General features: G+C 53.2%; 2 protein-coding genes and 1 long non-coding RNA gene across 4 annotated transcripts; all 3 read left to right on the top strand.

Moving 5' to 3' along the window:
• The first annotated feature begins 27902 nt into the window (after nt 1–27902).
• On the top strand, nt 27903–95614 carry UMODL1 (uromodulin like 1). Its single transcript, XM_028126496.2, has 23 exons — nt 27903–27978; nt 28457–28552; nt 31524–31766; nt 37474–37635; nt 45021–45139; nt 47735–47921; nt 49831–49971; nt 58432–58686; nt 60985–61097; nt 62495–62714; nt 66701–66838; nt 67338–67910; nt 69023–69280; nt 70616–70728; nt 72535–72748; nt 75071–75208; nt 76667–77004; nt 81702–81847; nt 82356–82592; nt 82840–82999; nt 84726–84810; nt 90988–91189; nt 95126–95614. Exons 1-22 carry the CDS (start codon nt 27903–27905, stop codon nt 91167–91169), a joined length of 4194 nt encoding a protein of 1397 aa, XP_027982297.2. The 3' UTR covers nt 91170–91189; nt 95126–95614.
• Nucleotides 95615–118747: 23133 nt separating this feature from the next.
• Nucleotides 118748–119167, top strand: LOC148164959 (cytochrome c oxidase subunit 6C). The gene has a single exon (XM_088018647.1). The coding sequence runs from the start codon at nt 118807–118809 to the stop codon at nt 119032–119034; it is 228 nt and encodes a 75-aa protein (XP_087874773.1). The 5' UTR covers nt 118748–118806; the 3' UTR covers nt 119035–119167.
• A 12950-nt stretch (nt 119168–132117) lies between these two features.
• Nucleotides 132118–134493, top strand: LOC148164958 (uncharacterized). 2 transcript variants are annotated; one of them, XR_015766715.1, is made up of 3 exons: nt 132118–132192; nt 132925–132986; nt 133250–134493. It is a non-coding gene; the product is annotated as an uncharacterized LOC148164958 (long non-coding RNA). The 2 variants fall into 2 exon arrangements; XR_015766732.1 differs by lacking the exon at nt 133250–134493 and adding an exon at nt 133097–133227.
• Nucleotides 134494–141506: the final 7013 nt, after the last annotated feature.

Raw genomic sequence — 141506 nt, 5'->3', positions numbered from 1 at the left:
CCTACGAACGTGGGAGTGGTGCCCTGAAGCCTCATCCTGGCAGAGGACAGAATGGCCCAGGGAGATTTCCCAAGACCTGATGGCTAGGCCTCACCCGAGACCAGTCTTCACTGCGGGCTGCAGCTCCCGGCGACCCCAGGGCTGGGGTCCCGGCTGGATGACAGGACAGGGCACAGCAGGGGCAGGTGGGCATTGGGGAGCCACCTCGCTGGCAGCTCCCAGCGCGCCCCGCCCCCGCCAACTTCGAGCCGCCTAGCCTGTGCGCCGGGGTCTGCAGCTGGGAGACCTGGGCCAATCTGGGGTCCCTGCTTATGAGCAAGCCTGGGCAAGTCCTTGTTCTGAGCCGGGGTCCTCACCTGCCCCCACAGAGGATAGGATGGGCCCCCTCGAAGGCTTCCTGTGAGCGCAGCTGATGGATGCGCAGACCCGCTTCCGTTGCACGGTCGGCTCTGGTTTCTGGGTGAATCGCAGGCGTCCTCGGGGGGTGAAGGTCCCCAGATCCCCTCCCCCTTGTATCTTCTGGTCTTCCCGTGGACTCCCTGGCTCCTGGCAGCACAGTTTCCTCTGCTGGGTCGCTGTCTCTGAAGGCTGTGAGCCTCCCTTGCAGGCAAGGCAGCCTCCCAGGGGGTAGGCGTCTCCAGTTCTCCCCTTCTCTGCCTTTTCTCCCTGCCGACATTTCACACTTCTTGAACTTGGATTTTCTGCTTCCTTGCAGGGGCTTTTCCTGGTCTGTACCCCTGTCCTACTATAGCAGCAGGCTCACTTAATTACCCCGTTTTTTCACTGGTTCCTTCCAGACTGTTCTCTGCTCACTAGACCTTGTTCTCCCTCCCTTCCAAACCTCTGGCTCATGTGACTTTGGTTTTTCTCCCTGCATGGTTCCATCTGTGGGTCTCATATACAATCGTGGCTGTGACCTGGTGAGTCACTTCATGGAATAGTCCTCAGGACCCCCCCCACCATCCCTTCCTTCCATCATTATCCCAGGGGACCTTCAGGGGACCAGACAGACAAGTCTGTGCCACACACTTGCATGCCTATGTATGTGTATATGCCTGCGTATGCATGCCTGTGTGTGTGTGCATGCCTGTGTGCATGGATGCCTGTGTGTGTGTGCATGCCTATGTGCGTGTGCATGCCTGCCTGCGTGCATGCATGCCTGTGTATGTGCATGCCTGTGTGTGTGTGCATGCATGCCTGTGTGAGTGCATGCCTGTGTACGTGTGCATGCCTGCCTGTGTGCATGCCTGTGTGCGTGTGCATGCCTGCGTGCATGTGCATGCCTGTGTGCGTGTGCATGCATGCCTGTGTGTGTGCATGCCTGTGTGTGTGTGTATGCCTGTGTGCGTGTGCATGCCTGTGCGTGTGCATGCCTGTATGTGTGCATGCCTGTGCGTGTGCATGCCTGTTTGTGCGTGCATGCCTGTGTGTGTGTGCATGCCTGTGTGCATGATGCCTGTGTGCGTGTGCATGCCCGTGCGTGTGCATGCCCGTGTGCGTGCATGCCCGTGTGCGTGTGCATGCCTGTGTGTGCGTGCATGCCCGTGTGCGTGCATGTCTGTGCGTGTGCATGCCTGTGTACGTGCATGCCCGTGTGCGTGTGCATGCCCGTGTGTGCCTGCCTGTGTGTGTGTGCATGCCCGTGTGTGTGCATGCCTGCGTGTGTGCATGCCTGTGTGCGAGGGCATGCCTGTGTGCGTTCGTGTATGCCCGTGTATGTTGCAGTCTGTAATTTGCACACCATGACTTGCTTTTCCCCTTTCACTTGCCTGCGTTCATTCCCAGTGGGCTGGATATGGCACAGATTTAGGTTAAGACTCCTACTGATTTCCCAGCAAGTGAACAGAAAACGTAATACCTTGATTTCAGTGGATTTGGTCCAAGGAAAGAAAGCACAAGTGAGAATTTTACATTACTCTGCTCCAAGGGAGGGAGAGATTTACTCCAAGAATTTTATAATGATAGTGTTAGGGTGTGGGCATTGTACCCAGCAACATAAATCATGATGTTTTGATCAGGGCTTATGAAACCAGTTCTTGAGTTTATAGACGCTAAAAACTCCATCCTGCAGGGCCTTGGGCTGGTAGCTGTTGGTGAATTGGGCAGGGGCCAGCTCCGGGCCAGCGAGACAGGGTTCACGGTTAAGACCCCTAGGAAGAGTGGGCATGAACAGGATTTGGACTGATGCACAGGCCTGCGTGTCCTCTGACCATGCACTTAGAGGGCAACAATGACAAAAACTGTAAACCTTGGGGTGCTTCACGGGAACTGGGGTGCTCCCTACAGCTCATGCTGAGGGAGACAGGGGCAGGATCACCAATGGCACCACCCTGGAGCTGGTTGTAGGTGAGGCAAATGTGTTTTCCCCGCCACAACCAAACACCATTCCTTGGTGAGAAAGCAGAACTCAATAAATGGGGGCATAGCACTCTTCATAACAGCGAAGAGGTGGAGACACCCATATGGCCATCCACAGATGGATGGGAGGCACACTGTGCTCTCTCGCACCGTAGACTATCATTCAGCCATAAAAGGAATGAATACATACCTGCAACAGCATGGACGAGCCTTGCAAACGTCTGTTAAGTCAAAGAAGCCAGACACAAAGGCCATAAGTTGTGAGATCCCGTTTATACGAGTTGTCTAGAAGAGGCAAATTTACAGAGACAGAAAGTAGGTTAGTGGCGGCCCAGGGCTGGAGGGCATGGGGGTGCCTGGGGGGAGTGGGGAGCTGATGGCGGAAGGGTGTCTTTTGGGGTGATGAGAATGTTGTAGACATGGTGGTGACGGTTGTATAGCTCTGCAAGTGTACTAGGAAAGACTGAACTTCACACTTCAAACGGGGGAATTGTGTGGCACGTGAGGGACATCCCAGCAAAGCTATTATAACAACAACAAAAAGTGGGCTGGCTCAGGTGGCCCAGCCGGGTGTCACCAAGGCTGACCTGGGAGCCCCCTTGCTTCCTGGACCTTCCAGCGCCACCCTCTCGCCCCACCTCTGTTCTACTGTAGGATCCGTTAGCCCTACCGGTTACCTTCTTATGCTGTGCTTTGGTCCCGGGGCAACTATTGCGAGGCCCTATCCCAACAGTTCTTCTTAGTGGATCAAATGTCTGCGACAGAGCTAGAGCCTGGTCCTTGCGTACTGCACAACGGAATAAACCTGCAGCAGGAGTATAAGCAGGTGCAACATCTCCGCACCAAGCCTGCTCAGGAGCACGGATCCACGTGCCCATGAGTTCATCCCTAACTGACGTTCAGCTTTGCGGATCATGGCAACTCTTGGCACGAATCGCATTCTTTCTGTTTGGAGCCACATATTCTGGATCTCAGAGAATGGAAACAGGCATGATGGCTCTCAGTGCTGGAAGGAGTCACACCTCCTCCTCAAACAGGATATTACTCCTTTCACGACGACATTTGGAAAGAGGATGGCCCGGTAGGTTGAGACGACCTTCTGGAATGTGCTTCCCAAATCCTGCCTGTATCCAGGTTGGAAAACGGAGGCTGCTTGCTGGCTAAGCCCCGAGCCCGTTCTCAGTTCTGCAGAGCTGCCCACCTGCTGTCCACTTCCGTGCCTTCGGTCTGAGGCTTCCCCCACCTCGGGGCTCTGTTCTGGCCCTGATGACTGGCATCCCCCTGGGTCTGCCTGCCGAGCCTGCTCTCAGCTCCCCAGCTCCTCTCTATTGGAGCTGATGCAAGCTCTCGATACTTTCTCTGTTCTGCTCTCTTGATAACAGGTACATAACCCCTTTTCATGCTCAAGGGCTATGGTAGACAGAATCATGTCCCCCCAGAGAGGCCCACATCCTAATCCCTGGAGCCTGTGACTATGTTCCCTTACTTGGCGAAAGGGACTTTGCATGATGTGATTGAGTTAAGGATCTTCAGAGAAGACTATCCTGGACTATCCTGGTGAGCCCTACAGGTGATCACGAGGGTCCGGACAAGGAATGAGGGAGCAAGGAGGGTCTGTGATAACAGAGCAGAGGTCAGAGAGGAGACAAGGTCCTGCACCGTGGGCCTTGAAGGTGGAGGGGCCACGAGCCCCTGAGGGCAGGCGCCTCCAGACGCTGGAGAGGGCGAGGAAACAGGTTGTCCCCAGGAGCTTCTGCAAAGAATGCAGCCCCACCGACACTCTGATTTTAAACTTCTGACCTCCAGAACTTTGAGGTAGTAAATCGGTGCTGTTTGAATCCACGACCTTTGGGGTAATTGCTACAGAAGTGACAGGAATCTGATACCCGGTTTTGCTATCGGCCAAGGCAGGAGGCAGGCAAGAAGGGTAGCTGTCAGAAATCCTAAGTATGGGTTCTAGGGGACGCCGGCCTTCCCCAGGAGCAGCAGGCCCCGGTTTGCTTTCTGGGGCTTCTTCTCTGACCCTGTGCTCCAGCCTGCCCAGGAGTTACGAGCCAGCCTTGCCCCACCCCGCCCAGGTCGGGGCTGGGGCCAGGTGACCCTGGCTTGGCTACAGGGCGGCCCGAGCTGGAGTCACCTCACCGCTTCCTCTGATGGGGATTCTCACACCTGCCGTGACCTGTCCCGAGCGTGACCTCCGAGCGCTGTCCTGAGACCCCCCCACACCTTCCCAGGGCATCACGGCTCCCGCCCCTGGCGGCCCACCTGGGCCCCTGCATTTCCTCCTCTGCTGGTTTCAGGCTGCTTAGCTGGGACCAGGGGCTCTGGCCTCCGAGAAGCTCCCTTCCTCCGCCTGCTTCGGTTTGTTTTTGAGTTTGCCGATCAGCTCCATAAGGAGGCTGGCCGTTTCCTTAGCTAAGGCTCAGCTCTGTCGTCTGTCCTGAGCGGATGCCTTGGCAAAGCCACCCTCCCCGGCCCACGGAGAGCAGGAGCCAAGCTCCCACGTCCAGCTGCCTGGAAGCCCGTCCGGCCACCCCCGCAGACTCCTGGTCCTTCTCGCCTGGAGCCGACGCGCGTGGGTTCGTGCTCCACACTTGGCAGTTGCTGTGAATTCTCAGCTCCTGTGAACACCCAAGCCCGACGAGAGCCAGACTAGGCGCTCCCGGCTCAGAGGGGTGGCAGCCCCGACCTCTGCGAATCCCATCTGATCGTCCTTGGACCATTCACCAGAACTTTGTCGACTATTGCTTGGTACCAGGGGCTGGGGAGTCTGGCTCTTCCGACCTTCAGGGAGTTTACGGTCTCATGGAGAAGACAGATGCTCACCACATACGAAACGACACAAATCTTTAATTCTGTTGTGGTGGGGGTATGATGAAAGAGTCCAGGTGTCTCAGCTAGATCTCCTCCGGTGTCAGAGCCCGAGGAAGCTCTGTGCGTAAGTGACATTCAGGCTGAGCCTTGCAGGTTGAGTGGCAGTTAAGAGCTCTGTGTGTGCGTGTGTGTGCGCATGCATGGTGCACGTGCTGAGTGTGTGCACGGTGGATCCCAGATGGGTTTGAAAAGAATGGCATTCATTTATTCACTTGGGAAATACAGAGCACCCAGACATCAGGCTAAAGGATAGAGTGTTTGGTGCACGGACCACCACGTGCCGCGCCACCAAGGGGCTGCAGACAATGGCAAGTGGCCGATCAATGTCCAGACTGGAGGGAAGGCAGTGGCTTGGGCCAGAGTGGCAGCAAGAACAGACGCTGGTCAGAGAGGATTCAGAAGGCCACATTCCCAGGACTGGGAGCTGATACAAAATGAGGGGTGAGGGTTTGGGGAGGGTCATGGTGACCCCGGTCCCTGGCGTGAACAACCAGTGGATGGCAGCGTCCTTCAAGGAGAGCAGTGGGCACAGAGAGGAAGTTGTCGGGGGTAGGGAACCGTGGTTCCTCTTCGGACACACACACCTGTCCGTGCGCAGGGCCCCAGAGCTGGGAGGAGAGTGCCTGGGGGAGGGTCGGGACGCAGCAGAGAGAAGGCAAGCCTTTCTGGAGAACGCTGATGGGATCATTTGACAGCAGTGAAGGTCTTAAACCCACAGACAAATGAAAGCTCTAGAGTCTGCAGAGGATGGAACCAAGCATGCTCTCCTTGGGAGGCTGTGGGTGCACATCCCAGGGCCTCTCTCCCAGAGGTGCCCGGCTGACACTGGTGGTGGTGGTGGGGAGCTCCCGTGCTCACCAGCACGGTCCTGCTTGTGTGTGTCTGCCCAAAATCATATTCTCTGGCCTCAGGCACGAATCTGTCCTGCTCACAGGACGGGCTTGAGGAGGGTGAGTTGAGCCCCCAGGAGTGACCCCGAACCAGTGGGGACAGTGGTCAGTGGAGAAATGCCTCAGCTCCCTCTGGCCTGGCGGGGACGGTTCTGAGGTGTGTCCTGTTTGGTCTCTCAGTGGGGCCCGAGAGGGGTGACCTCCCATAAAATCCCTGTCCTCGCGCCTCCCCTGTGCTTCCTGGGACCGCCGCCCAAACCACCTGCTTGCACGCAGATCCCTGTCTCAGTGTCTGTTCTGAGGAAAGCGAACCTCAGGCATTAAAGACAACTCTTGCGTACTAAGGTCAGTTATGTCCACTGAGAAAATGGATAAAGGGCACATTAGTATATGGGTTATGTCCATTTAACTGAAAAATTAATAAAGGCATGTTATTTTTTAGGATGAGAAAATGTTATCCGAGCCGTCATGCCATGTGATGCATTTCATTCCATCATAAAGAGTCTAATTTATTCGTTATGGTCTTTGGATGATAACAATACGTCTGGAGCTAGGTTTTTCTGACACTTAAAAACTCATTTCCAGGGGCGCCTGGGTGGCTCAGTTGCTTAAGCAACTGCCTTCGGCTCAGGTCATGATCCCAGGGTCCTGGGATCGAGCCCTGCATCGGGCTCCCTGCTCAGCGGGAAGCCTGCTTCTCCCTCTCCCACTCCCCCTGCTTGTGTTCCCTCTCTCTCTGTCTCTCTCTCTCTGTCAATTAAATAAATAAAATCTTTAAAAAAAAAAACTCATTTCCAAATTAATTTCCCCATGAAATGGATGCAAAGCTCATATTGCCATCCTACTCCGATGGAGTGTGGGGGGAGGAGGGGGTCAGCCCAGCCCGGGTGGGGGGACCTTCCTAATGTGTTCGAATCACGGTGTGGAGGCGCCGGCTGGCTGGCGGCATTTGCACCAGAAGCAGCTCTGATCTTCGGCAGGAACATGACCCTTCCCTCTGTTACACCCAGCTGGTCTCTCCTGCAGGGAGAGATCTGAAACTGATTAAGACATGTAGGGAGCTGCTGATGAAGGAAAGCAGGTGCCTGCAAGGAACCTCTACCCTGGAGCCCAAGGCTGGCAGTCCATGCATGTCGGTCCTCCGAGATTTTTAAATCCACAGCGGCGATGAAGCAAGAAGGCAGATGCTTTGCTGTGACCCAGCTCAGAGCCAAGGACAGGTAGAGCCTCTATTCTTAGCCAGGCTTCCTGCTGATGTTCCAGGTTGTGACGTAATTGTAGCCCCAAAGCAGAATTAACCGTAGGTAGCTGGACACGACATAATTCATCGCATTTTGCCCGATGTAGTTATTGATTGGCGCTGGCTTGCCTGGCTGGCTCCGGCAGGCGGCAGGTGGGTCCCTGCTGGCCCGCTCGTCTTTGTTGTTCTGATTTCCCGGCAACCGGTTGGCACCGAGGTATCTAGTTATTACCATTCGTAGTATGTCCGACCACATTAAGAACGATAGTAATAATTAAAAGCACTTACATTTTATGAAGTCTTCTCACGGCCGTGGGTCATTGGCCGCTGACGATGACGTGACAGCTAGGTATCATCCCTCATCCTCATCTTGCCCGAGATGCAGCCGAGGCCCCCGGAAGCGAACCAGGTAGCAAACGATGAAGCTGGGCCCTGTTGGTCCTCTGAGCCTCAGTGTGGTTACGGTGGCTCTTCTTCCTACTGTCCTGCATGCCAGGGACAGGAGGCACGGCGGCCGGCCCTGCGGCTCCATCCCTGAGCTCTTGTCCGGTCCCCGAGAATCGGGCCGCCCTTGTCGGGTGGCTGATGTGCAGCCTGGGGATCCCTCTGCCATTTCATTAAAGGCTCACAGAAGCCCCACATCCTCCTTCCTTTCAGCAGGGGACTCCAGCCAACCTTGTGTCTCACCCCACCTCAGCTCGGGGGTCTTCTGGACATCTTCTTGCAGCCTTGGCTCCCCCCAGGGGTCCCTGTGCTGTGGCTTTGACCCCTGACATTCCCCAGCATCGGAGGTGTTCTGAAGAAGCTGGACCCCCCCAAATTCTGTCATCATACAGATTCTGCGCACCTGCTGTCGTCTGAATGTTTGTGTCTCCCCCAGATTCATATGTTGAAATCCTATGCCTGTTGGGATGGTGTTTGGAGGCCGGGCCTCTGGGAGGTGATTAGGTCATGAGGCCGCCACCTGAGGACCCAGCAGGAAGGCAGACACTATGATGAACCAGGAAGCAGGCTCTCTCCAGACACCGAACCTGCCGGTGCCGGTTCGATCTTGGAGGCCCAGCCTCCAGAACCGTAGAAGTACACGCCTGTGGCCTAGACTTCTCCGGTCCGCGGCGTTTTGTTAGAGCGGCCCGAGCAGACTGAGAGTGTACCTGCTCATATTTTCAGCCTGGGGCCCTGCTTGGTGGGGGGGCAAAGAAAATGACCTCACGAGTTGATAATCCATTGCACAAAATGGTGCTCTTTCCCTCTTTTGAACACTGAGGGGCTCTTCTTGGCTACAAAGTCTGGAATTTACGCAAACACACGCAGACCCAGACTCTCCCTGGCCTCATTTGCCCTCTTGAGCCTCCTTCCTGGCTCAGCGCCCCACCCCCCCATTTCCCCTCAGTTCCCGTCTCTGTCTCGTCAGCTGGGGACCACCGGAGGCCCGTTCTTGTTCACCTTGGGCAGTCTCCACACTTCCCTGGGCCCTCCGAGGTCTAGTTCCTGCCTGTTTTAGGGTTTGCGGGTGCAGAGGGGCCCTCAGGGCCGGCGGGGCGGAGGCAGGGGGAGGTGACACACCCGGGAGGCAGAGCGTCCACCCTGACCCCCCAGGCCTCCAGGCCCTGGGACTGGCCCACCAGAGGCACAGCCACCACCTTCGGCTCACGTAGCTTCTCGAGAAGGAGATCACCCTGAATGTTGTGTGCCTGGGCAGGGTCGATACCATGCATTCTCCCACCTTAGGACTTCAAGACCTCCAGGCCCTGGGACTGGCCCACCAAAGGCACAGCCACCACCTTCGGCTCACGTAGCTTCTCGAGAAGGAGATCACCCTGAATGTTGTGTGCCTGGGCAGGGTCGATACCATGCATTCTCCCACCTTAGGACTTCAAGACCCATGGATCCCTAACCCTGGCCTTGACCACCCTCCGCTCACCAACCCCTGTGCCCACCTCGGGAAGTTCCTCTTGCCTGCAGGTCTGCTTCAGAACCTTGAAATCCCTGTGGTCCCTGGAGTCTGCCCACGAGAGCTGGAGTCTGCCGGGAAGCAGAAAGATCCCCAGCGCCTGGCAGGAGCACAGGCTCGGAGAGGTGGAATGGCTGGGAACGCAAAGTCAGCTTTGCTGGAGTTGAGAATGAATTCGAATCCAGCCAGCTCTTCTCAGTTATTAGAACTGATGGCAGAGAGCAGAGCGCAAGAGGTAACGGTCTGTGTTTGCGTGCAGCCTTCCCCCCAGCGGCTCCACTTTGCCGATTCTCTCTGACCTGGGCTAAGATGGGCCCGTCTGGCCTCCGGAACACCCCCAAGAAGACACGGTCAGAAAACGGAGGTGTGATGAGGACCAGGGAGGCCGGGAGGCTGTCAGGTTAGCCTGTGACATGGGGCACGGGGCAGAGCCAGCTGACTTGGAAGCAGGCGGGGAGAGCTGTACATCCAACAGGTTATGGATGAGCAAACATGACAGCCACTGGTTCTCATAAGGACCAGAAGTGGCCCTTCCCACAAAGGAAGTAGGGAAACGGGTGGATATACGTGAGCTAAAAAACATCAAGTAGCATTGGAGGTGTTTGCTTTCTCTGTGGAACTTGATTATATTTAGTGAATACTCCTTGTTCCTGTCCTGGTTTCCCAGAGGATTCGGGGCAGCTCCATTTTCAAGGTCACTGGACCCGGCAAGGGACCTTGGGGAGGTGTGGGGGATCTGCCTCGTCCACGACCGCGGCCTCCCGACCCACCTGTGCTGAAAGCACGCGAAGGCCCGCTGCCCAGCCGGCCGGGGGCGTTATCTCAGCCCCCCGCTCATCCCCCTGGAGCCAGGGGCAGACCTCTGCTCGGCGCCCACCCCTCCTTCCCGCCGGGGGCCAGACGGGTGACTCAGGAAGAAGTCGTGCTTCCTTGATTTCAGAACCATTTTAGGACAAAGATCATCATCTACGACTCTTCCTCTTTCTGTGCCTCAAAGTGCAGAGGCAAAGGGCCGATTCTGGGCAAAGGCCGGGGGTGGGGGTGGGGGTGCGGAAATCACAGTCTTGAACATTTGTTTTTCAGACAAAATGAGGCAGGATTTGGGGATCGGCAGCTGACCATTCCATGTTTAGTTGAAGCATGGTGAAATCTTTAATGTAGAATTTGTTTAAAACCTGTCTCCGTGGGAAAAAAAAAAAATCAGTGTGGTTTACCAGGGGCTGTGCTGGGGGAGGGAGAATTCTGGGAAAGGCATCTCTAGTCCAAACAACTGGGGAGCCATTGGTTTGGGTGTCTGTCGGGGACTGCGTGACCTCACCATGCTAGACGCAGTGGGACCATGCGGCAGGGGGACCAGGAGTCACCATTTCTTGATCCACAGGGAAGATACCCACTGTGCAGTGTAGAATGTAGAAGGTAGGGAAAGCAATACTGAGATGCAATACTAGACTTTAGGAAATTCACTGTAGTCGAATGCAAGGTATTTTAAGCCTCTGAACTCACCAGCACCGCCCTTTGCTTCCTGAGCGTCCTTTGCTTGCTGTCTTGGAGACAGAGATAGCTTGCTGCAGCTCCAGCCACCACCACAAAGCCCAGACGAAAGCCAGGTGTGAGGTCACTGGCTGGCCGCTGCCTGGGGCAGATTTATAACCCAGATCCGTCACCGGCTGCAGGACTGTACTTCTCGATCTCAGGCTGATGCTTTCAGCGCACCAGGTGCTGGGCTGTGAGGAGTTAGGTGAGGTCCAGGGGTCGGAGCCGTGAAAGTCGTGGCCAGATAGGGCCTCTCTGTCCTGCAGGTTCACGAAGACAACCTCATTGCTTTCTTTCTCCTGCAGTGACCCTGGGGGGTCAGACTGCTCTGGCAACTTGCTGGAGGGCATCCAATCCACCTGCTGGCTGCTTGACAGATGTCCCAGGTCCGAGGGGCAGCACTGGGAGTTTGGGTAGGAACCTCAGCATTCAGACCTGAGCCTGACCTTCTCCTTGCTCCCAAACAGGCATCCTTGATTAAAACTTCCATCGCCTCACTTCCCCGTAGCAAGCATGCCCTAACCCCATCGCTTCTCCAGCCCTCCCGTGCACGTGAGATGCCTGGAGGTCTTCTGAAACCAGAGCAGGCCCAGGAGTCCGAGCGACCGATGAGCTCCCTGGATGCTGCTGCTGCCGGTCCAGGGACCACACTTGGAGTAGCCAGGCCTTACACCTCCTTTGACTGCAGGAGACTTTTAGAACTGGCTCCTGATACTTCTTTTTCCTCTGTAGCACTGTGCTGTACCCACATGGGTGCTGGGAAACACGTTCCGCAATCTGACAGGTCAGCATATAGACATCACCACCCTGGCCCAGGGAACGGCAGTGATGCAGGAAGGTCAGGTCCGAGAGCCCAGAGGGGGCCCCACGGGACCGGCCAAACTCAAGCCGGGAGGGAATGAGAGCAGAGGTTACTGAAGCTACATCGAGAGAACAGATACAGACAGATGGGCTGGGAGACTCGGAAAGAAAAAGGAGAGAGGGTCTCCCCTTTGTTTAGGGTCTGGGGTTTTTATTGAGGATGTGGTCTGGTGGGTGTGTCCTCTTAGGCATCCAGGAACCGGGCAGAGCAGGGACAAGGGCCCAGGGGTCCTTCATAAGTCACTTATTCCTTGGACCCAGGGGTCTTGGCGTAGAGGTACGTAGCGCTGGTGATCCGGAATGAGCATGTGGTGGCTTCATCCGGTCATTCTCCCCCGGTGTCTACTATGTGAAGACTCTGAAGAAATCATTCACTCCTCATCCCTTACAAGGAGGACATACACGGTGTTATGGGGCATGTGTAAAGGGGGGGCTGGAAGTCCTCACAAGAAGAGAAACAGGACAAGGAGCAAAAAGCAGACTTTTATGGAGTCCTTCAGTTTCCCTGTCTCAGCAGAAACACGGATGGACAGTAAGGTCCTATTTGCAAGAAGGGAAGGAAAGATCGCCTGACCCATCAGCCAGCAAGGCAGGCTAGGAGACTGTGACACCCGGCAGAGAGAAGCCACGGAAGGGAACGGAGCCTCGGGAGGCAGCGAGGAGCTCTGAGCACGGAGGGTGGAGGACAGCAGGGTCCAGCTGGGAAGGGGAGGAGGGAGGATGCTTGGGGCGCTGAGTGGGGCCTGGACCAACTCAAGGCTGAGCCCCGGAGAACCGAGCAGAGAAGACCCTCCTTCCTTGGGGACCCCACGGAGTCCCAGTCTGAGCTGTCATCACTGTAACCCAGGGGCTGGTGGCACACGGCGGGTTCTCAGTCACGGGGTCTTGAATGAATGGAATGGAAGCAGGGCAGGAACACAGAGGAGCTCAGACCAGCTGGGCGGCGAGCAGGTGCCTGTGTATGCAGGTGGGCCTCATGACTGCTTTTCCTCATGCTGGAGTTCTGCTCCCGAGCAGGGCACTTGTAGGATGCCTGGTGGGGAGAGGGACCGTGCCAAATGGGCTCCGAGTCTGGGTCTCCGGGGGAGCATTGTGGAGGCTTGGTGCACATGCTGGGGGTTACCAACTGTGGAACCCAGGGGACTTACCACGGCTTTGGGGGGGTTGGACTGCACTGGGCTCTGAACCGGGCGGCCGGCCCCGCCTGGGTGTGCGACTCCAGATCCTCGGTCTGAGCTGCTGCCCGGATGAGCTAGGGCACCAGAGTCCCCTGGAAACTTCATAAACCGAAGCACCATCATGAGGATGTAGAAACGTTTTATTGTGGCGTCTAACTTCAGCCTCGGGAAAAAAGTACAAAGAACGGCACAAAGAAATTCCTGGACCCTTCAAGTGACTCACCGATTGTTAGAATTGCGTCCCATTTGCTCAACATCTTTTTCTCTCTGGCATAATCTATACAAATAATCTCTATGTATGTATTTTCATATATATTTCATAAAATACCTATCTTTGTATCTTAGAGATATGGAATAACCTCTGTCTCTCTGTCTTTTCATATAATTTCCATCTGAGCATGTATGTCTTTTCCTAGATACGTTAAACTGTCTTTCTATATATTTCTCTCTATATTATATACTTACGGTATAATCTCTATGTACATATCCTTATATATATACATAGAGAGAGAATAATATGTCTTTATATCTTTTCATATGCATATGACCTCTATGCTATGGCTTGAATGTTTCTGTCCTCCCCAAATTCCTATGTTGAAACCTAAGGCCCCACGTGATGGTGTTTGGAGGTAGGGCCCTTGGGAGGTGAGTAGTTCAGGATTCGTGCCCGAATGAAAGAGATCTCACGGAGTCCCCTGGCCCCATGTGAGGACACAGTAAGAGGACGGCCACCTATGGGCCAGGAAGCAGGCTCTCACCGGGCATCCAACCTGCCAGACCCTTGAGCTGGACTCCCAGCCTCCAGAACGGTGAGGGATACATGCTAGTGTTTATGACATCAGCCCGAATGGACTAAGATACTCTGTGTCCATGGATGTTTATACATGTATGGACCTGTCTCTTTCTCTGTACACATCTTCGCATAAACATGTAATATGTCTGTCCATGTCTCTCTGCGTTCTCAGTCTCTTACTTCTCCACCGTGCATTCATCAGAATCAGGAGACTTGACATTACTGCAACCTCGTCTCCAAGCCACTGTCCATATTGGAATTTCACGCCCCTTTTAAAGTTAAAAGCAGGTGGATGTGGTTAACGTTTAGCGCGTCTCTCTGACGTGGTCCAGTTAGCACTTCCACCATCAGCACATTTGCTCAAATACAAAGGATAGCGGAGAGTCCCGTGAACAGGAGGACATGACGTGGGCCAGGTTCACTGCGACTCTTCCTGGCGCACCGATGGCTGCCGGATGCGTGGTCCATTGTCACTGTCCTCACGAATTCCCTTCCCAGGACGAATATGGGAGGCTCCTTGCCTGTGTCTTCTCCATTGCAAAGGTCTGGAAGGTTTAAAAACTGTGAAATAATTACTTGTCCAGAGATTACTTCTTTGGGGAACAGAAGGACGCTTTTTGGGAGGGGGGAAGATGCAGGCACTGATCATGAGGAAAAAATAAAGCCCTACAAATGAGCAGAACTCTCTTGTCGTTTCTAAAATAATGCCCCTTATGTTTACCTTGTTTTGCAGTCCAGGATCCCTTCCAAAAACACGGCATTCAGTTGTCACGACCACAGTGATATGGAGGGGAAGGCATTCTTTTCGCTTTCTTTAGTAAAGTGTAAAACTAGACCCAACCACTGGCATGAACATTTACAAACTTAGAATCTTCAGCTCCTTTCTATCGCTCAGCAAACAAAATCCAAACCCAACCGACCTGGGCAGACGGCACATGGCTGGCATCGGGGGGGGGGGTGGGGGGTTGGGGAGAGGGGGCAGGACTATGGCATCGGGGGGGGTGGGGGGTTGGGGAGAGGGGCAGGACTATGGCATCGGGGGGTGGGGGGTTGGGGAGAGGGCGCAGGACTATGGCATCGGGGGGGTGGGGGGGTTGGGAGAGGGGGCAGGACTGCGAGAGCCTGTTTTTCGGGTCTATTCTCATGAAGCGCTGCAGTCCTGACGCCAGCCCGCCCTGGTTTGTTATCCAGATGGCGCTGCCCCTTCTCTGCTCCTGAATCTGGTTTCAGACTCTGCTCATGTGTTAAAAGGCAGATTTCTGGCCTGGCTCTTCGAATGTGAATTTAATTACAAATCTTGCCCTAGCTGTGAAGGAATGAAAGCTTTCCAGCTAAATTAAAGTCCGGTTTGACTGGGTCAGCCTGTCTTCCCAAAACTGAATAATAAATCTCTGTCCAGAGCGATGCCGGTCACCCCCAACCTCAGTGCCCTTTGTGGGGGGCTCCTGCAGACCAGTGTGGGGCAGGAGAGGGCCCGTGAGCTGAGGATGCCCAGGCCACACTCTTTGGGCCTTGAGCCAGGGTGGGATTTAGACCAGAGCCTCCTGCTTGACCTCAGGCTAAGGGCTCCTGTGTCCCTCCAGCTAAGGACCACGGAACAAACCGGAGATGTGTTTTTAGCCTGCCTTTTATCTGAAAAACACCTTTAAATATTTTTTACACTTTCATCTGGCAGCAAAAGGGCCCGGGTGCTTTGTAGGTACTAGAAGACACTTGCAAGTTAACTAAGCCTGGCTTGGGTCACCCACTCGATCTTTTGCGGGACTCACCTTCCTAAATGTGCGTGGCCAACACCTCGTGTGCAGGACAAGAAGGCGAAGCTCACAGCGTGGGGGACGTTGGTCTAAGGTGACCCCACCGGTGAGGGGCAGAGCCAGGCTGCCTCAGGGCTCTTCGGTTTAGCTGTCCCCACCTCAGAGGTCAGCACGCTAGGACATGGGGATAACCTCCAGCTGTCATCCCTTGTTCTCATTTTTTATTTTCTTCCACATACATCTGTGCTTCTTCCCCGTGACAGACTTTCAAATGCTTGGCATGGGCCACCATGCTTGCTTCCGTCCCCCTAGGGGAGCTCCTCCTCCCGCCCACTCCTCCCGAGCACGTCCACGTTCCACCAGTATGTTACCCCTCTCTGTGGACGTCCACTAAGTAGCCGTGGGTCCCCGTGGGCCCAGGAGGATCCGGACTCTAGCTGGTGTTAGCCAGAGCAGAGTGGGTGTCCCAGACGGAGTGGGGGATGGCGTGGGCGGTGGCCCGGTCTGCGGTGCCCGCACCCCACACCCCGTCCCAAGGTGGGCAGACCTGGCGCCCTGGGGGTCGAGTAAGTGGTGAGGGGTGCTGGGGGTCGTGCGTCGGGACAGGCAGGAGGGCGCTGGAGCGTTCGGAATCGGGGGGGCCCCCAAGAAAGGTGAGCGAAGGCTTACGGGCCGCTTCACAGTCCTAGCACTGCCCTGGACTGCCCCCAGACACGGGGGGGGGGCCACGGACAGTGCCACTGGGCAGGAAGTCCCACGACTTTCTGTGTGGGGAACGGAGGGCCAAGGGGGCCAGACACAGGCCCTCGTCACCTCTCCCTCGTCTCTGGGGCTCTGGGGGCTGGTGGCGGGAGGGTCTCCTTCCGGTTCCTCCCTGTAGACAGAGACATGGCCCTCGGGCAGCCACCGACCTTCTCCGATGACAGGCCTGCAGGTCCAAGGCCAGAGCTGGACCCCCTCAGAGCGCAGCGTATGAGGAAGGCCCTGGCCGTGAGGAGACGGCCGACTCTCTGGGGTGTCCCCCCTCGGCTTCCTTCCTCCTTCCCTTCTTTCCTCCCCTCCATTCCTCTAAGAGAGGGCCTCCATTCCAAATTGGATGACCAAAAGGCCGTTTTATTTTATTGTGTAAAAACTGAGAAAAAGAGTCTTTGAAATTCTTGTGCATCGCTGGGGCTCATCTCTGGGAGGAAGGCCCCAGAGGCTGTGGCCGAGTCTGCTGTGGTTGTGTCGCTGACATCAGCCCCCTGCGCGTGGCACGGTGAGCCCCCCCGCCTGGCGTGGTCCTGGCCCCCAGGCCACGTGGCCCTTCTGTGGGTGCTTCTAGGCCCCTGCGTGGCTGAGAGGCGCAGGGTGAGGCCGAAGCAGGAGGCAGCACCTCACCTCAGCCTCCGCTCCGTCGCTGGCCTGCCCCACAGTGCCTCCATCAGATCTTCTCAGAGAGTTTGGAAACCTCGGGGGCAAATCCCTGAAATCGTCTGCACCGGTTCTCACATCCGGAGGCATCATCTTTCGTGAGCAAACGCATCTTGGCAGGAGGATAACTCCCCGCTTCGCGGTTTGCCCCTGAGCCAGCAGTAAGCCAAGTGTCTATGTTAAGATGTCTGTGGGGGCGCCTGGGTGGCTCGGGGGGTTCAGCGTCTGACCCTTGGTTTTGGCTTGGGGTGTGATCTCGGGGTTGTGGGATCGAGCCCAGCGTTGGGCTTGTGTTCTCTCTCTCTCTCAAAATAAATAAATAAAATCTTAAAAAAAAAAAAAAAAAGCAATCAGCAGACCCAGAAGAAGCAGACCCGGGCAAGGAGCCTGCCTGAGCCCCATGTGACCCTTCCTTTCCATTTGTAACAGTGTCCTTCGGCTGCTGCCACAAAATACCACAACACTTGTGGCTCAGACCAACAGAAATTCATTGTCTCGCAGCCTGGAGGCCAGAAGTCTGAGAAGAAGGTGTGGGCAGGGCTGGCTCCCTCTGAGGCCTCCGGGGGAGGGTCTCTCCTGCCCCTGCACTGCCAGTGTCCCCAGGGGCTTGGCTGGTGCTCTTGGGCTGTAGTCTCGGCCTCCCCTGTGTGTTAGGGGCGCTGGCGTTGGATTTGGGGCCCACCCTGGTCCAGGATGGTCTTGTTCTGGAGCCTTACCTTCAGCACATCTGCCAAGACCCTATTTCCAAAAAATGACATTCTGAGCTTCTGAGTGGACCTGAATTTGGGGGGATGCTATTGCAAACCCATGGCACCTCCTACCCTTGGTTGTCACCTCCTCCTTCTCAGGGTACGCCCGACTTGTTGGAACCCCCTGTTGAGATGCTGACGAGGCAGACGCCGCGGATACCGTTTCTCTCTAATGCATTCAGCAGAGGCCCTGGAAACCCTGTGCTTTCTCCTTTGGGGATGGAAAATTGCCCTCCATGGCCCGCCCCCCGCCGGAGGGACATTCCAAGCTGGTCTTTCTATTTGGACTTTCTCATCTGTCTATCTTTTATTTATACAAGCCCCAAACCACGGAACACTGCCCGGTAAACGCTGGGTTATTTGCTCTGCAAGTGCTGGGATTGGAAACCCAGGCCCCACCCCCCCCTTCCCCGGAAAAGCCTCGGCAAAGTGCTGGAGCGTTGCAGCCTTCGGAAAATAGAAAAGGACTTAGTCATCTGGAAGGAAGTTCCCAGTTTTGAGAACCCTGCAGGGGTGACTGTGGCCGCCTTGCATTCCCGTCCCTGGGAAGGCGGCACCCCTGCCTTGGGGCTGAGTGTCTGGTGATTTCCGTTGTTATGCCGCTGCTGTTGGTTTAAATGCCCGCCCACGGTTTCCCAGGGGGTCACCTTGCTCGCCAGAAAGAGCGGCCTGTGGGGCTAGCCGTGAGTCAGGTCCTCCCCAGGCGGGCTCGCCGCGCCCCTCACTTGGACGAGCAGAGCGGCTAGGGAGGTGAAGATGGTCCCCCGGCTTCTGAGCCACCCTCAGTCCCCGGATGCAGCCCACGGCTTTTCCTGGGTCTGGGACTGTAGAGTAGTGGAGGGAAGTGCAAGGGAGTGTCAAGGGCATTGTCACCCCTGTGAGAATTTAAAATACATAATAAGATTCAGTTAAAGTCTAACTCTAAGACGGGCGCACCACTGAGCATCAGTTTTTCATCTGGGACTCCCTTGCCAGGAAGCCGGTGACAAGCGCTGCTGGGAAGGGGGCTGTGCCCCTCTGAGGTCTCCCAGGAGAAGGGGAACCAAGGTGGAGGGGCCTGAGCCCTGACCACCAGAGCAGAGCATTCTCCTGATGGCCCGCCCGCACTCCAGAGTGCTCCTGTTTATTCTGGGGAGCGCGCCGTGTGTCTGAAAATAAGTTGCCCTCCGAACAGAGGGTAGGGGAAGGCCGCCTCCCTTCTGGGGGTCCCCTCCTGTTCAGGAGGACTGACCCAAGGCCACTCAGTCGACAAGCACTCATTGAGTCCCTACTGCATGCTAGACCCTGGGCTGGGTACCAGGAGGAGGTAGTCTCGGCCGCGATCCCTCCCATGGTGTTGGCACCACCTCTCCGGGCAGATATGAAGAACACCCACAGGGATACAAAAGATAAAGGGCCAGAAGCCCCGAGGGAAGGGGGATGGGGCAGGTTTGGGGGCAGAGCAGGAAGGCACAGGCAGGAGTTAGCTTCCCCCCCCCCACCCCGCGGCCAGTTGGACCAATATTTGTTTCCTTTTTGGTCCAACGCTGACCTGATGGCCCTCCCCCCAGGCCTGGCCCCGATTGTGATACCTGACCTTGGCTTCCGACCTCAGGCTGGCTTGGACCCTGGACCCAGTTCCTGCCACTCTGCTGTGCGTCCGTTTGTGCTCGGGTTGTGACGATCGGCTCCAGCGCCCACACCATCCTGAGACAGCCCTTGTCATTTCCCTTCCAGGGTCAGCAGTTTCTGGGCCCAGGGCCAGCGCTACCTCCACTGGCAGACCCCCTGAGGCCAGCCACCGACCCTCTGCCCCGGGTCCCTGTCTGTGTCATCCGTGCGCTCATGATGCTCGCGGTCCTGACTGGCACGCTGTCACCCGACTGTCTCAACCCCGACTGGCTGCGGCTGGACCCCTGGCCCGCTGCCCGCCCGTCTGTCCCCAGATGACCTGTGGTAAGGAGTCCGTCAGACCAGCGGGGCCCCCACGCGGAGGGTGACCGTGGTTGACACTCACGGTCACTCTTGTCCTTAAGCTTCATAAGGAGGGAGCGAGGACCCCAGCAGGGCCACTGCGAGGGGGCAGTGCTCCCTGTGTGCGATGGGGACACAGCCTGAGGGCCTCCCAAGGCTGCCAGGGAGGGAGTGGAGGGCTGGGGATGGAGCTGGATCGTGAGGCCCGAGGGCCGCCGATGATTCTTCCGCCTCTTCCTCCAGGGAGGCGCCTGGTCCCTCCGGCTCCATATCCTGCCCCTGGAGCTGAAGCCGCCCCCTGGTGAGGCTGCACTCTCAGACCCCGAGAGGCTGGCGGTGTGCAGGGACGGCCCCGAGGGTGTGCCCCCGAGGGGGCCGGAGGGGCGTGGGTGGGGGTGCCCCCTCCTCAGGCGGGTCCCCTCGGTGCCAGCCGTTCCCCGTCACAGCCTCTAGATGAGGCATTCCGGCGCTTAACAGGCCTCACTATCTGACCCAAATACCTCCTGAAACTGACCCGGCCCTGAGGGACACCGAGGCCCCGTCTCGCACCCCTGAGGGGTCAGCCCCTTGCGCACAGGTGCAGGAGGTGAGGCTCGCTTCCACAGAGGCGTAGCCCGCGATGCCACGCTGTCCTGGGTCAGGGCTGGAAGGACAGGCGAGGCCACACCTGCTCCCTCGGAGCCTCGGGGATCGTCTGCCCCGACGGGTTCCTTGCAGGAAGCCAGCTCCTGGCCCAGAGCCTTCGCAGGCTGTGCCCGCTCCCTGTGGGTCTGAGCTCCCGACCGTGGGGACACAACTACCCTCGTGACATGACCGGTTGTGAGCTTGTTCGGTGGCTGTCCTCTGCACTGTGCTCCTGTGGTAGATCTCCGGAGCTGCCCGGGAAAGCGCCACACGCTGGGGGCTTAAACCAACAGAAGTGGGGTCTCTCACCGCCTGGAGGCCAGAAGCCCCAAATCCAGGTGTCCTGCCGTCCCTGGGCCTGCGCTGTCATCATTCCGGTCCGTGCCTCTGCGGTGACGTGGCCTTCCCCCGTGTGTGTGTGTGTGTGTGTGTGTGTGTGTGTGTGTGTGTGTGTGTCCCCGTTTCTCTTTTATGAGGACACAGTCCGACCGGATTGAGGTCTACCCCAAGCCAGCATAACCTCCCCTTAACTCAATGACATCTGCAAAGACCTCATCTTGCACATACCCGGGGAGGCTTGAACACTTCTTTTTGGGGGACACAACGTAGCCCAGAGCAGACTGGAAGGCTCTCCGGGTCTGGGTCCACCCTGGCCGTGGCTGCGTTCCCGGTGGGGGGCGGAGGACACACGTGGACGGCCCGGGGATGAGTGAGCGAACGGGTGGGGAGCTGACTCTGCAAACAGGTTGTCAGCAAAGAACCGACACCCAGGACAGTGTGATTTGTGCTGCCGACTTCTCTCCCTTGTCCCCCCCTTTGCTTGTAGCTTTGATTCCTCCCTGCGTGGACAGAAGTCCTCCCCTGAGCCCTTCCAGAAGCCGAACGGGTGGGGCTGGACATGCCCACGGGAGAAGGCACATGGCTGTGACCACGCTTTCTCCCGCACCCCCCGCGCCCCCCGGCCCCACACGTGTCCCCAGCCGCTTCCTGTGCCCCCCAGGGCTGCTGGCGACCTGGGCCCGGGGCTCCTCGTAGGGAGAGTGGGAGCGGGGCGCACCTGCGGAGGCTGCGGGGTGTGCTCCTGGCCCCTCCCAGCCAGGCTCTGGCTTTGATCTTGGGAACTTTCTCCTCCACCCCAGAGCCTCTGAGCCCATCTCTGGCCGCATCTCCCCGAGCCCTCGAGATGAAGGCGCTGGGTGCTTCCTGTCACCAATGTCACTCGCTCCTTAAATTATTCCGTCTTACTCATCTACGGGCCGCCGTGACAAAATGCCACACGCTGCGGGACTCAGGCAACAGAAACGTGCCATCTCCCGGGTCTGGAGGCTGGGCGTCCGAGATCGGGGTCCAGCAGGGTGGGTTTCTAGTGAGGACTCTTCTTGGCTGGCCAAGGGCCACCTTCTCACGGTGTCCTGGCGTGACAGAGAGAGGGGGAGAGAGACTGTGCGCTCTGGTGTGCCCTCTCGCGAGGACACCGCCCCTGTGGGGTCAGGGCCCCACCCTCACGACTTCCTCACTCCAAATACAGACACCCCGGGGGCTGAGGGCTTGCACAAACAGCCAGTCCTCCCCGTGCACGCTAGTTTTTTCAGGACCAATGTCCTTTTGAAAGAAATGCTATTGCATATGACCTGCGGAGGCTGCGTCAGGCAGGGAGGCAGGGAGGGCTGGGGCCGGGGCGGGCCCGGCTGCCCCGATGCTGGGCATTTCTGGTACTTCTCCCCTTAGGTCCTGCTCAGGTTGCCGTGCTGAACCCAGGACCCTCCAGCTGGGAGAAAGGCTGCAGGACAAAGACAGCACACTCTCTCTCCAAAAGCACTCACCGTAGGCGGAGAGCGTGAGAGGTTTTGTAGAAGGTTTGCCGAGAAGCCTTGCGGGCAGGCCCGTGACCCTGCGGGGAATCCCCCAGACGAGGCTGAGAGGACACAGCCTCACCCGAGCACCCCGCCCTCAAGCCAGAGGAGGGCAAAGCCACCGTCCTGGTGGGATGAATGCATTTACAGACCGTTAGACCAAAGGCAGTGGCTTTTCCTGCTGTGGCTGGCAGGGAAGGAAGGTGGGCTGGGCAGTCAGCGGGAGACGCTAAGGGATGCGGGGTAGCAGTCACCTTGGAGGTGTTTCCCGAAGGCTTTCCTGGAGCCCTGCAAAGGGCGGAGACCCCCGAGCCCGGAAGGCATGGAAACCTGACCGTATTATTTCAGACTGACGGACACACTTCCTGGCTGATGTGGTTATCCACCCTCAGATCCCACGTGTACCGTCTCTTACTGTTCACCCCAAACATCTCTGCGGGAACTGCGGGGGGGAGGCTGGTGGAAGAGGGGGATGGGGCAGAGGGCAAACCGGGTGGTGGGAAGAGGGCCGTCCGGGGGTGCCATGAGGGGCGGGTGAGGCTCTGCCTCTGCCCAGTGGGGCATACGCGCGTCCTGCAGCTGCTGGAACCAGGCCCCACAGACGTTTGTTCTCTCGAAGTCTGGGGGCAGAAGTCTGAAACCAAGATGTGGGCAGGGCCGGTTTCTCCTGAAGGCTCAGAGGGAGAATCCTTCCTTGCCTCGTCCAGTCCCTGACGTTGCCGCCAACCCTGGCTTGCAGACACATCCCTCCGACCTCTGCCTCTGTCTTTCCATGGCCTTCCCCTCTGTGCGTCTCCAGTTCACCCGCCTTCTCTTATGAGGACACCAGTCGCCAGAATTAGGACCCACCCTGAATCCAGGATGACCTCATCCCAAGATCCTTATGTTGATGGCATCTGCAAAGACACTCTCTCCAAATAAGTTCACATTCACAGGCACCAGGGGTTAGAACTTGGACATGTCTGTGATGTCCCGTGACTAAGGGCATCTCTCTTTCATCTCCTTACTGGCAAACTGTCTGGAGTCTGGACTGGGTCAGGGGCAACCTTGTTGCCCCTTGAAATTCCCCCAGCACCTTAAAGAAAGGAGATCTCCTCCCTCCCCCAGAGATTCCGAGCCCCTTTCCTGGGTTGGAGGTGGATGCCGGTATTTCTTAAAGAATAGAGCAGATAGTCCTCCCCCATGGGGGTGGGCCTCATCCCATCGGTTGAAGGTTTGAATAGAACAAAGCGTGAACCTCCCTGAGTAAGAGAGAATTTCTCCTGCCTGACTACATTTGGATGGAGACATTGGTTTCTCCTTCCTTTGGATTCACACTGAAACGTTGGCTTTTCCTGGGTCTGGAGCCTGCAGCGCTTCAGACTAAAACTCCGTCATTGCCTCTCCATGGTCTCAGACCTTCAGAATCAGACTGGGGTTCTAGAAGGCCTCTCTGTACCTCATTTTTCCATACACTGCGATCCCATACATTGGTACTCACAAAATCAGGAGGCATTCATGCGCTACTAAATTGGAAGGCACAGTCATTCCCATTCTGTAGTTGGGGAAGCTGAGGCCCAGGGAGGGGCACTGATGATAAGCCCTCTGGTTGTTGGGAAAACAGAGAGGGACCCAGGAGGTCTGGCTGCTTCCTTCAGCATGCCACTGTGAGAGACCTGGGCCATAAAACCCAGTTGGGATGCGCATGGTTGTTGGCCTTCCCGGTCTTCTGGGGACCTCTGACAGCGGGGACCTGGGCCCTCGCAGCCCCACCCCCCAGAGTCCCCCTGCAGGTGCACCTCCAGCGGCCCAGGGCGCCTGTGCAGGGACTGCTTGCTTCTCCTCAGTCCAACCTGCTCTGGCTCGAAGTCGAAGAAGCAGCATGTCCCACATGCTCCTTGGAGCTTGGAGACAGCGTCCCGACGCTGTGCTGTACCCTCCCTTCCCAACCAACCCCGCTCGGAGGGCAACAGTTACCAAAGCAGAATGTGGAAAAGGGGTCCAAAAATCATCTATGCTGTGATTTTATGATGTTGAGGATTTGCAAAGCTAAACATAAAAGGAAGAAGAGACAAGGATAGAAAAATGGGTGCGTGTGTGTAGATCTGGGACGACGAGGAGCAAACACACCAGCAACAAGGGAGAACTGTTCAGGAGGGTTTGGGCTGTCAGGTGGAAGAGCGATGCGATTCTGTGCTGGGTGCTCGGAGGACCGGGACCCATAGGTGTGGCGGCTCCGGCGGGGAGGTTGGCTTCCCTGTGCCGTCAGGCGCGGATTTTCTGGGAGAGCCACCCCCGTTGGGGGGGCTGCTTCATACGGGATGGTATCCTCAGGTGCGTACGAGGATTTCCTCGGGGTCCTCAAGCTCTTGTGCCTGAGCCACCTGAACCCCTGGGGCTGAGAGGGTACCTGCATTTTCAAAAAGCCTCTCCCAGAGACACCGCGCCCCAAGAAACACTGTTCTCGGTAACAGCCTGGATTCGATCTGAACTCCCACACCCAACCTTTCTCCAGCCTTACGGAGCTCTTCTCCAGCCCTTGGTCAAGACCACCCACCACTGCCGGTGTTCCCTGGAGGTAGCTCCGGCCCAGGGTCCCTTAGAGATGAGGGCGCCCCCCACCCAACCCCGGCAGTGAGCGGAGCAGACCCCACGCCACCCCTGCTGAAAGCAGCCCCACCCCATGTCCCCACAGGGGCCTGCCTTGCAGCCAGGATCCCGGGCAGGGGTCCCCAGGACAGCCCTGCCACGTGCCTCTCCCTGCGTTCACGCCCCCACCCCCAACCTGAGGCCCCTCCCGGCCTGTTCACCCGATAGATGGTCGTTGCCAAGGCTGCACGTGGAGCAGGATTCCAGGAAGGGGGCTGTGAGCCGTGAGCGATGCCACACGTGTCATCTCCGCCCTAGACCACTGTCGTGAGCCCCTCTCCCATAGCTACTCACATCTGTCCCTTGGGACACGATAGCCATGTCCCAGGACAGTGCTGGGGGCACATATATTTTAGCCTGTAGGGTAATGATAGATCTGATTTTGTAGTGGAGTCTGCCGTGCGCAGGACCACAACTCAGAACCCTTCTGAGGTCAGCTCGTTCACCCTTCCTCCTGCAGGTGGACAGGGCAGGCAGAGCCCAGCTCGGGCATGGTCACTGAGAGCAGAGACATGGTTCACGTCCGTGGAGACATGCTCCAGGGACAGGAAGCCCATCCTCATCCCGTGTGTTTGTGCGTGTGTGTGAGCATCCGCATGCACACACGAGTGAGTGTGCAAGCAGCAGAGCATGTCTGTACTCGCACACACGAGAGTGTGAGCTGTAAGCACGTGTGTGTGCACGCACACATGAGTGTGTGAGCGTGCAAGCCGCTGAGCATGTCTGTACCCGCACACACGAAAGCATGAGCTGTAAGCACATGTGAGTGTGGGCATGCACACGTGAGTGTGAGTGTGCAAGCAGCTGAGCATGTCTGTACTTGCACACACAAGAGTGTGAGCCGCAAGTACGTGCGAGTGTGCGTATGCATGCAGGCAAGAATGTGAGTGTGCAAGCACGTGAGCATCTGCATTTTACACGCACACCCGACTGCGGATGCATTAGTGAGTGTGCACATGTGAGAACGAATGTGTGCGCATGAGTGTGCCTGTGTGTGCACATGACTGTGAGTGTGAGGATGTTTGTGTGCACACATGAGTGAGTATGTGTGTGAATGAGTACCACTGCACCCTGCGGCTTCCCCCAGATCCCCAGCTCATGGAGACCGTGTTGAGCAAGATGCTGGGTTTTCTGCACGGAGACCCTGCGTGAGGAGAGGGAGCCTGGGGGGCTCTTTGCCGGATGGACACGGGACCGGACACTTCTTGGAAGTGACGAACTTGACGTCCTGGAGGGACGTTCCTCTCCCTGCTGGGTTACCGTGCAGGGTTATTTTCTCCTCAGACAGACAGAAAAATATGCATAAATAAGAACTGGAGGGAAATACCTCACTGTGGATGAAGTTAAAACAACACACATGGTTTCTTTGTGTGCATGTAAGGAAAGGAGGTGGAGGGAGGGCCAAGCTAGAAATGGACGGTCAATTTTGAGAGTTTTTTTTAATCATGTGAGTTTTAATATAAAGGGAAACCATGTTACGACAACGTTTTATGGACAATTCCAAACCAGCATGAAGTGCTCTACTGGAAAGATGTCTTGACCTGGCTCTGCTCTCTTGTGCGTCTGGCTGGATGTTCTCTTGGTTGGAACTGTGACCAGACAGGGGGTGGAGTGGAATGCGAAGAATTTGGGCTTCAGGATTGAATCTCCCGGTCACTGGCTATGCAACCTCTCTGACCCTCACTTTCTTTATCTGAGCAATGGGGATAAGGGACCTACTTCCTAGAGTGGTTCTCGAGATGAGAGAAAATAGGGCACAGAACCAATTGCAATAATATTATCCTTAATTGCACCTTCATACCTTATGGAAGCATTCATACATTATAATAGCAAAAGTTCTAAGAAATAATATAATAGAATGTTGCGATACAGATTCATCTATTTTTAAATGTTCAGGTTGACCTAAATTATACTTTCCTGTTTATTGTTAGTGTTGATTAAAGTGTTTTCTTGAATAATATGTTATAGCTTTAAAATGTATTCTTCTCTTATTGAAACTGCTTTTTTTTTTTTTTATAAATCACAACAGAGTTTGTGAGTCAACCCTGCATTACTGACTTTCCAAGACCCTCGTGCTGAGGGTCCTTGTTTTTTCCCTCTTGTCCTGGCATCTGTCGTTTAACCACTAAACTTGCAAATGCAGCCGCTCATCATCTTACAGGTTACTCTACTGAGGATACAAGATGTAGCAACGTCAGTGTGGGAGTTAGGCTCACAGGTCCCTTCTGGAAGGACTGTTTTGTATTTGGAGCACAAGGGAATAACTCTTGTGAACCCTACAGCCAAGCTGGATCTTTGTTACCTTATTTGAAAGTTTTCTCAGTAGAACGAGTTAGATCTTCATCTCAGGTTAGAAATGTGCCCCGGCTTTGAGTACCGAGCCATGAAAGCCGACCCAGCAGAGGAACAGGCAGGCACCCCCGACTAGAAATGTACAAATCCGTGTCACCTGTGACGTGGGGCCACAGACATCAAACATAAAGCACCTGTCACCCCATCACCTGCACGGTTTCCCTTTCATTCCCGGGGCTCTCTCTGGCTTGTGCCCGCATTCACGGACGCGCACAGAGTTGTTGCTCAAGGAGATGGAACTTGACTGTGGGGACTTTATAGAATTTCCCCCTCCGCGTGGCGAGCCGCGTCTGGGTGACGTTGCGTCTGATGTCCCGCAGTGATTTACGTCCCCATTCTCCTGTGATGGCTCACTTCGATGCTTCTCTGTGCTAGATGCTGACGAGGAACGGACCTCTCTGGGACCCCAGGAGGAGGTCGAGGGGTTGGGGGGGTATGAACATTCTGATGGCTTTGATCTGGATTGTCCGACTGTGTGAAGGATGCTTTTCTGAATCCACTTTGATGTGGTGCTGTTTTCTCCTGCCAGTTTGGACGATAAGGAAAGAGAATACTTTGTACTTGGTGGAGGGAGTCAGATTTGGGTCTGAAACAGGCTTTCTGCATAACAACGAGATGGGACCTAGCGATGCCGCCTGCCGGTTGGGTGCTCACCTTTCCTGAAAGACGCCATCTGTCTGGAGTGAGAATGGGCTGTTTGCCGCGGGTTCCCCGAGGGACGCGGCCATGGTGGTGGCAGGTGTTAACGAGCAGGCATAAGGGACTGTTCCCTTGGAGCACACGCTCTGAAGCCATCACCACCGCCCGCGGCGCCAGGGACAGAAGGGCCCTTTCTCCAGGCCCCTTTGTGTGGTTGCTCTGGGGAGGCCCAGAGCCACGCTACCTCAGCCGGACCATGCTCAGGACCCTCTGGCCGGCCTTGCTGGCTCTGGTCAGCGTGGCGGGCCCGAGCCAGGCCAGCGGCTTCACAGGTGAGGGCTCGGAGCCCGGCGCGGGTGATGCCGGAGGGGCGGGGGGCTTCCGGGGAGCAGGTCTCGTGGGGACGGCGGCCCTGCAAAGATGCGTCTGCTTTGAGAGGTGACGTCTGTTCCATCTGGTAACCAAGCATTCTGGTAACCACAGAAGAGATGGTGTGTGTGTGCGTGTGCGCCTCCAAGCCAGTGGGGGGTTGGGGGGTTCAAATGCAGATTCTGAGTCAGCGGGTCTGGGGTGGGGCCTGGAACTCTGCATTTCTGCTGGCGGTGCAGGTGCTGGGGGCCCGCAGGTCACGCCGAGTAGTGAGTTCCTAGTGACTCAGAATCAAAGTCTCCGGAGTCTCGGAGCGTTGGAGTCCCCTACTTGCGAGGAAAGAGAGGGAGACCCAGAGCGGTCAGGGACTCGCCCCAGGCTGAATTTCCGCCAGGGTGACCCTTGCTGTGGGCCCTGGTTTGGACCTTCTTCCCCTGTCAGGCAGGCTCAGGATCGTGAAGCGGACCCCCTCCCCTGGGGTCCGCCAGCCCCAGTGTCCTCCTTGGTACATGAAGGTGAAAAGTGGCCGACAGGGCCGTGAGGGACCCTGTGAGGGCACCTGCCCAGAGCCTTCGCCAGGCCCACGTTCCCTCTGAGAGCATGTCGGGTTTCTGAAGCCCCAGACCGCAGAGACCCGAGATTGCAAACCTTTGCAATCATTTCCCTTTGAAATCTGTTTTATTCCATTGGGAATTCACACAAATCCACTCTGTTTCTACAATCAACTTCAGTTTAGCACTGGTTTAGAGTTTTTTTCCCCTTGAAGGCAGAACTTTGGTTTGTGATTTCTTTTGCTTGATTTTTCCCGCGGGATGGGTAATGTGTAAGCCGTACAGCCTCGAGAAGCTGGAGCTGTCAGGAGGTCCCCCGCGAACCCCTCGCCGTGCCTGTGAGGACACAGGGAGCAGAGGGCTCAGGGCTGCGTCGGGGTTACCCCCTTCTTGCCCTTCATGCCAGGGACTGTCTTTCTAGGCAGAATTTCATTTACTTAATTCCAGGACGTAGCGTTTGACAGATGACAAGGTGGGGTCACTGGGAGGGCATGAAACGTGCTCAGAATCACAAAGCTGGTATTTGGGAAGCTGGTGTGAATGTGGATCATCTGACCCCAGGACCACGCTCACTCCAGAGCATTATTTCCGCCTCTGAGACCAGAACCCAGGACCCCTGACCCCCACGCTGATGGTTCCTTGGAAGAATTCATAGAACGGGAGGGGAGGATCTGCTGTAAGGTGTCTCCTCTGGGCTCTGCCAAGAAGCCAGGCTTGGAGAGGACCTGGTGGCCTCCAGAGGAATGCAAAAATCAAAACACAACAAACAGATCCCAAACATAGTTTCAGTGGAGGTGTGCGCGCGTGCATGCGTGCGCGCGTGTGTGTGTATGTGTATGCCTGCATGCATTTTTGTGCACAGGAGGGCTCTGCTGATGCTCAGCTGGGAACTCATCGTGATCACATGGAGACAGGGGGTCCCCAGGGGCTGGGAAATGTAACCTTCATTAGTGGTTAGCATCTCCTCTTAGATTAAGATGCACAACAAAATCTAGAGCCACCTTCCCAGTCTCTCGGTGCAGGAAGGCTCGGCCTTTGTCCTGTTTGGCACTGTCCCATCATTATTCAGTGAGTGACGGTGCTCACCGTGGCCACTTCTCCAGTCCCTCATCCACGTGATAGCCAAGCTCTGGGCCGTTACCTGGCCTGGGAGGCTGGTTTCTGCTGCCCCACCCCGGGTATGAGGGCCTCCCCATTCCTCGCCACAGCACCCCTTTGGTGAGGAGGGGCAGCAGGATGTCTCCTCTTCCAGAGGCTCTGCCACCGCAGGGCTGACCGGGAGGCAGGCACGTGGCTCACATGGCTCTGGAGTGGGTTTGCACTGGGTGCTGGGATCCAGCTTCGTGTTCTTCGCAGAGTAAGGCTGCAGGCCGCTCATCAGCCTGGGCTGGAGGGCTGGCTCAGCCCCACTTCTTCTGGGGGTCACCAGCCCCCAGGGTCTCGCTTTCTGCACACTTGTGGGATGCTGTGAAACCGAAGGACGGAGTCTTCGGGGCACCGTCCTGGTGTTGGCGATGCAGATGATTTCTGTCTCAAAGCTCCTTCCAGAAGCCCAGTTTCTCACTGGGGGGTACACGCTATAATATGGAGCGCCTACCCCGTGGCGGTACGGTTTCGTAAAGCCGAGCGCTCAGAGGTTAAGTATCCGATAGTGTAAAGGACAGTCAAACCATCCCTTCATCCTACACCAAGAGCCCCAGGCTGGCTGCGCAGCCTGAGTTCCCGGGGGTTCCCCTGCGACTGCCTTAACACAGCACCACCAGGCTGGGGCTTCAAGAGCAGAGATTATCTCCTCCCAGCTCTGGAGGCCAGGAGTCCGAGATCAAGTCCGAGATCAAGGTGTGGGCAGGGCTGGTTTCTCCTGAGGCTGTGATGGAGAATCTGCTCCATCCTCTCCCCCAGCTTCTGGGGGGTTGCCGGCAATCTGGGTGCTCCTTGTTTGGTGGAGGTATCTCTCCAATCTCTGCCTGAGTCTTCCCATGGCGCCCTCCCTGTGTGCCTGTCTGTCTCTGTCCAAATTTCCCTTTTTGTAAGGACACCAGGCATAATGGATTGGGGCCATCCTACTGCAGTATAAGCTCATCTCAGCTAATGATATCTGCAAACACCTATTTCCAGAACTTCAACACATGAATTTTGGAAGGGTGGGTGGGGACACGATTCAGCCCATGACCATCCCTGCTACATAAGGAGACAGAGGTCCCATGGGCAGACGGGGACGCCCCAGGCTGGTGAAGGTAGGGGGTGCCTCGGGGTCTTGAGAACCCAGCAATCAGACTGACAAAGGGGCGGGGGCCGTGGGCGTCTGTGCACAGCAATCGGGTTCCAGGTGAGAGACACAGGGACCCAGCGGGCATGTGGACGTCGTCCTCGGTGGGGCACTGTGCTCTCCTCTCTGACAACAGCTGTCCTTGTCAGACTGAGCTTTACCGTCTAGAAACTTTTATGTGTGCTCGAGGTATTGCTTATTCACCTTCCCCCTCCTTCCCAAAAAGGCTGCCATTGCATCTGAGCCTGGCACGTGGCAGCCCCTCATATATATTTGCTGAGGGAATGGTTGTGGATTCATTTCACATGTGACGTGCCCAAGGCTCGGGGAGATTCAGAGGCGTGCACAGGATTCTCCAGCCGGCAGGATCGGGGAACAGGGTACAGGAAACGGGGACACGAGCCCCAGATGTTTGGTCCCTGCCCTCCATGTCTTTAGTGCACCGTCAGCCCCCCCGGCTATGGGGGGGGGCAGCTCCAGGCTCTGCAGAGGGGACTTCTGAGCGTGTCCCCCTTTACCCTTGGCTCCTCCGAGTTCACGCGATTACCTGACTTCTCAGCAGGCCGGTGGGCAGACACTGGGGGTGCTGCTGGCCTCCCTTGCTCTTGCAGAACCCCTTCTATCGATTTGATTCCAGCATTTTCTTCTTCGCTGTTTTTCCTCCATCCCTCCTCCTACCCCTTCGTAGAAAAAGGCCTTTCCTTGCTGAGCTTCCAGCTGTGCAACTACAGCATGACCCGAAACGTCCAGAAGGTGGAGGCTGTCCAGGCATCGCACGTGATCTACGCTCCCTGCGGCGGGTGGATCCCGTGGAGGCGGTGCCCTAAGACGGTTTACAGAACCCAGTATGTGGCTGTGGAGGTCCCCGAGTCCAGGAACGTGACCGACTGCTGTGCGGGTTATGAACAGCTAGGCCTTTACTGCGTCCTGCGTGAGTCCGGGGCGGCCGGCGGGCGGGGGAACCCCAGGACCCCTGATGAGACTCAGAACAGGCACTGTTCACACCCCTTAGCCCTTCTGGAGCAATGGTTCTCAAGCTAGAGCACGCATCAGGATCGTCTGGAGGGCTTGTCCTAGCGCAGATCACCCGCCCAGCCTCAGATCTCGGAACCAGCGGGTCAGGGTGGAGTACAAACTCCCAACTCTGGGGCCCCCCTTTGAGAACCAGTGCTTTGGAGTAGTGGGTCTCAGGCCTGACTGCACACCGAAGCCCCTGGGCAGCTTTAAAAACGCTAATGCGTGGATGTGGTGTCCTCAGAGAAGGTGATGGAATTGGTCTGGGGCGTAGCTGGGGCACTGGGATTTTTTTTAAAGGTCTCGAGCGATTTGAACACGTAGCTGAGTTTGAGAACCAGCACTGCAAACTCTTCTGTATTGATGATCTTTTCTTTTTAAAAGCTGCAGTGGAATGCTTCCTTCAAATGAAATCCTAATCTGAGCCCCCATGTGTGAAAGAGAGGGAAAGATTCCCCTCCGCCCTCTTCTTTCCTCTGGGCCGTTTGGAAGACGCTTGAGCCAGTTGCCCGGGAGACCAGTGTGGCTGTCCCTGGCCAAGTGTGTGAGGCCAGGGGGGCTGGGCTTTGCAACATTCAGGGCTGAGCCTCTTGACATGGAGGGAACTTTCCAGAAGACCTCTTCCAGGGGAAAGGATGCATGTGTGTGGGTGTGGGTGGTGGTGGTGGTTAAATTTGAGTCAATACCAGATCTAAAACGAGTTTCTGAGCCGCCAGAAGGTCTCCCTGCCCCCACCCCGTCAGGCAGGGGAAGTGGGACGGGTGTGGCCCCAGTGAGTTTCCAGGGGCCACCCCTGGGAAAGGAGGGCCGCTGCACGCAGAGTGCACAAAGTCCAGGGTCCGGGAGGGGCATCCCACATGACCCGTCCCTAGGGGGCCCGAGGCCAGGTCGCTGCACACGAGGGGTGCCGGCTGCCTCCCCACCCGGCGGCTACAGGATGTAGTTGGTGCAGCCCCTGCAGAAGGCAGTGTGGGCTTGGCGCACTGAGTCATCCCGAGCATGCCTTTCTCAGGCCCTGCGAAGCCACCTCACAGAGGACAGAGCTGGTGACGCGTCCCACCGGCCCGGGTCAGAGAGCCACACACAGAGACGGGCGTTAAAATGACACCACTATCACCAAGGGGCGCCGCTACCAAATACAAATCTCAGGGCCCACAGCCTGCTGCCAGCCCCGTGTTCCCACCGGTTCCCCGAGGGGGCCCTTGCAGGGTGGGGCTCTCCCCTGGGGTCCTGCCAGGGCCTGGATCTAAGCAGCCCCTTCCTGTGCGGACACTGGCCCCCTTTCCGCCTTCCCTGTCTCCAAGGAAGCGCTGCCTGGGAGCACCTCTCCTCCTGGGGCCGGGGGGGGGGGTCCCGGTGTCGGGGCGGACTCAGGCCGCGCACCTCGGCATGGAGGGTCAGGATCTGGGATAGAAGGTGGGGGCCGCCCTGTCCTGTCCGTTTTCACCCGTGAAGGCCACTCTTCTCCCACCTGCTCGCTGCTGCTGTGAGGTCACTTGACGAGTGAGGGCGCCTGTCCAGAGGAGCCCCTCGAGCGCCTGAGCCCCGCCAGGCCCCCGCGCTGCCTGTGCCGTCCTGCCAGGCTGCTGCCCTGCTGTGCTAAACGGGTGAGCTCTCACGGGGGGGGGGGGGGCGGCGTCCCCTCCCCCCACCAGCTGCGCACCTTTCTTGTCTTTGACAAGCCAGCCCCCCAGGAAGTGCCTCTCGGGGGACGTCAACCCCACTTTCGGGGTGTTGGCACCTTTCGTTAGGAACTCAGCAGGTGTGGAGAGGCCCAGAACATTCTAGTTAGAGAGTCCCATGCGCAGGGCTCTCTGGGCGAGCTGCTGGTAATGGTGTGGCTGGGGTAGGGAGGGAGAGGCTGTGGCGGGGCGCACACGGGGAGCCAGAAAACAAGGAGGTCCCTGGAGGACGAGCGGCCCCTCCGAGGTGGCTAAGTGGGGTGGGGGTCGCCCCTGGCCCTTAGAGAGTCGTTCTAGGAGCCGTGTGGAGAGGAGGCGGCCAGGAGCCCGGAAAGAAGGAGAAGGGGACCTTGATTGTGTGCGTCCTTATGATAGGCCAGCCGGGCGAGTTCTGGGTCACTGATGGCCGGGACCCCCCCCCACCGCCACCATGCAGATGGGATCACAGACCTGGGGGCGGGCAGGTGCCGTGACCAGGGTGGCACAGACCTGGGCTGGGTCTCCCCAACCCCAGGTCAGATTCAGTTTGTGGCATTCGAGGAAGGGGGCGCTGGTGGGGGTGGGGGAGGGGCAGAGATGGGAGGGGCAGGGGCACCGAGCTTGGGCCTCTTCCCCAGGAAGGCCCCTGCTTGGTGCCAGGGCCCGGTGTGACACCAGAGCCGCCACGGGGCCTCTGTGTGGCGGCCCCGCCCTCCTCACGCTGTGCTCAGCTCCTTTGATCAAAGGTCGGTCACAGATGCAGGGCGACAGGCTGGCTCTTTGGAACGGGAAGTGAGAAGTCTCTCTAAGTGCCCTTGACCTGCTGCTTGATTTGCACAGAATGAGACCGGGGCCAGCACCTGTGGTAGCCACAGGGCCCAGCCTGGGGATTTGGGGAGGACAGGAGGGCAGAAGTTCCTCTTTCCTCCAAGTCGGGGGTGACCCGTATCTTGGCGATGGGTTTTCTCGGCTGGGACTCTTCCCCCAGGCAGCCGTGAACCCCCAAGCTGGCTGGCTTCTGTCCCCTCCCACTCAGCAACCGACCTTCTAAAAAGGGAAGACTGTTATGAGTACACTTGTGATGGTCTCTTCAGTCTAGACAGAGGACTTTTTCCATTTTTGTTTTTTTAAAGTGCAGCATTGGGGAAACAATGATAAGTCATACATTACTTTGTTTCAATGTATCGTCAATACAATTACAAAAGTGAATTACGTGAGCCAAGCAGAAAATCTGGAAACACAGAAAAGGACAAAGAGAAACGAGCCGTGCGCCCTCTGCCCCCGCACAACCACTGTGGATTTGCTCCTTAGCCCCCGTGCAGGGCAGGCGTTCTAGAAACGCGTGGTCACTCTGACCCGATTCTTTGTACCATGTTCTTCCCACTTAGCAATTCATCTGGAACACCGTTCCTGTCAATAGATTTTATGAACAGCATGGCTTAATGGCCACAGGGCATTACGTCATTGGCATGGCTATAGCCCCCTCGATGAAGCAAGCCCCTACCACTGAACATCTAGTTGCTTCCAACTTTTCGTTAGTATAAACACCACCATGATGAGTATCGTATGTTACAAACACCGCTGTGCACGGGGAACACGACTCCCTCGCGATGAATTCCTAGGAGCGTCCCAGCCGACGCTCACCCACTGCGGTGACAGACCAGGTTTCCGCAGGCTCATCATCTGGGCAAGCCCAGGACCCCACGGGGCCAGGAGGCTCCCCCAGCGGGTGACCAGGACCCTTTTGGGGAAGGAGGGGGGATGGGAATGATGATTCCAGAGCCGGTCAGATTCCCAGCCCTGGGGAGAGACTTCAGTGCCGCTGTCTGGACAGAAACTTCCGGGCCATCTCGTTGACCTGTGACTAACCTTGGGTTGCCAGGCGCTGGGCAGTCCTGTTTCATTGTTTGCGCTGAGTTCGTGGAAGGAGAAGCAGATTTTTGACTTTCCACCAAGTTGGAACTGCTGACTGTTCTCTTGGGGCTCTCAGTAAGCAGTCGGCCTCCAAGGACGGAGGGGGAGGGCCAGCAGCAGCTACGTTAAGATGAACTTTAACTTGAAATCACTTCGGTTGTGATCAGGCGACCACTTTCAGAAGCCAGTTTTTCTTGGTGGCCTGTATTTTCTCTTCGTTTAAATAAACCTCTTAGTTTAGAGTAGTTGCAGATTTACAGAGAGGTGGCAGAGATGGTAGATGGTCTCTGTATCCCCTCCCTGGCGCCCATGATGGTGGCGCCTTCCGTTACCATGGCACGTCTGCCCCAACGAAGGAACCAACATCGTGCATCGCTGTTAGTTCAACCTCACACTTTATTTGGATTTTACTTTTTTTTCCCCAAGTGTCATTTTTCTGTCCCGGGAGCCCACCTTACATCTAATCGCATGTCTCCTTGGCCTGTTGGTTTTTACGATGGGAGGGAAGGAAATGACCTTGAGGTCCCTGAGGGGTGGCCCTACAGGGTTGCTGGCATTTCCACCCCAGTGAGGATCCCGGGCTGCACCACCCGCCGGTGCTCCATGCCCCCAGAGCCACCCCAACGTGGCGATGTCTCCAGGACTTTAGATGTTGGAATAGGCACGTGGTTGACTGGGAAGTGGCGAGGGAACCACGGACGGCATGGAGAGGAAGTGGTATTGAGGCTGAATGTCAAGTCTTCGCTCAGCAGTGTGGGTCACACTGGCCTAGCTCCATGAGAAGAGTGACTGCAGACTCTCCTTCTCTGGGCAGTTTTGGCTTTCTCCTCCCTTCCTTGGCTGGCACAGCTGCCCTGGGTGATGTGCTCCCAGCACAAGGAGGGGCCCCACCTTCTGTCTGTCTGGAGCATTCTGCGGAGACCATGGTGGACCCAGGGGGCTGTCCCTGGGACTGCAGCCCCTGCCGCTTCCCTTCCACATGGGACCCCACGCGTCTCGCAGGGGCTAACCTTCCCCACCCTTGTGGGATGTTTGCAGAGCGTGGTCACCTGCTGACCTCTTCTGCTTTCCCTGGAGTCTGGAGGGTGTGCAACGGCACTTCCAAAGGTCTGGTAGGGTGCGGGGCTTTAGATGAATCTGGGCTGAGCCATATGCGCTTGCCTGACACCCAAGGTAGCTGGAGCCCTCATCCCCGGTGTGGGCGACGGGAAGGCTGCGGATCACACAGGCCCTTCCTCAGATGCCTGTGCCCCTCCCTGCTGCCCCCAGCCTCCTCGAGCTCCCTGCTGCTGGGCCTCCTTCATCCCCTGCTGCCCTGAGCCCAGCTGCCCCTCTGGGTGTGCAGCCCTGCACACTCCAGCCACAGGAGCGCCCCCAGCAGAGGGCCCCACCTTGAGGGAGGCACCCTGGCTTCCCCAGGGTCAGGTTCTTCTCCTCGCTCTTGAGCTTTCTACCACCCTGAGCGCCAGCACCGTGACTCCCGGCCAGTCCCCCTGAGCCCACGGATTCTCCGGTAGTTTGCTGCATCTCAGTCCCCATCATGTCTCCACTGCTCCCAGGCCTAGTTTCTCTAGGTCTGTGTGCACACTGGCCTTGTCCACTGGGATCTCAGTGTCCTGGAGGTGGGGGCTTTGCCTCTGGCCCAGTGCTGGATGCTGGGCACCTAGCATGTCCCTGGCACGTAGTAGGTGCTCAATAAATACTGAATGAGTGAGTGAGTGAGCTAGTGGGGTACAGAGCAGCAAGGGGGTCTTTAAGACGGGGTGGAGCCCCTGTACCTGGCCTAGAAAGAAGGGCACACCCAGCACCCCAGCTCACACTGTCCTCCTTCCAGGAAAGATGGTTAGACTGCATTAAAGTCAGAGTACCCGGCCCCGGATGGTTTGCTCTGCAGGACATGGCAAGGTGATGCCCAGCCCAGGGCACGGTCCTTGAGCAGGTCGTGCTGCGTGTCTCCAAGAACCGCAGATGGAATCCAGTGTCGGGAACACCAGCGCTTGTGGCCAACATCACTGATTGCTAATCACTCTCCCCCCCCCCCCCCACCAGCCCTGAATCGGTCCAGGGAGTTTGCCTCGAGACCTGGGGTCTGCCCTGAGGTGGGGCTGGAAGCACCCGCCTCACCATGCGTGCTGGACACAGACTGCCTGGGACTTCGGAAGTGCTGCCCCTCATCCTGGGGCCACCACTGCGTGGCTCCTGCCCTCCGAGGTAGGGTTGAAGCCCTGGTCTGCGGGAAGGGCGGGGTGGGTGGGTTTCCAGAAACAGCAGCTCCATTTTACAGAGAGCCTGCAGCCGTGTGCACGGGCGCGTTCCACTCCTGGGCAATGTCTTTGTCCAAATCTGGCCACTGAAATCTCAGAGAGAGGACTGCTCACAGGGGGCCTGAGGAAGGAGGATATTCTTGGAAGAGCAGTGACTCAGATCTCCCCGGTGTGCGGGAGAGGCCCAGGGGCTCCGGTGGTGCCCGTCGGCAGCTGAGCTATGTCGTAGCGGGGAGAGATGTAAAGATGGTGGCTGGGGGCTCCTGCAGGACACTGGTTTGGCCGATCTGCAGCCCGGCCCTCAGTATGCACCTGTCTGGTCTGGAAAGTTCTGCTCCTGACCGTGGGTTGCTTCCAGGAGAACGGGCTGGTCAGGGTTCAGGACTAGGGAAGTATACCAAATACTGTATATATATCATATGTGATAGATGTTATAATGCTACAGTATCAGCATGGTATGTAGTCGTAGAGTGTAAAGTAACAGTATACGTTCAATCCTACTGTACGCACTATATTATCTGGTGTATTCTCTATATAATATTACATGGTGTATGTAGGGCTATATATATATAACATAAGAGAAGGGAGGGGTGGCAGGTGGGGGAAGTGTCCCACACTGTCCCTGGTAGCAGATTTTTTTTTAAACAGAATTCACACTTCATTTAGTTTGAAATAAATTGTACAATATTGATTTTCTTCACCGAAAATAACAGCGATATTTTCTGTATTATTCCTTGATAAACCACAAAACACTTCTTTTGGTAGGATTTCCAGGTTTTGTTTATAAATCAAGACGAGGCAGTAGATAGAGGCATGGAAAAAGACAGAGGAAAACAGACAAATCAGTTGTCAGTATCCATGGCCTCTGATCCTGTCTTGACCGTGAACAGAGGTGTTCAACCTATACCTGCTAAAGAGCTTATGACGAGGTAGGTGTTCTCCATACACTTCTAAAGAGCTTATGAAGATGTGGGCTCAACAAAGGAATGTAAACAGCAACAATCCAATGTGGAACAACGATGGCAGGCTCTCCCATTCAAACTTTAACTGTCACTAGTTCCTTTAAGTTGATTGGATAAAGACAAAAATCTCTACTGCATTCCTTGCCTGGCAAGCTCACGTGTTTCACTCTCTCTCTGACTGGTCACTCCCTTAACTGTCCTTTACAGATTTTTTAAAATTTTTTATTGTTATGTTAATCACCATACGGTACATCATTGGTTTCTGATGTAGTGTTCCATGATTCATTGTGCATAACACCCAGTGCTCCACGCAGAACGTGCCCTCCTTGATACCCATCACCAGGCTAATCCATCCCCCACCCTCCTCCCCTCTAGAACCCTCAGTTTGTTTTTCAGAGTCCATCGTCTCTCATGGTTCGTCTCCCCCTCCGACTTACTCCCCTTCCTTCTTCCCCTCCTGCTATCTTCTTCTTTTTCTTTTTTCTTAAAATATGTTGCGCTATTTGTTTCAGAAGTACAGATCTGTGATTCAAAGTCTTGCACAATTCACAGCGCTCACCGTAGCACATACCCTCCCCAATGTCTATCACCCAGCCACCCCATCCCTCCCACCCCCCACCACTCCAGCAACCCTCAGTTTGTTCCCTGAGATTAAGAATTCCTCCTATCAGTGAGGTCATAGGATACATGTCTTTCTCTGACTGACTTATTTCACTCAGCATAACACCCTCCAGGTCCATCCACGTCGTTGCAAATGGCAAGATCTCATTCCTTTTGATGGCTGCATAATATTCCATTGTGTATATATACCACCTCTTCTTTATCCATTCGTCTGTCGATGGACATCTTGGCTCTTTCCACAGTTTGGCTATTGTGGACATTGCTGCTATAAACATTGGGGTGCACGTACCCCTTCGGATCCCTACATTTGTATCTTTGGGGTAAATACCCAGTAGTGCAATTGCTGGATCGTATGGTAGCTCTATTTTCAACTGTTTGAGGAACCTCCATACCGTTTCCCAGAGTGGTTGCACCAGCTTGCATTCCCACCAACAGTGTAGGAGGGTCCCCCTTTCTCCGCATCCCCGCCAACATCTGTCGTTTCCTGACTTGTTCATTTTAGCCATTCTGACTGGTGTGAGGTGGTATCTCATTGAGGTTTTGATTTGGATTTCCCTGATGCCGAGCGATGTTGAGCACTTTTTCATGTGTCTGTTGGCCATTTGGATGTCTTCTTTGGAAAAATGTCTCTTCATGTCATCTGCCCATTTCTTGATTGGATTATTTGTTCTTTGGGTGTTGAGTTTGATAAGTTCTTTATAGATTTTGGATACTAGCCCTTTATCTGATATGTCATTTGCAGATATTTTCTCCCATTCTGTCAGTTGTCTTTTGGTTTTGTGGACTGTTTCTTTTGCTGTGCAAAAGCTTTTTATCTTGATGAAATCCCAATGGCTCATTTTTGCCCTGGCTTCCCGTGCCTTTGGCGATGTTTCTAGGAAGAAGTTGCTGCGGCTGAGGTCGAAGAGGTTGCTGCCTGTGTTCTCCTTTAGGATTTTGATGGACTCCTGTCTCACGTTTAGGTCTTTCAACCATTTGGAGTCTATTTTTGTGTGTGGTGTAAGGAAATGGTCCAGTTTCATTCTTCTGCATGTGGCTGTCCAATTTTCCCAACACCATTTGTTGAAGAGACTGTCTTTTTGCCATTGGACATTCTTTCCTGCTTTGTCAAAGATGAGTTGACCAGAGAGTTGAAGGTCCATTTCTGGGCTCTCGATTCTGTTCCACTGAGCTATGTGTCTGTTTTTGTGCCAGTACCATACTGTCTTGATGATGACAGCTTTGTAATAGAGCTGGAAGTCCGGAATTGTGATGCCACCAGCTTTGCTTTTCTTTTTCAATATTCCTCTGGCTATTCGGGGTCTCTTCTGGTTCCATACAAATTTTAGGATTATTTGTTCCATTTCTTTGAAAAAAGTGGATGGTATTTTGATGGGGATTGCATTGAATGTGTAGATTGCTCTAGGTAGCATTGACATCTTCACAATGTTTGTTCTTCCAATCCATGAGCATGGAACGTTTTTCCATTTCTTTGTGTCTTCAATTTCTTTCATGAGTATTTTATAGTTTTCTGAGTACAGATCCTTTGCCTCTTTGGTTAAATTTATTCCTAGGTATCTTATGGTTTTGGGTGCAATTGTAAATGGGATCGACTCCTTGATTTGTCTCTCTTCTGTCTTGTTGTTGGTGTATAGGAATGCCACTGATTTCTGTGCATTGATTTTATAGCCTGCTACTTGGCTGAATTCCTGTATGAGTTCTAGCAGTTTTGGGGTGGAGTCTTTTGGGTTTTCCACATATAGTATCATATCATCTGCAAAGAGTGAGAGTTTGACTTCCTCTTTGCCGATTTGGATGCCTTTGATTTCTTTTTGTTGTCTGATTGCTGTGGCTAAGACTTCAAATAGTATGTTGAGCAGTGGTGAGAATGGACATCCCTGCCGCGTTCCTGACCTTAGGGGGAAAGCTCTCAGCTTTTCCCCATTGAGAATGATATTCGCTGTAGGCTTTTCATAGATGGCTTTTATGATATTGAGGTATGTACCCTCTATCCCTATACTCTGAAGAGTTTTGATCAAGAAAGGATGCTGTACTTTGTCAAATGCTTTTTCTGCATCTGTTGAGAGGATCACATGATTCTTGTTCTTTCTTTTGTTAATGTATTGTATCACGTTGATTGATTTGCGGATGTTGAACCAACCTTGCAGCCCAGGGATAAATCCCACTTGGTCGTGGTGAATAATCCTTTTAATGTACTGTTGGATCCTATTGGCTAGTATTTTGGTGAGAATTTTTGCATCCATGTTCATCGAGGATATTGGTCTGTAATTCTCCTTTTTGATGGGGTCTTTGTCTGGTTTTGGGATCAAGGTAATGGTGGCCTCAAAAAACGAGTTTGGAAGTTTTCCTTCCATTTCTATTTTTTGGAACAGTTTCAGGAGAATAGGTATTAATTCTTCTTTAAATATCTGATAGAATTCCCCTGGGAAGCCATCTGGCCCTGGGCTTTTGTTTGTTGGGAGATTTTTGATGACTGCTTCAATTTCCTTAGTGGTTATAGGTCTGTTCAGGTTTTCTATTTCTTCCTGGTTCAATTTTGGTAGTTGATACATCTCTACGAATGCACCCATTTCTTCCAGGTTATCTAATTTGCTGGCACAGAGTTGCTCATAATATGTTCTTCTAATTGTTTGTATTTCTTTGGTGTTGGTTGTGATCTCTCCTCTTTCATTCATGATTTTGTTGATTTGGGTCATTTTTCTTTTTGATAAGTCTGGCCAGGGGTTTATCAATCTTATTAATTCTTTCAAAGAAGCAGCTCCTAGTTTCGTTGATCTGTTCTACTGTTCTTTTGGTTTCTATTTCATTGATTTCTGCTCTGATCTTTATTATTTCTCTTCTCCTGCTGGGTTTAGGCTTTCTTTGCTGTTCTTTCTCCAGCTCCTTCAGGTGTAGGGTTAGGTTGTGTATTTGAGACCTTTCTTGTTTCTTGAGAAAGGCTTGTATTGCTATATACTTTCCTCTCAGGACTGCCTTTGCTGCGTCCCTAAGATTTTGAACAGTTGTGTTTTCATTTTCATTGGTTTCCATGAATTTTTTTAATTCTTCTTTAATTTCCTGGTTGACCCATTCATTCTTTCGTAGGATGCTCTTTAGCCTCCATGTATTTGATTTCTTTCCAACTTTCCTCTTGTGATTGAGTTCTAGTTTCAAAGCATTGTGGTCTGAAAATATGCAGGGAATGATCCCAATCTTTTGGTACCGGTTGAGACCTGATTTGTGACCTAGGATGTGATCTATTCTGGAGAATGTTCCATGGGCACTAGAGAAGAATGTGTATTCCATTGCTTTGGGATGGAGTGTTCTGAATATGTCTGTGAAGTCCATTTGGTCCAGTGTGTCCTTTAAAGTCTTTATTTCCTTGTTGATCTTTTGCTTAGATGATCTGTCCATTTCAGTCAGGGGGCTGTTAAAGTCCCCCACTATTATTGTATTGTTGTCAATGTGTTTCTTCACTTTTGTTATTAATTGCCTTATATAATTGGCTGCTCCCACGTTAGGGGCATAGATATTTACAATTGTTAGATCTTCTTGTTGGATAGACCCTTTAAGTAGGATATAGTGTCCTTCCTCATCTCTTATTACAGTCTTTGTTTTAAAATTTAATTTGTCTGATATAAGGATTGCCACCCCAGCTTTCTTTTGGTGTCCATTAGCATGGTAAATGGTTTTCCACCCCCTCACTTTCAATCTGGGGGTGTCTTTGGGTCTCAAATGAGTCTCTTGCAGACAGCATATTGATGGGTCTTGTTTTTTAATCCAGTCTGATAGCCTGTGTCTTTTGATTGGGGCATTTAGCCCATTTACATTCAGGGTAACTATTGAAAGGTATGAATTTAGTGCCATTGTATTGCCTGTAAGGTGACTGCTACTGTATGTTGTCTGTGTTCCTTTCTGATCTTTGCTGCTTTTAGGCTCTCTTTGCTTAGAGGACCCCTTTCAATATTTCTTGGAGGGCTGGTTTCGTGTTTGCAAATTCCTTTAGTTTTTGTTTGTTCTGGAAGCTTTTTATCTCTCCTTCTATTTTCAGTGATAGCCTAGCTGGATATAGTATTCTTGGCTGCATATATTTCTCGTTTAGTGCTCTGAAGATATCTTGCCAGTCCTTTCTGGCCTGCCAGGTCTCTGTGGATAGGTCTGTCACCAATCTAATATTTCTACCATTGTAGGTTACAGATCTCTTCTCCCGAGCTGCTGTCAGGATTTTCTCTTTGTCTCTGAGACTCGTAAGTTTTACTGTTAGTTGTCGGGGTGTTGACCTATTATTATTGCTTTTGAGAGGGGTTCTCTGTGCCTCCTGGATTTTGATGCCTGTTTCCTTCCTCACATTAGGGAAGTTCTCTGCTATTATTTGCTCCAATAGACCTTCTGCCCCTCTCTCTCTTTCTTCTTCTTCTGGGATCCCAATTATTCTAACGTTGTTTCATCTTATCGTATCGCTTATCTCTCGAATTCTGCCCTCGCGATCCTGTAGTTGTTTCTCTCTCTTTTTCTCAGCCTCTTTGTTTTCCACCATTCGGTCTTCTATATCGCTGATTCCCTCTTCTGCCTCATTTATCCTAGCAGTTAGTGCCCCCATTTTTGATTGCACCTCATGAATAGCCTTTTTGATTTCAACTTGGTTAGATTTTAGTTCTTTTATTTCTCCAGAAAGCATTTCTCTAATAACTTCCACGCTTTTTTCAAGCCCAGCTAGTATCTTTAAAGTCATGATTCTGAACTCTAGGTCCGACATCGTACTGTCAGTATTGAGTAGGTCCCTGGCTGACAGTACTATCTCTTGTTGTTTTTGCTGAGGTGATTTTTATCGTCTTGTCATTTTGTCCAGAGGAGAACATATGAATGAGAGAACAGAATGCTAATCGGTTAACAACGTCCCCAGCAAATGTACACTAAACAAATCAGAAAAGACCTGAAACCAGGGGAAAAGAAAGGGAAAGAAAGAAAAAAGAAAGAGAAAAAAAAAACCAAAAAGAAAAAGATAAAAACAAAAACAGAACAATACAAAAAAACCCAGAGTATGATCAAATATGATCAGGCTAGTGCATAGATCAGTGCCATACACTAGATTTTGGGCGTATTTTGGTCTGTTAGAAAAAAGTGCCTCCTAAAATTTTAAATGAGGAAAGACTTATATACGTACAAAATAAGGGTTGATACAATGAAGGGATGGAAGATGACTGTAAAGATGAAAATTATAAAAGATTTTGTAAAAGGAATTGATAAGATAAGAAGTTGTTTAAAAAAAGAAAGAAGAAGATTTAAAAAAAAAAAAGAAAAAAAGGGAGAGAATGTGATCAGGCAGGAGACTAGAACAAAGCCATACACTAGTGATTTAGGGTATATTTTGATCTGTTAGAAGAAACTGTATCTCACAATTTTAAAGAGAGAACAACTTATATATATATATATGCCAAAAATAAGGGTAACTACTATGAAGGGATAAAATATGACTCTAAAAATGAAAAATAAAAAAAAATGTTTTTTTAAAAAAGAGATTGATAAGATGTTGGTTGAAAAGGGGAAAAAGAAAAATTTAAAAAAAAGTTAAAAAAATTAACTTTGAAAAACTAATGAATCATGGTAAAAAAAAAAAAAAGCCATGAATTCTATGTGCAGTATTCCCCCAGCGCTGGAGTTCTCCCGTTCTCCTTGATCGGTAGACTTGGTCGCAGATTTCTTTATATGACCTTCTGTTGGCCCCAGCTTGTCCCAGGCCTGTAGCTCATCACAATGTGTCCTCGTGCAGCTCCAGAGAGCCCTGTGACCTTCTGGTACCGGCTGACTGTCCTGGTGAAAATGGACTTCCAGAAGCTCGAGGAGGTGGACCCCAGACTCCTGGACCACATGCGGCTTCTGCACTCCATGGTAGGTGGGGAGGAAAGGGCAGGCCGCCGGGGCTGACTCAGGTGGAGGCACTGGGTGGGAACCGAGGGTCGAGGGGGGATTTCCACAAGTGACCCCGACATGGCTGACTCAGAACCAAACGTGAATTCTTAATTAAAAAAAAAAATAAGCCTTAAAAAGGTATGACTTATGTGCAATAGAGTGGACCCATGGCAGCGTGAGGCTTGATGTGTTCTGAGGTAGTGGTGTTGTGCGCTAAAACCCGGAATCTTTTAGTTTAAATAGAAGGCTGCCGCAGTGTAGACGGCCTAGGCCCCAGAGCTGTGCTCTCACTAACCTCATTCAAGATCCCTGAGGTTCGGGTGCCTGGGCTGCTCAGTTCGTTAAGCGACTGCCTTCGGCTCAGGTCATGATGCTGGAGTCCCGGGATCGAGTCCCGCATCGGGCTCCCTGCTCAGCGGGGAGTCTGCTTCTCCCTCTGACCCTCTTCCCTCCCGTGCGCTCTTTCTCTCATTCTCTCTCTCTCAAATAAATAAAGAAAAATCTTAAAAAAAAAAAGATCCCTGAGGTTCCAGCCCCCACCCCGTGGAATTCGGCAGGCCTCCTGGAACGGGCCGGGCGGGGGCCCCTCGATGCGCGTTCTCCGCTTAGGCACGGTCCACATTTGGGGTTGGGTGGCTTTTGCTTGTGGGTCTGCCTGTCCTCACAGGGTTTCCACCGTATCCTGGCCTCCACACACAGGAAGCCAGAAACACGCCCCACTGTGACAACCAGAACTGTCTCTAGATGTGGCCGCATGTCCCCTGAGGGGCAACAGCGGCCCTGGGGGAGAGCCCCCGCGGTGCACACAGCTCAGCAGAGCTTTCTCACAGGGGCCCCCCTATGCTGCACAGGGCCACCCGTGCTGGGAGCCCCGCGGCGGACAGGGCCTGGCTCCTCATCACCGCCAAGCGGCTTTCCCGGGGGGACCAGCTTTGTGGGTGACCCGTGCAGTCACCCCATGAATAGAAGGTCCTCACCCCCGGCTTGATGCTCGGCTGCCGCCTCGGGACATGTTGAATAATTCTTGAACAAGGGGCGCCACGTTTTCCATCTGCACTGAGCCCGGCACATGACATGGCTGGTCCCGCATGACCTTTAGAGCCCAGAGATGTGTCCCATCTGTGACTGGGGGTCACAGTGTCAGTCCCAGCGGGGCCCCTCCTTGATGTGTGGCCCACGGGCAGGGGCAGCCCCAGGACCGGCACCACGCGCACTCATCTTGTCTGGGCCGTCCAGGAAAGCAGCTAGACAGGTGTGCCAAAACGTCACCTTCCCCTGGAAGCCTCCTTAACTGTCCCAGCTGGAAGGGATTTTTGTCTCTTTTTGGCTTGTTGAGGGGCTGGGGCTGCCCGATTGGCCAGTCAGAACACGGCTCTGCAGCCAGGCTGCCCTGGCAAATCCCGACACTGCTGCTCATCCCTGTGTGACCTTGGGCAAGTTACTCCACCTCTCTGGGCCTCAGATACCTGCATTAAATCGGAATAATCATGCTCCCCCTGAGACAGGGGCTCCGCGGTTTAAACAGTACACGTAAGGAGCTTACAGCGGTGCCGACAATGCAGGCTCTGAGTTGCGGTTGTTGGTAATTTAAATTTTATTGTCCGGGTCCCCCCTTTCCTCCTCATGCTCCTACATGTTGCTCCTCCAGGCAGACTGTTCCCTCCTGCAGGCGTCCTGCCTCCCACCGGCTCCTGCTCCGGCCGGCACTGGGCGCCCTGACTCCGGGATTCCCACCCACGAGGCCGGAGCCCGCGGCGCTGTGCTCTGCCTCCCACCTGACCAGCTGGGCGTCCCCCGGAAGGAGGGGGGTTCGGGTCTCCCCGGGAGACGGACTCTAGCACCCCCCCCAAACCACCTTTCTGCTTCCCTGGGGAGACCCGGGGCTCTGTCGGCAGAGCCTGCTCTGGTGACGCCGTTCTTCCCCGGGCTGGCGCTGTCTTGGGATCTCGAGATACCAGGATGGGCAAAGGAGAATTCGTATGAATTGAGAAAAGAGATCTTTAAGCCTCAAAAACAAAACAGAAAGCAAAACCCGGGCGTGTGGGACAGGAGACGGCGGTTTCTGCCCGCTCCGGATTCCACATCTCCCGCGGCGGGACGGTGGGCTGGGCTCCTGCGAGGGCTGCCAGGGAGGGGTCCGCCCAGGCCCCGGTCCTGCGCATGTCCGGTCTGCGTCTGTGTCCAGAGTTGTGTGTGGAAGGACACGAGTCGTACTGGACAGACGCCCACCCCAGTGACCTCCTCATAACTAATGACATCTGCAATGATCCTATTTCCAAATAAGGTCCCATGCCGAGCTTCTGGGGATTAGGACTTCAACACTGGGGTTTTTTTGAACGGACCACAATTTAGCCCGTGACAGACAACCGCGCTGCAAAAGTATTTATAATCTGGTTTGTAGGACTTTTACTGGCGTGACGACAGAGACACACCGCAGAGTGTCTTTCCTGCAGAGCAGAATAGCACGTGTGTGCGTGCGTGCTGACCGTTAGTCTTTACTTCTCCGGGCCTCAGGCTCCCTGTCTGTCTGATGGGTGCCCGTCCACGAGTGACGCTCTGACTCTGGCCTCCCAGGTCACCAGCGCCTTGCAGCCACTGCGCCCTGCTGTGCACCACCTGCAGTCAGCCCGCGGGGACACCTCCACCACGGTGTCACAGCTGCTGCTGGGCCTGTGGCGGCCGGTGCCCGTGGCCCACGTCTCCGCGATGCTGGACGAGGTCGTGAAGCGCGTCTATGAAGTGATCGACATCCAGGCGCAAGGTGCTGCTTTCCCTCAGTCCTCTCCTTGGTGGTGGTGGTAGGGGCGGGCGGGCGCTGCAGGAAGGACAATCCGGCAGGCAAGGCGACAGCTCACCTGTATTTAGCTCATTCTGGCTCAAGGTGAAACTCTGAGCTCCAAGGTGAAGGTTTTGAGACAGTTTTTTTTTTTTCCTATTTTAAAGATTATTTGAGAGAGAGAGAGAGAGAGAGAGCAGGAGCAGGGTGGGGGCAGAGGGAGAGGGAGAGATTCTTTAAGCCGACTTCCCTGCTGAGCACAGAGCCCAACACGGGGCTGGGCCCCATGACCCCAAGATCATGACCTGAGGCGAAACCAAGAGTCGGACGCTTAACCGACTGAGCCACCCAGGTGCCCTGGGAGGGGTTTTGCTCCCACGTCCCCCTTCCCTCGGCTCGCTCCCCCCGGGTCCCCTCCACACTGCCCATCCGCGATTCCCCTTCCACTCAAGCGCTGGTGAGCAGGTCCCAGGACAACTGAAGCACGGCTGTCCCTTCAGTTCTTGGGTCCCTAACCTTCCCTCTTGCCAATCCCCACCTTTGCCAAGGACACCCTTGGCCCTAGGAGGCCCATTTAGTAGAACTGCGTGACATTGAACTTGGCAAACCACACAGAGCTGGTCTTGTTTCTCGAAGGAATTACCTGGTCTTCTTCCTTTTCGGGGGGGGGATCTTTGTCAGGGGTCAGCAAACTTTCTGGAAAGGGCCACACAGTACAGAGTTTTGGCTGTGGGCCCCATGGCCTTGGTCTCAACGGCTCAGCTCTGCCCTTGTGCTGAAACCCTGTACAGTGTGTGAGCAGAGGCCCGGGCTCTGTGGAACGTTCCAGCCCAAGCTGCAGCTGCTGCTCCCTGGGCCGAGGGAGGACAGTTTCTCTTGCCGGTGGAGCTTCTGTGACACTGAAGGTGACACATAAACGGGGTGTGCCAGGGTCTGGAGCCCAGCGAAAATTCCAGTGATTGCATTTTACTCCCTTCAAAACCCACAAATGTTCTTGAAGAGCAGACTGAGCCAATAAGGGAAGGGGCTGTCTTGTCTGTTCTGATGAGGCCGCCATCAGAGACCACGGGCACGTGCCTGTATCAAGCAAGTCGGGTTTATGACCCAAGGCAGCGAGAGAGAGAATGCACCAGCAGAGAGCCTGGCCATCTCGTAGTGGGGGTCGGGGAGTCTGCTAGAGGACAGTTTGGGTGGAGTCTAAGGAAGTGGGGCTTTGTTCTAGGTTGAACCCTCTCAGAGAGCGGACACAATGCTAAGACTGGGTGTCTCAGCAAATCTTGTCTAGAAGGAGGGGACCGCCAGCACGAAGATAAGCCATAACTGGTAAAGGACTAACAGTCACTTGTTTCAGCCAAGCGAGTGGGGTGGTGGTGTGCAGGTGACTCGGTGTCTGTGTTTCCTGTCTGGCTTAGATAAAATTGTGACGTGGCCTTGCTTGGTCTCGCTTTGTCCTGGTCGTGGAGCAGCCTTGTCTGGGCTGGTGTTCTGCCAGACTGTCCAACTGTTGGAGGAGAGTGACAGGCCTCTTCTGAACACCGGGGGCAGCTCCTTTCTCTTTCTGGTCCAGAACACCGCCCACCCGCAAGGTTTATTCTTGGGCAGGAGTTTCGGACCCCATTATTTCATGACCCTTCAGACTCGCTGGTGGCAGCAGTCCCCCCCCCCAGCACATGGCGCTGCAAGGTGGGGGTGCCGCATGACTGAGACGTGGGCCACCTGCATGGATGGACACCTGGCGGACCCAGGGGCTCTCTAAGACAGGCCTCCAGAAGTCACCCTGAGACCACTGCCCGAGCCACTTCTTCAGCCCGTGTGACGCCCGTCTGGAGGTTAATGCGAATGACAAGGTGGTTAGGGCTGTGACAGTTGTCTCACCCCCTCCTCTTGTCAATAGATGTCGATGAGTGCTTCATCGAAGAACTCAGTGCCTGCTCCGGGAGGGAGCAGTGTTCGAACATGGAGGGCTCATCCCAGTGCACCTGTCAGCCCGAGCCGCCGGCCTCGGCTCCCCGGAAGCTGAACCACACGTGTGGAGGTGAGCAGCCGGGCCCTCCCTGCTGGGGGCGGCATGGCTGAGGGGATCTGCTCCGGCTAAACGGTCCACAGGCCACAGAGATCCTCATGTCTTGCAGAGAGGGAATGACTGACTCGTGTTCCGAAGAGTCACTTAGTTCTTTCCAACCTACTGGGTCCCGTAGTGGGCGATTCTTGCATTCGTCCTTGGAGTTCGTGAATGTCTGTTTATGTGCCGTTCACCGTGCTGGATGCTGGTAATAGAAACACGTGCAAATAGGTCACAACCTTTGCTCTTGGGAAACTCGGTAGAGAACACACCAAATGCTTGCCAGGCATGGCACGCAAGGCAGATGCCTGGATAGCTTATTGCTTAAATCGGGACCCTTCCGAGAGTGAAGGGGACGTGATCAATACTTACACTGGGACCACGGGAGTGACCTGGACTGTCCCTGTGACCCCATGGTCAACCTAGTTGGCACCGACAAGCAAGAGTCTAGCTCTGGTCCAGGCGGGTCAGGGGACGTGACAGGTGTATACCGGGTGCTGGGTGTATGTGATTGGCTTCTGCCAACAAGGGGCCTCTAGTAAGAAGTGGCTGAGTTTTGAAAGTGCTATGGCGTCGGTCAGCAAAGCCCTGGAATCTGAGGGGCGGAAGGCAGTGTGGAGAGGTGGAATTGAGGCATCCGTTGGCGAGGAACCCTTGGGACTTCCTGATTAATTCGGTGCAGGAGAGGAAGAGGGACTAGGTAGCAGGCCCACGTCCTGGTTGAACCACGAACACGTGGTGATTCCCGAGTGGGTCGGGGCAGCTGTTAGGGTTATTAGCACTGCCTTTGATTATAGCAGTTTATATTGAGATGGCGATGGAATCAAGGGTCCAGGCCAGGTGCTGACCGAGTTGGATATTTGGTGCTGGTGCTCCGAGGGGGCTGCCCTACGCGAGTAACCACGGGACGTCCGCGTCCAGGGGGCACTAGCGCTTCGGGCATGGGCATGGCTGGGAGAAGGGAAGGAGACCTTGGCCCGGAGTCCATGCGGGACGAGGTGCTGACACATTGCCAGGGCGAGGCAGGAAGCACGGCAGAAAGGAGCCTCCAGCAGTCAAGAAGGAACCATCCCAAAGAGGCTCAGAGAAATGAGCAGACCTGGCGGAGGCGTGGACTCGCAGGAGGGCCTTTTGGAAAGACGGGAGATGCCAACGCACACTTGTGTGCTGGTGGGGAGAGACCCTGGCTGCTTCTGGCAGCTCTGGGACCCAGGTCCAGCCTTCCCTTCTCTGGGAGGCTGCCCTTGGAATGTCTTCTCTCCTCCCCGCGGGCTGTCCCCAGCTGGGATGATGGTCACCTGCAGCTGCAGGGCTGGCGCCCGGCGGGGGGGGGGGGGGCGCTGGGATGGTGAGCGGGAGATGAGCATCTGGAACCGCCAGCTCACGTGGAGGGAGCGGTGAGGGTCAGGTTACACACTCCGAGGCTGCCCGAGTGCTGACCCAGGGCCTGCAGCGGTCCCTCTCACGGCAGAAGGTGCTTTACAGATGGGATTCGCTAAGGGTCTTGAGCTGGGGGTGGATGGTGGATTATTTGTGGGGCCAGTGTCACCACAGGGTCCTCATAAGAGGGAGGCAGGAGGCTCAGAGGCGGGGAGAGGAGACGGTCGAGGGAAGTGGAGGGGGTCCAGGTGCTGTGCGTGGCTTTGAAGGTGAGGGGGCCACCGGCCACGGAGACTGCCGAAGGCAGGGTCTGGATTCGCCCCTGGAGTCTCCAGAAGGAGCACAGCGCCGCCCACACCTGCATCTTCGACTTCTGCCCGCAGAGCTGTAAGAGTGAATTTCTCTTGTTTTAAGCACTACGTTTGTGCTGATTTGTTACAGCAGCTTCGGGAAACTCATACACAGAGTGAGGTCAGGCCCCAGCGGAGGCGCGTGCCTGATGGAGCCCAGGCACCGGGAGGTGGTGGGGACGGAGTGCAGAGGAGGGGTAGGGGACAGGGGCAGGGCCAGGCAGGACCCACCCTGCACAGATGTGATAAGGCCACAGAGATTCTTCAGTCTTTATTCTGGAAGCTTGTAGCTTCCAATATAAGCCCAGAGAGGAGTGTGATGAATGTCCGCTGGGCCCCTGGGGACCCTTCTGGCTCCCTCTCTGTCCCCATCTGCTGCCCACCCGCAGCCTCATTATTCCAAACCCCCTTCAGCATATCCCTCCAGCTGTCACACTCCAGGGTGTATCTCGAGGAGATGAAAAACCCAAATACCAGATCATAGCATCCCTTAAAAACCCCAAACTACAGTTCCTTAATCTCATCAAATATCCAGTCTGTTGACATTTCTCATTGCCCCATCACCATCATAACTTTTTGACAGTTTGTTTGAATTGCGACCTGGGGGTTTCCCTCCACCCCTCTGTTTCTCCTTGTAATTGCTGGAGGATCCGGCGCCCCTTCCCCCAGCTGCGTTTCCCGTAAGCTGGGATCTGCCGACTGGCATCCAGGGGCCCTCTACACCTGTCCCCGTTCTCTGGATTTTCTAAACCACAGTTGGCTCTTCCTTTAACGGTGCCCGGATCCCTGCGCATCTGATGAAGCCAATGGATCCCTTCTTAAAATGTTCCCAAGTGCATCAAATATGTGGGATGACAGAGCAGACCGACCCTACTGAGACACGGTTATCAAAATCTCATGACCCCAAGTGGTGACTCAGCTGCCCAAAGCCACGCTGTCCCCTTTCATCCCTTCGGTCGACTGTCGGTTGCAGGACTTGGCCACTGTGTCTCCCCACTGGAAGCCTTCAGGGAAGGCGGCATGCATGGGGCAACATGTTCCAGAGATTCCTGGCAACCAGGTCCAGTTGCCTACTCTGGCACCATCTTCATGGAAGACCCTTCCCTGTCACTTTCTATTCCCTGTGTCCCCCTTTACTGCCCAAATTTCCCGGAAGTACCTGCTTGAGAATCCTTGTCTCAGCGCCTGCTTCTGGGGGAGCCCAAACTGAGCTGTAAGCTATGCACAGCTCCGTGCATTGGTTAAATCATGTGGTTCAGCCATGGGAGTGATGAGCCCAGATGATGCTGGGAGAGGCCACACCATCCTGTGGTACGAGACCTCTGGGGTTTCCTCGGGCACCAAAGTCACGACCGAAGGAAAGGCTACATTCTAGTCAGATGCTGGTAAAAATAAAGATCTGTTTTCTCATCTACCTTTTTGGACCCCTGACGTCTGTCTATGATCCCCATCCAGGTTAAGAACCCCTAACTGGGGGGCGCCTGGGTGGCTCAGTTGTTAAGAGTCTGCCTTCGGCTCAGGTCATGGTCCCAGGGTCCTGGGATCGAGCCCCGCATCGGGCTCCCTGCTCAGCGGGAAGCCTGCTTCTCCCTCTCCCACTCCCCCTGCTTGTGTTCCCTCTCTCGCTGTGTCTCTCTGTGTCAAATAATTAGATAAAAATCTTAAAAAAAAAAAGAACCCCTAACTGGGTGACAGGCATTAAGGAGGGCACGTGATGTGATGAGCACTGGGTGTTGCCGGCAACTGATGAATCACTGAACTCTACATCTGAAACTAATGCTGTCCTACATATTGGCTTAATTGAATTTAAATAAATAAAAAAAAGAACCCCTAATACAGAGGCACCATTAGATTCAGATTCAGATTTGACCTTTTCTTGGCAAGGCTCCTTCTTATGCCCTAGGTGGTGTCCTGTTCTTCCACGATACGGGTTGTCCCTGTTCCTGCTGCCTTAGTGGCAGGAGACGAGTAAGCAGGACTTTTGTGGGACTGTCCTCTGAGTAAGACGGGACTCTGGAGGGCGCCCAGCAGCAGACGGGATGACCTGACGCACCTGTGGCCTGGTGCGCTCTGCTGCTGGGTGCAGAACAGACCAGAGGGGTCGTGGCAGACCCCGAATCCCACCTCTCCTTCCTTAGTGATGGAACTGGGAGTTTTATGTGAGATGTGCCCTGCTGCAAAGACGTTTCTCTACCTCCTTTGCAGGTAGGGTGGCCATGTGACTCACCTTAGCCAATGAGATAGAGTGGAAGTCTCCACGGGAGTTGGGAAGACTGCGTAAGGGCACTGGTCCCGCTGAGACCAAGGTGGGCATGGCACTATGATGGCCAAGGCCCTGTTCGCCATCTGAGCCACATGGTGACCTTGAGGTTAGACCCTAGCGATGGAGGAGCAAAGAGAGAGAAGGAGCCTGGGCCTGAGCTGCCACGGATGTTCTCCACGTGAGGGGTATGCCTGTGGGGGGGGGGAGCCCTGTGCTGTGGACTTTCCTCGTATGTGCAGCAGCTGATCCCGCTCTCACAGAGTTGGGGCAGGGTACCCGGCTGGCGATGGGACAGTGGGCACAGTGGGGACAGGCCTCTCCAGGACAGCGGGGCACGAACTATGGGCAGGGCTGGCAGGACAGGAGGCTGCAGGTCAGGGTTGCACCTTGCGATGCCCCGGCACCTTCTCTCCGACGGCACAGCCTACATGCAGAGACAGCCCCCTCCATGTGGCCGTGCAAATGTGGTCGTTCCAGAACGTGGGTTATTACTTTAACAACCTGTACCCACAGAGGAAGGTAAAGGTCCGTCTCGGTGGCCCCAGCAGACTGTTTTCATTTCCTGCTGTTCCCCGCCTGGTTTTTTATGTTACTGAAATCCTGCTATGGATACAATTTTGTGTCCTGCTTTCTTCACTCACCATTATGTCACATAAAGTTTCCCGGGAAGCCAACTCATCTTCATCAGTAGGATTTTCGATGGTTGAGTAATAGAGCGGTATCCCTTAAATGCAGTTTCGCTTTCCATGGGGTCTCTTACCCGCGGTCCACCGAGGCCCCAAAGCAGATGACCCTCCTTCTGACGTATGGTCTGAAGGTCAACAGTAGACTAACCCTGGGTCACAACATCTACGTGACTCACCTCACTTCGCTTCCTCACACGGGCATTTTGTTATCACAAGAAGGGCGAGTGCAGGTCAGTAAGGTATTTTGAGAGAGAGAGCGAGAGAGAGACCACATTTCCCTGTCATTACAGTCCATTGTTAGAGTTGTTCTTTTTTTATTCGTTACTGTTGCTAATCTCTTACTGCGCCTGGTTTATAAGCTGAATATGATCATAGGAATGTATATACTTATACCGGTATATAAGAGAGTGCGGTGCTGTCCGTGGCTCAGGCATCTGCCACCTTGAGAGGCATCCCCTACGGATAAGGGGAACCACTGTAATCATCTTCTACAGCAATGATACGATGCTCTTCGCTATTTTCCTCAAAGGGGGGGGGGCGCATTTAGCTTGCTTGCAACATTCTGCCATGAAAACTAGAACTTTCATTAACATTGTGAAGTGGTTATGGAGCATATTGTTATCACTGAGTTTGAATTAGTCATTTAATTCATATTCCCTTTAAAGGGACGGATGAGTGAGGACCCTCCCTTTGTTCATAACAATCTCACAGCCAAGAGCTGCTTAGTTAGCACTTAACCCTCCCCGTAGTAAGCGATTTATAGTCTCACCTGATTTCACCCTCAGAGCACCCCCAGGGGACACCTGCCCATATTGCGCTCATTTTCAGAAGAGAAAGGCCAGGTAAAGGAAGGTAACTGTTGGTACAAAGTCCCAAAGCCAGTTCTAACAGACAACCCTGTCCCTGTCCATCAGCTGAGGCCACCTTTCCGAGTACGCTCTGGCTGGAGGGCATTGCTCTGATGCTGGGTTATCTGTTTCTGATCCAGAGCCGCCACGGTGCGTCCTGCAGGGACAGCCGTGATAGGGTGCCTGTGGCCCAGGGGCCATGCCCCTTCCTCCCCAAGTCCGTGTAGGGCCAGGAGTTGACCAGCACTCTAGAGCTATGGGGCTTTTTCTTTGCTGATGCAGAGCCTGACCGGGGTGCTGATTTAAGGTTCTTATTCACTGAGTCTTCCTGCTCTGCTGTGGGTGAGGGGCGGAGGTCCGTGAGCTGATGCTGGGAAGCGGGCTGGTCCCCAGCACCACCCAAGGAGTGGGAGGTGTCCAGGGTCAGTCCTCTCTTACTGGAATATTCCATCTCACAGCAGAGGAAGCTCCATGGAGTGAGGAGGCTTGTCTCCTGGTCACTGCCAATGAGTCTCTGTACTTGGCAAATGGTAGGCCCTCAAGCAATATTTATTGTCAGTGAATGAAAAGGCATGTTGGAGTGGTGGCTATTCCTAGGGTCCCTGGATGTTAAAGAAATTCACCTGCCAGCCTCACGTCTGGGAACAAAACACTCCTCTGCTCTGCTTCATGACTTTGGAGTCTGACTAGACATCAGCACCACCCTCCATGTGCACAAATGCGCCCACAAAGCTTTGCACAGGACCCTCCCACAGACCATCCTACACTGGGACCTCCGGGGGGAGTCCTGTCCCGTCAGCAAGCAGAGAAGGTTGGAATACAGTAATTGAAAATGCTCTGGCTAGCCATCTGATATATTAGACTCTATTTATAGTTAGGAGTGTTGCCAGCCACACTGTGCCATGCTACTTGACGTCCTGAGTTGCAAGTTCCCTTCAAGATAAAGGGCCGCTCGAGGGCGAAACATCACTAGGAAAAGCTGCACCCCCCGACCTCGCTTCTAATAGGCAGAAGAGACAAACGCAGTTTCCAGATCAGAATGTCAGAGTGAATCCCAATTGCTAAGGGGAACAGCGTATGTTTTCCATTTAGAGGCTAATATAAATGAGCAATCTGCTGGAAGCGTTTAGAGGTACAAACCCGTGGAAAATACAGCACAAGTTTCAGCTGCTTTTCTTGTGAAATTAGTCATCCATTTAATGACATGCAGGGCAGCTGGATTCTTGCCCCAAACCAAAGCCATCAGAAATACCTCAGGGCTCCCGCTGGCTAGTCCAAGAACATATTCTGTTTTTAGGATCAGGTGGCACTGTATTCAAGGTCACACTCACTCCCTCCGACAAGGTCTCCTTCCCAGCTGGAACCTCATGGCTACTCAGCTCCAGGAAGAAACGTTCTCCTGAACCCGGGGCTTGGCGAGGACTGGGCTGCCGGAGGGAGAGACAGCCGGGGCCGGCGAGAAGCAGCCGTTCAGTTCACCCATGCCAGCGCTCCTCACCGGCAGTCAGGCTTCTGACAACTTGATGCTCAGAACCTTGGCTTGAATCCTCAGCATTTCCACCTCGACAAGCTTCGGGTGTCAAGCTGATGGGCCCGAGAGAAAAGAGGAGCAGAGCCTGACCTGGGACATCCCGGGGAGCGCAGGATCCCCATTAGCTCCAGAGATGGGTCAGGGGTGCCTGGAAGAAATGAGGGCCCAGACCCGTGGACGCAGGGAAACTGATGTGCGTCACCAAGACAGACAAACGTCAGGTCCCGGGTCTGGCTCACAGCTGCGGGACTGGGGAGACCTCAGGTAGCAGTGCCCTCGGATCACGCAAGGTCAAGAATTGAGCATTATTTTCTGGGGCCACATTTTAAGAGGAACTTCAGAAAGCTGGTGGGCAACGAGAAGGTGTCCTGCGACCGAAGGACGAAAATCCATGTCAGAGGGAAGACGGAGGGAAGGGGTCGAAGGATGATTTCCTCTGGGTCACAGAGGTGGGATCAGCCTTCGAATGTTAGAAGGTGGCGGGTGGGCAGCGCCATAAAGCTCTTCCAACACGCAGCACAGTCCTGCCAATCTCGGCCTTGAAAGCTAGCGGAAGAAGAACCCAGTTCCTGGGTGGCAGTGACAAAACGGCACAGACAAGGGGCCGAGAACCACAACACCTGACCCTGTCACAGCTCTGGGGTGTCCCCGGGGGCCAGAAGTCCAGAGCCGGTGTCCCCGGGCCCAGATGGGGGTGGTGGCAGGCGTCTCTCGGGGGGCTGGGAGAACCCACGCTGTGCAGGTGGTCTCCATCCCTGTGGCTACGCACCCGGCAGGGGCATTGCTGGATCCTAGGGTCATCCTATTTGGAATGTTTTGAGGAGCCTCCGCACTGTTTCCAGAGTGGCTGCACCGCCTTCCCACCAACGGTGCAGGAGGGTTCCCCTCTGTCCACATCCCGCCAGCGTCTTACCACTTGTGGTTTTGATTTTAGCTGTTGGGACAGGTGTGAGGGGGTACCTCATTGTGGTCTTGATCTGCATCTCCCTGATGACCAGTGACGGTGAGCGCCTTTCCGTGAGTCTGTTGGCCATCCGGATGTCGTCCCCTGAGAAATGTCTGTTCGGATCCTTTGCCCATATTTTAATTGGATTGAGTGGGGTTTTTTTTTTTTTGTTTGTTTGTTTATTTGTTTTTTGTTTTTTTGTGGGGTTTTTTTTTTTTTGCTATTGAGTTGTAGGAGTTCTTCACACATCTTGTATATTAGCCCCTTATCAGATGTATGATTTGTGAATATTGTCTCCCATTCTGTAGCCTGTCTTTTCATCTCGTGGATGGTCTCCTTTGCTATGCAGAAGTGTTTTATCTTAGTCTGACGTTTCCCGTGATGAATTTTGCTTAGATTTGCTGATCTCACTTGCTCTGTGCTTCACAGACTGCCCTCCCATCCGGGACTACGTGACCCTCAACGTCACCAGCAGCAGCTTTTGGGTGTCTTGGAGTTTAAATTCTACCCGGCACCGCACATTCCTCGTGTGGGTTTACAAGGGGGGGGAGCTCCTCCGGAGCTCCAGGACGGCGGGAAGGACGCTGCAGGTGGCTGGGCTGGAGGCCGGAGAGCTGTATGCAGTGAAGACCAGCTACCAGGCGTGCGGGGCCGATGTCACCGCCACGCTGACTGTCAGAACAGGTAAGCACACTCGCATGCGCTCCGCTTGTTACCTGTGAGTCTGTGATCCCACCTTCGTTCTATTGGCCCCGAGATTCACATCCTCCTTCACCCTCTTCTCAGGGCAGGGACAGTCGCTGGCCTGGTGCCACCCTTCCTGGCGGGGCTGGGGGCTCCGCATCCTCGGAGCAGGGCCACGGTGGCTGTCTGTGGTCTCCACGACTCCCCTCATGCCCCTACATCTCGTCCTGTCTAGGGGGGCTCAACTCTCACACCTGAGGTGACGTGGGGAGCCCATCTTCCGGTTAGAAGGATTTAACAGTCAGAAATCACAGAGAAAAACGTGGAATAAAGCAAAAATGGCAGCGATTTTCATGCACTGAAAGAGCTTTCGTGACACTGCATTCACAGGGCTGAGTCCCCAGACCCGAGCTGAGCATCATGTGAAATCCTCATGGACCTGCTTCATTTCCCATGTGATGCACTTGACAAGCTAACGCAGAGCCCACCAAATGGTCCACGAAGCAGCTTTCTTTCACCAAAACAAACACGTTATAGGTGTGAACTAGGGATTCCTTTCCAGAGAGGGAAGCTGGTGTGGCCCAGGGGGCTCTGCAGGTGGCTGACCTTGCCCCACCCCATGGCTCCATCTCCCCTCGGCCTGGCCCCGGCCTCCCTGGGTGGGAGAGGCCTCGGTCAGGTCTGGCACTGGGGACGGGAGCTGTGTCCTAGGCTGGCCGCTGGCTGGGGACGGTGGAGCTTCCAGACATGCTGGTCTGGGGACAGAGCCCAGAAATCACTGTGAGACCCTGTGGGGTCTCTGTTGTGTAGAGATTAGTGCCAATGACCGTAGCAGCGAATGAGTGAGGGATGGAATGAGCGGGCCTTTGAGGACATGGCCCTACACCCTTTGTTAGCCAATTTGGGGCTGGCCCTTGCTAAATTGTCATAGCTCATAGAATGGTCCGCCGGAGGGTCCCCCACCAGCCCCAGCCATGAAGCATGCAAACCTTGGCGTATGAGGTTTCCGATTTCGGAGCAGGCAGCACCTCATCTGCTCATTCTGTTTTCCAAGTCCTGTGGGGAGTAAGTGGAGGGGGCACTCTGTTTCCTAGGTCATCCCGGGAGTGAGGGCACACCCCAGCGCTCCCCACCCCCTGCTTCCTGCTGTCTCTCCTCCCCTGCTCCTCTCAGACCAGAAGTGCCCTGGGAACTTTCCCGTGCCCTCGGGAAAGTTCCAGAAGACTCCTGACTTGCCAGCCTTCTTTCCGCAGCCTTGGTTTTCTTTTCCTTCTCCGTATGGTAAAAACGCCGTTTGTGTGCACACTGCTCTTTTAAGGAGCTTGATTCTCTATCTAATTAATCTGGCCATGTTAGGAGCCGGCCACTCGGGAGACGGTGGGCACGTTGGCTGCAGTGGGTACAGAGCCTCACGGAGAATCCGGATTTCCTGGGCACAGGTGGACACTGACCTTCCAGGAGGCTCCTGTTGTAGGCAGGGGCGAGGCTGCCATCACAGGGACTCTTGCTGCCCTGAAGATGGCAAAGGTCCGGAGGGGCCCTGATCTAGAAACACACAGTATTCACCCTGGTGACATTTCTGTGGCCCGTCGTGGTGTGCACACAGAGCAGTGGTAGACCGTGCCTCCTGCCCAGGCTTGCCCGCCGGGGAGGGGAGCGGCTGTTAGGTCATCAGGGAAGCAGACACGCAGCGGGACCGGCTGTGCGTGTGGACTGCACTCTCGGCACTGAAAGAGACCTGTGTTCTCCTGTCTCATCATACTTGTCTAGCTTGGCTTACGTCCAAGCGAAGGGTGCCTCCCGCGCAGGGTGACGCCCTTACTGGTTTGCAGGGACAGAGTAGGCCCTCCGGGCGGGACTTCGGTGCGTAGAGCTGGAGGGTCCTGGGTGAATGGGGCACATTGGTCACCAAGTACGGGGGCCTGCATAGGGCCCGAGGAGGGCCTGGTGGGCCGGGCAGGTGAACGGGGCGGGAAGGCAGGAGCCATGCAGTGTGAGGCATGGCGGGAGGGACCTTCAGACCTCACGTGTGGCAGCCGAGTTTGGGTTCCCGCTAGTGTGGGACAGCTGCTCGTGTCCCGCCCGCCCCTCTTCTGGCTTAGAAGTGTGTGTGTGTCAGGGGGCTCCTTCCCTCCATGTGCCCCCGCGCGGCTCCGCATCCCGGACACCTGCCTCCGTTTGTCCTGGAGGGCCTAACAAACGTCCCGTCAGAAGAAGAGACTTTCTGGGGAGCAGGGACAGCAAGGCGTGTGACTGTGCGGCACCGGTTTTGGCTAATGTGTGTTACTGCTATTGCAGACGCCCGCGAATTCAAAGTCACCGTCAGGGTCCTGAACCGCAACGCAACAGAAGACCTGCTCAACCACAGCGGCCCCGAGTACCGGGACTTTTCCCGACAGCTGCTTGGCGAGGTAAAGCCAGAGTGCAGACACGGTGCCCCGTGGGGGCGTCCGAGTGAGACACCTGCACGCATGCATGCACCAGCCCCCGGCGCTGAGCCCCTTCTCTGCGACTGCGCCCCCCCCCAGCCCAGACCCCGCACTAATTACCCAGGCGCTCCCCCTTATGGGGCACTGCATCTAGATTTGAGACAAACCGTCTTTGAAAACCATGCTCTGGTTCAAATGGGCTCTTGATGGTGCAGCCGGGTTTTCTGTGGAACCTTCCATCGGGGGCCCTGGGCATTTATCTACCTCCCTGCTTTGGGGCGGCTTTGCTGGGGTGGCATTTACCAGGGATCGCGGCATCCGTCCCTCCCCGAGGCTAGCAGGGGACAGAAGCACGCAGCCCGGGAGGACCTTTGGGTGACAGGCCAATTAGAGAGCAAAGGGACTTGCTAAACCATCGAGAACCATGAATGGTCTAAGATTTTATCCTTCCTGCCAACTGGTAAGTAAGCGTGTTCCTGTCGGCTGGTGCTGGTGGAGGACTTGGGGTCCTGGGGTCAGTTCCCTCTGGGCCGCAAGTCCCACGGGGTGACGTGGAGGGACCGGGGGGGGCTGGGGGGGGCACACACAGTGGTCTGCGTCACAGCCGAGGAGCCCCGAGCTGAGGCAAAGTGAACCTCGTAAAGGGCTGAAAGCAAATCTGCCTAAACGTGGCTCCAGAGAGAGACACTGTCTTTACGGCAGCAGACGTGAACAAATCTGCCCTTTGCTCTGGAGGGGCCGCTGTCTGTCTCCTGAGGTTGTTCACCCCCACAAACATCTTGGAAAGAGACTTTGGAGCCAAGGGGCAGTTAGCGCCTCTGCTTGCAAGATGTGTAGACGTGGGACAGGCGGAAGGAGGGTGTCTCTCCTCATTCACCTACCTGGTGATTCTTGTGCTTGTGCAGACATGGTGTGGGTTGGGGCGGGGCGAGGCTGGTCTCCCTCGCTCGGCATGCTGGTCCTGAGCACCTGCTTGCCCCGGGGCTTCCCCGGGGATGCAGCCAGGAAGGGGGGCAGCTCCAAATAGCCCCTCACGGTCTGTCTGTCTCACACACACATTACCTGCACACGGATTTTCAGGGCACGCAGAGTGGATTGTGTGTCTCCGGCTCACAATGGGGAGCCCAATTGTAGGTTACCGTGGATTCTCACAAAGACCGACAGGCCCGGCCCGGCTGTCCCTGGGGAGGCCCAACTGGGGTGCAGGGAGCCGGGGTGTCTCTGCTTGCCCCGAGAGGCTGGTTGCTGGGCACCTTCTCTTGGTCATGAAGGGGACAGATCCTGGGCGCTATCCGTGCGTCACATGGGCCCCGCTTCCAGGTTTTGAAGAAGCTGATGGGAGCATCTGCTCTGAGTGGCTGTTGTCTCTTCTCGGCTAGGTTGAAAACTCCTTCCCGCCCGCGGTGTCCGACCTGTACAGGAGAGGGAAGCTGAGGATCCGGATCGTCTCTCTTCAGGCCGGAAGTGTGCTGGTGACGCTCAGGCTGACGGTTCAGGACCCTGAGTTCCCAGTGGGAATCTCCACTCTGGCCCCCATGCTCCCGCCTCTGCTGGCCAGCACGCTGTTCCAGATCGACCCGCGGGGGACACGTGTGCAAGGTCGGTTCCCCTCCACACCCAAGCCTGCCGCCGGCCAGCCACGCTAGTTCAGGTCCACGTTTACTTTACTGTAAAAGATCGATCAAGTACATGAAATTCGTAGCCTTATTCTGTGTTCCTGCCTGGGATCTGGAAGCCTACCCGCATCCCGCACCTCCCTGCTCCGGGTGGGAGAGGGACCCCAGAGCCCGGGGAGCTCACTTCCGTAGGTGGCCCAGAATGCAAGGTGGGATGGGGCTGGAGGACCCTGGAGGGGACGGGCACCGGGGGCTGACTCTGCGTCAGGGCCCAGCACCACTGCTGCCGCGCCACCTGCTAGCGTGGGCGTCTAGTTCCTTGGCTCAAACGTTATGTAATTTTACTTGATGTTGCCTTGAGGCAGGAAGTCACAGATCAGGGGAGGGGGAGAGACCTAGAGACAGAGAGAGAGAGGAGGGTGGGGTGGAGATGGGGAGGAGAGAGACACAGTCAGAAATAGAGGTAGAGAGGAGAGAAACAGAGACATAGAGAGACAGAGACAGAGATATATACATAGGGAGAGACAGAGAGTCAGAGAGATAGAGACAGAGAGACAGAGACATGGAGAGAGAGAGAGAGAGACAGAGAGTGACAGAGATGTGGACAGAGACAGAGACAGAGAGTCAGAGAGACAGAGAGACTTGCTGGTGTGTAAGAAAGGTTTTGCCACTCAAATCCGGGGATGAAGTTCCACGCAGCGAAAGCACCTGCAGCCTCCACGTCAGCAAGCCTGCCTGGGGCTCCGTCTGGGGAGCGGGTGTCTGAGAGTGGGCTGTCACCTCCTTTGAGCTTGGTCACCTTCTGGCTTGCTGTTCCAACCCCCCCCCGCCCCCAAGGATGCAGGGAAGGCCGTGGGATGGTCACATCTGGAGTCACACCTGGAAAACCCCTGCCTGCTTAGCCTGGGGGTCGCTGTGTCACTCACCCTCAGGGATGGAGATGGCAGTGGTCCCCTGCACCTGGGAGGCCTGCTTACGTGGGCTCAGGGGCTAAGTGCAGGGAGGCACAGGGTGCCATGTGGGTGGGTCCTCAGCGGGCACCCGCACGACCCACCTGAGACCAGATCCGAGCAATCCTCAGGTGACCCAGACACCCGTTACGTGCTACTTCCCAGCCCTGTCCCTGTGCACCGGGCATTAAGTTACTCCAGATCTTTGCCAGTGTGTTGAGTGGTGGCCCCCAAAAGAAATGTCCACCTAGAACTTCAGACTTGTTTGGAGGAAGGGTCTTTGCAGATAAAATTAAGGTAAGGATCTGAGATCATCCCGGATCAGAGGAGGAGAGACCCAGACACACAGGAGAAGGCCACATGGAGGCGGAGGTAGAGGCTGGAGGCCACAAGCCCAGGCACACCGGCAGCCCCAGAGGGAGCGAGGCCCTGCCGCACCTTGACTCTGGACTTCGGCCTCTAGAAGTGTGGGAATGAGCCTCGTGGTTTCCCGCCAGCCTGGAAGCTTGTGAGGATCTGAAGGGGGCCTCTAAGAAGTAATGTACAGGAAGAAGAGGGTCTTCATCGCTAGCGTTCTAGGGCTGTTAGCAGGTCTCGTTACTCGTCCCTGTGAGGTTCCAGAAGCCCCTCTGCAGTTATGAGCCCCCCCGGCTCTCGCCCTGTAGGCTCCCTGCCCAACGGCGGGCTGTTTGCTGAGGGGTGGCTGTGGGAGGCCCCCCAGGGCTGGGACCCCTCTTCTGCCCAGCGCCTGGGGCGTGGGGCACCAGGCCCCGTGCAAGGTCTTCTGACCCAGTGACCACTGGCTGCTGTCAGCTTAGCCTGCAGGCAGCACCACCCACCCCCCCGCCCCCGGCCACAGCCCCACAGTGGAGATTCCCACTCGGGCAGGCAGCCCAGGCCTGAGCCCTCCCCAGGAGCGCTCCAGCCCCACGGGCGGGGAACCAGAGACCGCAGAAGGCCAACAAACCACAGCCCAGAGAGCCGCCCCCCCCACCCCCCCCGTGGCTCACACAGAAATGCTATTGTTGGCGGCCTCGAGCATTCCTGGGTGATTTGGGGGCTCTCGCCTGCCATGAGTCAACATGTCCTACAGCGTGGGGGGTCACGTTGTCATGACCTCAGCTTCTCCCTGAGGCCCATCTGTTGGGGGGGGGCGTCCCTGGGTGGCCACGTGTCCTTGGTCTTCCTCCAGGAGGGCGTGCCCCTCGCTGAGCAGCACCCTCTCCCTACGAGCCGCGCCCTCCAGGGGCCTGCTCACCCTCGCCCCAGCGGCCCAGCTGGAAGGGGCAGAGCACCGCCACACGCTCGGGGCCCCTGCCCGTGTCCTTGGCTGGCGGGTCCAGAAGGTGCCGAGGCCACCTGGCGGCTCTCACCGCAGACCTGCCTCCTCCCTCTGAACTCCAGACCCAGAACCACCTGGCCTGGGGCTCTCATGCAACTCCCAGCGAAGCTGTCCGTGCCTGACTCTGGGCTTGCTTGCCAGCTGGGTGCTGGGGGAGCTAAGGCTCGGTGAATCACCATGCCTAAAAATAGCCACCCGGTGCTCAGTGGTGGGAGCTCTGCTCTCCTCGGGGCCCTGCTGCCCGGCCAGCCTGGGCTCCATCCCCAAAACTCCTCAAGCAGCCTGCAGGCTGGAGGTGGGGCAGGGATCCGGGAAGACCAGAGGGCCGGGGCACCGGGGCCCTGTGTGTGAAGGAGCCCCTGGCAGGGCGTGGGGCATGGAGGGGTAAGTGTTGCTTCAGCTGATGAGCCTGTTGGTCTTAGGGAGCTGTTTCTGTGAGCGTCCGTTAAGATCACGTGAAGCAAAACTGAAAACCACAACAGGAGCATAGAGCACGTGGCTGCAGAGCTTTCTCTGCACAAAACTGAACTTGTGCCCTGTCTTGACTTCAGTCCGGGCCGAGTCCGGGCTCCTCTGCCACGCTGAGCACGGATCGGGCTCTTCTTCCTACAGCTCCGGGGAAGCTGGTGCAGAAGGGTATCGTGACCGGTCTGGGCATGCATGGGCCGCCCAGCCCAGCCCAGCCCGGGCGGGTGCCCCAGCCTGCTCCCCTGGATGATCTGAAGGATGGATTCTTGGGGGTGGGAAAACCATGCCCCCCGCCCCCAGCTCCTCCTAACCTGGAATATAGCTGGAGATATTTATTCCTTAAGGTTTATCACACGTATTACACGTAACACTTCGTCAACCAGTCACGTGTCAAAATGCAGGAGACCATCAGGTGTTTCCTTACGAGAGTGGGGGTGGCAGTCATCTGGGGGACCGGGAGGGGGGATTGGAGAGCGCCGGAGAAGGAAGGGAATGGGGATCCCCGTGAACCTAGTTTCAGGGTTTGGCTGATGCTAGTCCTGGCTGCTGCTGGTCGGAAATTCCCCGGCTATGGTGGGCATGGTGCGTGAGCAAGCACTGGGGAGCCCTGGGCGGGGGGTTGACTCGCTCACCTAATGCTCTTCCTTGCTCAGCTCAGGAGGGTTCCCAGTGACGTGGGGTCTTTGGGAGTCTTAGTTTCCCAGACGGGGGAGGAAATGTTCAAGGGCCATTCCTATCTGAGTCGCCAAAAGTTCATGTTATACTTAACCAGACTCCTCTGGTCTTGGTTACTTTTCTTTGTTGAAGTGCTAAATGTTAGGAGATATTGGCACATCAGAGAGAAGGGAAATCATCCCGTTTTGGGGGGTCTGGGAACAAAGAATCAACAAGAGGGGACTATATTCATCCCAGTGGCTGCTAATTGCTCCAGAAGGAACCGACATTCCCTAATCTTTGCCCCCAGATCAGCCAGCCAGCAGTGAAGGTCGGCACAGGCAGATGTGCTGTCTTGGGTCAGGGGCAGGCTTCTGGAGAGGGCTCTGGGCAGGGCCTCCGTCCCGGGGCCCGCAGACGCCAAGGGCACACCACGGACTCCCAGACTTCATCCCTCTGACTGTCTGCTGCAGAGATGCTTGGGAAGAACCCTGCTCCATTGCTGTTCTGTTTCTGAGTAGCCTCTGTCCTGTTTCTCTCCTGCCCGCCCTGCAGATTGGGATGAGTGTGCAGACAGCCTGGGGCACGACTGCTCCCCCGCTGCCCAGTGCATCAACCTCGAGGGCTCCTATACCTGTCGGTGCCGCACGGCCAGGGACGCCAACCCCTCCCGCGCGGGCCGGGCCTGCGAGGGTGCGCCCCCACCCCGGAGACCTGATATCCCATATCCTTTCTAATATCCACAGGCCACTGTCCTGCAAGCTCTCCTTGTGCATGTAATGCCCAGCAGGCTGGTGACGGTGCTTAGCACCAAGCCCTGCACTGAGCCCAGATCCAGAGAAACTGCCCCATTTCCGCAAGGGCCCGATGGATCCATCTGAGGCCTGCAAGAACGGAGGCCTGCACTTACGTCTCCTGACTCGGCGGCATCCCGGGTGGCGCTCCACTCTGGCACATCTGAGAGCTCTCATTTATCAAGTGGAGAGGCCCGCCTCCCTCTCTGAGAGCACGTGGGGGGCTGTGGACATGGGCCCCACTAAACATTCATAATCCCATAATCTCCAATGACACAGACTATGTCCCTCCTTGGGGCCCACCTGGGGGGCTCTTGCCCGGGGGTGGCATCAGGTGGGTTTTGCTTAGGGTCTGTGGTCCAGATGTCCCCTCTGAGAGTGGATGTGTGTCTCGGCAGGTGACGTGGTGAACCCCACAGGACGTGTCCTGGCTCCGGCAACAGGTGTAACAGCCCCAGCGCTCGGCACAGAAACAACAGCCCTTGGCCGGGAGACTCCGGCCTTGTGGTCCGGCCCTGGGCACCCCTGGGGCACCCCTGCAGCAGGCCAGGCGCAGACCCCAGGGCCCCCACCCAGGAGAGGGGGCAGCGGCGTGGTCAAGCAGGACAGAAACAGCACAGGGCAAGGCATGGGGGAGGAGATGCCCAGCATGGCTCCAGGCTCAGTGACCGGCCAGTGGACGGCCAGCAGAGCTCCCAGGACAACCCCTAGCTCCCCTCCTGGGACCATGAAGGGCTTGCTGGACACCACTGGATGGTTATCAAGAAACTCCACCACGGAACCGTCCTTCTGGCCCACTCCTACCAAGGGCCCCACAGACCACATCGAGTGGCACACCAGTCTCCCCGCTTGGAATACACCACCAGCACTTCTGGACCCCACGGAACGACAGCACTCGGACCCTGGGCCATCCAGCTCCCCAGACCTACCCTCAGCCCCCACCCCTGAGTCTCTGAAGCTTCCGGGCTGTGGTGAGTGTCTCGGATGGTGTGTCCTAGGGGACGCGTGCCCCGAGGCCCCAGCACACCGGGAATCAGTTGAGTCCCGGTTGGCAAAGCCTCACACAGTCACTGAGTCCGAGACCTTTGAGAAGAATCAGGTGCATTGTTCCTTGTACGGCTGGGCCAGGCAGGGTGCAGCGTGGCCCCGTCCCTGGCGGTGGCTTCTGTCTTGTTAGGACAGGAACCTGGTCCCTGAGCGTGCTGCTGTCCTCTCCTCCCAAGCCTTCTGGTCGCCCATAGCAGGAGCAGGAAGTCAGGCCTCAGGGGGAGCCTGTGGGGTGCATGTATCCCATTAAGCCCTGTGGGACATCCCCCAGAAGTGTTGGACACCCCGACATTTGCATGCCTCCCCAGCAGTGCAGGCCCCTCGAGCCTGGTGCAGGCCCCCCGCTGGGTTGACCCCCAGCATTTGCACTGACACCACACAGAGGGCTTAGCCATTGCCAAGGTCGCGGGGCAGCGCTGTGGGGGACAGCCCTGCGTAGGAAAGCTCCCACAGGGGAGGCCACACTGGCATCTCTGAGCTCACTGCGCTAGCCCGACCCTGGGTCGCATCCAAATAGAACTAATAGAACAAAATAAAACTAACGTAGCTAACTAGACGTAGCTCCATCAGTGCATTCCCTCTGGCTGAACGGTGCGGGTTCCAAGACGAGACTTTAAGCCCCAGTAAGCCAGGGCCGTCGAGCGCCCCTGGATCACCCTGCAGGAATGGCTCTGTGGCCAGCCGGGGCCCCCTCTGCTGACCCCTCTATGAGTCTGCTCAGGGGTGGAGGTGTACCCCCTCTGGAAGAGCCGCCCACAGTCTGCTCAGGAGGTTTGCTTTGGGGAAGAGCAGGGACCCCAGTGGCAGAGAGGAACACAAATCGGAAGGGGTCAGGAGGGCCCTCCGGGGAGCCTGCACCACATGCGTGGCTAGCAGCAGGCGACTTCGAAGGACTTCCCCGGCTGGCGTCCCTGGTGCCCTCTCGTGTCCCCGAGCAGTGTATTTGATGGTAGCGTTTGGCGAGGCTTCTCCGGTCATCTCTCCTTGAAACATTGGATTGACTTCAATCTTCTCGGTGTTTCTACTCATTTCCCAGTTCCCGTCCCCGTCGGAAGCGTCACCGCCTCCAATGTCACCAGCACCAGCTTCCATGTGGCGTGGGTGGCGGATCTCGCCCTGCACCCCACCTTCCAGCTCACCGTGCTCCCCATGCGGAGCCCCGCAGTGCACCTGGAGACCCAGGACGCAAGCCTGACGCTGTCGGGACTGGAGCCTGGTGTCCTGCACCTGGTCGAGATAGCGGCCGAAGCCTGTGGGAAAGGAAGTGCCAGGGCCCGCCTGAAAGTGAGGACAGGTAATATTGGTTGGTTTCAGAAATGCTTGTTGCCGCTTGTTCTTAAAGGGAGGGAGCAAGTATGAGAACGATTTTCAGCACGTTCAGGTTCAAAAGAGCTGGATTCCTCTGTGAGCGCCAGGGTTTCTGGCCTCTTAACCGACCTAGGAATGCTGGCTCCGCTCTCCCGGAGCTGGCTTTCAAAGCGCAACCCAGGAGGCAGCGAGTTTCAGGGAAAGGCGAGGGGCAGACCGTGGGCAACGCAGGGGCGCAAAGCGCTCAGGACTCTGTCTGTCCCCAGAGGTGGCAGCCGCTTGCTGCCCCGTGTCCTCGCCGGTACGTCGCAGGAAAACACATGTGGTGCTGGCGTACTGAGCGTTCTGCACGCCCTCTGATTGTTCCCGCTCTCAGCGGACCTGGACTTGGCTTCTAGGAAGGACAGGTAGACAGTGGGAAGTCTGACAGTCGGACGGCTCAGCTTCGCGTAGTTGTGATTGTTCTGTGTTCAGATAAATCCCTTGTTTCTCCTCCTTTGCACCTGTCATCCAGATGTTTTCCTGAATGTCTGACTTGCTCAAACGGCCAAGGGCTGGCTGATGTTGCAGATGGGTCCTCAGATCTTGGGCAGCTGTCTCAGGGCTGACGGCAAGGTTCTCTGAGGCGGGGTGCACAGCTCTTGGGGGTGCCAGTAAGAAGAGTGTACAGCTTCTGTCTGTGTCCCTTAGAGTACCGATCAGCTGTGAACTGGGAAATCAGAGGGAAGATGGTGTGCAAGGACGGGCAATGTTCCTGGACCACATTCTCGTACCACGGCCTCCTAGAAGCCCCACGTGGAGGGCAGAGATGCTAATGGAGCAGGGACTGCCCTTAAGCTGCAGAGAGACAGTGCTCTAGGAGAAGGAGAAGCAGGTCAGGACCTCTGGGCACTCTGCTGTGGGCTGCGGACTCCGACAGTGGTGGGGCAAGGCTGCCCCACGCCTCCATCGGCCCAGGACAGCCAGGGGTACATCTGTGGCCCTGGCATAATTAATGCACAGTGGTTCCTTTCACTATCAACGTTGTCCCTGCTGGTAAATCATCCAGACGCCACACAGGGGTGGCGAGGTGAGCGGAGGGGCTGTTCTTGTTCCACAGCCTCCAGAAGATTCTCCTTCTGGGCGCAGGCCATGTGCCGGCATCCTCTGGGGTCAGTGGGCGGCATCTGTGAGGGCCGGGCACCATCAGCCTCGATGTGATGTTCTTTCTGGCCACAAAGAAAATGTCGATATGGAGACGTGTTACCGAATACGTGACCTAATGCTTTTCCCGTCACCTGATGCGTTGCCGCTCCAGACGTGTTTATTCTCTGTCCTGCAGCGGCCCAGAAACTCAGAGGCCGAGTCAGAATAGCAGATGTCAGCTACGTGGAGTCCTTCCGCAACCCAAGCAGCAAGGAGTATCGGGACTTCCAGGAGCGATTCTTTAGGATGGTGAGTTGGAGAAACCGCCCCTTCCTTTCGGGATGTGCTGAGGGAGGTGGGTAGAATCCCAGTCACAGCCAAGCAGGCGCTCGGGACCCCTCATCTCCCAAGGGAGCTGGGCGTCCCTCGGTCCGCCACGAGACACATCAGCGGGTGGGAGCCACGCCCTGTCCTCTGTTGGGTCCTCCTTTACACTGTTAGCTGTTGAGCGAGCCTCCTTTATCGAGGTGGGGCCTCGTGGAGCAGAAAGCCTGAGGAAGGAAATGTTTTAAAAAATTGACATTTATTTCACGTATCCTAAAATTCACACTTTCAAAGTGCTTAGTGTTGTGGTTGAGGTTTTATCTGTGAAATTGTGCAACTGTCACCACTAATTCCAGAACATTCCCATCACCCCCAAAACAAGCCCCGCACCCGTTTCCTGCGACTCTCCCCCGCCCCCTCCCCTGGCATCCCTGACAACCGCCACTGTGCTCTCTGTCTCTGTGGATCTGCCTGCCCTGCACGTCTCATGTGCCAAGAATCACGCAAGACGGGGCCTTCTGCATCTGGCTTCTCTCTCTGAGCGGGCTTCAGGGCAAGTCCAGGATGTGGCAGGGACTTCCCCACACTTTATGGCCGGATAACTGTCCACCGTATGGACGGACCATGTTTTGGGTATCCATTCACTGGCTGGAGTGCATTGAGATGCTTGCAGTTCCTGGCGAGCATGAATAGAGCGCTGATATTTTCCCTAATCTTTCTGGTGCTTCCCCTGCCATCTCACGCACACTCCCAGAGACGGTGTCCTTTTACAGGTCAGTCGGGGCGGCAGCCTCCATGTTCTTTGTTGCTGGAGGTTGGATTCCCCTTTGACACATAGAGGATGCACTAGTCATGATCTCGTGGTCTTGTTTGTACCATGGACCTCTCGTCCATTTTAGCTTTTCCTCACTCTGGGGTTTAAGACCAGGAGAGAGGGTTTGGCAGCGCCACCTCGGGGCAGAGCGTGCTCACACCATAGCGTGATGCCTGCATTTCTGTTCTACACTAAAGGCATCACTAGCTGATGAAATGGGTCGCGCTGCCTCCAGGAAGTGTCCCTCTGGGGCTCCTCGGGATCTGGGATTCTGCCTTATTTGTTCTGGGTGCCCAGCTCCTGGCCCAGTGCATGGATTCAAGCACTGCTGATGGCTCGATTCAATGGCTTCTTTAGGTTCCGTGATGGTCACACATAATACTAAGCAACAGCACTGAGCATCAGCCCACAGAGCCCTGGGGGTCACATGCAGCAGCCCCATTTCCACTCAAATGTCTGGATGAATCCTTCCTCTTCAAACCATGTCCTCCCTTGCCTACTTCTGGAGACTATTGTTGGTTTGTCTAGAATTTCAGGATAGCAAATAATCGTGCACCGTATCACATACGTAGGACTTTCGGACACATTTTGGGAGGTTGTGGGTTCATGTGGCACCTTGTCCCTTGTCACTTAAGTGAGGAGCCTGGAACTTTGTTTTGAGACTAATGCGAAGTGCAACCAAAAGTGACTTTAATCCAAACCTATGACAGATCCCTCTCTGTCCCCCCAGGACAGGGCTTTTGCATCTTGCCCGCACCGGCCAGCAGATATGCTTTTGGGGGATGGGGCTCTTCCCGGGACCTCAGGACCCACAGGCACTTGTGCTGGGCTTGGGACACGGCACACAGGCCGAGGCCCAGAACTGAACTTGGTCTTGGCCGTTTTGCTGCTGACCAGACTCCCAGGAGGTGCCCCTTGGGTCAGGTGGCCGGCTTCCTCTCGGTGGGCAGCTCTTTTCACCTGCGGTCTCTCTAAAGGTGCGGGCTTCCTTGCCAGCCGCCGTGCTCCGGCTCGTGGACACCGGCGGGGTCCAGATGGAGGTGACCCGCATCGCCAACGGCAGCGTTGTGGTGGAGTTTAACCTGCTGATCACCGCAGACGTGGATGTCCGCGAGGTGTCCGCCGCGTTCCTCGTGGCCTTTCAGAACGTGTCTCTGCTGGAGGTGGTCGGAGGGGACACCTTCATACAGGGTAGGTGGAGGCCGGGCCCCCCGGAGACTTACCGTGTTCTGGAAGAGAGGCAGAGAGAGCCCAGCTTCTGCCTTCATTTGGAAGATGTCACCCCGTGCACCTCCTCTCAGGGGCCCCCCTGCAGGAGGTGAAAGTGGGGAGCAGATAGCACCCTCATTTCTCTGATCACTACTGTGTTGTTTCTGAAGGTTTAGGGGCTGGAAACACCCTGGCTTGAAGCTGCTCAGATGCCCAGAGATGCTGCTCCCCTTCCGGGGGCCGCATCCCATCCTGGGCCTCCTCTGCCACCCACATCACTGGGCTGAGGACGCACCTGTCCCTCTCTGCAGTCACACTTCCTCCCAGGCAGTTTCCAGGGAGATCCTGGTAAAAATAACGGAAAAGAAAAGCATCTTCTCTCAAGTCGTGTTCGTCAGCTCGAGCTGTCATCACCAAATACCACAAGCGGGGAAGCTTAAGCAACATGAGTGTACGTTCTCAGCTCTGGAGGCTGGACGTCCACGATCCTGGGGCTGGCTGGTTTGTTTTCTGGGGCAGGGTCCTCTCCCTGCCATGTGGACAGAGGCTTCTCACTCTGGCCTTCCCCCTGTGTGCGCACAGAGCTCTGGTGTCTCGTCTTCTAAGGACACCACCCCTGTTGGGTCGGGGTCCCACCTTTATGGGCTCATTCAGCCTCAATTACCTCCTAAACACGCCATCTGCGTATGGTCATATGAGCAGCTGGGGCTTCAACGTATGCATTTTTTAAAGAGATTTTATTTATTTGACAGAGAGAGAGAGAGAGAGCGTGCAAGCAGGGGGAGTGGGAGAGCAGGGAGCCCGATGTGGGGCTCCGTCCCAGGACCCTGGGATCATGACCTGAGCCGAAGGCAGATACCCAACCAACTGAGCCACCCAGGTGTCCCAACGAATGTATTTTGGGGACACGATTCAGTTCATAGCATGTATCACACATGAAAATAAGTGATAGAAAAAACTTAGAGTTACATGTGCAAAAACCATCAGAGACCATATACGTTATTTTTCTGGTTTTTGGAATGAGACGGGTTTTCTAAGTTTTAAAAATAGAAGGCAAACAAGCCCACAGAGGCAAAGGCTGAAATACTTGACTCTATAAAAATGTCAGCCTTTTATATTAAACAAAATAAAGGCACCAGTGTGAAGAAAGCAACACCCCAAAACTGTTTGAATAACCTGATGAAGAATTACATCCCAAATAGAGGGAGAGATCCCACATGTCGATAATAAGGTACTATGAACCTGCACTGATCTTTATGACTAAGATAAATGCACACCAGGCCTGAACAGAGAACGCAGCACAGAAGAGACACAAATGAGTAGCAAAGAGCAATAATCACAGACATTCCCACTGAAACGGGCCACTCATGTCCATCTGGGAGCAGTGGGGTTTTAACCAGAAACACCTGAACACTGGCCAGAGTGGGCCACAGCGGGCCTCGCGGTGGGAACAGGATTTGCTCGAACTTCCTGGAAATCAGTTTGACGATATTCACCAAGAGCTTTACAGATGTCCACCTGCTTTGGTTTGGGAACATCACGTGCAGGCCTTCAGCCTACAGAAATAACCTCAGTTTGGACCATAGTTCATAGGCAGAGATACCCACCCTCAGCGTTACTTTAGAAGTAGAAGACTTGTAAGCGGCCGGCAGTCCTGTCATAGGGGAGATATTAAGTAAACCATGGCCCATCCGTGCCATGGACTGCCATGCAATTATTTTAAAAGTGAGGCTCGATGAGACAGGAAATACTCCTGAAACAGGGGTTAGGGAAGAGGGCAGGACTTGCGTGTGTGGGGAAAGCATGACCCGAGCTGTGTCACCATCTGTGTTTTAAAGGACCAGAATCACTGTGCAAACTGTTCTTTGTGGGAGGTGGCCTTAGGTGTGGATTGTGCTGTTTGCTAGGCTGGCCTGATTTTTACCCATTTTCTGCAGTAAACCTGTATCACCTGTGAATAAGAGTAGCTGAGCATAGAGACCCAAGCAAGCAGTGAGCGTTGGGCCTTCTGTGGGGACGGGCTTGCTACGGGGATGCTTAGGCACAGCTTAGGAGCTGCCCTGTGCCCTGCCCCGCCCCCTGGGGACCAGGAACCCTCCTTCCCCAGCGGCCCCCGGAGGCGTCCAGACACTGGCCGAGAAGCAGATGCCTCCCTGACTGGCCAGCTTTGCGGTCACTCCATAATTTTCAACTCCACTGCCCGAGATGTGGTGGTGGTGGGGAGCGTGTGAATAGCAGCACGGAAGTGCCCTCGGGCCCCGTGACCCCGTGACCATGTCCTGTCTTGTCTCTGATGTCGCGCAGATTACGACGAGTGTGAGAACCAGGAGCACGACTGTGAGCCGGGTGCGTCCTGCCGCAACACTCTGGGCTCTTTCACCTGCAGCTGCACAGGCGGCGCCCCCCGCTTCCCTGTGGAATATTCTGGAAGACCCTGTGAAGGTGAGATTCCCATAATCCCTTTCCCGAGATACTGTCGGGTGATCTGTTCTCTTAAGGACGTTCGTTTGCAAAGTGCTTCCTTTCCAAACGAGGCCAGCATACTTTTATGTCTTGGACGCGTTTTCTAACGTGCGTGCATGCGTGTACATGCACACGTATGTGTCCCTTCACGCTCTCCCGTGCGTCCCCAACCTCCTGGGTGGCACCGCGTATCTCCGAGTGCCTCTGGTGAGAAACTACACACGTAAGGTCCACCGTGTTCTCTCAGATTCTAGAAGATGACCTCCAAAGCCTACAACCCATGTGATAGGCAACACGTGGGAAATGTTTCTGCTCGGCCCTTTCTTTCCACCCAGGACTTTTCCCATTAAATGGGGCCTCAGTGGATTCAGCACTGACCCCGAGGTGACCCTTGCCATCCAGGGATCTGTGGTCAAGTGAAGCGAGACAGACGTTTATACAAGTAAACACTTGTCGCCGGGAATATGGAATGTGTTCTGCTTGAGGTAGAAGCAGGGGGCTCAGAGGGACTAAGTTGTTGCAGCCTCATGAGTGTGGTCAGGGAGGGCTTCCTGGAAGAGGTGTCTTGGAGCCGGTCTTAAAGGACAGCCTGGACAGCACTAGGCAGAGGGAGCTGCAGTGGAGCAGGGGATGCTGGGTCCATGCAGCAGTGAGAACAGAGCTCCTGATGGTGCACATGGTTCAGGCGCAGTTTGGGCTGGCTGAAACTTGGGGCACCTTCAGGAGATGGGTGGGAGAGAGCGGGAAGCCAGCTGCCAGGAAGTAGGTGAGGCCAAATGAGAAGGCAGTGAATGCCACGAGCAGAGGTTTGGACTGCATCTTGGAGATGAAGGAGCTAGGCAGTGGGCGAGCCCGACCTTGAGGGAAGAGAAGACAGGTGCCAGGGTGGCAGGTGATAGAGCTGGGCCCAGGGAGCCGGCTGGGCTGTGTCCCAGGTCTGCTTTGTGCAGACTAGGGAGGAAGCCCTCCGAGAACCCTGCAGGTCTTTATAGGGTGTCTGCGTTCCGGTGGAGGTTGAAACCATGCTTTGGGGGAAGCAGGAAGCTGGGGACTCAGGATCCTGAGAGTAAACATCATTAACTCACCTTAGAAATTAGAGGGCTTGTCACCGCAAGTCCACAGGTTCAGCCCACAATGGCGTCAGCCTGAGAGAGGCCGGGGGCGGGGGGCAGAGGGCACCTTGGTCTCCTGGCCCACGGGAGCCCCCGGCAAGCCAAGCCAGACCCCGCTGGATGGCTGGCAGGAACGTGGTGCCGGGGGTTCGGCATTCTGGCTGCGGCCAGGATGTGCAGTCCAGGTGTGTGCTGCTCTTCCCATCTGACCTCACCCCCTGTGCCCCTGCCCTCCCCCAACCCATGCGGGCTGCACAGGCCAGGCTCGGGTGGCACTCCCGAAACACAGACCCACTCTTGGGTTTCATCTCCTTGTGCCTTGCAGGTGGCTTCCCTGGCAACACAACCCAGGCTCCCGGCCCCTTTCTGGGCCCTGGCCTGGAGCAGCTCCCCACCCCGGCAGGACCCAGGGCTGCCTCTGTGCCGGGTGCCAGCCAGGGCCCCCACGACCCGCCCCAGCGGCTGAAACTGACCGAGGCGGTCAGGGTGCTCTGCGAGATTGAGAAGGTGGCCATCGCCATCCAGAGGCGCTTCCTGCAGCAGGAATCCATCCCCGAGTCTTCCCTGTACCTGGGACACCCATCCTGCAACGTGAGCGACCACAACAGCACGCATGTGCTCCTGGTGGCCGGGTGGACCGAGTGCGGAACCGTTGTGCAAAGTGTAAGGGCTGGGGAGCCAGGCTTGGGTGCACACAGGTTGGGGGGGGGGGCAGTGCATTGAGCATCAGGAGCACCAGATGGGGAGGACCCACAACTGTCCCAGGGGACCAGGGAAGACTCTGCACCCATGGTCTCTGACTCTAAGTGGGGGACCCAAGAAAGGGGGACTGGATAGGGCAAGTTCTTACCAGGGACCAGACTGTGCCCTGGAATCAGGAGAGAGTTTTGAGCTCTGCCTGCCCTGTGGGATTCTGGTGCAAAGGGCCTGGGGTCGACCTCAGGGTTTAAAGAATACTTCCAGTGATTCTGCAGCGTAGGCAGGATGGACAGCCAGTGGGAGAGGAAAAAGGGAGGAAAGCGAAGTGTGTTAACATGAGTGTCCAGGTGTGCACATGTGTGAGAACGTGCATGTGTGTAGGTGAGTGTGTGTGAATGTGCACATGTGTGAGTGTGTGCATGTTTGTGTACGCCGGGCAAGTGGGGTGGTGTGATCAGACCTGGCCAGAGGGATTGTGGGCCTGCGAGTAGTTGTCTTCACTGCGGAGTCCTTGACAGGTGCAGGGTCCTCCCTCTGCCCGCACAGAGAGAAGTCCAGTTAGGGGTGGGACCCCCAGCTGGCGGCACCTCCTGTCTCATGTGCAGGGTGAGCTCTGGGCCCATGTGAGCTCCCCTGGTCTGTGGCACCCCCGCACCCCATGAGCTGGGCTGACCCGCTCCAGGCCCTGATTCTTCCCAGGTTGGCTCTAGGTCACAGTTAAGGCTCCTGTGTCCCTCTTTCCTCCCCCTCCCCACAGTGTGTGCACTGAGCCGCTGGCAGGAGGGCATCAGCATCCTCCGTGAGCCCCGCCTCACTGGGCATGGTGGCCCCCTGCGAAATGTGCACCCCTTGGGACAGGACGTGTGGAAACCAACATGGGCCCCAGATGCGTGTGGGGACGACTGTGTGCATAGCCAGGGGACACGTGACCGTGGCTGGGTGAGGGGGGCAGAAAGCTGGGGGGATGTGAGGAGGTGGAAGGTGTCTGCATGGTTCTGGGGGACGGGGCAGCTGGACCCTGGGTTGGGGGGTGTGCATAGAAGGGCTGGTGTTGTGGGGAGGGGCTGGGAGATGGTCTCAGCAGGGGGCCGGCGTGGCAGTGGGGACAGGGAGGTTGTCCTCATTAGGGAAGTTGGTCCACTGGGCAGGGACTCAGGAACCCAGACTTCAACCCTAAGAACATTGTGATGGCAATTCGAGGCCTTGTTTCCTAGAATGGGGTGGGGAAAGGTCACCCCATGGACCCGCGGGCTGGTGTTCTGTGTGCCTGGTGACGGTTAGGTCCCAGTATCCACGTTTAACCAATGGGACCTGGAGGCTCAGCAAGGTCAATGGGGGGTCAAGGTTGCCCTGCCTCCACGGACCAGCCCTATGGCCTCTGTGACTCTGCCTTTCCAGGGGCCTTACGGGGTACAAGGAAGGCAAAGGCCCTGCATGCAGATGCTTCTGGCTGGAGCCTGGTCCCTGCTCCTCCGTGGGGACATGTGGGCCCCAGGCACAGGCTGGGCTGAGCTGACAGATAATATGCCAGATGAGGTGCAGGCGTGCCAGGGGCCAGGTGCCAGGGCTGCACGGTCAGCGCAGACCTGGACGTGTGGGGGGGCCACGGCAGAGTGGTGCACTTGCACACTGGGCCTGCTTGCCTCTCTCGACCGTGATTCCAGCCTCCTTGGGAGCCCTGAGTTGAAGGAGCCACCAGGATGTCCCCAGTAACCACAGAGCCTTCGTCAGCCCCCCTCCCACCCTCCGACCCGCACAACTTAAACATGACCCTGGGGGCTTGCTTCTTTTTCTTAAGGATTTCTGAGACTCACATGGAGGCAGGCTGCACTGACAGGGGGTAGCAGCTTCTTGGGGGCCTCAGTTCTGAGCCCCAAAGCCCCAAAGCCCCAAAGCGGGCAGAGGCTGGAGGGTGGGCACGGGCAGAGCTGCCACCGAGGGTCTCAGATCCAAGTCAGCACGCTGCAGCCTTGCAGAACCAAAGCGAGCGACGCTGGGAATGAATGTGGTCAGTGCAGCCAGGCTGTTCAGGGTGAGTCTCCTACTGATGGGCGGGGTCCCAGGGGCGGGGTCGCAGGGGCGATCCGGCAAGCTGGCTCTCTGCCTTTGTTTCTCTGAGCTACAGACACCTGGTAGAACTGTTATATTCAGTGGGGTTCAGGGCCTGTTCAGAGCAGAGGGAAATGCGTCTCCAGTGAGTCATCCCAGCCCTGGAATCCGCAAAAGTTCTTGATGTTTTTGACATTTACCAAAACCTAAGATTTTTCCAGAGACGGACTTATAGAAACACAATGGAGTATATACAATTAGCAGCCTCCGCCTCCTCCTCGTTTCTCTTTTTTTTTGGGGGGGGTGTGTTAAGCAGTTTAAATTTTACTGACCTCCCTATTTTTTAGAAGCTAAATCTAAGGCTTTAGGGCTCTCTGCTAAGTTTGATGTGCTGTGTACAGATCGTGCAGAGAATGCTCAGAGACAAAGTGATCCACGCCCCAGAGGATTCACCAGTGTACAGAATCATCTTCATAAACACTTCCAAAATTCTTGTGGAGACAGCAGGGAGCTGTCCAGGTTGTCTGAGGCACTTTTCAAAGCGATTTTCAAAGGCACCAAATGTACGCCATGGCAAGTACGCACTCTGGCCCGGGTGCCTGGAGCGCAGCCCTTCAGAGTCTTGACACTGTGTCTATAATGACTCTTCACCTACAGGAGCTTCTGCTTCTCAGCTGGAAGAAGCCGCCGGACCTACAAACATCAAGTAGATAACTATTCCGAAATGGAGGGGCAGATACTAGCAAATGCAGAGACAGGTGTAAATTCAAAAGTTTCAATGCTTCCATTTTTGGAAAATGCAATTAAGAACCTAGGCAAGTTTGTTCTCAGAAGCTAAAGCATCACTAGTGTCTACTAAGGAAAATGAATTCCAAGAGTTAACGTGGTTTTCACTATTTATTTAAAACTATTTATTTCACTATTTATATAAAAACCTAGAGACACCAATAATATCCGGTAGCTTCCAATATAAGCTAATGGCTGGTTGATGTTGTCCACTTACTGGTGCTTGCCGGGTCTGTGTCATATATGCACGAGGAACATACACTTGCTGTAATTTCTTGTAAGCGAGCAGCAAGTAAGGAGTCGGTGTGGGAGCTGAAGAAGCAGAAGAGCATTCAAAACATCTTCCCTGCAGTGACTTTCAGTCCAGAACCATCCGAGAGCAGCCACTCCCCCTCACGCTCCTGCAAACTTCGCACCACCTGTGACCCACTCTTGCCAGAGCCTGATTGGCCACTGGATTCCATGTCTCTATGAGATTCGTGGGTCCCATCAGCATGGCTGGTCTCCACATGTCTATTTTCAGCCATCGCTGCCTGGCAGGCTCACCACTTCCCTGCTGCCCACGCCACATCCGGGGGCTCCTGCTTCAGTGGTTGCATGTTTCCGTGGATGCTCCCCAATGCGGCTTCGTCCGGCACCCCTTTTCAGCCGCACCCCTTGCTTCCTCCTCATGGGTGGTCTGTCTTGTCTATTGCACAGTTTCCCTTGTCTCTTGTCTACTTCTGAGCTGCTAAGGCCGGTGACTTTAGCAGAAGCCGTGCCACGGCCACTGCTACGCACCACCCACGGACAATCCGCAGCTGTCCATGGCTGGCGCTGGCTCCCGTTCTCCTGACAGCGTAGGAGGTGTCTGTAAAGGGGTGCTGGTCTTGGGAAACCCACCACCATGATGATCAAACTCCAAGCCACGAGCGAGCAAAATGCTGCAAACGAATGTAACTTCAGGCCTTTGGTCAAACAAGAGACTTGGTTAGGCTCCAGTATAATGATGGTGGTTTTCACAGAAATATCCGTCTCCTCCTATCTGCTCTCCGCTGTAGCACATCGTGCCACTGCCCACCTTGGGATCTCTGTCTCTGTTTTGGGCTCTGGAGAAATTCTGGAACTCTTGTGCGCTTTGGAAGGAGCATGGTCGTGCTCGGGCGCACTGCTGTCTGGAGAGTCTCTCCCTCTGGTAAACGTTCACACTGCAAGAAACTAGTCCTTAATCCCAGTCAACTTTAACATGATTTCTCTAGCTCCAAACCAGTCCGCTCTGCACTTTGTCTATGGGCTTCACTTCATGTACAGGAACTCACTCAGCGTCTTTCCCTGGGGGCTCAGGTGGGCAGTGTGCTCACACGCCCTGAGTCCCCGTCATGACGACCGTCCCTCTCTGGAGGTTGGCCTTTGCTCCTGGGGCTCCTTGTTATCTGCCCGGACGATGGCACCGGGAGAGAATCCTGGTGGTCTAGTGCAGTCTTTAACCCAATGATTTTAGCTCGATTTCTCTGGGGAGGGTCTTGTGCTCTCATTTTCAGAAATGTGCTGGGGGATTATGTGGGGAGGAATCTGATCTATTATTTGGGGATATCAGCTGATCCAGTTTGCCTCTGCTTCTCCTCTGATGAGGAAAAAGGGCATAGGACAGAGGCTAAACCAGGGGTTGGCACTTCACACGCTGTTTGGCATTTGATGTTAGGAAAAGATTGTCAGGGTTTTTATATTTGGGGGACAAGCTTTAGAGAAGAACCACCCCTCCTTCAGCACCCAGAACCATGGTCTGCAGGCATGCTGGGGGGGCCTGCTGGGGCCCGGGAGTGCACTGATGCCCTGTTTGTGTTCAGAACCTGACAAACACGGTGGTGAGGACCGTGCTGAGGAACGACCTGTCCCCTGAGGGCATCATCCACCACCTGAAGATCCTGAGCCCCATCCACTGTGCCTTCCAGAACGACCTCCTGACGTCATCGGGCTACATCCCAGAGTGGGGGTGAGTGAAGAGGTCTCTTCCCATTCCTCCCCAGCTCACTTCTAGCACCTTCACTTTGGATTTCTTTAGGGTTTCAATCCCTTGAGGACCCTTTCGTGAGACTGACAGTGGCCAGGACTTGGTTAGTAACTGCCAGCTCCCCTAACTCTTGTCTTCACTTTTAAATTAGGACTCAACCAAAGAAAGCCAGATACGCACCCTAGCCAATCACATGGGACACCTCTGTTCTAGTGAGCCCACCCACGGCTTCCCCATGCCGATGCCTAATCGGGGCCGGCCTGGGGCCTCCCCGTCCCACTGTGAGGCTGACCACCGCCCCTGCCCGTCCTCCAGTCTCCTCCAGACCCATGTCGGGGGGCTGACACACCACTCCACTCAGCTCAAAATAGGTAGCCTTTCTTTGCCTGTTCCCATTTGGGTGGTCTGTCTTTACTTGCACACTCCTCCAGGGCTGCTTTCTGGGGAGGGGCCACAGAAGCGCACCTGCTGAACCCACTCACTCTTGCAGGGTTTATACCATTATCGAAGACCTCCACGGCTCTGGAAAATTTGTCACCGAGATGCAGTTATTTATTGGGGATTCTCCTATACCTCGAAATTACAGCGTGTCTGCCAGCGACGACGTCAAGATTGAAGTGGGGCTCTATAATCAGAAGAGCAACCTCAAGGTAGTCCTGACCGAGGGCTGGGCGACGCCATCCAGCAATGCCAGGGACCCGGTCATGTTCAGCTTCATCAACAACAGGTGGGTATCGGGTGCAGCTTACCTGGGGGCCTCTGCGTTCCCAGACCCCCATGAATAGGTGGGCCTGGGTTTTCAGCAACGCTAGAGTCTCTGGGGAACGGGAGAGCTAGCGGTCCTTGCCTCCCACGCGCAGTGCGGAGGGGACGCGGTGTGTGGGCAGAGGCGCTGCCAGGAAGCCCGTCCGGGAATGGGACCAGGTGGGGGGGGGCGGCTCCTGACTCATGAGTCACCGTCCCTCCCTTCCCAGCTGCCCCATCCCCAACACGCACACGAACGTGATCAAGAACGGGGATTCCAGCAAGGCCCAGTTTAAGCTGAAAATCTTCTCTTTCATCAACAACTCCATCGTCTATCTGCACTGCAGACTTCGCATTTGCATGGACTCCCCTGGGACCACGTGCAAAATAGTAGGTGTTGCGCTTTCCTAGACTTGGGTCTGGACTCGCGCCCCTGTTGCTCTGAGGAGGGTCGCTCTGTTAGCTGAAGCCCAGGGCTTGGGTGGCTCGGGGGCCTGACTTCTGGGAGGAGACACGGGGCCCTGCACACTGGGCCCCAAAAAGGAACAAAATGAGGTGTGGACAGTGGGCAGCCCATGGGTGGATGACCCGTGTGACCAGATGGCTAAGCTTCGTCCTTCTGGAGGCCGTACCACCTGCTGGCCATCACGTCACATCCCATTCCTGCCCATGACGCTGTGGGGGCTTCTCCGCTAGGTGGTTTAATGCATATTCAGGTGTAAAAACGTTGCTTTAGTTTCATATTATTTTTAGCAACATTGATGGAACACTACTGAATCCCAGTCACTGTGATATTGAATAAGAGGGGGTTTTCCCCCCACGTTCATCCTCACAATGGGATCTTGAATAATTTTATAGTCTCATTTCTGTAGACCTTTGAATGTGAAATATGCTTTGCAGTCCTGAGGTTGGAAAGCTATTCTTCGTTCCAGACAAGTGTGTAGCTGACGATCACACGTTGTCTGCACCAAGGACAGCGTAGAGAGCTCTGCTGGCCTCGGGTTCAGCGATGGCATGTTTGTCTCTCCTCTGGGGGCTGGGCTCATCCCTGTGCGGCTCACAGAACCCCTGCAGCCTCCCTGGGTGACGAGCCTCCGAGCACCCCCAGGACACGCATAGGAGAAGAAACGATTTTGTTGATGTCCCTTTGTCTCACACAGTAGATGTTGCAGAAAAAAGGACTGAAAGGCACACTGAGCCCCAGATGACTACCAGCTAAGGGCGCACACCAGCCTGCACCTGTTCCAAAAGCCCCTCAGAAATACGAAGAGTATTAATACCACAACCAGCTCTGCAAGGAGCTGCGAGTCTTCAGATTCTTTATGATACGGCTTTCCACATTCCTGTCCACGTTCTTGTAGGAGGGGTGCTGTGTTGGTGTCCTGTGGCTGCAAGAACAAAGTGCTACGGAGCCCCTGAAACAGCAGGAATGCATCCTCCGAGGGGCTGGAGGCGGGAAGTCCAAGATCGGGGTGTGGCCAGGGCCGGCTCCCCCTGAGGCTGTGAGGGAGACTCATTCCAGGCTCTGTTCTTGGCGTGTCTTCACAGCTTCCCTTTGCGCGTGTCTGTGTTCAACATCCCCTTTTCATAAGGACACAGTCATGTAGGACTGGGAACTCCCCCCCCCCCCCGCAATGACCTCACCTTAACTTCATCGGCAAAGTTTCCAAACCCCCTGTTTCCAAATAAGGTCACATCTGCAGGTACTGGGGGCTAGGCCGTCAACATCTTTTAGGGGGGAATAAAGCAGGTGTATAGTGAACGGGTCCGACCACGTCCCTGAACCTCTCTGCCGGGCAGAGCTGCAGCAGGCCATGGAGAAGGTCAAGGTGACTCAAGGCCAACAGAGGGCCCAAGCGGCCAAGGGGCCCGGGCTTGGATACGGCTCAGCAGGTGCTCTCTCGAACCTCGCTTCCTCCAGCCCCTGCTGCCCACCCTCCCTCCTGTCGCACTGGCAGAGCCCCGTGGTCCAGGCCCCTCATCACCTCTGCTGTCTGAGCTCATCCAGAGGGTTTACAACGTACCGACCAGAGTCTCACCCTAACAGAGACCACATTTCTCAGAGCTGATGAGTTCCGTTCAACTAATTGGAAGTTTCCTTCATTTCAAACAACAGAACTGCAATGCCATCCAGGCCCCAAGAAGCAGTGAAGCATCTGCAACATACCAGATGTCCTGGGGACCCCTCATTCGGTCTGAAGGTGAGTTGGTGACTTGGTTGAGTCAGTTAAAGAAAAGATGCCACCGGTTCCGTCTCTCCCGAGTGTGAACCTGCGTGCCGCTACCAGGAGCCATGGGCCCTGGGATGGTCGGCAGACTCACCACCGTGGACGCAGCAGCTGGTGTTCGCAGGGAGCCCCGGATCCAGCCTAGGGTTCAGTCCCTCGCATGCTGGCCCCTCCCGGGACTCCTAGGGGGGAGGAGCCCTCGCCAGCCCCACATCCCCACACTGTTGCTGCAGAAGAAACGGCCGGGGCTGCAGGAAGTCAGCTCACGCTTAGAGAAAGCTGTGTTTGGAGCTGCGTCACACGAAGCCAGTAAATTTTCCTGACACGGGATGAATGCCCCGCGTGGGTTGCTGGGAGGGAGGAACTGGGGCTGCAGCAGGTCGGATTCCGTGTGTACATGTACATGTGTGTACATGTGCACCAGCGTGCGCACGCACGAGAAAGCTGTTTATTGTGGGCTTGGCTACATCAGAAGACACAAATAGAAAGGCATGGCTTTCTCCCCCTTGGTATAAAACTTCCACCATCCATGTGATTTCATTCCATGTGATTTCAAAGGCCACCATCACTTTTCCAGAAAAACATTTTATCTCCTTTGAGATTGATTTTATTCTCCTTCATAGTCATGGAACCCCAGGTCTCTGCTGGCAGGTGGCTGCGGGGAATAAACACTGTAATTCCCAGCCAACCTGGCGGCCAAGTGTGGCCATACGAGTAAGTTCTGGCCAATGAGATGTATGTGGGTGGTCCAGTGACAGCCCCCAAAGGGCTGCCCCTCACGTGCCCCTTTCTTCCTACTGCCTGGCAGTGGAGGGGGGGCAGGTACAGTCACCTGCCTGGCAGACCCTAAGGGCCTTGGGGACAGGAGCTGGAAGGAGCCCCATTCCCAAGGACACTGCAGAGCGGGTATGCCAGGCCTGGCCTTTGAAGTCCGAGTTTTGTGCCAGAAAGAAAGAAATCTTCATGTTCTTTGTCACTGCTCTTTTGGCTTTTTCTCCTTTTGTCGCTAAATGTAATCCTGGTCGAATTTCCTTTTTTTTGTTGTTTTTCTCCCTAACTTTGATGGCCCTCCTTGTCTCTCTTTATCTTCCTGCACAAGAACTTCGGGGTTTTGGATATGGGGTCTGGGCCCAGGTCTAAGTGTGGCCGGGGCTTGGGAAGGAAGCTGAGGGAGCAGGAAGAGGGAGGGAGGATCTCTTGGCCAGTGATTCCAACTGCTGGTTCTCACCCAAAGTATTTGTGAAATTTTAAAAGATTCCAGGTTTGGGGGCCTACTAATGCTGAGTTTCTGGAGCTGGGCTCCAGGTCCTGGGATCTGCACTGGTCATCAGGAGGGGGCAGGGCCCATCCTAGGACTGCATGCTTGTCCTACCCTCTTCATTTTTTTTTTTTTTAAAGATTTTATTTATTTATTTGACAGAGAGAGACACAGCGAGAGAGGGAACACCAGCAGGGGGAGTGGGAGAGGGAACACAAGCAGGGGGAGCGGGAGAGGGAGAAGCAGGCTTCCCGCGGAGCAGGGAGCCCGATGCGGGGCTCGATCCCAGGACCCTGGGATCATGACCTGAGCCGAAGGCAGATGCTTTACGACTGAGCCACCCAGACGCCCCTACCCTCTTCATTTTCTCAAACTACTAAGGAGAACTGGTTGGCCAGGGGCCCCAGTATGCATTCTCATTTGTAGAAATGGAACTTCTATTTACTCACGATATTATAGGTAATGTCAAAACTACTGGAGTGGAAAAAGCACTAGGCTTGGAGTTAAGAGACCTGAGTTTGAATATAATGCTTCTAGTTGTGTGGTCTTGGGAAAATTACTGAGTCTTCTGATCCAATCCATTCTTCCATCATTCCTCCACCCATCCACCCATCCACCCATCCATTCATCCATTTACCTATCCATCCACCCATTCATCATTCCTCCATTCACCCATCCATTCATCCATTTACCTATCCATCCACCCATTCATCATTCCTCCATTCACCCATCCATTCATCCATTTACCTATCCATCCATCCACCCAACCATCATTCCTTTATCCATCCACCCGCCCATCCATCCATTCATCCATTTATCTACCCATTTATACATCCACCTACCCTTCCATCCACTCATCCATCATTCCTCCATCCATCCATCCACCATCCATCATTCCTCCATCCATCCATCCACCATCCATCATTCCTCCATCCATCCATCCACCATCCATCATTCCTCCATCCATCCACCCACCTATCCATCATTCCTTTTTCCATCCATCCACCCATCCACCCACTCATCCATTCATCCGTTTATCTGTCTATCCATCCATCCATCCACCTACCCATCCATCATTCCTTTACCCATCTATCTATCCATCCATCCATCCATCCACTGATTCAGCATTCCTTCTTCCGTCTAGCTACCCAGGATCCATCCATCTATCCATCCATGCACCCACTTGTTCATTATTTCATCTGTTGACAAGCATACATTTCTACTAAGTGTCTAGCATTCTCCTTTTTCTCTGTAACATGGGTGACTACGTTGTGCCTCATTTCCTTCATCTATAAAATGGGAACAATAATAATTTCTACTTCATACAGTGCCTTGTCCATGGAAATTACTGGATAAGCGTTAGTTGTTATTCGTAACCAGTGGAGTACCACACTAACAACCATTGCAGAGAACACCAAATATAATATATTATATTATAATATAATATAATAAGGGTATAAATTGTTGGGCTCAGAAACAAGGACTGTAATTATTCATTTTGTTCATCATTCTTTCTCACTGTATTATTAGCTTATGTTTACTCCATAACTGTGCCACACAAATAGACCGAAAAAGCATTTAGAAACATGGACTCTCCCAGTTGGTGGAAACTTCACATTTTAATTGTGTACATGAACAGAAATTGTGTTGGAGACTGCAGGGCTGAGATAGACTGGCAGACAGATCCCTTCAGAATTGCCCCCCTCCCACCCTGTGCCCACACTCTGTTCCCTATGCACCCACGCTCTGCCCCCACCCTTGATGTGTGCCCATGCTCTCCCCCACCCCCCATTCACCCACACTCCACCCCCCACTGTGTGCCCACGCTCTGCACCCCCCACGTGTGCCCCGCGCTCTGGCTCGGCCATCGCCATCACTCCCACTATATGGAAGACTGAGGATACTTGGGGATTTCAGGGAATGTGGCAAAGTTCACAGGCTGGTACCTGGACAAGCTGGGCCTCTCAGAGCAGTTCCTGGCTTCTCCTAACCCCCCCTGCTTTCTTCTTCTGGGGCCTCACAGGCTTCTTCTTCCCCAGAGCTCCAGCCCTCACACCACCTGTGCTGGTTTTCTGGGGCTGGTGCCACAGGAAACTAAGTGCACAGACTGGGGGGTTTAAAACAGCAGAAAATATTCTCTCACAGTTCAGGAGGCCAGAAATTCAAGATCAAGGTGTCAGCAGGGCTGGTTCCTGCTAGGGCAGCGAGGGAGAGTCTGTCCCAGGCTCTCCCAGCTTCTGGCATTTGCTGCTCGGGTTCTCTTTGGCTTGTATGATCCCATCACCGGATCTCTGCTTCTGTCCTCACACGGTGTTCTACCGGGCCTCTGTGTCTTCACATGGCCGTCTTCTTATAAGGACGTGGGTCATATTGGATCAGGGGCTTCTCCTGCTTCAGTGTGACCTCATCTGAACCTAACTCATTACATCGGCAATGACCCTAGTTCCAAATAACATCACATGCTGTGGTACTGGGGGTTAGGACCTCAACATGCCTTTTTGGAGGACACACACAGCACTGTGCCTTGGTAATGTTAAGGAAGAATCCATTTGGGCATCGTCCCTGAATGTGTGCTGCCAGCAAAGCTTATATCAGCATCACAGTTTTCTGATTTAATTTTTGGAACTTTCCCGTGGCCATTTGCTTTGCTAGACACCTCATTATTTCTCACTCACTAGAGTTTCTTTGTACAAAGAGGAAGAGAAAATTTAGGTGATGTCTGCCAGATGCTCAAATGTTCCCGCAGGAAGGGTCTGGAGCAATCATTGAGGCCAGTCAAGAAGTGAGGAGCCAGGAGTCCCTAGCAGCTGAGCCAGAATGCAGACCTCTGGAAGGGGCTGTTTTCCCTGGGGTCGTACCCGTGCTGGGAGGTTCTCTATCACCTTTCCCCACAGGGCGTGTGTCCTCTTCACCAAAGCATTGATGGCTTAGTGTCTTTGCAAAATGACTATTTGTGTGCATCACCCCAAGTGACCATAGTAACCCTCCGGCGCGTGGGCGCGGGCTGCCTGAGCTATCCTGGTGGAGGACCAGTTTTTTGTCCAAAGATGGACAGGTGGTCCAGCTGTGTGACCCGCATGCAGCTCACACCACACAACTGGTCTCTTTTGGCCGGGTGGACATCCCCACCAATGGCCAGGGTCATGCTGCAGGATGTGCTCGCTCTCCACCTCTAGCTCTCTCACGCGGACCCCACCTGGAGCGGCTCTGGGTCAGTGGGTGGGTTAGGAGCCTTTTGCTGCAGGTAACAGAAAACCAAACCAGCTCACTCGTCCCCGGAGCCGGCTGTCTGGGCTGGCTCTGGGCTCCACTGTGGAACAGGGTCTATCTCTTCTGTCTTCCTGCTCCGGCATCCTCAGTGTGGTCCACCCTGCTTGTGCTAGCAAGATGTCCTGCACCTGAGGCACAGGACGAGGGCAGGGCCCCATATAGCATCCCCCAGAGGCTGGATCTAGGGACCAGCCATGTGGTAGTGTTGGGGAAGCTGGCTGTCCAGAGTCTGGGTGCCTTAGGAAGTTGTAGCTGCTCTAGCAACTGTCCCCAGGGTCTTCATCCCTCTGGAGGAGGCGATGACCTATGTTCCAAGCAGCCAGGAGGGGGTCCCCAATGCCATTGTTGGACCACCCTGCTAACTGTGCACACCTGTGCCGTGCCCTGGACGACCCAGAGCAGTGTCTACACAAGCAACTGCACAGGAAACAGGATCTGGGTGCCACTTGTCCCCCGGGTGGACACCCCAATGTAGGAGGACATGGAGGTGAGCGAGAGGCAGCTGCCCTGTCAGTGGGTTGCACCTGCTCGCCCTGGGCTCCACGGCACCCTGCCTTCCTGCAGGTCTCTCCCCTGGGATGTGGGGGTGGGGGCAGGCCAGAGGGCTGCGTGGTGGCCTCCTTCTTTCTCTGGCCGGGTGGGTTTCTCCTGCGGTAAAATCGAGGGGACAGGCACACACCATACGGGGAACCATTTTAAAATCGACAACCCAGGGACATTTCACACATTCACCGTATTCTACAACCACCACCTCTCTCAAGGTTCAAAACATTTTCATCACCCCAAAAGCAGCTCTGCACCAATTAGGGGTCCCTCCCCACCCCCTTCCCTCAGAGCCTGACACCAGTGTGCTTTCTGCCTCTGGTTGTGCCCGTTCTGGACAGTTCTCTATGTAGGGTCATAGTACATGTGGGCCTCTGTGACTGTCCTCTCTCACTCGGCAGGAGGCTTCGGAGGTTCCTTCCTGTTGTAGTGTGCATCAGGACTTTGTTCCTTTTTAGGGCCTGACGATATTCCGTTGCGTGGATGGACCACATTTGGTTTATCCGTTCCTCCTTTGGCGAACGCTTGGGTTGTTTCCAGCTTTGGGCTGTTGTGGATACTGCTGCTATGAACATGGGTGTCTGGGTAGGCAAGTCCCGATTTCCAACTTCTTGGAGCCTGTGCTCTCCTCTGTTGTTATCAGCCCTCCGTGCCCGGGGAAGGCCCACGCTGTCTGTGCTGGGACCAGCCACGTGTCCTCACGCAGAGCCCAGCTGAGCCCTCGGCCTCCCCTAGTGATTGTCCAGAACGCCGGGCGGGCTGAGCTGTCCTGGCTGATGCGCTGCTTTCTTGGGGTTGGGACACCTGCTTGCTCACCTTTGGGAACCCACACGCACACGGGCACGCGTGAAGCCTCACACCACGGTGCTCCAGATCGGTCAAATGCAGATAATAACGGCACAAAGCAGCGGACACCCGTGGAGGGCTTGCTCCCTGGCTGCTCCGTCCCAAGCCCTCCGTTCCGCCCTCACCACAAGGTCGCAGTGCCGGAGCCACGGGCGGTACCAGAACCTCAGAGACGCGTCCCTCCTTGTTCGGGCAGACCCCCCTCCCACCTGCGCCCGTCTCGTTGCCTGCAGGTGAGCGTCCAGGTGCGCGGCCAGGCCTGGGAGCCGGCTACCTCGTCCTCATCATGGTGGCTGTCTTTGCCTTGGTGGCAGGAGCAGGTGTCCTTGTCATCGTGCACTACCAGAGAATGACCGGCAAGTACAACTTCAGAGCCCAGTCGGACGACTTCAGCTACCAGGTGTTCTCTGAGTAGGAGGCCCGGCCGGCCTGGAGGTGGGTGAGGAGCAGGGTCCTCGCCACTGGCGGAGACTGTCCCAGGGGCTTTGGGAAGGCCTAGGTGGCTGTCGGGTTTCGAGCCCCGAGGTGCAAAGCCACGGGAACGGTCGCGGGAGGATGGACCATCGGTTGTCAGGGACCGGGTTCTGTCGATTTGCACAAGCGCGGAGCCCGAGGAGCCAGGGCCAGTGCGGCGGGGTGAGACAGGCCACGGGTGCCCCTCAACTCCCAGCTCTGTCCCCCGCTCCTGGGTGGCCCCGGGCGAGGCCCTGAGCCCCTGGTGCCTTGGTTTCTTCATTTTCCCTCGTTTGTGAAAGGGCCGTGTGATGGCGGTACCAGCCGCACGATGGCGTCTGGCACCTCGAGTGCTGAGCGAGTCCCCACGATCATCCCCTGTGCTGTGTCCCCGTGGCCTTGCCCCGGCCACGTGCGGTCCCTCGTGTCCTGGGTGAGGCGCTGGGCACACGGCCTCTCTGCGCGGCGCTGACCGGCAGCCGGGATTTTAAATGCTCGAACCCCCGGGTGTGAAGACGCTCTTCCGAGCTGTCGGAGGGCGGGCGGGCTCCTCTGTGGGCTGAGGGCGGCTGAGCACAGGCGGTGCCGTCCGTCTTGGGGCGCGGTATCGCCACTACAGACCCTCAGTGGGGGGCCAGACTGTTAACTTCTGTAAAGGTTTTGAGATTTTTGAAAAAAGAGGAAAAGAAAAGATCACAGGCCGCCTTTCGGCGCCTGTCTGTGATTGTGCCTCCAAACACTGTCCGAGTCCATGTGGTTACGGAGGCGACAGCAGCCGGAGCTTGGCTCTGGGCCCTGGGGCCGCACCAAGGTGTCCTGGGCACCACCCCGCACCTGCGCCCCTCCCCTGCGCCCCTCCCCTGCGCCCCTCCCCCACACCCCCTCCCCCACACCCCTCCCCCGCACCCCCTCCCCCGCACCCCTCCCCCGCACCCCTCCCCGACACCCCTCCCCGCGCCCCTCACCTGTGCTCTCTCACCTGTGCTCTCTCACCTGCACCCCCTCCACTGCACCGCTCCCCCGCACCCCTCCCCGACACCCCTCCCCGCGCCCCTCACCTGTGCTCTCTCACCTGTGCTCTCTCACCTGCACCCCCTCCCCCGCACCGCTCCCCTGCACCCCTCCCCCGCACCCCCTCCCCCGCACCCCTCACCTGTCACCTGAGCCCCTCACCTGTGCCCCCTCCCCTGCACCCTCTTCCCTGCGTGCTCTTCGGCCCCGCTGGCCTGCCCCCTCACCTGACAGGAGTTAAGGACTCAGGAGGTGGAACTGAACGCGGATTTCGGTGTTCTCATCTGACATCTTCAGCAGGGGACACAAGCTTACTTCTCTCTTGTTCTCCCTCTACTCTCACAAAACCCATAATGGGAGAAGAACCACTTCTGTAGGAATTTCCAGTGGGAAAATGGCAACATCCCCCCCCCCCCCAATCCGGGCAGCATGGACTTGCCCAGGGCCACACTGACTCACCGGTGCTAGGGGACATTCTGCAGGGAATCCCCCCTCACCCCCGGCCTCAGTCCTGCCCCCATGCTGGCCTCCCTGCCAGGCACAGAGTGCGCTGCCTGGCGCGTGGGGGTGGCCATGCCCACCCTTCCTCGGCAGACCCTCGGCAGCTGGCTGGCTGCAAGGTCACATGTGGCCGGAGGGAGGCTTTTCTTCTCTGTCCTTTGGGGCTCGGTGCCCGGCTCCTCCCAGCAGTGATGGCTTTCCCTCCAATTCAGCTGGGTTTCCTGTCTGCATATTCCCCAGACTTGAGCTGCTTTCTCCCCACGCCCTTAGTGACCCTGTTGTCTTACTAGGGTTCTTTCTCTCCACTCTCAAGCGGGCTCTCGGGGAAGGAAACTGTTTCTTACTAATAATATTAGCAAACACCCAGGAGTGCTGAGCACAGGGGTGTATCAGAACCCTTCCTAAGCACTGTACATGAGTTAGCTCATCCACCGTACACAAGTTAATTCACCCACTGTACATGAGTTAACTCATCCATTGTGCACGAGTTAGCTCATCCGCTGTACACGAGTTAACTCCGCTGTACACGAGTTAACTCATCCACTGTGCATGAATTAACTCATCCATTGTGCATGAATTAACTCATCCATTGTGCACGAGTTAACTCATCCATTGTGCATGAATTAACTCATCCACTGTGCATGAGTTAACTCATCCCTTGTACACAAGGTAACTCATCCACTGTACACGAGTTAACTCATCCACCGTACACCTCATCCACTGCACGAGTTAACTCATCCACTGTGCATGAGTTAACTCAGCCACTATGCACAAGTTAACTCATCCAGGTTCCCCACAACTGCATGAGGTTGTGTTATTACTACCTTTACAGATGGGGTCCTGGGGTGGGAAGGTGAAGCAGTGCCCTGGGAATGTAGCTAGGAGGGGACAGAGCTGGGATTCGGGTCTGGGGCCCATTCTCTTAGCTGCTGGGCCACAGTGCCTTAGACTAGACATGACCGGGCAGCCCCCCTTACACTATAGCGTGGGCATAACTGGCACACATTTGGGACGAGGCCCCTGGGCTCTTCCTTTCATTGGAGACCCAGAGAAATTGTATTTTAGCAATTTTCTAAGAAACCCACAATTCTCTCAGTGGGGCACAGGCCCCCAGCGGTGCAGGGAGCAGCTGTTGTCAGAAGGAAGGACGCTCCTGGGACCCCAAAGCCCCTGGGGAGGCAGGTGCTGCTCCTGCCGGTCGGGGCTCTCTGCCACCCTGCGGGCCCAGACAGGTGGGGGACTGGCAGTGAGTTTTGGTTCAACTTTACACTCTAATTATAAACAAGACTGCCTAGTGTGGTGCCTTCTAGTCTCTGGTCTGGGGCCCACGGAGTCTGAGTCAGGTAACCGGCCTGTTGCATTCTGTCCCCCCATCAGGGGGACACTGTCCCGGAGACATGCCGCATCTCAGTGTTGTCCCCAGCCAAGGCTGCCTTCCCCACATTCAGCTCTTTATTCTCTTGAGATAACAGAACTTTGAAACAACCCGGCAAAGTGTGGTCGGTATGGGCCCCATCCCTGAAATGAGGAAATTGGGCCCAGAGCGCTCCAGCGAATCCTCTGCATCACAGAGCAGAGACCAGATTAGCACACTTCTCCACAAGGCCATGTCCCTTTCCGTGCGACTTCGTCTTCATTAGAGAAGGTCCGGGAGCTGGTTCTGCAGACACCGGAGGGATCATGTCTCAGCCCTCTTTGCTCCCGGGGTGCCTGATAGCTCACGTACGCATTGTCGAGGTTCTTAGAACCATTACCGTTTGGATGGGAAAGGCTTAAACAAGGGCCAGCCCTGGAGGCCAGTCACCACCCTGGATAGAGTGACAAGGGAATTTCAGTGAATTTTATTTAATACTTATAACACGAATCCCAACGACGATGCCAACGCTTGTCCCGCTAAATTTCTAAGGAAGTCTGGTATGCTGGTACCAAGGTCATCTGGATGTCCCCCCTCCTTAAAATGAAAACATCAGAGGGAAAATTGGTCTCTCATCTTTTCATTTTCTCCTGTGGCTTCCGTTTCCGAAATGAAAAGCATCTATAACTGGTTCTCAAGTTTCTGCAAAAATCTGCTCTTTGAAAAACATCAAACCGTCCCCACCAGGTTGGCACTTGGCGCGCCCCATCCCCGGCAGGCCCTGTGCGTCGCTGTGTTCTCTGCAGGCAGTACAAAGGCACAAAGGCCCTGCGGGTGTGGTTGTCTGGCTCAGTCACTGGACACCAGGCCACGGCCACCATGGCTCCCATTCCTCTGTGCCTTCTGGGAGCCACTGCCCTCTCACTGTCCAGTAAGTGTCACAGTGGACACTCTGTGTCACGCTCTGACCACCCACGCTCTGCGAGTATTCCCGCATAAACCTCTCCTTTCCTGCATGCACACTGACCCTGGTGACCTCCTTCTCCATGCAGGTAGCTGTGAATCAACCTTGGTTCTTAATTCATCAAGCATCGACGGAAGCCTGCTCTGTCCCACATCCAGAGCTTGGATGAGTCCCAGAGGTGGCAAAAACACAGCCTCTGACTGACCCAGGAGACCCATCATCTGTATAGGTCCCAGAGAAGCAATGCCCACCAGGCGGGTGAGAGGAGCTGTTGGAGAGAGAGACAGGGTGAGGGGGATGCCCAGAGCCCCAGACATGGAGATATTCAGACCAAGCATGAATGCAGGTCTGCCACCATAAAGATCACCTCGAAAGCTCCAAAGTTTCCAGACTCTTTATCATCCTAACTGGTCCAAGTGGCCCTTTCTTATTTTGCTTATCACTGACCTCTGTCATCTGCCACCCACTCATCCATCCATGTATCCATCCATCATCTTTCTACTCATCCATACATTCACCCACCCACCCATCCATCCATCTTTCCATCCATCCATCCATCCAACCACTCACCCACCCACCCATCCATCCATCTTTCCATCCATCCATCCATCCATCTACTCACCCACCCACCCATCCATCCATCCATCCATCCATCCATCCATCCAACCACTCACCCACCCACCCATCCATCCATCTTTCCATCCATCCATCCATCCAACCACTCACCCACCCACCCATCCATCCATCCATCCATCCATCTACTCACCCACCCACCCATCCATCCATCTTTCCACTCATTCATCCATTCATCCAACACTTTGTCAAATATATAATATTTGACATTTGCAAAGATATTTGACAGTTCACCTGAAGTTCTTTTAACCATAGGTCAGTCATAAATATACTGCTAATGTTATTTCCAGCGGGCATATATTCTCTTGAACTTTTCTCCTGTATTACAAGCACATTGTTTTTATTTACACAACAGTGACTCAAAAGACACACTATTAATATAAAAATCCTTTTTTTAAATTTTTTATTGTTATGTTAATCACCATATATTACATAATTTGTTTTGGTGTACTGTTCCTTGAAAAAATCCTTTTAAGTAGAAATAACATTATACACACACACTCACTATTTTATATTTTTCCAAGTGTGAGGTACTATTTACCCATTACACAATGGGAAACCAGAGAAGAAATGGGTGAGTCATTTCCATAAGGTCACAAGATGAATTAATAAGGAAGTGGGTGTAGAATCTAAATTTTTATTTTAGAATGTTTTCCATGACACCATGCTGATAGCGCTTTTTACTTTATTTAAAACAAATTGAATTGTATCTGATAGCAAATACCTGAAAGTATAGGGTTTTCCTTGATGAACTTAGAATTATAACAGGGTCATAGTTTTTAATTCATGAGATTAATTTTGTTGAATGTAACTGCTATTAATACAGAACAGTTGGAGAAAGTGACTATTTTGATTCAGTGGATATTCTGAGTCAGTAAAGAATTACAATATGTAATGTGTGTGGCTAAACTGTGAGCAAGTAGAATAAATTGCATGTGACACTGAAACATGACCCTGCTGGCTGTTCTTTTGGTTCCGTCACACCCCATGCTTACCTGGCATCCACAGAGGGCGGGGTGCTGTGCTGGGCAGTCCGGGGGGACGCCAGGAATATGTGTCGGGCTCTTCTTCAGCGGCATCCGTTTGTTCTGATAATTGGCTCAGTACCTGTCACTTGTCTTTCTTGAAAAGAGGCAATAAATGTTCAGTAAATCCGGGTTTCGAGACCCATGATTCTGTGGGTCCCACATGATTATTCTCACTTTACAGCTGCAGAATTGGAGATATCCATGCAATGCTCCCACAGTGGGACAGCTAGTAAGTGGGGGGAGCTGGAGTTAGACCCAAGTCTGTCCGGTTGTAAGGTCCCTGCTCCTGCTGGGCTCCTGCCACAGGCTGCCGTGGGACAGTAAGCACGACCATGAACGTTCTCCCCTTGCTCATCTAATTGTTCCAACAACCCTACAAGGTAGAAGTCACTGATCCCATTTTACAGATAGGCAAACTGAGGCTAAAATTTTAAGTTACCGCTCTAAGCAGCTCACAATGAAAACCCAGATCTTGTCCCTCCTAGTTCAGGCTCTTCCTGCTACTCCAGAGAACACCTGGTTGGTTCACTGGTGAGCCTTCCAGGACCTTAGAACCCAGAGTTCCTCTGAGCTATGGAGACGCTACCCAGGAGCTAAGTAAGGTGGTGGGCTCCGATTGGCTGAGGTTCTGGATCCTTCGCAGTTCTCACATTCGGACACCACTGGCAGCCCCAAGTCCTTCCTGGCCCAGGATTTCGGGCTGATTCCCTCTGCGGGACGGTCCGGTGGGGGTAGGTGAGAGTCCTCCGCGCTTCCGGTGCACCCTCCACCCGGACTGCACTGCCCCGTAGCTGCCACTAGATGGCGCCGCAGACCAGGGCGGGAGGTCCCTTTGTTTCCTCGGCAACCACAGCCCTGTTTCTCTGGCTCCTTTTTTTTTTTTGCTCCGTTTGAGCCTTTTGCCTGCAAACGACCCCGATCTGGAATCGTTCCGCAGGGCTTTGGAGTCTGCTGGGGCGGGTCCCGGGGGTCCCGGGGGTCCCGGAAACTGCCGGGGAATGACGCCGGGCTTCCAGGGTGTGAGAGCAGTGAGTGACTTCCATGCGCTGCCCTTGCGTCTGTGTGGGCGCGCCCCGCGTGGACCCTGCTCTCCCCCCAGGACAGCCCACGGGAGGGAGACGCCTCCTCACCCCTCCCTCTCCGTGTCTGGGAGGGAAAGGGCAGCCACACCAGGAGGCAGTCTCTAGGTGCAGCAGAAACCCCTGGGAATGAGCCCGCGGTCGGCGCTCCCTACATGGGGACTCCCCAGGGGGACCGCGACGCCCCGCTTGCAGCAAGTTCTCGGGGCTCCAGCAGCGCGCGAGATCGGGCCGGCTGGAGGACAGCGTTTGCGCCACAGAGGAGAAGCGTTTCTGGCCTGAATATAGCTTGGGCGTCTTGCTGGGTCTACATGCCCGGGAGGTTATGGTCAGGCAGGACCCGGGGCATGCCCGGCATGGAGGGGAGCCAGGGTGGCCCCAGGCTGGCCCCACGTGAAGGACACTGAGTCTCCGCTGGGTGGGGAAGGGTCATTTCCAACACCAGGGACTGGAGATTCTCACTTTTCCAGACCCGGGACACCAAAGTGATTCTGATGGAAAGAAACTGATGGTAAGCACTTAGCTGGGAGTTCTTGAGAGTTTGCACCCGGCAAGTTGGCACGGAATTGTGGGAGTCAGGGTGGCGTTGAGGTTACCGGCACTGGCTCTCCCGCATGGGGCATGTCCCCTAGTTTCTCTGAGCCTCAGTTTCTTCACCTGTGAAGTGGGGATGGTGCCAGCATCGGTCAGGCAGCTTTGGGCTACAAAGTAGTGGAAACATCAACTCCAATAGGCTTTAACGATAAAAACCATTCATGACCTCTTGCAAATTAAAAGTCTACGGCAAGGTGGGCTTCAGGTGAGGCTTGCTCTTGCAGCTCTCAAGGACAGAGGTTTGGTCCATCTTTTTTGCTTTCCTTCCATGGTCTCAGTTTCAACCAATAGTTCCCTCTGTCCCCCAATAACTATGAGAAGTAATCAGGACTAGGTGCTCCTTCACTCCTGCGTGGCCAAAGAAAGACAGTGTCTCCCCCAGCCATTGATCGGAGGAATTATGTCTTGGTTGAAACATCCCGGGGGGCACATCAAGGGGGCAGGCATCCTGCCGGTCAGTTTCAGCCATCCAGAGGTCCCTGGAAACCACAACACACGGGAGAGAGACAGGCTCCATGTTTTGATCTGCACCGCCAGGCAAAGGGCAGAGGACTTGAGGCGATTCTGAAGGAAGTTGTAAGGCTCTTGACCTCTCAGCCTCACTGGGGCGCTGGCCTGTCTCCAGGCTCTGTGGACTCCATCTCCCAGGGGGTTTCTGGGGATGAGGGGAGAATAACACGGTCTTATCAAGTGATTTGTCGAGACTGCTCTTAGTGGGCCGACAATGCCTTCTTATTGGATCGTTCACACAGGAAGGGTTCCCATTTCCTCCTGGAAGCCCTCCCAGGGATGAAGGCAGCCTGACGTTGCTTGAGGGGGCTCTGGGTGATGCTGACCCCTTCAGAACGCTCACCGAGAGGCCCTGATGACCGGGGGTGGACACACATGGCCCATTTCTTGCTACCACTAACTTGAGGGGCCAATGTTGGCACCCTGAAACTGTGGGAAGAGAACAGAGGCCCCAAGATATTAGTGACCTGCCCCAATCAAGCAGTAGGTGCTGGAGCTGGGCCAGATTTCCCAGGGGGTGGACTGCAAAACATGAGTCCCACAGGGGCCCCTGGGCGCTCCGAAGTGGGGAGGAGGGTTTAGGTCCCAAGAGATGAGAGGCAGCCTGGCTACCCACGGCCACACTGGTGGTTTGTGGCAGGACCTCTTAGCTGCTTGAGTATATGGTGGCCAGGGCCTCCATCTAGCTGTGGCCATGCCGTGACCTTGACCTTCACTCTCCGTCTTGACCACCCAGGGCAGCAGAGGAGACTATTTAAGATGACACAGGGGCGAGCACAATGCCTGGCCCCCCAGGTGGGGTGGGTAAACATCAGCCCCACACTTGCCCTTGCTCCGGAGCCCTCCTCCCTCCGGTGGACCTGGGCAGAGTGGGGGGCTCACCACCCGGCATGACCTACAGGGCCTGGGACTGTGGGGCAGAGCCCTCCAAACAACAATCCCTGGTCTCCCTCTGAGCAGCTCTTGGGGGGCCAGGCATCGTGCTCAATGAGACATCATCTTCCGGGGCCCCCCATCACCTGGCCGCGGTGGGGAGCCCTGGTCAGGGAGGTGGGTGGCCCGGGGAGGAAGCCAGCTGTGGAGCCCTGGTGGCAGGTAAAGGGGGCAGCTCGCTGCTCACGCCACGCAGGAAGGGGCATCTCCGTGGCCTCACCCCTCCGTGGACTGGCTGGCTCGCCCTCCCTCTGGGGAGGGATTGGCTCCCCCAACACCCATGAGCAAGAAGGCCTTCCCTGAAGTCGTCAGCTCTTTGCTCGAGGCAGGCCTCCTTCATGAGCCTCCCCCCACTTGGCCAGGCCCACAGTGACCTGCTGTCCCCCAGTAAGGTCCCCCTGCCCACAGCACACGCTGACACTGACATAAGCTGGTCTCTCCGGGGGCCTGGCTGCTCAGGACAGGAAGGCAGACCCACCCAGTATATGCTTTCTCCTTCCCAGCAAGGCTGGTGTGATTCTTCACCCGCTCAAGGGCAGACAGGAAGGACCCTACACCCTGCAGGAGCCTTCTCAGCAGCCTGTCCATTCATAAAGGCTGTCGACTGATAAGCTGGTCCTTCTGTGCCCTCCTTGGGGCAGCAGGGCCATGACTCTCTCTGGGCAGCCCCAGGGTCTGGGGTGACCCAGCTTTTCAGGTTCACACAGAGCTCCCCCCTCCCACCCCATGCCCAGAAGGAGGCCACGCCGCAAGCTGCAGGGCCTCTCCCCTGAGCACCTCCCTCACCTGCAGCCAGGGGGACGGGAACAGCATGGAGGCCGGGGCGGGGGGGGGGGGCAGGGAGGAGGTGCCTCGGGATCAAGGTCACTGTCCTGGGGCATGTCCACTGCCCTGCCCTGGCTCCGGCTTCTTGGCCCTCAGCTTCAGGGCGTCCCAGCTCTGCGCCCGCCTGCTGCTGACCAGTGCGCATCGGGGGGCTACTCTGCATGGGGAAGGGAGCATCGGAGAGAGCAGGACCCAGCCTGCATTCCCCTCCGCACCCATCCCAGCCCTGTTGTGGGAATGTTGAAAGACAAATCCCTTTCTCCCATAAAGGGCAGGAATCATCTTTTTTTTTTTTTAAAGATTTTATTTATTTATTTGACACAGAGAGAGAAAGACACAGCGAGAGAGGGAACACAAGCAGGGGGGCTGTGAGAGGGAGAAGCAGGCTTCCCGCGGAGCAGGGAGCCCGACGCGGGACTCGATCCCAGGACCCTGGGATCGTGACCTGAGCCGAAGGCAGAGGCTTAATGACTGAGCCACCCAGGTGCCCCAAGGGCAGGAATCATTTTAATCCTGTTTCAACAGAGGCTCCAGTCAGGGACTTTTTTGGGGGGAAGAAGGATGTGCCCGGGCTCCCCAGGACCATCTTTAGGTTCAGTGATCTTCTAGAAAGACAGGACACAGAGGTTTAGTTTATCCTAACAAAAGGTTGCAGATGGAAATCAGCAAAGGAGCTGTGCAGGGAGGAGTCCTGGAGAGCAGAGCAGGGGGATCACCCCACACTCAGGCAGAGCTGGACCATGGGGGTGGGTGGGGGCTTGGCTGGGGGCTCCATGCCCCAGCCGTGGAAAGCGGCCGGCGCTGGCCAGCGGGGTTGGGAAGAGCTTCCCTCGGTCGTTCTGGCTGCCTTGTATTTTCCACATCTCCAAGTGTTTATAAATATTCTCTTTAGAGTTGCAGAAGTTGCCATCGGCTCAGCAAAATAAACAGGTCGGTAACCATGGTGATCCGAGTATTTCAGTCCTGGACAGAAAGGACTTCAGGCAGACGTGGGGTTTAATCCGTTTATCCAGGGGTTTGATTCAAGGCAGCACTGACCTGATTGAAAAACTTAGGTCTCTGGGAACCGGTATTTCTCATCTCCCTGTCCGTCCCCATTTCGCAGCCTTGGAGCTCTTTGGAGCTGCCGGAGCCCAAGTCCAGCTCCTGAGGCCCCATGTGGTGCCCCGGGCGTGTGGGCTTTTGCCACTCCTGGGCTGTGGGGCCAGGGTCCTGCGAACCGTGCTCCGGGCTCCCTGCCCCATGGCCCGGACCCACCAAAGGTTGGGTTTCTTTCTCACCAAGTTGTTGCCAAGAAGCCCAAGTATTGCAAAGTTCATCAGCGAACTCCAGTCTTATTTCTGTGGATTTTGTGATTAAAGGATGGGGTGGGGGGGGGGTGGACACAACCACAAAACCCCAAGGAACTAAGAGTGAGACAAAACATACTTAGCTTGCAGAATTTTCAGTGGAAAATTACCCCCACATCACCAGCAGTGCACATCTCAAGCCTGGAGCGTTGTTTACAACCACCTGTAGAAGTTCTGAACGGAGCCCGCCCCTGCGGCATCCTCACGAGTTTGGGTAAGAGATCCCTGCACAGCAATGCACCCGTGGGGCCATTCTGAGCGTGGGGCATATCTATATTCAGATGCCAGGAAAAAAGATGCAAGTTTGAGTCTTCTACACCCTGTAATGGGAGACGGGCGGGGAGTGCAGAGGAGCCAGGGGACAGACAGTGGCACAGAGCCTCCCACATCCCCCAGGTGTCCAGAGGCCTCGATCCTCGATCCTCGATCCTTGGAGGAGAGGCGGCCGGGGCACGGCCAGTGGCTGGTCCCAGGCTTCCGGTCCCTGCAGGCGCACGTTGTTGCTGGGGCTCAGCTGTGGCTGGTAGCATTAGAAGTGTTTTGTGAAAACCATGTTAGAATACTTAGAAAATCCAGAAAAGACCCCATAGCTTCCTTCCTGTGGCTCTTCCCTCCTCATTTACTGGAGTCCAGAAGGTTCTGTGGCCCCTAATGAACAGATGAGGCAGCGATGAGAGCTGGGTGTCTGGAGGCTGGACACACTAGGGCTGAGCCCGAGACGGTCAGCCTGCTGGGGGCTCTTACTGCTCAGCGACCTTTGCTGGTCACTGGGGGGCTGGGACGAGGTCAGGCCTGAGGGAGAAGGGCCTGGAGCAGAGTCCCAGGGCACTAGTGTGCCCTTCCGCGGTGAAGCATGCTCGCAGGCACTGTGGAGACTGTGACCTTGAACCTCAGTGCCCAGCAGGGAGCTGGGCTGCACGGCGGGCCCTAGGTGAGCAGGCGGGGGAAGACTTCCCTGGGGCTGGAGTGTGGGGGAGGCACGCAGGCTGCAGCTGAGCCGGGGCCCCTTTCTTTCATGCCTGTTGTGACAAGCTTCAGCTTGCCCTCCCTCCTACGATAGGCCGGGCCCTGCCGCCGCCAACCCCTCTGCTTAGCCAGACCTTCCCTGCCCGTCTGACCCGGGAGCCGAGAACCCCTGGCCTCCTTCCCTCCACAGCCCACGTGCACGCAGGGCCCTCTGAGAAACGGCAGTTTCAGGTCTCCCTTGCTGCCCGTAAATCTGATTACGTACCTTGGTGACAGGTGTCACCACCTTCTCCGTGGTGGAGCGGTAAGGAGGCCATCTCTTCTTCCCGGCACCAGCTTCTTTACCCTCCGCAGGGCTGAAGGAATGAGCAGCCTCAGGTGTCCCTGTGATTCTGGAGGACTTGGACACTGTGCGGGGGGCCCCGTGAGTGCACCTCCAGCCCTGTCCTCGATGTCACACCATCCGCCACTCAGGCGGTGCTGCCCGGTCCTCGGCCGCCAGACCCCGACTTCCCATGGGAGCCATGCAGGTGGTCTCTGAGCTAGAGCTTCACCCCCTCCCTGGGCCTCACCCTCCCCTGGGCCCAGTGCTCAGCCCCGCACCCCGAGGTCTCGGGTTTGTCTTCCCCTCGCCTTGTGGGCCCGATCTGGGGATGCTGAGGGGACACAGGGAGAGGATCAGCTGGAGATACCAGGCCGGGGGGGGGGAGGGCGCCTGGGGGCCTTGGCAGAAAGAGGAGCCTGGCACCCCAACGGCACGCCCCTTCTGTCCCCAGGCAACAAGTCCATCGTGTGGATTTGTCCAGACTTCGAGGCCAACACCCCTGAATCTGGAAGGGCTCAGGGACCTCTGGCTGGTCCGAGATGAGACAGTGGGGGACAAAGTCTGCCGAGACCTGGGGTGTTGGGGGTACCTCTGTGGCAGGAAGCGGTCCTGGTCTCTGACCTGTACCCCTCCTTCTCTCAGCAGCTGCTTTGGTAAAAATGCCGTCTGCTTGTCCATGTCCCGGCCCCTGACGGCCCCCGCCCGCCTCCCTGCACCTGCTCTCAGGTGGGGCACAGCGGGCTGGAGGCAAGCGGTCAGGTGGAAACCTGAGCCACGCACTTGGAAGACGGGGCGGGGCGGGGGGGGTAGGCGCCCGCTCCCCCAGCCCAGCTGTGCCCGAGAAAAGAGGCGTTTTCTGCTTTGCTGATCTGCCTGAAGGACACAACGCCCAGAGATGGCTCTCTCCCCAGTCAGTAAAGGACAAAGGCAAACACAAACAGCACTGGTCTTGCTGGCTCAGGGCCACGCTGCGGTCGGGAATTCGGCATATTCTGCAGCTGCGTCTGTTGGGAAACAATGCACAGCAGCCCTTGTCCTGAGGACATGGGTTCACTTTCAACCATGGCTGTTTCTGGGAAAAGAGAACCCAGTCCTCCCAGAGAAGCGGGCTTCATAAGAACTCAACCCTCCTCTGCTTCCTGTTGCTGCCATGGCCAAGGGTGATCCGTGCAGGGCGGCACCGCCTTAAGCCCTTCGCGTTCATGATCCTGATTAATCCTCGTAAAGACCTGATAAGATCAATACTGCGGCCCTCCTGCCTCTTGAGTGAAGCTTGGCGACTGCCCAGGGCCCCCCTCGGCCGGTCCCCGCCACGGCCGGTCATAGTGGTCCAAGAAGGGGGCGGGGAGAACCACGGCAGCTGTATGCACTAGGCTCCCGTGGTAGCTGTAACAAGTTTCCACAAACTTGTGTGTCTAAAACAACACGAATGTATCACCTTATGCTTCTGGAGGCTGGAAGTCTGACACAAGCCTTACTGGGCTGAATGGAGGTGTCTGCAAGGTGGGCTCCTCCGGGAGGCTCTGGGGGGAGACGTCCAGCTTCCAGAGGCCATCCCCCCTCCCTGGTTCGTGGTGCTTCCTCCACCTCAAAGTAGATCGGCGGGGCCGTCTCTGGGCCCCCATCGCTCTGGGCTTCTCTCCTGCCTCCCTCTGCCACACTGAAGGATCCTCATGACTCCTTTGGGCCCCCTGGGTAATCCAGAATAATCTCCCTATTTTGAAGCCAGCTGATCAACACCTTCAGTTCCATCTGTTACCTTGATCCCTTTGTAGTGTAAAATAGTACACTCGCTCCCGGGGTCCGGGGGTGGGACCTGGAAATGCGTTCAGCTGGGGGTGGCGCGTTCACATCGGCGCCCCCCATGGCCCCCTTTCCCCCGTACCTTGGACTGGCCGTCCCTGCCCCTGATCTCCACCTCTCCCTGCAGGGTGGGCTGGTGCTGGCTCATACTGGCTCTGGGAGCCCAGGGTTACCTGGTATTAATAAATCCTATCAATGTACAGTTAAGTATAATAAAACAAAGGTAACAAATGCTCCAGACTCATCACTTTGTAATGACTTTATTACAAGTTCCTGTCACCTGCGTTCTGTGGTTATTGGCGTCTGCTGGACCCAAATGGCAGAAATTCTGACACTTTCCCCACCCGCATGTCTTGTCCCAGCTCTGCGCTCAGCGATGTTGTGGGCGCAGCTTGCGATTAGCCACGACTGGACAGTGAGCAGTGCGGACGCGAGAGAACACTACCAATCAGGGCTGGACTGACACTTTTGTAGATTACCTATACTTAAGAAAGTGATGGAGAAATTATTAATAATGCAGATGAACTTGTTTGTAACGGTTGCGTGGGGAAAAGCACAAAAGACCGTCAAATCTGATTGAACCGCGACTGTTAAGTTGGCTACCAATACAACAATTTGGCAAAATGATCAAAAGCGCTCTGTGTAAATTCATTGGCTCTATGGAATTTGCAGTAAAAAGTACCATCTGTTTTATTATTATTTGCAAATTACGCGCTACACTCCCTTTACACCAACAGAATGGAGAGTACATGGACCCACGCATGTATGCGTGCACTACTTTTTGCAGAGGGCTGGTTGTGAAACCCTCACCAGCACGCTGCTGCCCCCTCCCCTGGCCTCTCCTCCCAGCACCTGTGTGCTGGGGGCTCAGCCTCTGAACCACTCACACTTTCCAGAAGCTTCCCTGCTGGTACACACGCTGTTTGCTCAGTGTGGTGTGACCCACCCCACCCCACCCGTCCATTGCTTGGCGGCTCCTGCTTGGCCCTAGGGCATAGCCCAGGAGCCACCTTCCTCAGGAGGCTGTCCTGGCCCCAGGCGGTTGAGTGTTCTCATTGCTGGGCACAGAGCCTAGCACAAGCCCTCCATGGCAGGTGCTCAAGAGATGTCACTCCATGGACTGGTAGAACACTCCTGTAAGGAGCTGGAATAATTCCTGACTCAGGCAGGACTTCCTGTCTCTCCCAGGACAGAAGGAAACAGGGGAGGGAACCAGGCACTGATGTAGACACAGTTGGGAGGAGCCCGGGCACCCAGCAGGTGGGTTTTCCGGGTACGTGGCTGGGGATGTCTGGAGGAAGGACCCCCGCCACCTCCTTCAAAGCCTGCCATCCCTGACAAAGGGTTTCCTTATGCAGATCCGCAGGGGAGCCCAGGATTTAGGGCAGATTAGCTGCCTCCCCAGGGGGGACCCTGGGAACTGAGATCCTGCCCAGGTGTGCTGGAGGAGAAACAGGGATGGGGGTGAGGCAGTGCACAGGGAAGCAGCTCCCAGGGCAGCCCCCGGCACAGTCAGCCCAGATGTGGAGGCAGTCCGTGTGGGCCCCCTCCTCCACCCTCACCAGGGCTCAGCGGCAAAGGCTGGGCGGTGCTCACAGGAGGCAATGCAGCCTCACCCCACGTCATGCTGTCGCGCTGCTCCCCGCGGCTGGGACAGGGGGCTGGGGGCGGAGGGGAGGCCAGATGCCACCCGGAAGGGATGCCAAGTCGGGTAAATGACGGCAGCGCTGGTGGTACCCTGCTGTGCCAGAGGCTGGGCCAGGTTCTTCCCGCACATGCAAGTCCATGAGGGCAGGACTCAGGATCACCCCCTTTTACAGAGGGCAGACCGAGGCTTGCCCCTGGTGATCGTCAGCACCAGGACAGCCTCTTGGGTCCAAGCCCTGAGACCACCACACAATACTTGCTGAGTGTAGCCTTAAAATGCTCGGTGCCCGGCCTGGGGCTGCAGACCTCGCACAGGGCGCCTGCTCGGCCCTCTGTCTTCACCCGCTGGGGGATCCTCGCCTGTCCCTGCCGGACCGCAGTTGGAGTCAAAGGAAACCACCAGGAACAGGCAGGAAAACTTCCTGGCCTCGGGCGGGCGGGGAGGAGGCAGCAGGAGGGAGGCATGGCCCAGCCACAGAAGGAGCGGGTGCTCCTGGGCAGGGCCACAGAGCGGCCTCAGCCCCGTGCTCTCCCCTGGCGGCAGGACTCACCTGCATTCCTTCAGAGTCTCCTGGGTGTGGCCGGGTTGCTGTGGCCACCGGGAGCCACCTTCTCCTACAAGCTGCAGAAATTCAGGACAATAGGCCGGGGGCAGGAAAGGTTCTCGGAGCGGCTCCAGCTGGGAACATCGCCAGATTTTTCAGTGACTTTGCAATCACAGAAGTGCTTCCAGCCAGAGGAGCGGTGGGCTTCGAGGCGGCAACAAGGTTCGGGCAAAGGCCACCTGGACTGTTGGTTTATCCTGCCCCCTCTGGACACACACACACACGGACACACACACGGACACACGGGGCGCGCTCACACACACACGGACACACGGCACACACAGCGCCCCCAGTGGCCACGGTGGGGATGCGCTGCCCCCTCCCTGCTCAGACAGACTTCCAAATATAACCCCTTAGAATTTTTTGAGTACTTGCTGCTACAATACCCTCCCTCCAACAGTCTCCTGAGGAAGGCTCTGTTCTTCCCCGTTCATGTTCTGGAGGAGACCCCTGCGGGGGGGAGTCGGGTAAGGAGGGGTGGAGGTGAGGGGGGTGCGGAGAGGAGAGGGCAGGGCATGCAGTGGGAGGCAGGCGGCCCTGAGCTCAGGGAGCGGGTGCAGGTGGGCTCGGAGTGAGTGGGTGGTGAGGTCAGACGGCAAAGAGGGCTTTGTTTCTAGGGAGTCGGGCAGTGGAAGGCAGGCCAAACCCGCGGCCAAAGACATTGCTGGTTTAAAGGAGGGTTCTGTTTGAGTTTGGGGCCAGGGGCAGGTTTGGTGGGGAGGGAGGGAGTGGATGCTGGAGAAGTGGGGGTGAGGGGGCAGTCCCTGGGTGAACGGTGTCAGCAGGGTGGGGACACTGCCAGCCCCTAAATGGAGGGGAGAGCAGAAACATGTGGATTCAGTGGGGAGAGTGTAGTGCCACGTGGAGGAGTAGAAAGTGGGTGGCTCGCTTCCTGGTGCAGCCGGAGGTGACGCCATGAGCTCAGAGCAAGGGCCTGGGCAGTGTGAGGAGCAGTTAAAAATGGGGGCCTGACGACTTTCTGCCATCTTAAACATGTTTTATTTTGAGATCATTGTAGGTTCACAAGCGGTTGTGCGAAACCGTTCGGGGGACCTGAGCTCTCTTAGCCCCACCATCATGCCCCTTGCAGGACTCCGGTGCTCTGCCACGTTTGTTGGTACCTGGGCTCTCCCAGCCCCTGTCCTGCACTCCCTCTCCCCGTGGTGACAGTGTTCCTGGTGTTCTCATCCTTGGCTTCCAAAGCCGTCTCTTACCTGTCAGGAAGACCTAGCTGCCCACCTGCAGTGTCACGTGGGAGGACTCCTGATGACCAGTCCTAATGTTTGGGCCTCAGGGACGAGCAAGGAGGTAGCCGTCAGCCAGGTCAGTGAGGTGTCTGGATCTGGATGGGAAGGCAGGTTAGGGGGACTTATAAACTGGCGGAACAGCCAAGAACAAAGTTAGAAAGGGCAGTTTCTAAGCAGCTCGGGCGGAGGGGGGGGTCCAGGTAACTGCCCCTGGGCAGAGTTGCCCCCACTCCAACATCATCCTGATCAGGGTCCCGGATGAGAAAGTTCCATTGACTAGGCTTGTGTCCAAGCCCCACCCTTTGCCAAGGGGGAGGAGCTCCTTGGCTGAGGGTCCCCCAAGCCTGCATGCAGTGGCCAGTGGTCAAGGGCAGCCTTCCAAAGTCAGGGAGCTGCGACTAGAGGAAGAGGGGAGAGACAGGCTAATTTGACTCCGCAGACCTTGTTCAGTGTTGTGCAAAATTATAGGTGGAACCGGAGGCCACACGTTCCAGTGATATTCACATGACAACCCTGGGAAGAGCGAGTGGACACACGTGTGTTTGAGAACGCCTGGGGTGGACCCCATCTGATGCTGTGTCGACAAGCTCAGAGTGTTGAAAACGTGTGACTCTAAGAACAAACAGAGCTGCAGTTCTCTGGGATTCTACTTAAGTGAGATTCTACTTAAGCTATGATGGTTTATTTTCTATAACTCGTAGCCTGGAGACTATAGTGTTCGTTTTACTTATTTGTGCTGAGACATCGTATTTCCTCACATCTCCTTTGTTATGGGAATTTGGACTTACTCATCGACCTCATTATATTTAACCCACAGACTCTCTTGTTTTAATAACCCAAGCTGTGACATAAAACAATGGTTTTAGATTTTCTCTTAATAGGGATAATCTCTGGTTTTGTGCTTACATAGAAAACAATGCAATGAAAATGTAACTGGCAATTAGAGCTGGTACCCTTTTAAGATGCACTGCACACCTTCCAGTTTAAAGACGGTGGTCTAAGTCAGCACTCCCCTCTGCCTCGAGGAAGATGCGCAAAGAACTAGCACAATGAGGACGAATGCACGAAGTCTCCCTCTGATGAGGGGGGGGGCCGCACCTGAGACTGCGAGCTGGGAGCCAGGTGGAGCACACCCAGAAAGCAAGGCGTACTTGGGGTGGAGAGACGATCCCAAAGTGGCAGGTTTTAGAAAAGACACCGAAAGAGTGCACGGCCAAGGGAGGGTGTCTGGAATGGACGGGGCAGGTGAGGCCAGTGCACAGGCGGGGGGAGCTCCCCCAAGCCGGAGTTGGTTCTGGGGAGCGGAGCACGTGGGACTGGATGGGGAGTTACCCGGAAGCCGTGTGTGGATACGGCACCTTGCTACAAAAAGAGAGAGTGTAACCTACGGAAATCCGAGGGAACTAAGGTCAAACACATGTCAGGTTATATACGTACACTGGACAAACCTAACACCTAAACCCGCAGGTCTGCGCCCTGTCTAGAAGGCACTCCTAATCCCGTGGGACTGAGGAAAGTTGAAAACCCAAAGGACGGGGAAGGCACAGGTAGTTAATGTCGGGCGAGGCAGAATTTAGGAGCAAGGCCAAGAAGGGCTCTTTAGAATAATAAAGAATGCAATTTATAACAATGCATCCCAGCTCTGAATACTTAGGTACCCAAAATGTTTCAACACCTAAAGAGCAAAAGTTATAGGAAAGGGGATGGCGTGTATCCAGGGTCACAGTGTTAACAGGAGGCATTTAAGAAAATGACTGTTACGGTTTACTTGTTAACTTTTTTGGTATTTTCCCCAGTATTTTACTATGAAAAAGTTTCAAAGACAGTTGACCCTTGAACAACGCAAAGGTTGGGGCCACCAAACCCTGCCTGGACAAAAATCCACGTATAGATCCCCCAAAACTTAACGACTAAGAGCCTACTGTTAGCTACAAGCCTTCCTGATAACCTAAACAGTCAATTAACACCTATGTCGTATGTTATATGTACTATATGCTGTGTTCTCATGGTACAGTAAGCTACAGAAAAGAAACTATTATTAAGAAAGTCATAACAAAGAGAAAATACATTTACAGTATAGTACTGTATTTAAAAAAAAATCTCCATCTAAGTGGACCTGCGCAGTTCACACCCCTGTGCCTCAAGGGTCGAAGGGACAGAGGGAGGTTGAAAGAACGGTACAGGGAACACTCCTAGAGCCACCCATCATCGGAGGACAGCCGGCGAGTGTGCGGGCTCAGCTCACCCATTGCCTACTTTTCATGTCTTTCAATGGTTGGAAAACAATCAAAAGACCCATGAACATTACGTGAAATTCAAATTTCAGCATCCATAAATACAGACCTACTGCATTTATTTTACATGTGGTCTAGGCTGGTTTCTTGCACCAACGGACAAGGTAAGTGGATGGATAGAGATCGTGTGGTCCATAAGGTCTAAAATATTTACTATCTGGCCCTTTACAGGAAAACTTTAACTGACCCCTGTCCTAGATTCTAAAATTATGGCTTTATCACACATCTACTCATCCCTCTAGCCGTGCATAAATCCAGACTGTTTTTGGATGCACTTTTGAAGTTGTAGAAATGAGTACATTTCACTCTTTCAAGGCTCCAGCATGCATATCATTAGGGTTCATCATTAGTGGGTTTTCCTAAAATTTACCAGTGGCACAATGTATACAATTTAAGTCTAATCCAAACCTCTATCAAGACAGAGAAAGTTCCCATGAACTTTCCCAGGCCCTATGACCCCACTGGGACGCCCACAGTTCTGACTTTGGGTCACTATCGGTTAGTTCTGCCAGTTCGAGACTGACATAGAACAGACTTGCGTGCGACATAGTCTTGTGTGTGAGGGCGTGTTCATGCTGCATAACAGATTGAGAATCACACCGTCTTGTGTCACAGTAGTGCCGGCCTTTCTCCCGCAAGGTAGTATTCCACGGTTATTCTCCTGATGGTATTCTCCCAAGCTGATTCCAGCGTTTGGCTGGCGTAGAGAAAGCAGCTGTTTCTTGTACAATCCTTCTGACGCTCTTACTTCTCTTGGGTAAGTTCAGTTTTATAAGACACTACCAGACATTTCTCCAAAGTGGCTGCCCCATTCCCTCCCGGCGTATGAGGTTCCAGTTGTCTCCTGTCTTGACCAACAATCGGCGTTGCCATGCCTTTTCATTTTAGCCACTCTGGTGGGTATGCAATGATGTGTGATTTATTTGGGATCTCCTGATTACTAATGATGTTGAACATTTTTGTGTGTGTGTGCCCTTTAGACATTTAGCTATGTTCCTTTGTCAAGTAAAAAATTAGATGGGTTTTTTGCCATGTAAATATTTGTGCATCAGCATTTATTTGCTCACAGGTGAACATTATAAGACTAAAGATTCAGTATTGTGGATATTTTTTTGACCCCGGCACAATCAGCTACAAATAAATAGCTCTTTAAAAATTTAACTTTGGGACGTCTGGGTGGCTCAGTCAGTTGAGTGTCCGACTCTTGGTTTCGGCTCAGGTCATGATCTCAGGGTCATGAGATCCAGCCCTCCTTTGGGCTCAGAGCTCAGCATGGACTCTGCTTGAGATTCTCTCCCTCTCTCTCTCCCACTCCCTCTGCCCCTCCCCCTGCTCGCACACACACTCTCTCTCTCTCTCTCTCTCTCAAATAAATACATGAAATCTTTAACAATTTTTAACTTTATTGAGGTATAATTTACATAGCCAACAATGCATCCATTTTAAGTGTATATCCAGTGAATATGATGTGAGGTAAGGTTTGAGGCTCATTTTCCCCCTCATATGGGCATCCTGTTGTTCCAGCACCACTTACAGGAAAGACTATCCTATCCCCCATTGAATTACCTTTGTGGGGATCATTGTGGGAAATGGACTGAATATGTGAGGGTATTGCCGGATGCTCTATTCTGTTTCATGAACCTATGTGTCTGTCTTGACACTAAACTACAAGGTCTGGATCACAGTGGCTTTCTAGTGAATCTTAAAATCAAGTATCAAAAGTCCTCTAATCTCATGCATTTTCAAGAAAATCTGGCTGTGCTCAGTCCTTTGCATTGCCTTATGAAGTTTTACAATCAGCTTGTCAATTTCTACAAAAAAAAGATCGCCAGGATTTGGGGGAAGAATTTCTGTAGGATCAACATGATTTCTTCCTAAAGTGTTCAGTAGAATTCTCCAATGAAGCCATCTGGGACCAGTTTTCTTTGAGGAATGTTTGTGTTATTGTTGTTGTTGTTGTTTTTGAGATTTTACTTCTTTATTTCGGGGGGAGGGGCAGAGGAAGAGGGAGAGAATCTCAAGAAGACTCCCCACCGAGTGCAGAGCCTGAACACAGGGCTCAGTCTCATGACCCTGAGATCATGACCTGAGCTGAAATCAGGAGTCAGATGCTTAACAGACTGAACCACCCAGATGCCCCCTTTGAGGCATATTTTTAACTACAAATTCAATTTCTTTGATGTAGAGGTATTCAGGTTATTATTTGTTCTTGAGTGAGCTTTGATATAATTTGCATTTTTTGAGATAGTTGTTCGTTTCAAGTAACTTGTCATATGTATTGGCATAAGTTGCTCCTAATATTCCTTTGTTATTTTTCTAATTCTTATAGTGTCTATAGTCATGCCCTCTTTATAATTTCTGATATTGGTTTCTGTCTTTCATCTTTTTAAATTTCTGATTTTTCTGGCTGGAGATTCATCAAATACTTCAATCTTGTGAAAGAACTTAGTTTCACTTTCATTGAATTTTCTGTTCTTTTTCTATTTTCCAGTTCATTGATTTCCACCTATTATTTCCTTCCACCTTAATCTGGACTTGATTCACTGTTATTGTTTTCGTTTCTGAACTCACAAAATGAGACTGCTGATTTGAGGCCTTCATTCTTAGGCACCGAAGTATCGAAAGCAATACATATCCCTTTAAGCACTACTGTAGAGGCATCCCACAAATTCTGATATGTTGTGATTTCATCTTCATTCATATTTTCTCATTTCTTTTGTGATTTCTTCTTCAGCCCTTGGGCTATCTAAAAGTGTGTTATTTAATTTCCAAACGTTTAGGAGATGTTCCCCATACTTGTCTGTTAACTGAATTCTAGTTTAATTATTTTATGCTCAAAGAACAGATATTACATAATTTGAACCAGTTTACGTTTATTACCACTTGGTTTATGACCTGGCACATGGTCTCCCTCGGTGAATGGCCTGCCTACACTTGGCAAGAATGTATTCGGCAGCTGTCAGGTGGTGTTCACAACTGTAAATCAGGCAAGTTGGCTGATACAGCATTCCTGAGTAAAGGTGGTACTGTTACTAACTTTACTGAGAGAGGAACACTGAAATCTCCAACTGAAATTGTTGATTTGTCTGTTTCTCCTTTTAGGCCTGTCAGCTTTTCCTTTATGCATTTTTGAAGCTTGGTAATTAGATGTGTACAGAGTTAGGACTGTTATATCCTCATGATGAACTTATTCACTTATAATTCTGAAATCTTCCTCTTCATCCTGGGTGATATTCCTTGTTCTGAAGTCTACTTGGTCTGATACTTACAGCATACTAGTCTAGCAACTCCCGGGCCTAGTACCTGCACATATATCTTCTCCTATTCCTTTATCTTTTAATCAGATCTGTGTCACTATTATTTAAAACAGGTTTCTTGTAAAAAAAACATACAGTCAGTTTCTGATTTTTAGCTCACCTTGATCATCTCTGCCTTTTAATTGGCGTGCTTGGCCCATTTATGTTTTCGATGATTTGGGGGTCGGGTTTACATCTATCATCTTGTTCCTTTTTCCATTTTTTATCCCATATTTTAATCAATTGAGCATCGAGTATCTTTATTATTGTGGTGGCAGAATATACATAAACACACATTTTAGATCGAGTACTTTGGGGCGCCCGGGTGGCTCAGTCATTAGGCGTCTGCCTTTGGCTCAGGTCATGATCCCAGGGTCCTGGGATCGAGCCCCACATCGGGCTCCCTGCTCTGCCAGAACCCTGCTTCTCCCTCTCCCACTCCCCCTGCTTGTGTTCCTGCTCTCGCTGTCTCTCTCTGTCAAATAAAAAAATAAAATATTAAAAAAATAAATTGAGTACTTTTTCATACTTCATGCGTCTCCACTTTGGACATCTCCAGTTTGAGCACTTATTCGCTGTTCTTCATTGCTTTGTTACCTGGCCACTCCTTTGTTTCTCATGTTATTCTCTACTGCGCCTATAACGGGCCACGGTCCATGGTCAATGACACCGCACCACTTTACCTGAAGAGCTGAGACCTTGCAACAGAAACTGTATACTTTTGTTTTCCCTGCCCTTCCTTTGTCATACTGTTTTCACACATTCTACCTTCACACATGTTAGGAGTCCCACAGTACGTGGTGATCGTGGTTTAAAGCAGGTCTTTTAAAACCACAATTTGATGGAAAGATAATTTTCAGATAAAAATATCATTAACATAAAATGCCCAAAGAATAGGATTTTGTTAAAGTGCATTGCTTCTTCCGCTTGCTTCCAGAGCAGACTGCCTGTACTGTGCTTGTAGCATTTTCGTGCTGTTATTATTTATTTGTCTTTCTCACACATTGGACAATACACTCCTTGAGAGCAGAAACAGTATCTATTCATCCAGTAGCCTTAGCACAGTGCCTGGGGCTTCCAACAAACTGTAGGACTCACTGATTTCCTGGCTGACTCACTCGGTGAGGGATGCCCAGACGGCTGAGATGCAAATACTAGGCGCAGGTGGGATGCCCTCCAGCAGGCAGACAACATCTACACTGGCTCCTAATTACTTTTATATACATTTCGTCTCCTTCCACCCTGCTGTCACCATCAGCCCCCCAGTCACAACCTGGCAGGCGAGAAGCAGAAAACAGGGGCCTCGAAGAGACCTGAACTGAAAAGGTCACAGATCAGGACTCAGGTCACAGAGCAGGACTGACTTTGGCCACCTTCCAGGAGCTGCCGGGCGCGGCCCCATTGGGTATGTCATTGTGTCTGGAGGCCTCAGATGTGCTTATGTTGTGAACAAATGTGACCCTGGGTGGGGTGTGGGAATGGAGTGGGCCACTCTGGATCGTGCCGGGAAAGTGGCTCGAGTCTCGAGCCTGCAGCTTGAGTCGGGACCTGACTGCTCTTGATCCCACTGGGGAAACACAGGCCACTGAGCAGGTGCATCAAACGCCAAGCCTTCTCTTCAGCTGCACAGGCGCATTGACTGCTTGATAATGTAGATGGTATTAATCACCTGGGGTATGGACATTTCATGCCCACAGCTGCGAAGTTGGATCCTGAATGCTCGCTACAGTGGCTCAGGAAGAGTTAAAGGCAGCTCACAATGGGCAACAGTGAGTCCTTCTGAAAATGTGGATGTGAAAATATTTCTCTTCTAGCATTTTGAATTCAGAACAATCAGGGCATTATGGATTTTACTCTGCTTTGCTGACCTTTCTCTAATTTTCTAAGCCTTGAAACATTGAGAGGATTATAAAAATATTCCCAATGTGCTTTTAAAAAAATTCGACGCTGATAAATAGAAAACCAAAAAATAATATTTCCTCCTTCCAGCTAGTTTTAGCTTTCTATTATAGGGGAGAACTTATTTCAAAGAGGGATCTTTAATACGTACATAATTTTTTAAAAAAACTAAAGAATTTTCTTTCAAATGTAAAATTAAAGCCTAAGTTCAACAATCTTCTTGTTTCATATTTTATTTACTTAGCAATATGTACTAAGCACTTATTGATAGGATGAGGCGGGAACCATGTACCCATTATTTCTCTGGTAGAAGGCAGTGTTTCATGGCCAAAGCGGGGTATGGGGCTGATCCCCCCAGTGACCACCAATTCTCTCCAGGTTTATCTTTGTCTTTCTGATGCATTTATGGATGAGCCATTGGTTTTGCTCTTCACTGATCCCAGAACTAGAAAGGCCTTTGACGATAATGGACTGAGGTGGATTTCAAAACTTCCCCTTCCTACCCTCCCCCGCCCCCAGGAGCCCACTGTTCAGTGATTCAGACACAACTAGGACTGCCTGGTTGCAGAGGGGATGGGACGCTTGCAGCTCAGCCCCCTCCCCACCAGCGACACCGCCCGGCTCCAACCTTGGGCCATGGACAGTGGGAAACACTGACCTTGTCCAATCCATTCACTTATACACAGGGAGGCTGTGGCCCAGAGAGGCTCGGTGACTTGTCCAAGGCCCCACAGCCCCCTGTGTCAGAACTCTCCTGGGTTATGGGGTCTTGTGACTCCTGGGCCGGTGTTGCCACATTCTCTGAGCTTTGTCTCTCTGGGGTGACCAGGGGGACGGGTGGGGAGGTGAGGGGCTGCTTTGGGAAGCGGCTGACCCCTCTGGGTGCCTGGACAGTGGCCTGGTGAGCTGCAGCAGTGGGGACTGGCTGAGTCAGGGGGCCTGGGAAGCAGGGACCTCTCTGAGCCTGAAGGCTAGGCCAGGATCCAACGAAAAGCCCATTCTGGGTCGATTTGGGTCCTCGTCAGTGTGGAGAGCTGCCGGGTGCAGCTGGCAGGGGCACAGGGACCTCTAAACTAGACATTGCACAGACAGGTCAGTGAATCCGCGCCCCCCCCCCCCCCCCCCCCCCGCCATGGGGAATCGGGGTAGGGCCTTTTCCTCGGGTGATATTCTGTGTGGCCCATCTGGAAGCTCCAGAAGAACTTTCCAGATTCTCATGTAAGACCCCCAGCAGCTCTACCACACAAGACAGTGCTCCTATCTCCTTTGCATTTAAAATGGCAGTCTATGGCCGGAGCTTAGAATTTTCTGGAACTAGCCAGCCTGATTCGCCCAATTCAAAACTGCTCCGAGAAAGTGAGCCAGGTGTTGTTTTAGAAGTTCCATTATCCCTTCCAAAATGACAAGGTGCCATTTGGTAAATTACTACTCTCTAGTACTTAACGACATCCTAGCACCTGGGGAAATTGATTTCATCTCTTAACACTTTATGAAGGGTGTGTGTGTGTGCGTGCGTGTGCACACGCGCACGCACGCCTGTGAAAGAGACAGAGAGACAGAGAGGGAAGGAGAGAAATGGAGGGAGGGAAAGGGAGGGAGCGGAGAGAGGGAGAGTTTGGGGAAATAATACATAAACACAAAGGTTTATCTGTACCTCTAAAATGTAGATCATTTCTCTCTCAATGGCCTCAATTAACAGCCGGTTCTATTTCTATTTTGGGCAATTATTAGCTGTAATTTCCTAAAAATGCCACTTTAAAAACCACTATCATAAAAGACTGTATTAGGAGTCTTTCTGAGCTGCAACCACCCCAACAGCCTGAGCAAAACAGGGTGCTTACTGGTTCACACAGGTGGGGAGTCCAGGTGCACACGCGGACCCCTGGCACGCCTGTGATAAGGCCAACCCGCAGAGATGCTCTCCAGGCCGCTCTGGCTCATCACAGGGGACACAGACAGCTTTCGCACGGGCTCCGGGGGCCGAGGCCAGGAAGGGCTCTGATTGGTCCAGCCCAAGTGACATGAGCCTGTCCAAACCAATCACTGTGGCTGGGAGAGAGGGGGCTCTGATTGGTCAGGGCTGGATCACATGGTTGGCAAGATGGCCATCCTTCCTGGGCCGAGGGGAGAGGGTTCCCACCCAGGACACCGGCGTTAGTTAACTAAAAAAAGGCAGGAGAGGTGCTGGAGACGCAAACCCCACCAGAGTTAGACCCTGTTTTCCCCTACTCTGTCTCTTAAATTACCTTTAACCGTGATAGGCCCACAGATAACACGTATTCTACCACCCGATTCTTTCTGGAGCAAGGCTGGATGTCAGTGCACGTAGGCACAACTGCACATCGTGTTTCATTTTCAAACCTTGGTTCTATTTGTTGCCAGGGCTTTCACTGTACTTGGCTTTCTGGGTTCATTTCTTCACATACAGCCCATTTATTCTGGCAAATGCACTTCAACCTCGATTTCAAGAATTCAGAGATTTGGCAACATCTCTAAGTTGGGAGGTTTTAGCACAGGATTGTCTTTGCAATTTGTGCGTTTCCACCTGCTGTCCTTGGCTATTTGAATTCCCAGCACACAGACCTTCATCCTTGCCGGGATTGCCTTCTGCAGGGGAGGCTACCTGGATCTTCTTGTTCTCTCCGGCAGGGTCTTTAAAAATGTCAATATAGTCCATTTCTGTATCAGTTAGGGAGGACGTTAGGTTTGAGGTTGGTGTTGAGGAGAATAACTACCATGACTTCCAGTGCTTTGACGAAACCTCAGATGCGAGGCCTTCTGGCCAAGCGTCTGCGATTTCATATTGTTGGAGCGTTCGCTGTATCCCTGGGGGTTGCAGCTTTCTATAAGTTTGCTGTGGCCGAACCAAGAAAGAAGGCATATGCAGATTTCTACAGAAATTATGATTCCATGAAAGATTTTGAGGAGATGAAGAAGGCTGGTATCTTTCAGAGTGCAAAGTGATTTGGGAATGTAAAGAATTTCTTTGGGTTGAGTTCCATTGAAGTCTGTCACTGACCTGTGTTCTGAACTATGAAACACGAATACTGGCTTATGGAATAGTTTGTCTTGATAAATAAACAACTAACAAATAAAAAAAAAAGTCAATATATTTTCCTGATGACCCTCTCTCTCGCATTTGCTTGCACAACTTAACCCTAGGCCACCTGCTCGCTGCAGAAACCTCGTGATCAGCTCAGTTGCCCTCAGAGCCTCTTGGCTCTTCATGCCTTCTCTTAACTGCCATGAAGATATTTTAATCTGATGGATTATTATAAGAAATGACCTCAAACGGCAGGTTTGGTGTTGGCTTTATAAAGAAGTGAAGAAATGCTCTAGGTCCTCAAAGCTAGGGACCCAATCCTTAGTCATTTGGCAATACCACTCAGTGACTTCTTCTCTGCACACGATGGGTATATAATTAATGCTGGTGAATTTAACTCCAGTATACACGTGACACACTTCCACCTCTTTCTAGAAGTCATCCAGTGGCTCCATATCACAGAAAGTGTATTCTTCTTCAGGTTTCTACAAATCATGGGCGCTTGATCAAATGCTGGTTAAAGATTTGTTATGTTTTGGATGCATGTGGGCGTGTGTGTATGTGTGTGTGTGTGTGTGTGTGTGTGTGTGTTCATGTGTGCATTCAGGCATTCACAGAACTTAGGTTGTGAAGACTGAATTGGGGACCGGGTGTCCCACAGCTCCAGGCTCCTCCCAGGGTCTACCTTGCATGATGACTTACATCATAGCAGATGTTCAGTAAATGCTTTCGAATCAACTGAAGAACTATTTCGATGTTTACAAAAGTGTCTTCTTCATGTTGTCCTCAGCACTGCACATTGCCCTAACAGATCATTTTGCATCACCCCCCACCCATCAGGCTGCTCCTATGTACTCTGGGCTCCAAGAGCCACCCAGTTGCAGTTGGGGGGGTGGGTGTATGGAACGGCTTTCACATTTCTTTCTGGAACCTCAAGGTGGTACCTGATTTAAGGTTCAACATCTGAATGTACAAAACCCAATACTGAGGTTTATTGGTGCTTTCCCAGTGGGATGCTATGCTCCGACAAAGAAGAGAAAGATCACCAGGTAGTTGGGAAGGCACACCAAGGTCTCCCAAGTAATTCACAGGGAGACAGGAGAAATGCCATATTATGTTCTTCATCTGTAAAATAAGGAGCTCAGCATGATGATCTCCATGTTCCTTGTAGCTGAAAAGTCTGACTTAGAAGCCCAGTATACGCGTGCAGCGTTGGAGAGGAAAACTTTAAAAGTGGTCTCTTTCATGACACCATTCACTCAAAATCCAATTAAACTTCTTAGAAACATGGATCTCCTCCAGCAAAATACCCTTGGTTTCCTTTTAGTAAACAGGCCATTTTTAAGTGGTTAAAATGTTCTGGGAAACATTTTCACATGATTGCACTAGATGCTTCAAGCTAAAAATACACCCACTGTTTTTTTTCCCCTACTTGCAATTTTGACATCACTTACATAGACACATTCAAGGAACCGACATTTGATGGTTAGATCTTCTATTTGGATTAAACACTTTGGAAGTTTTTCTTTTTTTTTTTTAATTATAAGACAATCATTCAAGTGAAAAAAAATCTTGATTTATTAAAATGTTCAAATGCCACTAAGAGATGAATCACCATACATGATGATTCTCCTTATTTGAGAGGCAGCTGCCTGAATGACAGAGCCAGTTACTGCCATGAGCTGACCGTGTAACCAGGACTGCATGCCCCCTTTCCTTCAGCTCTGAAAGACTCAGTCCTAAAGAATAGGAACAGGAGTTTTCAACTTCACCAAATGTTGCCCAATTGCCCTCCAAAGTAGTTGTACCATTTTATGCCCCCAACTGAAGGTACGAGAAGTCTTGCCCCTCCACACGCTTGGGGACACTTGTTATCGATAGATTTCGAGTCTTTGTCAGTCTGAGGAGTATGAGACAGGAGGTCATGCTTTTCATTTCCAGCCCCGTGCCTACTGACAACTGTGAGCACCTTTTCACGTGTTTATTAGATGCTTGAGTTTCTTCTGTGAATTTCCTATTCATCTATTCTGCACATTTTAAATGATAGATTTTTTTGTGTGTGTGCTGTTAATTTGTAGGATTTCTTTATATAGTCTAGATATTAAGTCTTTGGGGTTGAGTTGCACATATATATCTTCCCAGTCCAATTTTCTTGTCAAACATATACTAGCATCTCACAACAAATTGTGCAACACTCTCTCTTTTTCTGTTCCTTGAAACAATTCATATAAGATGAAAGCGATCTAGTTCATGAAGGTTTGATAAAATTTACCTGAAGATCAGTCTGGGATGCCTAGGAAGGTGGGAGAATGTTGGCTACTGATTCTATTTATACAAAGGTTAGGGGTTTATTCGGGCTTTTGTTATCTTCTTGATTCAATTTCGGTGATTTTCACTTTCCTAAAGATCATCCATTTCATTGCTGTTTCCAGATTCATTGGATAAAGTTATTCATAGTATCTCTTAAGTGTGTTTTTAATTTTCCCTGTAATTAGGTCCCACTTTTCATTCCTATTAGTCATAATTCTTTGCCTCCCTCTCTCCCTCCCGCCCCCCCCACCCCCTCTCTTCTGTATCTTTCAGGCTAGAGGTTTGTCTATTTCCTGAGCTTTTACAGAGAACTCACTTTTAGGTTTGTTGATTTTTGTCATTGCTTCTGGGGGTGGCATTTAGCTGTCACAGAATCATGTGTTCTCGCTAGCCAGCCATTCAGGAGGGCCGGTGCCTCATGATTTCTATTGTGATTTCCTAACTCCGGAGTCATTCAGCAGAGTGTTTATATTTTCTCAACATATTTGTGAAGTGTTTGTATTGTTGATTTGTAATTTAATTACACTGAGGTCTAAGAATGTGCTCTGGATAATGGCAATTTTTAAAATGTGTTGAAACTTTATGGAAAAAACAAAACACCTTCCCTTGTGGTTAATTAGCCTAATGCCATGTGCACTTGAAAGAACGCACATTTTCTACCTTTCTACCTAGATGCTGGCCACTGCTGTGAGCAACCGGGGCTTCACCCAGCTGGGACCCATTGGGAAGGGCGTAGAACATTCCAGACTTCTTTGTCCAAGGAAGGAAGGTTGGCAATCCCACCTCCCAACCAGTGAAGTTCCTCCATGAGGCATCACCTCCTGTGCTTCTGGGCAACTCAGGGCTGAGCAACGAGTAGGGCCCTGCTGGCAGCCTCCTTCTGAGGCATCAGAGAAGGCGGGGGGCGGGGGGGGGGCGGGCGGCAGGACGTGAGGGATGTGGGGCTGGGCACGTGTGAGGTGAGAGCCCTCGGCCGGAAGGGAGCCGGACCTGCACGCACCTGTTTGCCAAGGCCGCAGCTGGCATCGGGCGGATCTGAGCTGCAGACGAGGCATCTGGGGCAAATTGTTTTCTAATTTATTAATGTCTGTTCGGCATTTATGACTTCCTTCCGTCTTCTTTGGGCTTATTTGCTCATTCTTTTTCTGACTTCTTACATTCGGAAATCTAGTTCATTATTATCGTAGCCTCTCCTCTTTTCTAATGGAAGCTTTTAGGATTTTGAACATCTCTTCGAGAAACACTGTATCTGCATCCTTCAAGATTTTAAAAATTTATTTATTTATTTATTTATTTATTCAATGGGCCCAGCACGCTTCGGCTGCGCGACTCTCTTTATTTTATCTATTTATTTTAGAGAGGGCACATGAACAAGCACGAGCCGGGGGTGGGAGGTAGAGGGGCAGAGGGAGACGGAGAGAGAATCCCAAGCCGACTTCCCGCTGAGCACGGAGCCCAACGCGGGACTCCATCCCACGACCCTGAGATCAGGACCTGAGTGGAAACCAAGAGCTGGAGGCTCCACCCCCCTGTGCCCCCCAGGCACGCTTGCCTCCCTGAGGATTTACGATGTAGTAGGTTTAACATGGCTATTTCAATAAGTATTTTCTAATTTCAACATTGTTTCTTTTTTTGGCCCACCAGTTAGTGAGAAGTGTACATATTAATTCGCCCGCATCTCCTTCCCCCACATTATCCTTATGGTTAGGTTCTCCCCTAAGGATGGACAAAGAATGTGATGTGAATGAGACCAAACTGGATGGTTTTTAAGTCTCGCTTCGTGCCCCAGATGTAGGTGAACTTTTGTAAATGTTCTGCGTGAGCCTGAGACATACCTGTGTGCTCTCGCGTGTGGGGGATGCTGTTCATGTCCATCCAAGTCCCTCGGGGCCTGATGTTTTGGGATGTTTTGTCCAACTTCCAACTACCGGTATCTGCCTCTCAGTGTCTTAAGACTTTTCTAGAACCCCAGATGGCAGGGCAGAGAGGCCTGGGACCGACAGCCCCAAGGGAAGCCATCAAGAGTGAGGATGGGAACTTAGGACGGGGCCCTCGGCCCCGCACACTGTGAGGGTAACCTTGTCCTGGGGGTGGAGCCTTAGCGTGGGCACTCACACTCTGCATTTACTGCTCACACTTATGCTTTAAATGTTATGTTGTCTGATATTAATATGTATTCTTTAACTAATATCCCCGTTATTTCTCTTTCTCTCTCTACTTTTTAAAAAAAGATTTTATTTATTTATTTGAGAGAGAGGTTGAGAGTGAACAAGAGGAGGGGCAGAGGGAGAGTTTGGAAAAGCAGACTCCCTGCTGAGCAAGGAGCCCGACGCGGGGCTCGAAATCATGACCCGAGCTGAAGCCAGACACTTAACCGACTGAGTCACCCAGGTGCCCCCTCTTCACATTTTAATATAAAAACTTCTAAGCATAACAGCAGAGAGAATAGTATGACAAACCATCCTGTATCCTCCACCTGGCTTTAAGATCCATCAACAAACCTGTTTCTCTCTTCAGAGGGAGGTGCTGGGTTTTGAGCAGAAGGGGAGTCGTCTGCATGGAGGGGAGAGGTGGCGGGTGTGCGGAGGGGCATAGGAGCCAGACTGAGGTGTGGAAGTGTCTGAGGTGGGGGCGGCAGTGCCCCGTCAGGGCGGGGGTGTGTCCCCGTAGGGACTGCACGATGTAGCTGATGTCCTGCCAAGCCAGTCCCACTTTCTGTTCTTTAACGTCTTCAGGGTTAATTTAAGTCTTGGAAAGAGACATTCTTCCGCGGGGAGCCTGCTTCTCCGTCTCCCACTCCCCCTGCTTGTGCTTGCTCTGTCAAATAAATAATAAATAAAATCTTTTTTTTTTTAAAAAGATGTTTTGATAGTTCTGTATAAATAAGAACACTCAGAGAAAGCCATGGTAGAATGTCCCGGACTCGGAGCCAGCGGGACTGGGATCTGGCCGCCTCACTCACTGTGCGCCCTGGACAAACCACAGAGCCCTCTGGGCCTCAGTCGCCTCATCTGCAAAGTGGGGATTTTATAGGGTGACCGACTCAACCTGGGTTTAGCACCAAAAGTCCCACGTCCCAGGGACTCCTGTCGCTGCTGCCCCCAGACCTGGGAAACCAGGACAACTGGTCACCGGGAACAATACCTCCACCTCCAGATTGTCCTAAGGACTAAGGTACACAAAGTCTGTAAACAGCTGAGCAAGGTGCCAGGCATGCGGTACGCATTTGTTTTCATAATCATAGAAACAGTTACAGACATCTACTTGGGACAAAGTGTGAAATATTAAAATTTGATGTACAAAACAGCTTAGGGGTTATAAACAAGCCAGCTTAAGTGGTTTGGATCAGAAGGGCCATATTTCTCGTTTCCTTAACTCTGCTGCCCGGTGTTGGCCGAAGGGATGTCTGGGCGCTGGCTGCCAGGAGGGCATCCCCGGCCTCTGCCAGCAGGGCCAACACCTCGAACCCTGTTACCCGCCGGCAGCCGCTCATCCGGGAAGGGGCGGTGATCAATGCCCCAGAGACGTTACTCCAGGAGGGCCACCTGCCCGGCCACCCACAGGGGGAGGCGGCAGATTATAGAGGGTGCAGGGGCCTGACTGGGGTCCCCTTGTGCTTTCTGGGTGGAGAGGCGCTACAGGAGCCTTGGCAATCACAAGGTCAAAAGGAGCCACCAGGGCATTTTCCATGATGAAATGTCACTGCGGAGGCCTTGACAGCCAGGCAGACGTGGGGGAGCAGGGCAGCCCGTCATTACGGAGCTGGCTCTGGAAGATCGAGCAAACTTGCAGCCAGGGGCTTTGGCCCCCCAGACCAAAGCGGGGAAGTCAGATACAGACCAGCAAGAAGGCCTAGCCTGGGCGTTTACTCATTTAAATTCTATTGTCACCTATCTATCTATGTATCAATTGATCATGTAAATCTATCTATTCATCATCCATCCATCCATCTTTCATCCATTCCCTCAAAAGGACATCCTAAATGTGGTTGTTTCATGTGAATTGAGCTCACTATGTTAAATAACAAGACATCTTTTTTATTTAAAAAGCCTGAAAGGTTTGCAGTGGGCTTCAGGGGAGACCTGACATCTGCAGGGTTGGAGAACTAGCCAGTTCTTCCCACCAGAGGCTGCAGGCCCAGCACGGGCTCTGCTGGACAGCTGGGTTGCAGGTCATGTGAGGGCCTTCAGGTCCCCAGTCCCCTGTCTTGGTTCTGAGCTGGGCTGCGTGAAGCGAACTTTTCAGTGGGGTGTCGGGATTATCCAAGTATCTTCCTGCATATAAGAGCACACCTTTCCTTGGGGAATTCTAAAACAGAAGGCAGGTGCTGACTTTCCCAGTGAGGGGGTGGCCGGGGTTGGCACACACCCACAGCCTGCCCCTGCCCCTTCCCTTGGCAGATATCACTAATCGATCGGGGCACCAGGTCCTGCTGAGTCCAGACATGACTTGACAGGGATGAAGACAATGACCGCCACCGTGACTGATCCATCTTGGCCTGCAAGATGAACCCTAGGTTAGATCCTTTGTCCCAGCGGGGAGCTCTGGCTGGTGCACCTCATCTGCTCTTGCTTGTGAGGATGATCCGCAAACCAGCACAGAACTCCAGGCTCCACTTTCAGAAACTACTAAAATCTTTATGTACGAAACACTGTGTCAGCCTGGCACTCAGCTCTTCCCACCAATTCCCTGCTTTGCCTCCGTGGCCCTGGCCTTGCCACCTCTGGGCCCTGGTGGTCCATGCACCCGCCCCCACCCGGACGCAGGTGGGAGCCCCAGGGCCTGCGTCACCCAAGATGGGTCTTGTGCAGGAAGGAGGACCCAGCCCATACCCCGCGTCCTGGAGGTTGCAGGCTGAGTTGGGGATATTTTCTGACAAACACAGTGCTGTAGAGCTTTCTCTGCTGAGTTCCACAATTTAGTATGGGGAAGAATTGTAGTAATGCAGTGTATCTACGTGTGAAACAAGAATGGGCTTTTATGGCCCGGCCTGGGAACCTAACCCCTGTGTCCATGGGAGAATGCATTCTCAGTTCTCCACAATAAGCTGGAAAAAGTGCTGGCACACCCTGCGCGGGGACTGCCAGCACCCCGGAGGTGGCGCATCCCCCCCGTTCCCCGGGACTGGGGCTGGGGCTGAGGTGGAGGGGTGACACCGCCACCATGCGCCCCGCATCCGGCACTCAGCGGGGGGGGAGGGCCTGGTGAAGGGCCGAGCGCACGAGTCCTTTCTGCTGTGCTCCACCAGCATTTTGTAAAGAGCTTCTAGAACCAAAATCTGCAAGTTGGGATTTCTAGGATTCAAAAAGCAAAACCTGATGTTTTGGGCACGTGTTGGCTCTGGGTGGATGTGGCTTAAAGAGTGTGGGCTCGGGAGGCAGGGAGGCCCTAACGGAGCCTTGGGCTGTGCTCTGTCCCCTGCAGGACTACTACTGCCTGGATGGAATTTTCTTAGACACTCCGCGGTCAAGGCTGGTTCTCATAGGTTCTAGACGTTCGATGATGTTTCCGTGGCCCTGTCTGCAAGCTGCTCTATGCTCAAGGAAAGCTTGTAAATCCTACCCACTCGGACGAGCCCAGAGACCTGACTGCCACCGACACCTGTCCACGTTTGATGGTGACCGTGGGGAGAGCGCAGCACCCAGAGGAGCTCTTATGCAGGCCCACGCCACCCATCCTGCCTTCCAGGCCCTCTGACCCCGGGCGGGCACTAGCTCTGTTTGCTTCTGTCTCTCCCCTTGGCTCTAGGGCTGCACCAACAGCCTTTTCCATGGCCATTGCGACTGTCCCCGTGTGCAAGCAGGCTTGAGGTTTTGCCAGGATCCTTGTGACTTACATCAAATTGTATATGTATGTTTTTCTTTCTTTTTTTTTTTAAATGTTTTATTTATTTATTTATTCATGAGAGTCAGAGAGAGAGAGTGGCAGAGGGAGAAGCAGGCTCCCCGCCTAGCAGGGAGCCCGATGCGGGACTCGATCTCAGGACCCTGGGATCATGACCTGAGCCGAAGGCAGACCCGTAACGACTGAGCCACCCAGGCGCCCGTATATGTTTGTTTTTCAATCCCAACCATGTGAGATATTCTTCTGTCCTTCTCCAGTGTCCCTGTTCTGAAATTAGCCAGCAGAAAGAGGTGGCTGTACGAATCTGCTGGCTGTCAACTGGGAACATCTTAGGATCCCTCTTCCGGTGTTGGGGGCAAAAGGCTCTGCCCCCAGCTTCCTGCCTTTTTGTTATTGTTGTTGTTGTTTTGGTGCCCATTCTTCTCAAGCCCATTTAACCTTTGGCATGTCAAGAAAATACTCCAGGACTTTTTTGGAAGATCGAAGAAGGCAGTTGACTTGGGGGTCATGCTTTACTTCTCATTTCTTAGCCTGTGGTTCATCAGGAAAGCCCCACCCTCATCCTCATGTCTTCAAGGGCCTCAGTCTGTATGCCACAATCTTGCCCCATAGCAACCTCAGACTGCACCACCCTGGGGGACGGGCACAGAGGGTCGGGGCAGCTGGACAGACTCAGACCAGCAGGCCAACTTAGAAAAGAGGATCAACCACCTCCAGCTGGGGTGCAGAGCTCCCAGGAGTGTGGGTGGGTGGCAGCCAAGGGTTGTCCAAAGAGATGGGGGGGCACTTGGCCCTCAGCCTGGGCTACCTCCAGTGGCCCAGCAGCAGCTCTGAGGCATGGCCCTGGACCTCTTTCCCGGCTCCCCCAGCAGTGCCGATTCACATTCTGGGGTGAAGGGAGGTGTCGCTATTTTTAAAGAGCCCCTCTCCCAGAAGGTTCTGCTGGGAAACCCGGTTTTGGAACATTTTACTCAAATTGCGGGTTGTAAATGGGGGAATTGGCAATCTCTAACATAGATGGTCCAATTCAAGGAAAATGGTGCAAGTGATTTTTATCTGTAGACCTGGTGTTGCCAAGAAAATTGAGTGTTGTTTGTGGAAGGGACAGATGCCTCCTGATTTCCAGTGACAGCATAGTTTGGGTTATTGCCTGGGTGTTATTACTAAGGGTAGATTGCAACATTCATCTCCTGACCAGTTCCTAGGAGTAAGTAACAGCACCCTAAGACAAACCACCCCAAACCGCCACAAGCTGTAGGTGAGAAGTAATGCATCATCTCTTCTGTGGAAATGGCTTGCATGTATAGAGGTCAAACGTCAGAGACTGACTCTGAGAAAGCACTGACTGCAAAATAACCATGATAAATCTGTGAAAAAGAGAGTAAAAGACAGATAAAATTGATGCAAAATGGGGGCATTTCACAGGGGAATTGGAATCTACAAAAATCATCAAATGGACATTCTAGATGCACAAATAAATATTTTAAATGAGGGTATTTCAGATGGCTGTAACAGCAGACTGGATACAGCAGAACGCAAGAAAATAAATTTGAGGACAGATCAAGAGAAAATATCCAAAGTGAATCACAGAGAGGAAAAAATTATAAACACAGAATAAAGTGTAAGACACATAGGAAGGAAGGACATGACCGAGAGCAACACAGGTGTAGCTGGAGTCCTGGAGAAAGGGGGGGGGTGGGGAGAGAAGCAATACTTGAGGAAATAATAACCAAATATATTTTCCAAATCTTATGAAAGGTAGTGACCTGTGGGTTCAAGAAACTAATGGATAAATAATTTAAAAAAAAATCCAACCTAGGCACATCATAGTAAAACTATCTATAAATCAATCTATAAACTATTATCAGTCATAGATGATTTTAGGAAATTTGCTAATATGTGGAAATTAAACTACATGCTCCTAAATAAACAATGCTTCAAAGAAGAAATAGCAAGGGAAATCAGAATACACTTTGCTATGAATGAAAATGAAAAACGCAACATACCAACATTTGCGGGTGCAGAGAAAACAGTGCCCAGAGGCAAGTTTACAACTGCACGTGCCAATATTAAAAAAGAAGATCTCTGGATCAATAACCTGATCTTCTACCTTGAAAGAACCTAGACTAAGTAGAGCAAACTAAGCCCAAAGCCAGCAGAAAGAAGGAAATAATAAAGATGGGAGATTATTATTGGAAATAATAAATAATCGGTTTTAGCAAAGTTGCAAGATACAAAGTCTCCATATAGAAAAACCAATTTTTATTTCTACATTGTAGCAAGAAACAACTGGACAGTGAGGTTAAAACATATCATTTATAATAATATAAAAATACGAAAAAGAAGAAATCCAACTGAAGATTTATTCGACGGACAAGAACAACGCACTGAAAACTTTATAGCACTGCTGAGAGAAACCAAAGATGACAAGGGGACGGAGAGATAGTCCACAGACATGGGTGAGGACACTCAGTGCTGTAAGATGTCCCTTCTCCTCAAAGGGACCTGTAGATCAATGCAATCTCTGTCAAAACTCTAGTACATTTGCTTTCTTTCTTCTCTTCTTCCCCCTTTGGATGACAATTGACCAGCTGATTCTGAAATTTATATGGAAATACAAAGGATCTAGGTCACTGTCATATTTCGGGACGTATTTGGAAACTGCAGTGATGGCTGTGGTGCGGTGTTGGTGTAAGGACAGACAGACAGAACAATGGAACAGAATAGTCAGTCCAGAAATGCACCTTCCTCCCATGTATGGCTACTTGATTATATCAAAGGGCTGGTGCAATTTGATGGAGAGAGGATGGTGTTTTCGGGAAATTGGCATTGGAACAATTGAGCGAGCATATGGAAACGTGCACCTCGACCTCTGCCTTTCACACAGAAATTAACTTAAAATGGATCATAAACTTAGATGTGAAAACCAAAACAATGGTGCTTCTAGGAGAAAACATAGGAAACTATTTTCATATTCTCATGGTAGGCAGAGATTTCTTAGAGAAGACATGCGTACAAAGACAACTCCAACCCATAACTGTAAAGGAAAATGGTGATAAATTGGATTTTATTAAAATGAGGAACTCCTATCATGAAAAAACATTAAGAAACTGAATGGCAAGCTCAGGCTGGGAGAACACATTTGTAGGGTATCTATGTGAGGCAGAACGCGAGTCCAGAATAGATCAAGAAATCCTACGGATCAATCATAAAAGCAAAACAATGCAATTTTAAAAGGGGGGGGGGAATTGAACAGGCGCATCATTAGTCAGGACAGAAAAGCAAATTAAAACCTTGGCGCTACAATCATCACACACCTATCAGGGTGTCCACATTAAAAAAGAAACTTGAAAATGCCAAGTGGGGGCAAGGGTATGAAGCAGCAGGGGTGTTACCTTGCGGTGGGAGTACGAACTCGTAGAAATTTGGAATGCTGATTGGTAGTCTTTACTAAAGTTAAACATTCTTATCCCGTAACCTGGAGATTTCACTGCTAGGGATATCCTCAAGGGAAATGGATGTCCGTGTCCACCAGGAGACACGAGCAAGAAAGCAGACCGTGGCTTTACTGAGGATGGCTGAAAACCGGCCACAACCCCCGTGTTCATCAGTAGCAGAAAGGAAAAGCAAACTGCAGAGGGAGGAACTGTGGGTACACACCACAGCATGGACGAGTTTCAGGAACATAATGTTGAGCGGAAGAATCCAGACAGGAAGAAGGACATACTGTATGCCAGTTACATGAGTATCAAGAATAAACAAAACTAATCTATGGTGATTGAAGCCAGAGGAGTGCTTATCTTTAGAGGCGGGGATGGGTTGGGATCGGGCACGAGGAACATTTCCCATGGTGGAAAGATTCTAGATGGAAATGTTCTATATCATGATCTGGGTGGTGAATATACAAGTGTATAGATATGTAAAATTTGCCAAGCCTTATGTTACAATTTTTGTGCTTTACTTTAAAGAAGAAAAAGAATCCTTCTTACAGGGGAAAAAAAAAAAAAATATTGCAATCTCTGGAGCCAGACTTGACTGTTTTGGATCTGAGATTGGATATTTTCTTGCTGTGTGACCGCAGGCAACTTACATAGCCTCTCTGTGCCTGAATTCCCCATTGTGGATAATAATAGTGTCTGGCTCATGGAGTTGTGATGAGGATTAAATGAATTAATGGCTATAACATTCAGAGCACAATTCTGGAACCCACCATTGCCTCCAAGGCTATCAGTTTCTGTTATCAGGTGATGGCTAATCTCCCCTAACCCTGTGAGGTCTCAGATGCTCCAACAGCTCACTTTGCCCCCACTTTGCAGCAACATTCGCTGGCCAGGGCTGTTGTGATATGAGGTTAGTGAAGTTATTCTAGCCCTCCCACTAGGAAATACTCCGTTTATCCTTAACGATTACCCTAGAGGCCCTGATGCTTTTTAGTCTTGGCTGTAATTATTTTTAATGTGTGTTACAAAAAAAAATAAATAAATTCCAGTGTTCACAAATGTGAAATCTATCATCTGACCAAAAGTGGGAAATAAGTAGATTTCACACTTGGCCAATCTGTGGACAGACAGGTAGTGGGTGCTATTTTATGCCAGTAACCTTGGAGGGAGCAGACTGACCTTCAGTAACCTCACATGCTTCCTGTTTGCTCCAGAAACAGTGACACCGGCCATATTATTACACATATGATTGCATTATGCCTATTTTACAACCATTTGTCTTGTATGTGCATAGAGCAGAAACTGAAATCATTGTTTGTGGTTTGGGGGTTTTCACATGTTTGCAGTGATGAAAATTGAAATTCTGTCCTACATAGGCAGGGGCTACTTCCCTTTATTAATTGCAGAATAAATACATCTCACTGCAGAAAGGTCTGTTTCCCAGCAGAAGGGCTCCTTGGGAAGTGTTTACATCTAAGCTTGTGGGTAAGTCACTGACAAAGTGCTCTTTCGTAAAAAAAATTTTTTCTCAATATAAATGTATAGAGTAAATGTTTTAACTAGTTGCAGGTCAAAGAAAATATGTCATGTGTGTTAGTATAGGCACAAACAATAATTTATCATTTGAGCCGTGATGTAAAGTGTGTCTGATTTAAATCAGTCAGTCCGCAAATACTGGGGAGTCAACTAGGAGGCAGGTACCTGCTGGATGTTGGGGCTCAGTGAGAATGAGCCAGAGCCTCCCTGTGTCCTCTGGGCCCACAGACCAGTGAGGGAAACACAACTGATCTGTAAATCGGGATGGGTTGCCTCTCTATGAAAAGTAAGATGCCTTAATTTTCTCCCCCAGTTTTGTTGAGAAAGAATTAACATATAACATTGTACTAGTCCCAAGGTGTACAATATAATGATTTGATAGTGTTTATATCACAAAATAATCACCACAATAAGCTTAGTTAACACCCATCACCTCACGTAGTTATAATTTTTTTCTTGTGATGAGAACTTTTAAGATTTCTTCTCTTAGCAATTTTCAGATACACAATACGGGTAATGTGCACCATGCTGTATATTATGTTCTCCAGGACGTATTTATCTTGGAACTACAAGTTTTAACCTTTGGACCACCATATTGATGCCTTCACAATGGATATTGAAATGTTGTCACTCTGAGCTCTGAGGCCCTTTGTCCACTTATCCATCCATTTTTCCTTGTAGAACGTCCCACGCAGAACGGGTCATCACAGGAGGAAAAGAAGAGTAAGCCATTTGGGAAGATGGTGAGCAATGGCAACCCTGGGGGAGGGTCAGGGGAAGGTCGTGGTCTCAGAACCTGGAAGGCATGTTAGATGCACACAAGCCTCCTGCTCTTCCCTCTTCTTGGCTCCAGGCGCCGTAACTACCCCATCTTACTCAGTCACCACGGTACTCTTAGTATTCCCATTTTACTGATGAAGACTGAGGCTTTGAGAGGGGAGGACCACACGGGCACCACAGATGGCTGATGATGGGGCCGGCATCCCATCCATCACTGCCTTTGCAGGTGCCTGGACACTTGAGCCTGCACACCAGGAATTCTAGTAAGGAGGAAGAGCATCATCCCATCCATCCTCACCTTCTCAAGTCGACAATGAACAGTCACAAATGCTTCCTTGTCCAGCAGCCCACTGTGCGGTCCCGAGTGACCTGGTACTCTCTGGTTTCATGCCCTCTCCCTATACATCCCCCAAACTCCGCCACTTACTTCCTCACTCCCCATAGTCCATGGGATGTCCACTCGGTGCTACAAGTTGGCCCAAGGCCACCTCATCTGGAGTGGCCTCACTCAGGATTGCCCTGTGACTTAAAAAAAAAATTAACCTTTGAATTTTGAGATAACTGAACATAGAGAGATCCTGTGTGCCCTTGACCTAGCTCCCCTCTTGGTCACATCTTGCAAAACGAGTACAACATCACATCCAGGATGTTGATACTGAAGTCCAGATGCAGAATGCCATCCACACGAGGCTCCCTCCTGCCACTCTGCAATAGCCCCACTCTCTTTCTTTCCACTCCATCCCCTCCTTGACCCCTGACCATCACAAATCTGTCCCCATTTGTGTTATTTTGTCATTTCAAGAATATCACATGAATGGAGTTGTATGGTCTAACCTCTTCAGATTGGCTTTTTCCAGGAGAATTCTCTGGAGATCCATCCAGGTTGTTGGGTGTTGAATAGTTCATTACTTTGTATTGCTGAGTAGTGTTCCATAATGTAGACCACAGTTTCACTGTTTCCCTGTTGACAGACATCTGGGTTGTTTGTAGTTTCTGGCTAATCACAGACAAAACTGCTGTGAACCTTTGTGTGTTAATTTTTGTCTCAATGTGAGTTTTAATTTCTCTGGGACAAATGTCCAGGAGTGCAATTGTTGAAAGTTGAGGAAATTGCCCACTATTTCTATTTTTCTGACTTTTTTTACAACCATGAATAGGTGTTCACTTTTGTCAAGTGCTTTGTCCATATCAATTGGCATGATTATGTGATTTTTCTTCTTCAGTCTGTTAATATGGTGTACTACGTTGATGTGCAAATATTGAACCAGACTTTCATGCTTGGGATAAACCCCACTTGGACGTAGTGTATCATTTTAAATGTGCATTGCTGAATTCTGTTTGCTACTATTTTGTTAGTGATTTTTGCATTTATATTTATGAGAGATTTTGACCTGTAGTTTTTTAAAAAATATTATCTTTGTCTGATACCAGGGTAATTAATACTAGCTAAATAAAATGAATTGCAAAGTGTTCCCTCCTTTTCTATTTCTGGATGAGATTATAGAGAGTTGATGTGAATTCTTTTTTTTTTTTTTTAGATTTTATTTATTTAGTTGACAGAAAGAGAGCGAGAAAGGGAACGCAAGCAGGGGGAGTGGGAGAGGGAGAAGCAGGCTTCCCGCTGAGCAGGGAGCCTGACCTGAGCAGGGAGCCTGACGTGGGGCTCGATCCCAGGACCCTGGGATCGTGACCTGAGCTGAAGGCAGATGCTTAACGACTGAGCCACCCAGGCGCCCGATGTGAATTCTTTAAACACTTGGTAGAATTCTCCAGGCAAGCTGTCTGGGCCTGGACAGTTCCCTCTCTTCCTTCCTCCCTCCCTCCCTCCCTTCCTCCCTGCCTTCCTTCCTGCCTTCTTTTTCTCTCTCAGTTTTAAAATGATGAATTCAGTTTCCTTCATAGTTATAGGGCTCTTCAAATAACCTATTTTATATTCAGTGAGTTGTTGTAGTTTGTGCTTTTTGAGGAATTCATTAATTTCATCTAAATTGTCAAATTCAGAGGTGCAGAATTGTTTGTAGTGTTGCCTTATTGTCCTTTGGATGTCTGTGGGGTCTGTAATGATATCTCCTGCTTCACCTCTAATATTGGTAATTTGTGTCTTTCGTGTTTTTTCTTTGTCAGACCTGCTGGAGGTTTTTCAATTTTATTCATCTTTTCTAAATGATCGGTCAGGCTTTGTGTTTCACTGACTTTCTTTATTTTTAATTTATATGCTTTTAGCATTATAAATTTCTGCTCCACATTGATGTAGCTCTCACACGTGTACTTTCATTTTAATTCAGTTCACTGTACTGTGTTTGCCATTAAGATCCCCTCTTGGATTCATGGATTATTTAGAAGTGTGTTGTTTAGATTCCAGGTTTTTGGAGATTTTCCTGTTATCTTTCTCTTACTGATTTCTAGTTTGATTCCATTTGGGTCAGAGAACACACTCTGCATAATTTCAGTTCTTTTAAATTTATTGAGGTTTGTTTTATGGCCCAGGATATGATCTATGTTAGTACATGTTCCATGAACATTTGAGAAGAACGTGTATTCTCCTGTCATTGGCTGGAGTCGGGTGTTCTAAATACTAATTGGATCCTGTTGGTCAGTCATGCCGTTGGGTTCTATATCCTTGCTAAGTTTTCTGTCTAGTTGTTCTAGTGGTTGTTGAGAGAGGAGATGAAGTCTCCAGTTGTAATTGTGAATTTATCTATCTCTCTTTTCAGTTCTATTAAGTTTTGCTTCACATAGTTTGTAGTTCTGTTGTTTGGTTCATTTACATTTAATGTAAGTATTAACATGTTGGGCTTAAGTGTGTATTTTATTTTTTTATTTTTCGTGTTCTCTGGTTTTTCTTTTCCTGTTTTCTTTTTCCTGCCTTCCTAGGAGTCACTTGAACATTTTTTAGAATTGCTTTTTTTTAAAGATTTATTTATTTATTTTGAGAGAGTGAGAATGAGAGAGAGAGAGAGAGAGAGTACATGAGAGGGGGGAGGGCTAGAGGGAGAAGCAGACTCCCCGCTGAGCAGGGAGCCTGATGCGGGACTCCATCCTGGGATTCCAGGATCGTGACCTGAGCCGAAGGCAGTCGCTTAACCAACTGAGCCACCCAGGCACCCTAGAATTGCTTTTTGACTTCTCTATGTTTTTGAGAGTATCTCTTCGTATTGCTTTTTCAGTGGTTCCTCTAGGTATTACATTACATAGTGTCTTTTAGTATCATAGTTTTTATAAGTTACCGTGTCATGTGCATCCCTTTATATCTCTTTACCCTCCTCTGTTTATAATATAATTGTCTTAAATATTTACTCCACACATATTTAATATTCAGACAATATTACAATTTTTGCTTTAACCATCAAACACAATTTGAAAAACTCAAGAGCAGAAGGAAAGGTTTATTTTGTTTACTCATGTTTTTACTTACAGTGCTCTTTCTCTTTTTTGATACATAATATTTCCTTCTTTTACCATTTTCTTTTTCTAAAATTTTTTGTTCTTTTACCATTTTCTTTATGTTTTAGAGAACTTCCTTAAGCCATTCTTTTAGGGTAGGTCTATTGGTAACACATTTTCTTAAATTTATCTTAATTTCCCTTTCATTCCTGGATATTTTTTCTGGATATAAGGATCCTGGTTGATAGTTCTTTTCTTTCAGCAAGTGAAAAGTGTTGTGCCAATTCTTTCTGACCACTATTGTTTTCAGTGAGAAATCTGCTGTAATTTGAATTGCTTTTTCTTCCCAGGTAAGATATCGTGTGTCTTTCACTGCCTTCAGGATCTCTCCTTTGCCTTTAGTATCAGAAGTTTGACTATGGTGTGTCTTATTGTAGATTTCTTTGGATTTACTCTCTTTGGAGTTACTCAACTTCTTGAATCTTTTGAATTTGGAGGTTTCTGTCTTTTGCCAAATTTGGGAAGTTTTTAGCCATTATTTCTTTGAGTATTTTCTTTTTTTTAAAGATTTTCTTTTTTTTATAAGAGAGAAGAGAGCGTGCGTGAGTAGGGGGAGGAGCAGAGGAGGGGGGAGAGAGAGAATCGCAAACAGACTCTGCACTGAGCGTGGAGCCTGTCCCAGGGCTCAATCTCATGACTCCAAGATCACGGCCTGAGCCAAAACCAAAGGTCAGATGCCCAACTGACTGAGCCACCCAGACACCCCTCTTTGAGAATTTTGAACCTCCAACCACCCTTCTGGAACTATAAATTTTCCATTAGATCTTCTGTTATGGTCCCGTATGTCCCTCAGCTTCTGCTCAGTTCTTGCACAGCCTATTTTCCCTCTGTGTCCAGACTGGGTAATTTCTGTTGTTCCATTTTCCAGTTCTCCTGTTGTTTCCCTTCTCCTCTCCATTCTGCTGCTGAGCCCGTCTACTGAGTTTTCCAATTTGGGTATCATATTTTTCAGTTCGAAAATTCTGTTTTATTTTTTATGTCTTTTATTCCTCTGCTGAGACTTTCTGTCTTTTCATTTGTTTCAAGTGTGTTCATAATTGTTCACTGAAGCATTTTGATGATGGCTGCTTTTAAATCTTTGTTAGGTAATTGTAACATTTTTGTCATCTTGGTGTTAGCATCTGCTGATTGCTTTTTTTGTGAATTTCTTGGTTCTTGGATAATGAAAGACTTCTGATGGAAACCTAAATATTTTTGGTATTAGGAGACTTTGGATCTCATTTAAGCTTTCTGGTTTAGCTGGCTTCCTCTGACATCACTCAGGTAGGAGAAGTGGGAGGGCACTCCCTCATTACTGCCAGGTGAGGGTAGAAGTCCAGGCTCCCTGCTCAGTCTTTGCTGACATCCAAGGGAGGAGCTCCTCATTACTGCCGGAAGGGTTGGCCACCATTCACACCTCCCTGGCCAGGAGAAGTAGACCTTATTATTGCTCCCCACATGATCTCCACTGACACCATGATTTGGGGAGAGAGTACTGTCCTTGTTAACACTGTGTGGTGGTGAAAGTCTTGAATCTACTGGATCTCCTCTGCCACCACTCCAGTGAGGAAAGGAGGAGCTCCTCATTATTGCCTGGTGGGGATGGTCTCAGCCTCTGTATATGGCCTTCTCTGACACCATTTTGATGAGGGGTGGGGCAGTTTTGGGTGCTTACAGCCTGAGGAGCATGGAAACCTAGGCTCCCCACTCACCTTTATTAGTGTAGGTGGGGTGTGGTGTTTGACTGGTAGAGCAGCAATTGTCTAAAAAATGTCTATATTTCTAGGATGCCCCTTTTCTGTTCTTTTGGCCAGAGAGAGTAGCTTTTTGTTGGGGCTTGCTTTATTTGTGCCCATGAGCATTTCCACGTTCTTGGTTTCTTCACATGAAAATCTGGGATATATGAGGCACAAAGAAAACCCAGAGACCTCACTGCAGTGTGGTTCTTGGGTCCCAATGTCCCTGGGCCATCTGCCTTGTGCTCTCCACCTTTCAGGGTCGCCTCATGTGCTTTGTACAATGTCCAGAGCTTTTAGTGGTGCTCAGGTGGGGGTGATAGAGAAAAGTATATCTACTCTGTCTCCCCACTAGCCTGCCTGTGATTTTTAACAGATTGAATGTGGGGCTTCTTCAGATCTCTGTCCCTATTGGAAAGAGCTGTGATGCTCAAGTGAAAGAGGTGCTCAGCAGGAGTCAGGCAACCTGGGGCTTTTCAAACCTCATGGAACCCCAATCTCCTTATTTCCAAGTTGCAGGATCAGGATCATTTACTGAGATAATTTCTGAGGTTAATTTCCTTACTTTAGCTAATTTCCCCTCCCCTTCTTTAAAGAGTAGCCAAGTCTTTTTTTTTTTTAATTAAATTGTTTTTCTTTGCCTTAAGGACTTTGAGTTGCAGGGTCCTGCCCAGAAGTTTCTAAACATGCAGAAGATAATTTCTCCAACCCAATTTTTGCTTTTAAAAGCTCAAATTCAAGTAGGTGATTGCCCAGGGCTTCCTGGGAGGTAGGAGAAGGGGAGTTGGTGACCTGGAGGAGAGAGGCAGGAGGCTCAGGAACAACATCTCAGGCCTGGGGAAGGGGAGGGGTAGGGTTTGCATCTCACAGGAGAGCTCAGGTGTCCCAGGGAGGCAAGACGGCTTCAGGGCACTGAGCACACAGGACTTGAGCTGTGGTCTTTGGAGCCAGGAGACTAGATCTCTGCCCGAGTGGGCAGGGAATGGAGGCACTGCCTTCCAGGGACCAGGGGAAGATTATTTGACTGCTAAGGAAAGTAAAATGTGGCCTGCTCTGTATCTGGGGCTGGGGTGTCAGATTCTCGTGTGATCCAGTGATGGCATCTGCCCTCCTAACCTGCGGGGGCGTCCTGAGTGTCCCATGGGATAATGCATGGTTCAACACTTTCCAAAACATTGCAGGTTGTTCAATATAACTCATGATGCTTATCAAGCACCTACTCTGGCTAGATGCCATGCTAAGAATGATGTCAGAGTCAAAGAACTATTCCGGAGTCACGGGGATTTATGATCTCCTGAGGGAGGTAAGGCAAGTGCCCAGGTGAACAGAGACCAAGACAACAAAGGATTATGGGGTTGACCTGTAAAATATTTGTGAGGATTTCCCCATAAATTGGCTTAGGGGCGCTGACTTTTTTTTTTAATTTTTAATTAACATATAATGTGTTATTTGTTTCAGGGGTATAGGTCTGTGATTCATCGGTCTTACACGATACACAGCACTCACCATAGCACATGCCCTCCCCAATGTCCATCACCCAGCCACCCATCCTTCCCACCCCCCACCACTCCAGCAAGCCTCAGTTTGTTTCCTGGGATTAAGAGTCTCTCATGTTTCGTCTCCCCCTCCGACTTACTCCCCTTCATTCTTCCCCTCCTGCTATCTTCTTCTTTTTCTTTTTTCTTAACATATGTTGCATTATTTGTTTCAGAAGTACAGATCTGTGATTCAACAGTCTTGCACAATTCACAGCGCTCACCGTAGCACATGCCCTCCCCAATGTCCATCCCCCAGCCACCCCATCCCTCCCACCCCCCACCACTCCAGCAAGCCTCAGTTTGTTTCCTGGGATTAAGAGTCTCTTATGGTTTGTCTCCCTTTCTGGTTTTGTCTTGTTTCATTTTTCCCTCCCTTCCCCTATGATCTTCTGTCATGTTTCTCAAATTCCTCATATCAGTGAGATCATATGATACTTGTCTTTCTCTGATTGACTTATTTCACTCAGCATAATACCCTCTAGTTCCATCCACGTCATTGCAAATGGCAAGATTTCATTTTTTGATGGCTGCATAATATTCCATTGTGTGTGTGTGTGTGTGTGTGTGTGTGTGTGTGTGTGTATACACACCACATCTTTATCCATTCATCTGTTGATGGACATCTAGGCTCTTTCCATAGTATGACTATTGTAGACGTTGCTGCTATGAACATTGGGGTGCACGTGAGGAGCCCTGACTTTTAACAGCCTGTTTGTCCTAATCAGGATTTTTAGGCAGCAAGCGACGGAAACCTAATTTGTGCTAGTTCAAGGTCAGAGGGAGAGTACCGGTTCTCATAATGAGGATAACCAACATGTGTGTATAAGACACACACTATGAGCCAGACGTGATTATTACAAATTTGACTCATTCAATCCTCCCAACCGTCCTGAGGTGGGCACGGCTGTCAGTCACTTTATAGCTGTGGTCATGGAGGCACTGAGAGGCATGAACTTGTTCAAGGTGTCCAGTGCTTCCCGCCATGCCGTGCAGCCTCTGCGCCTCGTGGTTTCCCTTCCCAGCTGGCCAGTCTCTGCAGGCAGGGAAGGTGGCCGCCGTATGAGGCTGTCAGCCCCCAAAGGGAAAGAAACCCTCTCCTTCTCAGGGCCCTGGCAAGTCCCAGGGAGAACTCTGATGCCCCCCCCCGGGCCAGTAAATCCTCTCCAGAACAAATGCAGTGGCCTTAGGGCTGGAATGTTCTGACTGGTTCCGGGTGGGGGTTGCATTCTAGGACTGATCACATGCCGTTAGGGCAGAGCAGCTCTGCAGAGGAAAAGTGGGGTGCACACGAGCTACCAGTCTTTTCCCAACTGGGCCCTTGAATGGGGGTGGTGGGAGGCTTTTGTTTCTGTGTGGGAGGAGGACCCTGGTAATTTTCCAGTGTCTGTCTTTGAGACTTCTGTCCTGGTCTTCAGCTCTGAAGGTCATTTCATTGCCAAATGTTATTTCCTCTTTCTTCATTTGTGGAAATTATTTCCTAGAACTTTCTTGCCACTCTCTGTTCTGTGCTAATGGAAGAAAACGGGAATAATCTGCAACGCTTACTTTTTCCTAACTTAGCTTATGAATATTTGCTTGCATTTTTCTTTCCCTGAAAACATCCCGCATTAACCTCATCTTTCCATCTTCTAGTGCTCCCCCTCTTCCTAGTTCTACTCTGCGTGCACTTGCGGCCCCTCCTCTGCCCTCACCTCCCGGAAGGTGAGGAGGGAGGGGCCCCCTTTGGAGCCGGGCCAGAGGATGCAATGTGGGGACATCTGGACCCTGGCGACAGAACATGACAGGA

Source organism: Eumetopias jubatus, unplaced genomic scaffold (genome assembly GCF_037043125.1).
Source record: "Eumetopias jubatus isolate StellerSeaLion01/CBP00866 unplaced genomic scaffold, mEumJub1_p1.0 scaffold_1, whole genome shotgun sequence".
Classification (NCBI taxonomy): Eukaryota; Metazoa; Chordata; class Mammalia; order Carnivora; family Otariidae; genus Eumetopias; species Eumetopias jubatus.
The sequence above is the reverse complement of the archived record's forward strand: the minus strand, read 5'-3'. Positions and strand labels throughout refer to the sequence as shown.

What these genes read in the sequence shown, in the direction of transcription:
- UMODL1 (XM_028126496.2), top strand. Translation starts at nt 27,903, where the DNA reads ATGCTCAGGACCCTCTGGCCGGCCTTGCTGGCTCTGGTCAGCGTGGCG. An exon ending in CCCGACAGCTGCTTGGCGAG is followed by an intron (nt 61,098 to 62,494) that starts GTAAAGCCAGAG and finishes CTTCTCGGCTAG; the next exon opens with GTTGAAAACTCCTTCCCGCC. An exon ending in AGGGGACACCTTCATACAGG is followed by an intron (nt 72,749 to 75,070) that starts GTAGGTGGAGGC and finishes GATGTCGCGCAG; the next exon opens with ATTACGACGAGTGTGAGAAC.
- LOC148164959 (XM_088018647.1), top strand. Translation starts at nt 118,807, where the DNA reads ATGACTTCCAGTGCTTTGACGAAACCTCAGATGCGAGGCCTTCTGGCC.